The 121896-nt window shown below is 39.2% G+C and overlaps 1 protein-coding gene across 3 annotated transcripts; it reads left to right on the top strand.

Annotated features, from left to right (window-relative positions):
- The first annotated feature begins 2674 nt into the window (after positions 1-2674).
- On the top strand, positions 2675-81177 carry atg4c (autophagy related 4C, cysteine peptidase). Of its 3 annotated transcripts, none has more exons than XM_073063212.1 (12): positions 2675-2818; positions 9612-9786; positions 22795-22933; positions 32869-32952; positions 48283-48516; positions 49544-49886; positions 62271-62341; positions 65752-65897; positions 68652-68730; positions 76434-76510; positions 78031-78150; positions 80806-81177. In XM_073063212.1, the coding sequence occupies exons 3-12, from the start codon at positions 22858-22860 to the stop codon at positions 80980-80982; spliced, it is 1407 nt and encodes a 468-aa protein (XP_072919313.1). In that variant the 5' UTR covers positions 2675-2818; positions 9612-9786; positions 22795-22857; the 3' UTR covers positions 80983-81177. The 3 variants fall into 3 exon arrangements, with proteins under 3 accessions (XP_072919313.1, XP_072919312.1, XP_072919314.1); XM_073063211.1 differs by having other exon boundaries at positions 2678-2826; XM_073063213.1 differs by lacking the exons at positions 2675-2818; positions 9612-9786 and adding an exon at positions 22327-22420.
- The last annotated feature ends 40719 nt before the right edge of the window (positions 81178-121896 follow it).

Here is a 121896-nt window from a genome sequence, read left to right as displayed (position 1 = left end):
CTAGAATAGATAAATACAATAGAAAATATTGGAAAATATTACTTTGAAGTTAATGTTTTCTGTGGGAAGTGTAAAAGCATTTACTTTGTATTCAAAATTGTTAGTTTAGTCATTAATATTCTTATAATTAATCTCTGTGGAAATTAGGAATACTTCTAAGCAGTCATGATCAAAAATGAAATATTGGTTAATTAACTAGTTTCATGGTGTTTTTTATACAGTAGTGAAATTACAATCTTATCCATTAAACTAAAAACGCAAACAATTATTAATCCAAGTTTTATTTGCTCTGTTCAAGTTGCATTAGGGTAGCTCATTTTTATTATTAATTGCTCTGAAAAACTTAAATTCTGTTCTTTTTCCAAAAAGATCCAACCTTGTTACTCAAAGTTGCTGACATTTCTAATATGTGGGAAGATGTGCTACCACATTTTAATATCTGCTCCAATTAGACAAGACTTAATAAATTATTTAATCCGAGATGGATATTGCAGAAACCCTGAGGACTGAGTTGTGATTGGGGAAGGGGGTGAAGGTGTCTTTCTTTGCCCAATTTCAGCAAATGTTATTTGACTACCTTACTTGGTTTTCCTTTCTTACTCCCAGGAGTCTAATGAAAGCCTAGCAAACTAAAAATCTACCTTGGGAAATTTTCTGATCTATATGGGTTAGTGCACCAGACAAGTTTATTCATCCCATACAGATTATAACAGTATATTCATATAGTCACCCAGACTGGGCTACCTAATTGTTTGGATTGTCTGATGTTCACAACAAAAGTGGGCCAAACTCCTTATGTAGATCCTGAGCTGGCTAGCTATCACCTGAGGAGTGCCACTTCTTATCTCCTATTTTGGATAATTACCCTACATGATTACTCCCTGATATGTTGGCCATTTGTCCAGCCCTCAGTGATTAATCAGTGTGTTACAGGTAAATATCACAAATTCATTACACCTCCCTCTGGTCAATCTTCCACTATTTTGAACACCTGCTTGCTTTTGAGGATTACCTCTTAGTTTCAACACATGTGATAGCTGTTCTTTTGTCCTAGATATCCCAGAAAAGTAAATGGACAGTGCTTCATCCTGAGGCTTTTTGATCTCCAGTTTATGTCCTATATTAATTTCAATGTTACTATATCTTTATCAATCCTCCATCCTCTACTCCACAGACCTGAATTATTAAATGGATTGAGATAGGGAAAGGGAAGATGTATATATTGGTTTCAATGGTGGTTGTCCATCGTGTCTAACAATGGCAGGGAACCTGTGCAGAGTTCTGAAAGTGGAAAAACCGTTGCACTGGGGCAGTCCTACTCTCTTGACCTCAGAAGTCTATGTCCAGGGGTATGACAAGCATCACAAACTGGGGTCTTCCTTGGTTGCGGTGGATAACCATGGTCATCAGTGTGCACACCTTGAACCCGGAAGCTTCATTTGAGCCCAAGAAGGACTTCTACTCTGAAAATCCTGTCTACATCCCAAAAGGAGGCAAACTGATTCCACAGTCTGAAGGGATAGGGTGGGAAGGAATGCAGCCCACTGGGAGGTATAAGAATAACTGAAAAAATGCTTATACCATAGCCTTGTCATTACCCTGTTTCATCAGAAGGGCAAGCACGGGATTCAGATGCTAGTGGACCAAAGCATTGGCACCTGTTACATCATGTTATCACCTGGCCAAATGAATGTCCACAGCAACCACACTCTGACAGACACTGATCAGTGTTGCACTGACCACCAACTAACCCACCCTATTATCAAAAGCAACCCTGCCTCCAAAAGTCACATCCACTGAAGCTTTGCCACAATCCGGGTCTCATACCTGGTACAAAACTCATGGTCTACTGGGCATCAGTGGGCTGAAGAGACACTTTCCATGTTATTGATTCCTGCTCTCCTATAAGATTACAACTGAATTCCTAAAGCACTGTAAGGTACCACCACTGTGGAGTCCACAAAATTATTTAAATTCACTGGAAGGATAAGTGGATTAATGCCCAGGTAAACATCCCCAGCATTGAGGCTCTACTAACTCTCAGTCAGCTGTACTGTGCAGACCACGTCATTGGCAGTCATGCCTGACAACAAGTTTCTTCAAGTGACACTCTATTCTGAATTCATTTGTGGATGAGATCATACAAACAGAGGAAACAATTCAAAGATAAGCTCAAAATATCCCAAAGTAACAGCAACATTCTCACTGACTCCTGGGAACATTTGACCTGGGACTCCATAAAGTGGAGATGGAGCACTTGGAAAGATATTGGGGGGCTTAGGGCCATGCAGTAGAGCACACAGAAGCCCCATTTAAATCACACAAGGTGTGCATCACATACTATTCACCCCTGTCACATTCTACAGTTGAATTCAGTATAGTGTCAATTTAAGGAGTCTGTTGTCAGGCATGCCACCTAGTGACATCGTCTGCCCTATTCACCTGCCAGTTGCTTCAGTCACCTACTTTCCCATCCAGGACAGAGTCTGTGGTTCCCACTTTGGCTTCACCAGCCTCCTGAAAACCCATGGAACTGGAGTGAAAGTAAGTAACTTTAATCTCATTGAACGCCAGAAGAAGTGAATGTCATCCAGTTGCACAAAGATTCAATATTGTTTAATGTTATTTCCTGTACACAAGTGCAAAGGCGAACAAAATCACAAACAAGAGTAAAATCTGCAGATGTTGGAAATCCAAGCCACATACAAAATGCTGGAGGAACTCAGCGTGCCAGACAGCATCTATGGAAAGGAGTACGGTTGACGTTTTGGGTTGAGACCCTTCATCAGGACTGGAGAAAAGAAGACGAGGAGTCAGAGTAAGAAGGTGGGGAGAGGGGAGGAAGAAGGTGATAGGGGAATCTGTGGGGGGGGGGAGCGCAGCTCAATTCCTCCACCTCCGCCACATCTGCTCTCAGGAAGAGGCTTTGCATTCCAGAATGGAGATGGTCCTCCTTCTTCAAGGAAAGGGACTTCCCTTCCTCTGCCATCAACCTCCATTTCACACACATCTGCCTTCACCCTATCCTCCTGCCACCCAACCAGGGATAGGGCTCCTCTTGCCCTCACCTATTACTTCATTACCCTAGGCATCCAGCACATAATTCTCCGTAACTTCCGCCATCTCCAATGGGATCCCACCACCAAACTCATTTTCACCTTCCCCCCACAAAACCACCCACTTTCTGCTTTCTGCAGGGATCACTCGCTACGTGACTCCCTTGTCCATTCATCCCCCCTCACTGATCTCCCTCCTGGCACTTATCCTTGCAAGTAAAACAAGTGCTACACCTGCCCCTACACCTCCTCCATTGTGAAAAACAATAAATACTGTGAAAATACAAAAGATAGCTTTTATGCCTACTTTGATTCTGTCCATAAAATAACATTATGTAAAGGGGGTGTGAGTGGTGCAAGTATTCCTTAAGTTGATAACCATCTCCTTAGTCTTGTTGACATTAAGGAAGAGGTTATTCGCCTGGCATCAGGCCCTAAGCTCTTCCACCGCCTCTCTGTAGGGCGTCTCATCATTGTTGGTGATGAGCCCCACCACTGTCGTGTCATTAGTGAGCTTGACAATGTGACCACCTGGGTGTTTGTACATGCAGTCATATGTGAGCAAAGTGCACAGAAATGGGCTCAGCACACAGCCCTGGGGAGGTGGGGGGTGGCACCTGTGTTGAGGGAGAACCTGTCATGCATCCTATTTGAGCTCTGTTCATTCAGAAATCCAACTCCCAATTGTGTAATGGTGTATTTAGAGAATACACCATTCTCTAAATGGAGAAGGAGTTAGTTCACCAAGTCGATGGGACTATAGTGTTGAATGCCAAACTGAAATCCAGGAACAGCATTCTGACATAAATGTCCTTGTTTTCTAGGTGTGTCAAGGCCAGGTGCTTTACAGATTCTATGGCATCTGTCAAAGCGGTACAGCCAAAATGGTGACCCACCCCACTCCCTGAGAAGTACCATATGCAAACATATGAACAGAGATTGAATTTGAAGTACTCAGTCCTTCAATCCTGCTCTGCCAGTCAATAAGTTCCATTCTGTCGTACCTGGAAATAGAAACACAGATGTAGAAAACATACAATGCAATACAGGCCATTCGGCCCACAAAACTGTGCCGAACATGTCCTTACCTGAGAAATTACCTAGGGTTACCCATAGCCCTCTAGTTTTCAGAGCTCCATATACCTGTCTAGGAGTCTCTTAAAAGACACTGTCATATCTGCCTCCACTGCTGTCGCTGGCAGCCATTCCACACACTCACCACTCTCTGCGTAAAAAACTTACCCCTGACATCTCCTCTGTACCTACTTCCAAGCACCTTAAAACTGTGCCCTCTCATGCTATCCATTTCAGCCCTGGGAAAAAGCCTCTGACTATCCACACAATCTTCCACCTTGTTTAAATCAAGAATATATGTAGCTCTGCCTTAAAAATACGCAATGACTATAAGAGAGAAAAAAAAATGACAATTTTCTCTAACTAGAGGAAATATCCTCTCCACATCCATCCTGATAAGATTTTTCACGTTATATGCTTCATTCATTCATCTTGATTAATTCCTGTGCAAATAAGCCAACCATGTCTAACCTCTCCCCATTCCAGATATTGGTCTATTAAACTTCAGTGAGCTACCTCCAAAATCTTTACATCCTTCCTTAAATACAGAAACTGACATGATATCAATAATATCTTTATAATGTGCAATATCAGTACTTTTTCATATTTTGTCATCTAATTATATTCTGTTTTGGTTTTCATTAACCTTTTCTATATGATAATGATTAATTTACAGTGCTTGTGATCTTTGTGGCCTTCTATGGCATAAAATCATAAGAAATATGTGCAGGAATAGGCCATCTGGCCCATTGAGCCTGCTCCGCCATTCAATAAGATCATGGATGATCTGGCCATGGACTCATCTCTACCTACCTGCCTTTTCTCCCTAACCTCTAATTCCCCTACTATCCAAAAATCTATCCAACCTTGTCTTAAATATTTACTGAGGTAGCTTCCACTGCTTCACTGGGCAGAGTATTCCACAGATTCGTCACCCTCCGGGAAAAGCAGTTCCTTCTCATCTCTGTCCTAAATTTACTCCCCTGAATCTGGGGCCTATGTCCCCTAGTTCTAGTCTCATCTACCAGTGGAAACAGCTTTCCTGCCTCTATCTTATTTATCCCTTTCATAATTTTATATGTTTCTATAAGATCTCCTCTCTTTCTTCTGAATTCCAGCGGGTACAGTCCCAGGTGACTCAATCTCTCCTCAAAGTCTAACCCCCTCATCTCTGGAATCAAACTGGTGAACCTCCTCTGCACCACCTCCAAAGCTAGTATATCCTTCCTCAAGTAAGGAGACCAGAACTGCATGCAGTACTCCAGATGGGGCCTCACCAGTACCCTGCACAGTTGGAGCATAACCTCCCACTCTTAAATTCAGTCCCTCTAGAAATGAAGACCAACAGTCCATTTGCCTTCTTGATAGCCTGCTGCACCTGCAAACCAACCTTTTGCAATTCATGCACAAGCACTCCCAAGTTCCACTGCATAGCAGAATGCTACAATATTTTACTATTTAAATAATATTCTGCTCTTTCAGTTTTCCTTCCAAAGTGGATGACCTCACATTTACCAACATTGTACTCCATCTGCCAGACCCTTGCCCACTCATTTAAGCTATCTATATCTCACCATATCTTCCACACAATTTGATTTTCCTCCCAATTTAGTATCATCAGCAAAACTTAGATACTCTACACTCGATCCCCTCTTCCAGATCATTAATGTATATCGTGAATAGTTGTGGGCCCAACACTGACTCTTGCAGCACACTGCTCACCACTGATTGATCCCAAATCTCTGCTTTCTATTAGTTAACCAATTCTCTATCTATGCTAATACATCGCCCCTAACTCTGTGCATCCTTATCTTACGGATAAGTCTTTTACGCGGCACCTTATCAAACAGCTTCTGGAAATCCAAGTAAATCATGGCCATCTGTTCCCTTCTATCTACTGCGCTCATTATATCCTCAAAGAACTCCAGTAAGTTTGTCAAACAGGACCTGCCTTTGCTGAATCCAAGCTACATCTGCCTGATGGATCCATTTCCTTCCAGATGCCTTGCTATTTCTTCTTAAATGATAGCTTCAAGCCTTTTCCCAACCACAGATGTTAAACTAACTGGCTGATAGTTAACTGCCTTTTGCCTACATCCTTTTTTGAACAGTGGCGTGATATTCACTGTCTTCCAATCCTCCAGGCCCTGCCCAAAGTCCAGAGAATTTTGGTAAATTATCACCAAAGCCTCTACTATAACTTCTTCCATTTTTTTCAGTATCCAGTACTCTGGGATGTATTCCATTAGGACCAGGGGGCTTACCTAACTTCAGGCCCACATGTTTGTTCAGCACTACTTCTTTAGTGATAGCTATTGTATCGAGGCCCTCACCTCCTATCTCATCCATAACATCTCTCTTTGGCATGTCCTCCACCATGAAGATCCTTTCCAGGGAACGCGCTAAGACGGTAGCGCGATATTAATACGCAGCAGCCTCTCCGGACTCTGGATTCGGAATTGCCAAACGTTATGTGGATTTTCTGGTGTAGTCTGTTTTGTCATATGCTTTTGTGATATCATTCTGGAGGAACGTTGTCTCATTTTTTAACTGCATTGCATTTGTGGTTTCTAAATGACAATAAACTGAATCTGAAATAGTCATTGAAAGCCTCTGCCATTTCCTTATTACCCAATATCAATTCCCTCTTCTTGTCCTCCAAGGGACCTATGATAACTTTAGCCACCCTTTTCCACTTTATATAATTATAAAAACTTCTGCTATCTGTTTTTAAATTTTGTGCTAATTTATTTTCATAATCTATCTTCTCTTTCTTTATTGCTTGCTTAGTGGCTCTTTGTTGCTTTTTAAAGTTTTCCCAATCTTCTAGTTTCTGACTACTCTTGGCAACATTGCATGCACGAGCTTTTAGTTTGATGCCTTCTTTTATTTTCGTAGTTATTCAAGGCTGGCTCTTCTCACCCTTACTGTCCTTGCTTTTAACTGGAATATACTTTAGTTGCACACTGTGAAAGATATCTTCAAAAGTCTTCCACTGTTCCTCAACCATCCCACCAACAGCCTGTGATCCCAGTGAACACCAGCCAAATGCTCCCTCATCCCATTGTAGTCTCCATTGCTTAGACATAATACACTGGTTTTAGATCGAACTATTACACCCTCCATTTGTATGAGAAACTTAAGCATACTGTGATCACTCTTTCCAAGAGGATCCCAAACTACAAGATCACTAATTTTACCTGTCTCATTGCACAGGATCAGATCTAAGATGGCATGTTCCCTTATAGGTTCTGTAACATGTTGTTCAAGAAATCCAACACAGATGCAGTCTATGAAGTCCTCCTAAAGACTGCCTCAACCAACCTGATTTACCCAATCTATGTGCAAGTTAAAGTCCCCCATGATATCTGCTGTTCCATTCTTACGTGCCTCAGATATTTCTCTGTTTATTGCCTGTGCCACTGTAATGTTATTATTCAGTGGCCAATAAACAACTCTCACCAGTGATATATTCCCTTTACTATTCCTAATCTCTACCCAGTTTGATTCAACATTCTGCATCTGAGATCTTTTATCATCTCTCACTATCGCTCTGATCTCATCTTGAATTAAGAGTGCTATCCCACCTCCCTTATCTTCCCACCTGTCCTTCCGTATTACCTGATATACTTGGATATTCAATTCCCAATCTTCTCCACACCATGTCTCTGTAATGACCACTAAATCATACCCTTTTTACTGATTTGTGACCTTGTTTCAAATGCTATGGACATTCAAATAAAGTGCCCTTACACTTATTGTGCCTTTTAAATCTTGTAATCTTTTACTCTTATGCACTTGACTTTTCATGATTCCACTCTTATTTTTCTCTTTTTATCTTTTGCTTTTTCTTTATCTTTATCCACATTTTTCTTTTTTACTTTATCCATACTTCTCTAATCTGTTGAACCCACCCTCCTACTATTTAGTTTAAAGCCCTATCCACAGCCCTAGTTATGTGATTCACTAGGATCCAGGTCCCATCACAGTTCAGGTGGAGCCCGTCTCATTGGTACAGCTCCCTCCTTTAATACTGGTGCCAGTTTCCCATGAACTCAAACTCACTTCTCCCACACCAATCTTCGAGCCATGCATTTAATCTTCTTGAGTCTACGTCAACTTGCACGTGGCTCAGGTAGTAATCTAGAGATTACCACCTTTTTGGTTCTGCTTTTTAATTTAATCCCTAGTTGCTCAGATTCCCTCTTTCCTTGATCTACCTATGTCGTCGGTACCCACATGGACCATGACAATTGGATCTTTCCCCTCCCACTGCAAATTCCTTTGCAGGTCAGATAAGATGTCCCGAACCCAGCACTAGGCAGGCAACAACGCCTTCAGGATGCTCTATCCATGCAACAGAGAGCTCTGTCTATTCCCCTGACTACACTATCCTCAATTACCACAACATTTCTCTTCTCTACTTCCTCTTGAACGTCTCCCTGAACTACGGTGCCAGAGTTAGGTTGCTCATCCACAAACTCAATGGCTGAGGCTCCTCCAGAACTGTCTCTTGGATCCCACTACCCACCTCACTCACGGTCACACCCACTTGACCCTCACCACAGACCAAATTTGAGGCAGCTAACCTAATGGGTGTGACTACCTCCTGAAGCAGAGAATCCAAGTAATTCTCCCCCTCCCTGATGTGGCACAGTGTTTGAAGCTCAGATTCCAGGCCATCAACTTTCTGCCCGTGTTCCTCGAGCAGCCAACACTTGCTGCAGATGTGGTCACCAGGAACCACAGTGGGGTCCACAAGCTCCCACATCTTGCAGTTACAGCACGTCGCCTTATCCTGCATCATCCTTACTTTATTTGATTAGCTGTAATTTCGTGCCTTTTTATTCAACCACTACAAAAGCCTTACTTGCTTCTTACCTGTGCCTCCTTGCCAAAGCCTCTTGAGCCCAAGCCTCAATTTGTAAATTTGGCACTGTAAATGTACAATCATTGTAAAGCTATGTAGTACTTGTTTCACTAATGAAATGCAAAATATTGTTATTAGTTTTAGTGAAATATTTAATATACTTACAATGAAGAAAATAGATCCTGGACGTGTTACGTAATCCACCTCACAATATGTGGGTTAATTATAACGTTAACTCTTTCTAAATACAGTACATAGTATAGCATAAGATCTTTTTTACCTGTTAACTCTATACAAAACTAATCCCTGTTAAGTATATGATCCATTTACAATTAATGAGTAAATATATTGCTAATCCCTGTTGAAAGGCGCATGATCCAACGACAATTTGCTCAAATTAAATCATATTACTAATCCCTGTTTGATATATACCTCGACAGTGTGTAATCTGTTTTATTTTTATTCACAATCTGAGCAATTTATGTAAAACTCTTTAGTTTCAATACGGTAAATTGCTAACCGCGGAATTTGTATGAAATTGCTAATCCCTTTTATGTCATCACTTAAAATGTACTCTATATTTCTAATACGTGCTGTATTTTTGGACACAGGCTCCGCTAAAACCGCCGCCCCGCCTCCGCTCCTCCAGCCGCCAGTCACCACTTGGTCACATGACATCCCGCTGAGCGTGCTGAGCCCTTCCGCCAATCCCGGTGGCTTAGTCGGCGGCGCCATTTTAGGGGAGGAGCGAGCACTCGGAAGCAGCAGCAGCTGATTTTGGTTCAGGTACAAACTTCTAAATGAATAAACCGTAACGTAATGGAGCAATGGAAATCGCCGGGTGAGAGAGTATGTGAAGATGGGTGATAATCGTTGCTGAAGCTGTTTAACGGTTACACGCGAACCAGCAGCTGTTGGGAATCTGGAGCCATACAAATTGCTGGAGGTCAGACACCATCTGTGGAGACAACAATGATCGTTCTTCTGCCTCCACTGATGCTGCCTGACTTGCTGAGTCCCCTAGCAGTTTTTCCCCCCATTTAACGGTTGTTCTTGTTGATGCAGGTAGCTGCTGTAGTCCAAGCGCAGCTAGTATTTAGTCACGCCGTTTTGCTCACCTTGCCAACTGCATCGCTTCTGATGACATTTTCTATTTCTAAACGATCCGATTGATGGCTTTTCTTAAGCTCTGATTTTGAGTTCAGTTGAATCCAGTTGCTTCTTCGATATTTGTATCTCTTTGGAATGAAAAACCGTTTGAAAAGTAAACTGGGTGGCAAAAAGTCTTTTTAAAACTTATTTCCAACAGTGACAATTGAAACATAACTCTTAATCGGACGTTATTATCTTACTGACAGAACCACAAAAACGGCATAAGTTTAAGTTATTGACAGGACCGGAAAAGAAGGGCACGACATTAAGCTAGGTTTTTGTCATTGTTACTGTTTTAAAAGAATCATAATATCTCACTGCAGAATTACTTCTTATGCTAAAACGGAAGGTCTTCAGATTTCAATTTTTTAAAAGAAAGTCGACATCATGTCACCAATTACCTTTTTAAATACGTCACTATTTCAAAATGATTTTCCCAAGTTTTTTTAAAAATCAAATGTCCACTGTTGTGTCAATCCCATTTGGTTTGAAATTGTATAATTTATCAATTTCCTTTGTGTATTTTAATGGGTTAGAAGATGGCACAATTTGTTCCCTAGCTACCCTTATGATGATATTATGTGGATACTCAGGTGAGAACAGTGCCTGATAATTCACAAAAGGGGGAAGTGTAAGTAATTTTCAGTTGTTGTATTTTGAAAACATCTTGCCCACATTACCTCAGCCCCAGCAGATATGGTGCAAAAGTAAAGAATTGTACAGGAAATGAAAATTCCCATAAAATAAATCTCTATTTCACTTCTTGAAAATATTCAGCCTTGCTGTTGATAGCCAGATCATTTCACAATCATCATTGTTCTTGACTTAAGATCCTTGCATGAACTTCTCAATAAAGTAGCTGTTTTAGTGCACTGAAAAAACAACTGGATTTTTCACCAGTAATCCAGAACACGGGATTTATGAACTTGAGCTTTAAGTCCAAATCCTAGTATCTTGGTTTTTCAGTTTAACTATGGGTATGGTTATTAATTTAATTTTGGTTCTTTTGTATGTACAACATTGAGTCTTGGGGGAGAGCTTGGACTTGTAAATCAGTCTAATGTTTCTGTGTTCCACCGTGATGGCAGATATGGTCCTACAGTTCTGATGAAAAAGCAATTTGATTTCTTATCTCTTTAGTCTGTAAATTGCAAAAGATCATAACCATGTTAATTGTGTAGATAAAATGAGTGTCCCTTCCAGTTGTGTTGGCTTTATATTATATCCAGATAAAATTGGATTTACTCTTGTAAGTGTTCACTCAATTATTACAGAAGTATTACAGTTAAGATAACAGCCTCTTGATATTTTACTTACAAAGTTAATGTTACCTGCATTTAAAAAAATCCCAAATTATAACATCAAAGTCCATTTTCTACAAATCAGAGATATTATGAAGTGTGTATATGTACACTTCATAGGTAGTGCCTGGGGACTGAGAATGTTGTAGTTATTCAAGGATGCTTTAAGTTGATCTTTGAGTCTTTTTAAGCTCTTTCTCCCATTGAAAGAGCTTATAATGTCTGATGTTTGGCATGCAAATGACATGGTCTGGCCAAAGTAATTGAGTATAACTAGAACTTCAATCCTGGAGATTCTGGCTTAGGAGAGGAAACAGATTTCTTTGTCCTTGTAATGACAAGAGGATTTTGCAGAAACAGCATCATTTTATTTTCCAGAGCCTTGGAAAGCTTGCAGTAATCAGTGACATTTCAGAATTATATAGAAAAAGAATAAGGATCTCACTGCCAGTCTGTAGACTGCAGGTTCTAAGGTCAGTCCTGAGTTCACAATATTCATAAACCCTTTTCTTCAATCAAAGACTCTGTTGGCACATCAAAGATGCCAGTGAATTTCACCATCCATGTTTGCTTCACTAGTGGCGTTTCCCAAGAAATGGGAAGTGTTCAATATTTTCTTGGTTCTACCTGTGAATCTTAATTTTGGGGGCAGTATATTATATAAGGGACAGGTTGATGAGGAGCCTTTCCTTATGGGTGTACAGTGTAAGGTTCATACTCACTTATTTTCAGGGAAAGTATTGATAATTTCCTTGATCTTGGATTTTGAGCATGCACAAATACAATCATTTTCTACCTATTACAATTTGGATGACCTTGGTTCGCAGTGCAATGTGCAGTTAATATTTAAAGTGGCAGTTGAAGATCTCTTGTTATTTTAACATAGAAACATAGAAGAATTACAGCACAATACAAGCCCTTCGGCCTACAGTTGTGCCAAACATGCCCTTACCTTAGAAGTTACTAGGGTTACCCATAGCCCTCTATTTTTCTAAGCTCCATGTACCTATCCAAAAGTCTCTTAAAAGACCCTATCGTATCCACCTCCACCACCGTTACTGGCAGCCCATTCCATGCACTCACCACTCTCTGCGTTTAAAAAAAAAACAACCACCTTACCCCTGACTCCCAAGCACCTTAAACCTGTGCCCTTTTGTGGCAGCCATTTCAGCCCTGGGAAAAAGCCTCTGATTATCCACATGATCAATGCCTCTCATCATCTTAAACACCTCTTTCGTGTCACCTCTCATCCTCCGTCACTCCAAGGAGAAAAGGACAAGTTCACTCAACCTGTTTTCATAAGGCATGCTCCCCAATCCAGGCAATATCCTTGTAAATCTCCTCTGCACTCTTTCTATGGTTTCCACATCCTTCCTGTAGTGAGGCAACCAGAACTGAGCACAGTACTCCAAGTGGGGTCTTACCAGGGTCCTATATAGCTGCAACATTACCTCTCGGCTCCTAAATTCAATTCCACGATTGATGAAGGCCAATACACCGTATGCCTTCTTAACAACAGAGTCAACCTGCGCAGCTGCTTTGAGCGTCCTATGGACTTGGACCTTAAGATCCCTCTGATCCTCCACACTGCCAAGAGTCTTACCATTAATACTATATTCTGCCATCATATTTAATACAAGCTTGTGAAATGAAACAAAACTATTTTTAAAAGATTTATTGTCACATTTTGCTGGAAGATTCAAAAGTAAGAGATGCTTCTGTTAACTGTAACCATTAAAAACAAAGTACTGTGCTGAACATTTATTATCAAAATATGTATACAATCTACAATCTTGAGATTTGTCTTGTTGTAGGCAGACGCAAAGCAAAGAATCACAATATAACTTGTGTAAGTAAAATCCACACACAAGACCATCAAACCTCCAATGTGTGAAAAAGAAACAAATCGTGCAAACAAATAACATAAACCACAGAGTCCCCTAAAGTGAGTCCACAGCCACGGAATCAGTTCAGTGCCATGCCAATGGTTGCAGGTTGCAACTGCGGAGTGAGTCAGCGCTGAAGTTCCTCAATCAAATTGCACAAATAGCAAAAAATAAGAAGTAAAACAAAAACACAAGGAATGTGAACTGCAGTGTCCATGTCGTGTGTTCAGTACTGAGGTGAGTGAAGCCTGTCCAGTAGCATGATGGTTGCAGGGCAACAGCTGCACCCAGACCCAGCAGCTTGGGACACAAGTCTCCTTCACCTTCCACTTGCTAACAGCAGCAAGAGGAGACTGGTCAAGCGCAGGCAGACAATGCTGAACGTCTGTCCATTTTCTGCTCTGTCCTCGACAATTTTAATCTTGCCCAATGGAGTAATGGAGCTGACCATGGTTTGTATTCTGCCTTTAGGAATTAATGCAGCATACACCCCCAGCAATTCCACCGCAAATCATCCAGGAGATCACAAAAACAGGAGATTGTTTAGTCAGTTCAAAAATGCATTCTTACAGGCTGCAAATGATTGTAGTTTTGAAGAAGTATATTTAGAAGAACGGTATCTAGTTGTTTTGTAAGCTGTCTGCAAGATGTTGTAGTTGGTCTCTGGCACCATCTTGCCAAAACAACTGATTTTGTCTTAAGAAATTATTGTTGGGAAAAGAAGTTCCACAATACAGTAGTTAAGTGGCCCACCTTGGGACTAGTACATTTTGGCCCGATTAAGCGGCTGCACCAGTTAGCCAAAGCTTCATGAAAATAGTTAATAAGGTATAAAAAAAAAGACAAACCACTGTTTCACTGAGTAATACAGTCACCCGTTTTACACTGCTGTGTTCTTTTGATTGACTGAAAGTGAATAAAATCAGTGCAGATACCTAGTGCAGATAATGGACTGCTTTCATTGTCTTCCTGCATGAAGCAGTGTCTTAATCCAAGATGGAATTTATCAAAAATCACTGCTTTTTGATTCAGCGTCTGTCAGCCCAAATACATAACATAATACAAGCACATGCAACTGATGCTATTTAAAAACTTTCCTCTAAGCCTGGTTTACTGACTAATGGCCACACAAGTGTACGTGACTGATGCTAGTTATAAACTGTTTGGCACTAGTCTCTTGTCCCATTTAAGCAGAATAGTGCCCCAAATAAAAGAATGGAATTCTAGCTATTCTTTTAATTAGTGTTTGTTCTTTATGAGTTGTCCCAAATAACCAACTGCTTTGATTAACCAATGGCCGAATTAACCAGATCCACAGTATTAAATTCATGTGCTGTTATCGCTTGTTTTTTTTCTCAAATACATATTTAATTTGCTTTAGCTAGCAATCTTTAAATTTTAATGTTGTCTAGGAATATTGTGGTTTTCTGTATAAATTTAACAGTTCAGCAAAAAAACTGGGAATGTGATCAATATTTAAAATTATTTTATAATTTCGCCAATTATTTATAAATATCAGTTCTGTCAGAAGATCCTGATATTTATGATTACCGGTATTCACTAATATTGGAATCCACAAAATCACAACCAGCTTTTTGTTTCAAAAAGTTAGTTTAAGTTAATGTTAGTTGATAGGTTGTCTTCTGTTATTAGATCCTAACAAAGTGTACAGAAATATTACCGTGAGGACATTGGTACTAGAATTGTTCCCAATTAGTTTAGTTAATGTGAGTTAATGTATTAGGCCAGTACAGAAAGTAATTTAAATTGCCAGTACCTCTATAAATGACATGTAAGCATAATGGCTAACAAATTATATGTAACAGTTTGTGATATAAATCATGAAAATAAGGATACAATATTTAATAATCTTTATTGTTTTAAGCCACAGTTCAATTGTTCAAAAGCATTACAAATGTTTTAACTGTTTATTATTCGCTGGAACTAAACAGGGGTCAGTTAATAAACACAGCCAGTTCTCCTGTGTGAGTTTATTAGCTATTTTGCTGTTTGCAGTTCCTCTTCTTCTATTTAGTTATTTTGTGGTATGTTTCATATTTAAAGCCAAAAGGAATTGTCTTGCTTTAATGAAGTTGGTGAGTGACAAGGAACAAAGACAATTTGCAGGATAATGCTCAGATTGAAAAATATAATACATAAGACAGAATAAGTTATAAAGCATTTATCATTTGGGAAGGAAACAATAATTCTTTGTTTTTGAGCTCCTGGCAGAATGAGTCAGAATAATTGCATTGACTTGGAACTTCAATGTGAATCTGTAAGTGTTGATAATTCAACAGTCAGTGCAACAATTTTACCTAGAAAGCTGGATTTATAATGAGAGTAATACTTGCTCCATTTGGTTTCAGGTAATGCTGCACATTTACTGTCTTGTCCATTTGATGAAAAAATGTAAACTTACTCAGGTGATAAAATCTTTCTGGACCTCTTGGTAGGTTGGTTGGTGATGCAATTGTTGTTTTCAGAGTCACTGACCAATAAAAATATACTTTAAACCAATAGAGAAACATTTGTTTACATGTGAGCTAATTTGTAAGGGAAATCATTCTTCCTCATTTTACTCAAAATGACCACAGTTTTTCCAAGTTCAAGTTTATTTTTGTTCAAATGTACACATATATACTGCCAAAGGAGACAGCATTCTCAGGACCAAAGTGCACAACTCAGTACATATATCTCACAAACATAACACATAAAGTAATATTACCACAAATGAATTAACAAATATGAGATGCTTATATGATCAAGTTTAAAAGTAAATGGTTAACTACTGTAAACTACTGGAGTTTCATAAGTGATGTGACCTGGATGGTGGCAAGGTGTTCAGTAGTCTATCAGCCTGGGGCAAAGAGCTGTTTCCCATCCTAAATGTTCTTGTTCTAATGTCATGGTCCATCATTTCACTGAATATACAGCAAGGAGGGCTGATTGTAGATGAGTTTACTTATGATCTTTTCTGTCATCAAGTACAGATTTTGAACCAGCCTAGTTGATAAGATCACTGCAGAATTTGACAAGAACCACACAACTTTTATTAATTTTGTTCAAAAACACCACAGAGTGAGTGATGTAGGAATTGGGAAATGAGCATTTGAGGATGTTATATCATCGAAACATATAGCTCCCAAAGTCAAGAGAGCTTTGGATGCCACTTAGTGTGCCTGGACTACTGGATATTACTATTTTAAATGTGCAGAGATCAACATTTGCTTAAATTCTTGCTCCTCATTCTAAATTGAATGTGATCTCATATTTTCAGTTTGACTAAGGCTTCCTTTTTTCACTTCTTTAAAATAGTTCAACTCTGCCTGTGCTACAGCACATCTGTGAATGTCAGCATCCCTGGTCTACTAGTCTGTTTTGACTATTCCAGCACCTTCTTGGACTTTTCTCTTGTACTCTTCATAAACATGAGGTTACCCAAGCTCCGTCATGTCCTACTTTGTACCAGATCCTGTATACCTATCATCCTAGTGTTTGTTGATCCTGGTTTTATATATTTTGATTACTAAGTTAAACCAGAAGTTGAACTTGGGATGAATTTTTTGATTTAACACTGATGCAGTTTTTACTTCTGGAATTATTGTCGGGTGATGTTTCATTTATTAGTAAATACACAATTAAATAATTTGTACTTTGCCTTAAAATTATTCTTTTATATTTGAAACTCTGAAGAGGAAGTAAACTTCTGGCTGTAAGTGACACACTTTCTGAGAATGAGCAAATGATAAATATTTCTCAGAAATATTCTGCGGATAATATAATTCTGTCAGTAATAGAATGTAATTAAATGTTAGATAGAAAATAAATGTTAAAATGAAAATAAGAGCAAAAGAAAACTGAGCCAAGTTTATTGTTTTAAATAGTTTTCATTTTAAAATTGAACTTTTGAATTTTTCACGGCTGTTTAAGTTAGCATTACAATAATGGGCTGGATTGTAGGCTTGGATATCCACCTGCTATTTACCACTAAATTGTAGCCTCTATGTGCACTACTTGGCATTAATTGAGGACTATAGAGCAGAGCTCTTAACTGAATTTCAGTGTGTAGTAATGGATTGTCAAGATAATGACAGTGTAAATATCTCTCTTCAAACCTATTGCTTAGATGGAATGATCAGCTCATAATCCTTCATAGAAGATTTGGTCTTGCAATGTTGATGCACAACATATCTATTGCATAGACTTAAATTATGGGAAATATCAAGTTAAGTGGAAATCCAATCACAGGTAAGGGAAAATCTGCAAATGCTGAAATCCGAGCAACACACACTAAATGGTGTAGCCGTGGGCACGCGCATAGGTCCCAGCCGTGCCTGCCTGTTTGTCGGCTACATCGAACAGTCTGTATTCCAAGCTTACACTGGTGACCATACTGTACTTTTCCTATGCTACATCAACAACTGCATGGTGCTGTTTCCTGCACTCATGCTGAACTTGTCGACTTCATCCACTTTGCCTCCAACTTCCACCCTGCCCTCAAGTTTACCTGGTCCATTTCCGACACCTCCCTCCCCTTTCTCAATCTCACTGTCTCAATCTCTGGAGACAGCTTAGCCATTGATGTCTATTATAAACACACTGACTCTCACAGCTACCTGGACTATACCTCTTCCCACCCTGTACTTGTGAAAACACCATCTCCTTCTCTCAATTCCTCTGTCTCCACTGCATCTGCTCACAGGACGAGTCTTTTCATTCTTGAATGAAGGAGATGTCATTTTTCAAAGAAAGGGGCTTCCCTTCCTCCACCATCAACACTGCCCTCAACTGTGTCTCTTCCATTTCATGCACATCTGCTCTTACCCCATCCTCCGGTCTCCCTACAAGGGATAGGGTTCCTCTTGTTCTCACCTACCACCCCACCAGCCTCTGCATCCAGCACATAATTCTCCAAATCTTCCGCCATCTCCTACCACTAAGCGCATCTTTCCCTCTCTCCCCCCCTTCTGCTTTCCGCAGGGATCACTTTCTACATGACTCTCTTGTCCATTTGTCCCTTCCCACTGATCTCTCTCCTGGCACTAATCCTTGCAAGTGGAACAAGTGCTACACCTGCCCCTTCACTACCATTCAGGGCTCCAAACAGTCCTTCCAGGTGAGCCGCCTCTTCGCTTGTGTGTCTCTTGGGGTCACCTACTGTATCTGGTGCTCCTGGTGTGGCCGCCTGTTTATTGGTGAGACCCGATATAGATTGGGTGATTGCTTCCCTGAGCACCTATGCTCCATCCACCAGAACAAGCGGGATCTCCCAGTGGCCACCCATTTTAATTCCACTTCCCGTTCCCATTCCAAATGTCCTCCACTGTTGTGATGAGGCCACACTTAGGTTGGAGGAACAACACCTTGTATTCCATTTGGATAGTCTCCAGCCTGATGGCATGAACATTGATTTCTCAAACTTCCGGTAATGGCCCCCACCCCACCCCCAACTCCTTCACCATTTCCATCCCCTTTTCTCCCCTCTCACCTCATCTCCTTGCCCGCTCATTGCCTCCCTCTGGTGCTGCTCCACCCATTTCTTTCTTCCATGGTCTTTTGTCTCTTTCACCAATCAACTTCTCAGCTCTTTACTTCATCCCACCTCCTTCTGGTTTCAGCTCCCCCCACCTTTTAAATCTACCCCTCAGCTTTTTTTCTTCAGTGCTGTCGAAGGGTTTTGGCCTGAAACATCAACTGTACTCTTTTTAATAGATGCTGCCCGGCCCGCTGAGTTGCTCCAGCATTTTGTGTGTGTTGTGTGTGTGTGTGTTAAGTGGATTGATTTTGTTTGCAAAATGGGAATAATTGTGATAATCACTGGGTTTCATGACAACTTAACTACTTTCAAAATGGTTAGCTTTGTCTCCAGATTGGTTAAAAATCTCTTGCAGTTGGCATTTAACCTTGCATTAAATTTAGGCTAAACATATTATATTTTAATGTAAATTGTGTGTATGAGTGAATCTGCACTACAGCTGACAGTCATGGATATTGATGATGTAGCTGTACAGTTGGCCCTCCTTATCCACGAATTCCGCATGGGCGAATTTAACCAACTGCGAATTGAGAAAACCCAGAAGTGCTCTTCCAGCACTTGTTGCTTGAGCATGTACAGACTTTTTTTCTTGTCATTATTCCCTAAACAATGCAGTATAACAACTATTTTACAAAGCATTTACATTGTATTAGGTATTATAAGTAATCTAGAGACGATTTAAAGTATACGGGAGGATGTGCATAGGTTATCATGGATCGGGATTGAAAAAAATCGGAAGTTCTCTTACTAAGTAAATTGGAACAGGTACATCTGGTATTATTTAGCGTCAGTTCTTCAAACGTTTGTCTTAGTGTATAGTATATATTTTACCTTTCTATGCATATAAAACACTTAAGAACATATGTTTCAGAGCTGGGCTCAGGAACGGAAGTTCCTGAGTTCAATCTAGTGACAGATTGCTCCCGAGTGCACTCTCCACCTTGCCGGGTTGATGTGGAGGATCAAAAACCCAAAACCCAATAATTAAACCACTGCGTTGCTTAGTGATACTTGTAGTTTTCATCAGGGCAGAGCCTTTCTCACTTTATCTTTTAAAATTGTTTCAATCGTTGACCGACGTAGCCTAACGCTTTCCAATGACCGATGGTGTTTCACCTCTTTCCGATCGCTTTATTATTTCCACTTTATTTTCAATCGTGATCGTGATTATTTTCGTGAACAGAAACACTGCAGATTCAGATCTCTACTGCCGGGTCCTAATGTCCACTGCATTGAGACAGGTTAAATAAGGTCTGGGGTTCCACTGGGTTCTAAGGTCCACCTCACTGAGACAGGTTGAATATGGGACTTGAGCTTCCGCGAATTTTGGTATCTGCGAGGGGTCCCGGAACCAATCCCTCGCAGATACGGAGGGCCAACTGTACTTAGATATATGATAGATACAGTTCAGAAGAAAATTAGTGGAACAAAGGACAGGGTGCATGTATCCTTTCAAAAGGTTTCACAACTTTATTTGAAAATATATTTTCAACAGTTAATGTTTCTTTGTCTTTTTTCCAATTTAAGAAAATCACAAATGGTGGTGTTCATCAGTATTAGGTAAGACATTGTTTCAAGAAGAGCACTGTAGCTAAATGCTGTCAAATCCCTATGGTCTGGTATTTGCATCCCAGGATACAAAAAGAAGTGGGGTTGGAAGTGGAGGATGCATTAGGAGTCATCTTGCAAAATTCTTGAGACTCCAGGGTGGCTCCTGCAGATTAGAGAGTGGCAAATATAACTCCTCTATTGAAAAATAAATGAGGAGGGAAAGCTGATAATTATGTTCAGCAGCAGTGGTGGGGAAATGCTAGAGTCCATTATAAAAGATTAATAACAGAACACATATCAAGTATTGAAAGGAATGGGCATATTCAGAATGTATTTCTGAAAGGGAAAGAATTATGAAACAAATCTACTTGTGGACGTAATTAGGAGAAAGATTAGAGGAGAGCCAATGGACTTACAGAGCTCCTTTCTTTAAAGTACTAAATAAGAGCTTAATGTATTAAATTGGGGTAGTAGATTGAGAATTGGTTGACAAGTAGGAAGCAGATAAGGAATAAAAGTTTCTTTCTTCCAAGAAACAGGCAGTGAGTGGTGGGATGCTCAAGGATGGTTTGATCTCCAACTAATCATAATATATATCACTGTTTTAGATGAGGGAACTAACATCTCCAAGTCTGCAAATTACATAAAAGCTGGGAAGGGTGCAAAGTGAACTGTGAGGAGGGTGCAAGTTGAGTGAGGATCAAATAAAGGGCAGATGCAATTTAATGCAGATTAAAGTGTGGTTAAACACTGAAATAGACAGATTATCATCTGAATGATAATAGGTCAGAAAGAGTTAAAATTTGGATGTCCAGATTGAGGATTAAGGTACAGCATTTTGGAAGGTAAATGGTATGTTTTCCTCTTATAGTAGATTTGTGTAGAAGAGCAAGATATCCTTATGTGACTGCACTGGCCCTTTATTGAGACTGAGCTGCAGTTTTGATCTTCCACGAAAAAGGATGTTCTTGGCATGTGAGGAGTATGGCAAAGATTTAGTAGACTGATTTCTGGGAGATCAGGAGTATGAGCAGAGATTGGATCAGGTAGGCCTATATTCAATGAATAGTGGAAGAAAGAAAGGGGATTTTATAGAAGCCTGAAAAATTCTAACAAGACTCAACAAAACAGGTACAAGAAAAATATTTCTGATGGTTGGAAAGTCATCAACCATGGGTCAGAGATTCAGGACAAAGGGGTGTGTATATGGAACAAAGATCAGAAGAAATTTCTTCATTCAAAAACTGACGAGCCTGTGAATTCTCTGCCACAAAGCAGTGGAGTTATATCATTAAATATATTCAAGAATGAGGTAGATATATTTCTTACTGCGCAAAGGGAGAAAGTGGGAACAGGAAACTGAAGAAAATGATCAACCATTATAATGAATGGTGAAGCAAGCCAATCCCTGCTGCTTTCTAAATAGTTTTGTATATACTACTGTTAATTTGCTTGTTAATGAATACTGTCTGGGATGATCTTTTATCCACTGGATGGTTCATCCACTGGAAATTCATGATATTGCATTTTACCTTTGTTAAGGATGTTTCTTGTTGATAAAAGTTAACATTTTTAAACAGCATGACATTTTAATGGGACATTGTCTCCATTCTGATCATAATTCAATTGAATTTGATGCATATACTAAATAGGAGCAGATTCAAGTTATGATTTCTCTTTGATGTGGGATTGTCTTGGACATTAATGATATGAAATTGATATCAGTATAGTTTTCAATGACTGCAACCCTTCCTTGCCCTACTCCTGCATGCCTGAGTTCAAGATTAATCTTAAGATCCTTTTCCTTCTCAGTGTCTTGTGAGGCCATCCAGGTGCACCAACAATTCTTGGTGGAGCCTGGATTTTTAAGGGAAAACTTCTGCCAGTGCAAAGGCTGGGAAATTGATTTTCTAATGGAATGGCAATGGAAAGTTGTTGATTTTGCATTTACTGAGGGATTCCAATCTGCCCAGCATATCTCTGGAATGATGGCAAGTACAGTAGCTATTTGTGTGTGGGTTGGATAATTAGCATAGTATTGCTGTATCGTTTATTTGGGTAGTTTCACTGTTGTAACAGATTTCACTGCATTGGTACTGTGTTTATGTTAGGGAAAAAATGGGCAAAATAACTTGCACTATAGTTGGTCCAGCTGGATGTTGGTGTGGATAGATAGAGCAGTCTTTCTGATCTTAGTGACACATTTTCACATACACTTGTTTTTACTCATTCAGCCATTGAAGATGAGTATGAGCAAAGGATGTGTTTTAAATTGAAGGAGATCCTATATCATTTTAAATATGAAATAGCTAATCATAATTTTATTTCTTTTTTTCTGCTCTGTTTGAAATATGCTGCATCCCAGAATCAAGTTTTCATACATCAAAGTAAAGAAAGCTGAGATGGCAATATCTGTTGAAGGCTGAAAATGAAAGATAGTGAACCTGATGAAGTGGATAAACTGAAGACAAAATTTATGTCCGCATGGCACAATGTGAAGTATGGTAGGTGATTCTTGCAAATATTTAGTGTGGACAATAGGGGATTAAAAGTAAAGTAAGATGGTTTAATTTCAAAACGCCCATTTTAATTCCACAACCATTCCCATTCCGATGTCAGTCCATAGCAACACCTTGTATTCTGTCTGGGTAGCTTCCAACCTGATGGCATGAACATTGGTTTCTCGGATTTCTGGTAATGCCCCCCCTCACCATTTCCCATTCCCATTTCCCCCTCTCACCTTATCTCCTTACCTGTCTATCACCCTCCTCTGGTGCTCCTCCCCTTCCCTTTCTTCCATGGCCTTCAGTCCTCTCCTATCAGATACCCCCTTCTCCAGCCCTTTTTCTTTCCCACCTATTGTCTCCCCAGCTCTTTACTTCACCCCTCTCCTCTCCTGGTTTCACTTATTGCCTTGTATTTCTTCCTTCCCTCCCCCCAATGTCTTACTCTTCACTCCTCATCACTTTTTCTCCAGTCCTGCTGAAGGATTGCAGCCTGAAATGTCGACTGTACTTTTTTCCATGGATGCTGCCTGGCCTACTGAGTTTCTTCAGCATTTTGTGTGTGTTGCTTGGATTTCCAGCATCTACAGATTTTCTCTTGTTTTATCTTGAAGTCTATAGGCTAAGTCCAATAAATACTTTTGATGCAGTGTTGGAGCAATAAACTCCATGTAGCATTGGGTTTGAGCCCAGATCTGTGTCATTTGATGTTCTAAACTGGGTAGCAGTCAATAGTACTGTTGGTCTCAATACCTCTTGGCTTTGGAAAGGAAACATTAGCCAGGGTTTCCCCTTCTGATCCTGGTCCAATGATGCCTTTGGGAAATCATCCAGTAGAAACAGATAGAGTTGGCTGTGATGTCTCCTATGGCTGAATCAGCTAACCATGTATAGGTTGGTTTGCTGGAAAAAACAAATTAAATTAAATTCCACTGTTATCAGTCATCTTCATGACATGGGATATTGACAAAAAACTGCAGATTTGGACCATAAGACATAGGAGCAGAATTGGCCCATTGAGTCTGTTCTGCCATTCCATCATGGCTGATCCTGGATCCTATTCAACCCCAACACCGGCCTTCTTTCCATATCTTTTGGTGCCCTGACCGATCAGGAAATGATCAACTTCTGTCTTAAATATATGCACAGACTTGGCCTCCACCACAGTCTGTGGCAGAGCATTCCACAGATTTACTACTCTCTAGTTAAAAAGATTGCTTCTTACCTCTGTTCTAAAGGGTTGCCCCTCAATTTTGAGGCTGGGCCCTTTAGTTCTGGATGCCCCCACCACAGGAAACATCATCTCCACATCCACCCTACCTAGTCCTTTGAACATTCGGTAGGTTTCAATGAGATCCACCCGCATTTTTCTGAATTCCAATGAGTACGGGCTCTTCATTCCTGGAATCATTCTCGCGAACCTCCTCTGGACTCTCTTCAATGACAGTACATCCTTTCTGAGATATGGGGCCCAAAACTGTTGACAATATTCCCGTGTGGCCTGTTTAGTTTCTTATAAAGGCTCAGCATTATCTCCTTGCTTTTATATTCTATTCTCCTTGAAATAAGTTGCAGCATTGCATTTGCCTTTTTTACCACAGACTCGACTTGCAAATTACCGTAGATTTCGCACTACAGAGCGCACCTGATTTTAAGCCGCTGGCTCTAATTTTAGAAATAAAATCATTTTTTTAATTGTAAAGGCCGCATCGGATTTTAGGCCGCAGGTGTCCCACGTTGTAATATGAGATATTTACACAGAAAGATATTACACGTGAGGATTTTTTTAACTTTTAATTAAATCCATATGGTAACAAAAACAAATACATATTGCAAATGCTTTTTTTCGAACCGTGCCCGTACGCGGCTACTTTTAAATATACGTTGCGTATACTTCTTTACTGAACAACATTCCAATATCTCCTAACGACTGGTAAAAAAATATATATATTGCAGCCTACCAGGAAAAGTTATTGATACCTTTAACTTAAAAGCAGAGTTCGCTCAGATCCAAAGCCGCTCGCGTAATGCGCTCCCTCCCTCCGTCCCGTTTCATCGCAAACCGGCATTTTCCCACAAGACACCGCGAAACCGGGTGTGACGTCATAGCATCCCGCGATGTAGTACAGAAAACAAATATAGTTTAAACTAAGTAGCAGCACAATGCTTCGAGTGTTTTCCATGTTGATGAGGGTGAGTACAAATGACTGATTTACAATAATTTAATTGTGAAAGTGCGCTTGATTTATCGTACAATTTCATTGGACCTCTGTGAACTACTCATCAATTTTATTGGTCTACTGTTACGAGGCAAAATGTTTACAAGGCGGCATGAAAAAAATCATGCATTAGCCGCTTCGGATTATTGGCCGCAAAGTTCAAAGCTGTTCAAAATGTGGGAAAAAAGTAGCGGCTTAAAATCCGGAATCTACGGTAACTTTCTGGAAGTCTTGCATGAGGACTCCTAAGTCCCTCTGCAGCACTGATGTTTGAACTTTCTCCCCATTTAGGTAATAGTCTGCACTATTGTTACTTTTACCAAAATGCATTATCGTACATTTCCCAACACTGTATTCCATCTGCCACTTTTTTGTCCGTTCTTCCAATTTGTCCAAGTCCAGCTCCAATCGCATTGCTTCCTTAGCATTACCTGCCCCTCCAACTATCTTCGTATCATTCACAAACCTGGCCACAAAGCCATCAATTCCATTATCCAAATCATTGAGAAACAATGTTAAAAGCAGTGGTCCCAATACTGACCCCTGAGGGACACCACTAGTCACTGGCAGCCAACCAGAAAAATTCCCTTTTGTTTTGACTCGCTTCCTCCTGCCTGTCAGCCATTCCGTTATCCATGCCAGTATCTTTCCTGTAACACCATAGGATTTTATATTGTTAAGCTGCTTTATTTTGCACCTTATTAAATGTCTTCTGAAAATCCAAGTAAGTGACATCCACTACCTCTTCTTTGTCCACCCTACTTGTTTCTTTTTCAAAGAACTTTAACGGATTTGTCAGGCAAGATTTCCCTTTACAGAAACAATGCTGACTTTGACTTATTTTATTATTAGTCTCCAAATACCTCGAAACCTCATCCTTAATAATAGACTCCAACATTTTCCCAACCACTGAGGTTAGGCTAACTGGCGTATAATTTCCTTTCTTTTGCCTTCCTCCCTTCTTAAAGAGTGGAGTGACATTGGCAATCTTCTAGTCCTCCGGGACCATGCCCGAATCAAGTGATTTCTGAAAGATCATGACCAATGCATGTTATTTCTTCAGCAACCTCTCAGGATTCTGGAATGTAGTCCATCTGCTCCAGGTGACTTATCCACTGTAAGACTTTTGAGTTTGCCTAGCATTTTTTCCTTTGTAATAGTAATGGCACTCACACCTGCTCCCTGATACTCATGGACCTCTGGCACATTGCTAGTGTCTTCCACAGTGAATACAGATGCAAAGTACCCATTAATTTATTTCGCCGTTTTTTTGTCCCCCATTACTACCTCACCAGCATCATTTTCCAGTGGTTCAATATCAACTCTCGCCTCCCTTTTACTCTTTATATAAATGAAAAAAACTTCTTGGTATCCTACTTTATATTATTGGTTAGTCTGCCCTCACATTTCATCTTTTCCCTTCTTAAAACTTTTTTAGTTGCCTTTTGTTGGATTTTAAAAGCTTCTCAATCATCCAATTAACCACTCACTTTTGCTACCTTATATGCCATTTCCTTGGCTTTTATGCAGTCTTTAACTTCCTTTGTCAGCCACAGTTGCCTAACCCTGCCATTTGAGAACTTCTTGCTCTGTAAAACATATCTATCCCCTGCTTTGTGAACTATTCCCAGAAACTTCAGCCATCTCTGCTCTGCCATCATCCCCACCAGTATCCTCCTCCAATCCACCTGGGTAAGCTCTTCTCTCATGCCTCTGTAATTCTCTTTATTCCAATATGATACTGATACATGTGACTTCTGCTTCTCCCTCTCAAAGCAGTATGAATTCAATCATATTCTGATCACTGTCTCCTAAGGGTTCCTTTACGTTAAACTCCCTAATAAGATCTGGGTTATTAAACAGCACCCAATCTAAGATAGCTTTTCCCCAAGTAGACTCAAGCACAAACTGCTCTAAAAAGCCATCATGTAGGCATTCAACAAATACCCTCTCTTGCAATCCAACACCAACCTGATTTTTCCAATCCCCTTGCATATTGAAATGCCCCATTACAATTGTGTCATTACACTTATTTAATGCTGGCTCCCTTCACAATCTCAACTGCACATCTTGGCTACTATTTGGAGGCCTATATATGATTCCCATGAGGATTTTTTTTACCCTTGCAGTTTCTTAATTCCACCCACACAGATTCAACATTCTATGACCCTATGTCACCTCTTTCTAAAGATGTAATTCCATCTCTTTCCATCAGAACCACACCATGGCCTATGCCTTCTTGCCTGTCCTTTCAATACAAAGTATATCCTTTGATGTTATGCTCTCAACTATGGCATCATTACAGCTATGACTTGGTGATACCCATAACGTCATACCTACTAATCCCTAATTGCACAACGAGTTTGTCCACCTTATTCTAAATGCTCTAAAAAGAGCATTTAAATAGAGCACTTTCAGTCCTGCATTCTTCACCTTTTCGAATTTTGCCTCTGTGGTACAAGTTAACTCTTTGCTCTGTCTGCATTTGTACCCAGTCATTGGCTTCTCCTTCCTTATATTCATGTTACACCCATCATCTACTTGCCAACCTGCTGGCTCATCCTCAGCTCTGTCATCCTGGTTCCCATCCCCCTGCCATATTAGTTTAAACCACTCCCAACCGCTCTTGTAAATCTGCCTGCAAGAATATTGGTCCCCCTCGGATTCAAGTGCAGCCGGTCCCTTTTGTACAGGTCCCACCTCCCCCAGAAGAGTCCCAATATCCAGAAATCTGAATCCCTGCTCCCTGCCCCACGCTCCAATTCTTCAGCCACATATTTATCTGCCTCTTTATTCTATTCTTTTCCTCCCTGCTGCATGGCACAGGCAGCAATCCAGAGATTACTACCTTTGAGGTCTTGCTTCTCAGCTTCCTTCTTAACTCCTTGTATTCTATTTTAAGGACCTCCTCCCCTTTTCTTCCTATGTCGTTGGTACCAATATGCACCATGACTTCTGGCTGCTAACCCTCCCTTTTCTGGATATTGTGGACACGTCCAGAAACATCTCGGACCCTGGCACCTGGGAGGCAAGTTATCATCCGTGTTTCCTTTTTGCATCCACAGAATCTGCTATCTGTCTCCCTGACTATAGAGTCCCCTATCATTGCTGCCATCATTTCAGTTCCCTACCCTTCTGAGCACTGGGCCAGACTCAGTACCGGAGGCATAACCACTGTCGCTGCCCCCAGGTAATTTGCCCCCATCCCCAGCAGTACTTGAAGGAAACAGTGAAAAAGAGTCCATGACTGCCTGAGTGATTATACTAACTTTGCATGCAATATTGAGAAAATAGTGGTGCAGTTTCTCAGAAATTTGGTTATCAGAATTCAACCAGTGCTTGCCACCAACACCTTTAAATTTCTTTAAACATTTATTTTTTGAGGCATGGCCATTACTGACAAAGTTAGAGTTTATTACCCGTCCTAATTGACAGTAAAGAGTCAACCACATTGCCGAGTCTGGAGTCTCTTATGGGTTAGGCAGGCAGATTTCCTTCCCTGAAATACCCTGAGTGAAATTACATAAACCAATTTGAGATTTGGGACAATCTGGTAGTTTTATCATCACCATTGCCTAATAAATTTTTTATAATTAGAACTGCTGTAGTGGGATCCTAGCATATGTTGCTGGCTATCAACCCAGTAAGTTCACTATCAGTAATTTACTTGTATTGTTGTTTGTTGAATCTTATTAGCTGCCATATTTATAAGTGAATACTCTCCAAACGTTATTCAATTACTTCAAAAATCTTCCAAAATACTTCTTGCTTTTTTTTATTTTAGAGGAGAAATGGGATAAACCCAGAAAATACAGGCCAATTAACTTCTGTTGTGGGGAAACTGAATGGCTAGTTCTGGATAAAATTAGTGGACAAATTTAAAAAGATGGGCATACATTCTTTTAATCTGTTTGGATTTAGAACATTGAATAGTATAGCGCAGGAACAGGTCCCTAGACCCACAATATTATGTCAAATAAATGAAACTAGCAACTGAATGTCTAACTTAATTAGTCCCTTCTGTACACCATATTCATGTCCCTCTATTCTCTGCACCTTCAAGTGCCTATCCAACATCCTCTTAAATGCCTCTATCTAGTTTGCCTCCACCAGCACCCCTGGCAGAACATTCCAGGCACTCATCACTCCCTGCTTTTTTTTTTTAAAAAACTTGCTTTACCCATCTCCTTTGAACCTACCCCCATTCATGCCCTCCAGTATTACACATCTTGACCCTGGGAAGAAAATATTGCTATCTAATCTCTATGCTTCTCATAATATTAAAACATTTATCAGGCCTTTTCTGCTGCTCTACAGAAAATAACCCATGTTTGTCCAAACTCTCCTTAGAGCATATGCCTCAAATACAAGCAGCATCCTGAATTCTGTATGCTCTTCTGTCCTAAAATGTGGTGACTAAAATTCAATGCAATATTCTAGAGTTTTATAAAAGTACTTTCTAATTTTCTGACTCAGTGCCTCAACTAATAAAGGCATGCATGTCATATGCATTCTTTAACTTGTGCAGTCACTTTCAGTGATCCTGGACTTGGGCCCCAGGATCCCTCTGTATATCAGTACTGTTAAGGATTTGCCATTAACAGTGTATTGCTTCTTTATATTTGAACTCACAAAGTGCGAGACCTCACACTTGGCCAAATTAAACTCTGTATGCCATTTGTCTGCCGATATCTGCAATTGATCTATAACCTGCTGTATCCTTTGGCGATCTTCTATGCTATCCACAATACCATCAATCTTTGTATCATTTGCGAACTTACTAACCCACCCATGTACATTTTTATCCAAGTCATTTATATATATATATATATATCTCAAACATCAGGAGTCCCAATATGTAATACATCTAGTCATAGAACTCCTATCAGAATACATATCCTTTGTCTTCTATGGTAAGCCAATTCTGAATCTAAACAGCCAAGTGATTGTGGATCCTATGCATCTTGATCTTGATGAATCTACCATGAGGGACCTTGTCAAATGCCTTACAAAAATCTATAGAGAACAAATTCCAAATCTACCTTCAACATCTCCTTGAAAAACTCAGTTATTAGTAAGTCACATCTTGCTCTGCTCAAAGCTATGCTGAGTATCCCAATGTATTTCCAGGTGCTTATGAATCCTTTCTTTAAGAATTCTCTTCAATAACTTCCCTACCTCTGAAGTGAGACTCACAAGTCAATAGTTTCTAGGATTATTGCCATTTCCCTTCTTAAATGATGGAACTATATTATCAGTACTCCAGGATCTCAACTGCGGCTAGAGGGGACATGAAGGTCTTGGCCAAGGCCGTAGAAATCCTCTCTCAATAATCTGGGGTATATCCCATCAGGCTCCCTTGGAAATGATCCTCTTTAATATTCTTCAAGAAACCCAATACAACTTTTTTCTTTTTCTCAGAATGCTCTAACATATTAGCACGCTGCATACTGATCTCTCTATCATTCATGTGCTTCTTGGTAAGTACCAATGTAAATTACTCATGTAAGACGCAACAATATCTTCTGGCGTCAAGCACCTGTTCCCTCTTTTGTCCCTGTGTGGTCCTACCCTCTCCTTAGTTGTCCTGTTGCTCTTGATGTATGCATAGAATGCCTTGGAATTTTCTTTAATCCTAGTCGCCAAAGAATTTTCATGGCCCATGCTGGCTCCTCTGGTTTCCTTCTTGAGTTCTTTTGTAACTTCTTTGTAAATTTCAAGTGCTCTGTTTGCCTTTAGCTTTCTAAACTGTACATTTCCTCTTTTTTATCTTTGACTAAATCCACCAGCTCCCTTGTCATTCAAAATTCCCTTTCCTTGCCAACCTTGTCCTACCTTCTTTCTGGAACTTATCTGTCCTATACTCTGCAGTTTGTTCAAGATTCAAGATTGTTTAATGCCATTTCCTATACACAATTGTTAAGGAAAACCAAATAATAGTTATTCTGGATCAGATACAACACAATAAAAACACAATAAGTTGAAGAACACAATAATAATAATAATAATAATAATAATAATAATAATAATAATAATAATAATAATAATAATAATACAATAAGTAGCTTGTAAATGTGTAAGATTGCTTATACACATTGATTGTATGTCCATAAAGTGATGCTAGACACAGGAGTGACTGTACGTAAGATAACTTACAAGAAATGATAAAGTAGGGGTCAGTTGAGGGTGTAGGGGGTGGGTTAGTGGGTGGAGATGTTGATCAGCCTTGCTGCTTGGGGAAAGTTACTGTTTTTGAGTCTGGTGGTCCTGGCGTGGATGCTATGTAGCCTCCTCCCTGATGAGAATGGGAAAACGGTACATGAGCCAGCAGCCTTACGAGGGCTGACTCTCTGCAGGGTTCTTCTCAGATTTGCTGCTGTTACAGATAGTGGCTGCTCACCTGAGAAAGGGGTATCTTTTGTGGCTGCCATTGTGTTGCAAGCCTCGAAGCATGCATAGAAGTTGTTTAGAGCATCAGGGAGGGGTGAGTCACTGGTATAGTTGACAGCATTTTGCCTTGTATAGTCAGTAATGCCCTTGATGCCAGCCATGTACACTGGGGGTCATTATAGGAGAGGTGTTCCAGTTCTTTGCCCTTTTGATGCCTAAGATGAGATTTCTCCTGGCTACTCTGAGAGCTGTTCTGTCTCCAAACTTGAAGGCAGTGTCTCAGATTTCAGTAGGGTGCATCTCATCATTCAGCCCGGGCTTCAGGGTGGGCCATAAAATGACCGTTCTTGAAGTACCAATGTCGTTTACACACCTACTGATATAGCCAATGACAGATGAGGCATATTCCTTGAAGTCTGTGTCTTCTTTTGTGGCAGCCTCCTTAAACATCTGGCAGTTAGTCCATTTGAAATAGTCCTGATGGTCCTCCATGTATCAAGTGAGGACTTGTCATAAAACAGCGATCATTCTGAGTTTATAAGATGTAATATTTCAATGTGTTAGGAAATGCATGATTTTGAATGTTTACATTTTAAAAATATACTCCCATATGAACCATATTTCAGTATTAAATCTTAAAGCATTCATAAAAGTTTTGGTGGCTCTCAATTAAAATAAGGTGCCAGTAAACATTCAGAATTAAAATTTTAAGGAAAGCAATTCATCCCAAAGCACAATCTAGAACACATCAGACTACCACATGTGCATACTTTTTAGGAGGAACTGTGTAGAATGACTTATGATGGAAGTTCTTTTCTTCCCAAGCCTCCCTGTAAACCCGAACTTAGTATTAGTCATGTTCTGCAAGAATCAACTGACTGCATAAACCAAAGTAGTAACTGGTGTGTGATTGAATTGCATGCTATGTAGCACAGTTACCAGCAGCCGTTGGGAATAACTGGCAGATATTTGCTTGGTAAACACAAGTGATTCAAGTCAGTTGCTTTGCGATAGCTAATTCAATTTAATGACATCTTAAAAAGCTGATGGTGCTAACACAAGAAATGATCTGTATATCTCAGTAGAAAAATCAGTTCACTGCACCCATGCACCAACTTCCTTCCCACTCCCTCCTCTTGAATAGTATTAATGAAATCTTGGATGCTGACTACATGGGTTTTTTGCCAGTGGCAGTTTTTAAACTGAAACAATGGGCTTCTGTACTTTGTCAGTACAGCCTTTTTAAAAAATCTCTGTGGAAATGTCCCATTTAGAGCTATGTACTATTGCTTGTGAATAATACCCTTCTGTCTTCTATCCCTTCAGGGTGGATTGTGAGAACCAAAACAAAGTTTAGTAGAAATTCGCCTGTCTTTTTGCTGGGAAAATGCTATCATTTCAAGTCAGAGGGTAAGTATAAAGGCTTGCTGTTGATTTACTTCAAATACTTGACTTTTTTCACTTAGACTGTCTAATAGGGAGAGTAGCTTAAAGATAATGTGGGTTACACATTCTTTTAATTCTGCGGCTAGATTTGAATATAACAGGATAACATAAAACAGAAAATACTGGAAATGCTTAGCACAATGACCATCCCGTTTAAAGTGAAAGGGGACATACATTACTAGCATTAATATTGAGAACCAAGCTCTGCCCAAAGTTTTGATCAATAATGTTTTCCCACTGTCATTCATTGGGTTCCTTCACTTCTGTTTTTAATCAAATTTATAATTTTCTTTATCAGCTTCCTAGAATTAATACCTGTGTGTATTCTGGATTTTTGTCTGGTTGGTCACTGGAGGTAATGAAAGACTGGCTTCCACTTCATTTATCTAAGTTTCAATTTGACTGATGTGGCAAATGTTGGATCTGCAGTCTCTGCCACAAGTGCAGCAAGAAGTGATGGCTGGTTGGGCAATTCTAGAGAGATGTAAATGGCATACTAGATCTCTTTGTGCTCCTGATGAATGGTTCTCAATGTTGTCCTGAAAGCTGTTCCGGCATTTTGAGTAGTTATAGGCCAGGGATATTATACTTTTTCAAGGTTTTGAGAATATATTTGAATTGTTCCCTCTGTCCATATGGCAATCCAACTTCCTCCATACTGCTTGAAAATTAAACACTAATTTGAGAGTCTAGTGTATGACGTGTGAATTACACAGCTTGCCCATTAGAACCAACTGAGTATAATTATGCCCTTAGTTCTAGGGATGGTGATCTGGGAGAGGTTGCTGATGTTATTTTGTTTAACTGTCTGTCAGTTGGAAGATTTTGTGGACTATTGGTGGTACCTGTCCATTGCTTTGAGATGGTTATTGTAGATTTGCTTTCTAAGAAGTTTACGGGAAGGCAGCTGCCGTAGTGGAAGCCAAGTGTGAGAAATTTACAGGAAGGTGGTGATCACTCTTGCTCATTTGAGCATGAGCTCTCTGCTAGGTTTGATGTATTGGTCTTCAAATATGCTTTCCCAATGTGCTTGTCTTCAAGTATTCTTTCCCTCAGATGCTCAAAGCCTGTGGTGGTGTACTGAAGATGGTATGAATTTCATTATCGATATTTCATTATAACCGGAAGTATTTGAATCTTTCTGTTTACTTAGTTAACTGAGCGACTTACGGTAGAGCAATTTAGCAAACTTCTCATTCTGGTTGACTGTTCTGAATCTTCTTGAACTTGATGAAAGTTTGGTATGGAACACCATTGCAATCTTTCATGCTATATGTAGAATTTATTTAATCCAGTTTTTATGCTAGGGTCCCATCATATTAAATACTGACAAATCTTAGCCTAAAACTTTGAAAGTATTGTTCAGCAGTAGCCTAGGAATAAAATTGAAAGCAAAGTACCATTTAAATGAGGTTTTTTTTCCCTTTGAGATTTATATTCTGCGTCTATTTCTTGATAACAGATTTTGTGCTTCTTAAAATCATTTCAACCTGGCTGAATTAAACAGTGAACAATGATGCATTTAAGTGCTTAAAAACTTGTCTTTAATACCCAAGGTGACTTTAAAGCAATACAATATACTTTATTTGTCACTTGATGTCAATGTCTGTACACTTCGCATGCTTTCCACCAAGTCGTCAGCTTTCTGCTCTCCAGCCCTGATTGCCTGATTTTCATCATGAATGTCCAGACGCTGTTCACTTCCAACACCCTTTAGGAAAGCCTCAAGGCTCTCCACTTCTTTCATAATAACTGTCCTAACAAGTTCTCCTACGCCACCACTGTTCTCTGTCTACCAGAGCTGGTGCTCATCTTTAACAATTTCACTTTTGGCTCCTCCCACTTTCTCTAGATCAAAGGTGTAGCTTTGGGCACTCACATGGGCTTTGGCTCTGCCTGCTTTTTCACTGGCTATGTGGAACAATCCATGTGGCCTTGTGTGTATCACTGAGACCCAACACAGTTTGGGGGTTGCTTTGTCAAGCCTTTGCCATAACAATCAGAATTCCCTGGTAGCCAGCTATTTTAATTTCACTTCCCATTCCCATAATGACGTGTCTGTCTGCACTTCATCTACTGCTATTTTGAGGTCATACTCGGATGGGTGGAGCAACACCTCATATTCCATCTTGGTTCTCTGCAACCTGATGGCATCAACATCGATTTCTCTATCTTCTAGTAACCAACTACTCCCCTCTACTTTCCCACCTGCCTCCCTTTGCCCTTATGCCTTTGGCCCCTTTACCCCTTCTCTTTCCTCTCCTACTCCCTCACCCAAAACTTGCCCACCACCTACACCTTCCTTCATTTGTTCCCATGTCCTTCCTTTTATTCCATGATTTCCTGTCCTCTCTTATTCAATTCTTCCTTCAGTCCTGTGGCTCTTCATTTATCACCTCCCAGCTTCTTACATCATTCCCTTTTTTCCCTCTCCACCTTTCTATCTTCCCTCACCCCCATCCTTTTGTTTGGTCTTCTGCCCTCCATCTTTCCAGTTCTGAAGAAGCGTCTCTATCTGGAATATTGAATGTCCATTTCCCTTTATAGGTGCTGCATGACCTACTGAGTTCCTACAGCTTTATTTGTGTGTTCCACCAGTATCTAATTTAGATTACATTGTTGTAGTATCCATTTCTAGCCACTGAGTGTCACTGTAGGAAATAAATTGCAGCAATTATCCACAGCACTACCCTGTGGCTAGTACTCATTATTACATTATCTCTTCTAATATCCAAGTAACAAGAATAACAAGAATTTTTTTTTTAAAAGACCCAGTCCTGACGAAGGGTCTTGGCCCAAAACATTGACTGCTCGTTTCCACAGATGTTGTTCGACTGGCTAAGTTCCTCCAGCAAGGAATTTTTGTAGTTTGATCTAACATTTCAAATTGCTGTCTGCTTTCCTGAAAGTACTGACTTACATAAAGCTACAATGTCACTTGTAAATAATTTACCCAAGTTAACATTCGTTGTGTATTAGCCTAGATGGTGAGTGTTGGAAGACAGTTTGGTTGTTTGTGGAGTTTAGCCAAACAAAAAGTAAATGGACAACACAGGATTTAAGGAAAAGTTAATTTTAAGGCAACGTGGGTTGAGGCTAGGATAAGAAGAGAAAGTAAAGTAAGAAAATTTTAGACTTGCAACTAGTGTTGACAAAGGAAAAAAATTTGAATAAGGAGAAATATTGAGTGCAAGGGGAAGTTGATGAATTTGAGGACAAAGACTGCAAGAAAAGTTTTGAGGTGGGACAGTGAAACCAAATATCATTTAACCCCTCTTTCCCTTGAGCCTGACATACAACAAGCTGGCTTTTAATGCAAGGGTTGTGCAAGAAATACAAACCCCATTTCCAAAAAAGTTGGGATATTTTCCAAAATGCAATAAAAACAAAAATCTGTGATATGTTAATGCACGTGAACCTTTTTTTAAAAACTGACAAAAGTACAAAGAAAAGATTTTCAATAGTTTTACTGACCAACTTAATTGTATTTTGTAAATATACACAAATTTAGAATTTAGTGGCTGCAACACACTCAGCAAAAGTTGGGACAGAGTTAAAATAAGATTGAAAAGTGCACAGAATATTCAAGTAACACCGGTTTGGAAGACTCCACATTAAGCAGGCTAATTGGAAGCAGGTGAGGTGTCATGACTGGGTATAAAAGTAGCGTCCATCAAAGGCTCAGTCTTTGCAAGCAAGGATGGGTTGTGGCTCACCCCTTCGTGCCAAAATTTGTGAGAGAATTGTTAGTCAGTTCAAAAGGAACATTTCCCAACGCAAGATTGCAAAGAATTTAGGTCTTTCAACATCTACAGTACATAGTATTGTGAAAAGATTCAGAGAATTCAGAGACATCTCAGTGCGTAAAGGGCAAGGTCGGAAACCACTGTTGAATGCGCGTGATCTTCGAGCCCTCAGGCGGCACTGCCTAAGAAACCGTCATGCTACTGTGACGATTATAGCCACCTGGGCTCGGGAGTACTTCGGAAAACCATTGTCACTTAACACAGTCCGTCGCTGCATCCAGAAATGCAACTTGAAACTGTATTACGCAAGGAGGAAGCCATACATCAACTCTATGCAGAAATGCCGGTGAGTTCTCTGGGCCCGAGCTCATCTCAGATGGACCGAAAGACTGTGGAACCGTGTGCTGTGGTCAGATGAGTCCACATTTCAGCTAGTTTTCGGAAATAACGGGCGTCGAGTTCTCCGTGCCAAAGATGAAAATGACCATCCTGATTGTTATCAGCAAAAGGTGCAAAAGCCAGCATCTGTGATGGTATGGAGGTGCATCAGTGCCCACAGCATGGGTGAGTTGCATGTATGTGAAGGTACCATTGACTTGAGGCGTATATTAGGATTTTAGAGAGACATATGTTGCCATCAAAGTGACGTCTCTTCCCAGGATGTCCATGCTTATTTCAGCAGGACAATGCCAGACCACATTCTGCACGGGCTACAACAGCGTGGCTTTGTAGACACAGAGTGTGTGTGCTTGACTGGCCTGCTGCTAGTCCAGATATATCTCCTATTGAAAATGTATGGCACATCATGAAGAGGAGAATTAGACAACGGAGACCACGGACTGTTCAGCAGCTGAAGTCTTATATCAAGCAAGAATGGACAAAATTTCCAATTGCAGATCTACTACAATTAGTATCCTCTGTTCCAGAACAATTAAAAAGTGTTATTAAAAGGAAAGGTGATGTAACACAATGGTAAACATGCCTCTGTCCCAACTTTTGTTGAGTGTGTTGCAGCCATCAAATTCTAAATTTGTGTATATTTACAAAATACAATTAAGTTGGTCAGTAAAACTATTGAAAATCTTTTCTTCGTACTTTTGTCAGTTAAATAAAGGTTCATGTGAATTAGCATATCACAGATTTTTGTTCTTATTGCATTTTGGAAAATATCCCAACTTTTCTGGAAATGGGGTTTGTAGAATGAGTTTAATGTGAAATAGATAGCAGGGTATATTATCAAGAAATGATTGGATGCTTCCAGCTGATGTGGTGAAGGGGTACTCTGGAATTAATTGCACAGTAACCACAGTGTTCTTAATATAGAAAATAGAACATTACAGCACAGGAACAGGCCATTTGGCCCACAGTGTTGTGCCGAACCAGCTAAAAAGGAAATCAAAAACACCCAAACACTAATCCCTCCTACCTGCACAATGTCCATTTCCCTCCTACTTCCTTACGTCCACATACCTATGCAAACGTATCTTAAAGCCCCTAATATATTTGCCTCTACCACCATACCAGGGAGGGGAGTCAAGGCATCCACGACTCTCTGTGTAAAAAAAAAACACTTGCCCCTCACATTTCCCATGAACCTACCTCCTCTCACCTTCAAAACATGCCCTCTGGTATTAGACATTTCAACCCTTGGAAACAGATGCTCCCTGTCTACTCTATTTATGCCTCTCATAATCTTAGAAGCCTCTATCAGAACTCCCCTTAGGCTCCAGTGTTCCAGAGAAAACAACCCAAGATTATCCAGCCTCTCATGATAGCACATGCCCTCTAAACCAGGGAGCATCCTGGTAAACCTCTTCTGCACCCTCTCCAAAGCCTCAACATCCTTCCCATAGTGGGGCGACCAGAACTGTATGCAATACTCAAGATGTGGTTTCACCAGAGTTTTATAAAGTTGCGACATAACTTCTTGACTTTTGAACTCAGTGCCTCAACTAATAAAAGCAAGCATTCCATAAGCCTTCTTAACCACCTTATCAACCTATGTAGCCACTTTGAGGGAGCAATGAACTTGGATCCCAAGATCTCTCTGCCTAGCAAAACTGAAACAATGTACTGTCTCCTTGCATTTGCCCTACCAAGGTACAACACCTTACATTTATCTGGTTTAAACTCCATCTGCCGTTTCTCAGCTTTATCTGCAACTGTTCTATAACATGCTGTATTGTTTGCCAGTCTTCTACTCTATCCACAACTCCCCCAATCTTGTATCATCCACAAACTTACTAACCCACCCATTTACATTTTCATTCAGGTCATTTATAGACATCACAAACAGCAGGGGTCCCAGCGCTGATCCCTGCAGAACACCACAAGTTAAAAAGCCTTCAACTTGAATAAGTCGCTTTAACCACTACCCTCTGAGTTCTATGTGCAAACCAATTCTGAGTCTAAACAGCTAATTTGCTGTGAATCCAGTGCATATTAATCTTCCAGATCAGCCTCCCATGAGGGACTTGGTGAAATGCCTTCCTGAACTCCATGTAGACAGCATCCACTGCCATACCCTCTTCAATCTCTCTCATCAGCTTGTCAAAAAACTCAAATCAAGTTGGCTTTGGAGGCAGTGCAGAGGAGGTTCATCAGGTTGATTCCAGAGATGAAGGGGTTAACCTATGAGGATCTCTGGAATTCAGAAGAATGAGAGGGGATCTTATAGAAACATACAAAACTTTGAAAGGGATAGATAAGATAGAAGTAGGAAAGTTGTTTCCATTGGTAGGTGAGACTAGAACTAGGGGACATTGCCTCAAGATTCAGGGGAGAAGATTTAGCATGGAGACGAGGAGAAACTGTTTTTCCAGAGAGTGGTGAATTTGTGGAATTCTCTGCCCAGGGAAGCAGTTGAGGCTTCTTCACTAAATATATTTAAGATACAGTTAGATAGATTTTTACATAGTAGGGGAATTAAGGGCTATGGGGAGAAAGCAGGTAGATAGAGCTGAGTTTACAGACAGATCAGCCATGATCTTATTGAATGGCGGGATAGGCTCGATGGGCTGGATGGTCTACTCCTGCTCTGATTTCTTATGTTCTTGTGTTCTTATGTAAGATACGACCTGCCCCACATAAAGCCATGCTGGCTCTCCCTAATTAGGCCATGGGTTTCCAAATGCTGATATATCCTAACCCTAAGAATTTTCTTCAGCAATTTCCGTACAACAGACGTACAACTACAGACTGGTCTATAGTTCCTAGGATTTTCCCTTGTTCCCCTTTTAAATAGAGGAACAACATTAGCAACTCAGCAGTACTCCAGGACGTTGCCTGTGGCTAGAGAGGACATGAAGATACTGGTCAAGGTTCCGGCAATGTTGTCTCTCACCTTCAATAACCTAGGGTAAATTCTCCCCCTTGAGAATATCATGCAATACAGTGCAGATATTCCTGTACCCCGGAGGCAACACGCTATCCTGGTGAATCTTTTGCTGCCACAGTATCTCCTTTCTGTCCCCCTGACTATCCAGTCCCCTAACCTATCCTTCCCTGTTCTTATTCAGTTACACATCAGCCTTCAATTTGAGAACATAAGAAGTAGGAGTAGGCCATCTGGCCCATTGAGCCTGTCCCACCATTCAATAAGATCATGACTGATCTGTCTGTAAACTCAGCTCCATCTACGATCTAGAAGTGGTTCACGAGTTCACATACTTGGGGTCGAGCATTAGCAACACTCTCTCCCTCAATGCTGAAATCAATAGGCGTATCGACAAAGCAACATCAATCCTTGCTCGACCTCATGAGTCTGAGAGAATCGGAAACTCGCTACAAAGACCAAGACTGCCTTGTACAATGCATGCGTTATCAGCACCCTCCTGTATGGTAGCGAGACTTGGACCATCTACTCCAAACAGGACCTGTTTACAGGGCTGCACCTGCGCAGCCTTCACCGCATCCTTGGCATCACCTGGAGAGACAAAGTCCCAAACTCTGAGGTCCTCCCCCGTGCTGTTCACACCCAATGTTCACACACACACAATGTTCACACTTTTAAGATAACCCAGACTGCACTGGCTGGGCCACATCCGTCGTATGAAGGATGGTAGACTGCCAAAGGACATCCTCTATGGAGAAGTAGCAACAGGCAAGAGGAACGTTGGGAGACCCTAGCTTTGCTTCAAGGATCTCTGCACTCGCGACATGAAAGCTTTAAAAATCAACATAGAGTGCTGGGAGGGTACAGCAGATGACTGCAACAAATGGCGAAGTACTCTTCAGCAACACCTAGAGCAAGGCGCGTGATCCTGAGTCAGTTTGAAGAGCAGAGAGCTAAACGGAGAGCACAGCGGACAACAATTCCACGATTAAGACTACACATGCAGCAACTGTGGCAGAGCCTACCGTTCCAGAATTGGCCTCAATAACCACAGTCGACGCTGCTTGACAAACCAGTGACTACCAGATGCGCAGTACCCATGGTCGACCATGACCGACGGAGGCCACATAGTCCCAGGCGTCTCAATCTCTCCTCATAAGTTAACCCCTTCATCTCTGGAATTAACCTAGTGAACCTCCTCTGCACTGCCTCCAAAGCCATACTTGAGGAAGGACATAACTCAAGTATGGAGACCAGAACTGCACACACTACTCCAGGTGCGATCTCACCAGTACCCTGTATAGTTGCAGCATGACCTCCCTGCTCTTGAATTCAATCCTTCTAGCAATGAAGGCCAACATTCTGTTTGCTTTCTTAATACCTGTTGCACCTGCAAGCCAACTTTTTGCGATTCATGCACAAGCACTCCCTAGTCCCTCTGCACAACAGCATGCTGCAATCTTTCACTATTTAAGTAATAATCTGCTCTTCTATTATTCCTTCCAAAGTGGATGATCTCACGTTGTACCAACGTTGTATTCCATCTGCCAGACCTTGGCCCACTCACTTAACCTATCTATATACCTCTGCAAACTCTCCACATCGTCTGTACAATTTGCTTTTCCACTCAGCTTAGTGTCATCAGCAAATTTTGCTACGTTACACTCAGTTCCCCTCTTGCAAATCATCAATGTAAATGGTAAGCAGCTGAGGGCCCAGCACCGACCCCTGCAGCACCCCATTCACCAATGACTGCCAACTGGAGAAACACCCATTTATACCAACTCTCTGCTTTCTATTGGTTAACCAATCCACTATCTATGCCAATACACTTCCTCCGACTCCATGTATCCGTATCTTATTTATAAGTTTCTTGTGCAGCACTTTATCAAATGCCTTCTGGAAATCCAAGTATACAACAACCACCCGTTCCCTTCTATTCACTGCACTCATTATGTCCTCAAAGAACTCCAGTAAGTTTGTCAAACAGGACCTGCCCTTTCTGAATCCATGCTGTGTCTGTCTAATGGAACCACTCCTTTCTAAATGTTTTGCTATTTCTTCCTTAATGACAGCTTCAAGCATTTTTCCGACTACAGATGTTAAGCTAACTGGCCTATAGTTGCCTGTCTTTTGCCTACATCCTTTTTTTAAAAGTGGTGTGACATTTGCTGTCTTCTAATCCGCCGGGACCTGCCCAGAGTCTAGAGAATTTTGGTAAATGATTACCAATGCATCTACTATAACCTCTGCCAATTCCCTCAGCACCCTGGGTTGCATCCCATCAGCACCAGGGGAATTATCTACCTTCAGGCTCTCTAGTTTGCTCATCACTATCTCTTTAGTGACAGTGTTTTTATTGAGATCCTCATCTCCCATTTCGTCCATAACATCATCCTTTGGCATATTAGACGTGTCCTCCACCATGAAGACAGTCACAAAATAGTTGTTCAATGCCTCAGCCACTTCCTTATCACCCAGTACCAATTTCCCCTTCTCGTCTTCCAAGGGACCTACGTTGACTTTAGCCACCCTCTTCTGCTTTATATGTTTATAAAAACTTTTGCTACCTGTTTTTATATTTTGTGCTAATTTAATTTCATACTCTATCTTCCCTTTCCTTATTTCTTGTTTAGTTGTTCTTTGATGCTTTTTAAAGTTTTCCCAATCCTCCAGTCTCCCACTACTCTTTGCGACTCTGTACACATGAGCTTTTAATTTGATATTATCTTTTATTTCCTTAGTTATCCAAGGCTAGCTCTCCCCACACTTACTGTCCTTACTTTTGACTGGAATATACTTTTATTGAGCACTATGAAAAATCTCTTTGAATGTATTCCACTGTTCCTCAACAGTCCTGCCAAATAGCTTGTGCTCCCAATCCACATTAGCCAACTCCTCCCTCATCCTGTTGTAGTCTCCCTCGTTCAAGCATAATACACTAGTTTTAGATCTAACTATTTCATCCTCCATCTGTATGCGAAATACAATCATACTATGATCACTCTTTCCAAGAGGATCCCTGACTGCAAGATCGTTAATCTTACCTGTCTCATTGCACAAGACTAGATCTAAGGTAGCATTTTCCCTTGTAGGTTCACTAACATGCTGCTCAAGAAAGCTATCACGGATGCGTTCTATGAAGTCCTCCTCAAGACTTCCTTGACCAACCTGATTCACCCAATCAATGTGGAAGTTAAAATCCCCCATGAGAACTGCCGTTCCGTTCTTACAAGCCTCAGTTATTTCTTGGTTAGTCGCCTCTGCCACTGCAATATTTTTATTAGGTGGCCTATAGACAACTCCCACCAGTGATTTTTTCCCTTTACTATTCTTAATCTCTACCCAGATGGACTCAACATTCTGCTCTGTAGATCTTCGAGAAGGTGGGAAATGCCTTCCATACTCCAATTTGGTTGATTATTGCCTTATCATTCTCCTCAATCTAATATGGTGCCACATGTGGGTTAATGGAAACTATTGGCATCCTTGTATACCATGTTTCCAGTAAGTTTCCACAGTTCAAGGAACTTCAGTTCCCAGTCTGAGCTAGAATCCAAGTTATAGACATTGTAGTGCATCAGGGAAGAGGAAATTTTGTTCCAGTCACACATCTTACATTAAGTACTATGCATTTGGTCAATCAAAAGGTAAAGGAGGACGTGGGAGGTAGGCATGAGAATCCAGAGGTTAGGGTTTCAGGAGTCTGTCCTTGCACTTGTCCATAATGTAGGTGTATAGGATTATTGCAGCCTGTGTGGATGAGATCAGACACTGAATGGTGGATGAGCAAATTGTCAATATGTTGTATGGGGGGGGGGGGGGTGCTTCACATTGGAGGAGTGAAAAAGAATTTAGTGGTAGTTGGAGACAGTTTAGCTCTGGGTATTGATAGCATTCTCTGTAGTTGCAGGGTTGAGTCCTGAAGGATGTATCACTAACCAAGATAAGAATATTTTATTTGGAAGTTTAGATTCAGTTGTTATCCATGTAGAAAGAAAGATGGGAAAGAAAGGAGATTCTGTGGAGCCAGTGTAGGCAGGTAGAGTCAACGTAAAGAAACACACTATAAAGGTAGATAGTGTGCTGATATTCTGCAACCAGAGGTTAGAAAGCAGGACTGTAAAGATAATAAATCTCCTAACTCCTTACTTAAAACATGTGCTATGTTTTCATGAGTATAGAAATGCGAAGGTAGAACAGGTGAATGTTTGAAAAGAACGAATGAAGGAGGGAGGGATTTAGATTTCTGAGGAATAGGAGCTTTCCCTGAATGAAGTTGAGTCTCAGCAAACCAGATGGATTCCATTTTAGTGGACTGGGTCACTTGATTTGCTAATGCTGTTGTGGAGGATTTAAAGCTATTTATCAGGGAAATGGGAACATGAGGATTTAATTAGGGGGAAAAATTTAGGTGGAGATGGAAGTTAGGTGTTCAACTGTGGCTACGTCCACACTAGACTGGATAATTTTGAAAACACCGGTTTCGCGTAAAAATGATAGGTGTCCACACTATGTGTTTTTAAAAATATCTCTATCCACATTGAAATGGAGATTTCGGCGAATCTCCTCCTCCTGTGCATGCGCAGGACATGAAAACAAACGTCATGTTTGGTGTCGAATCGCGCCGTAAAAGTGCACATTTGTGTAGTTACAGACTAGAAAAACTTAAAACGACAGACAGCTGTTGGCTTTCGTGCAGTGGAACTTAAAAGTTAAAAAAAAAACAAATACTGGAACGTACGGAGAAAACCTACAGGGAGTTCACAGACAGATCAACCCGGCTAACAACAAACATTAAAAAACTGACTAACTCTGTTGCATTAATGAAGAACCTTGTTTAATGTATAAAACATGTCTGCATCAGTGTTATCTTGTATTTCCATACAATGTTACATTGGGCTGTTACACATCTATTGTCAGAGAAGTACTTGCATAAATGTGCGTGATAGGTCATGTTTAATTCTGTTAAACATGAAATTAAAAACTCTATTAGAGTTTTTCGAGGAAGTTACCAGGAAAGTGGATGAAGGGAAGGCAGTAGATGTTGTATACATGGACTTCAGTAAGGCCTTTGACAAGGTCCTGCATGGGAGGTTAGTTAGGAAGATTCAGTCGCTAGGTATACATGGAGAGGTAGTAAATTGGATTAGACATTGGCTCAATGGAAGAAGCCAGTGAGTGGTAGTGGAGGATTGCTACTCTGAGTGGAGGCCTGTGACAAGTGGTGTGCCACAGGGATCAGTGCTGGGTCCATTGTTATTTGTCATCTATATCAATGATCTGGATGATAATGTGGCAAATTGGATCAGCAAATTTGCTGATGATACAAAGATTGGAGGTGTAGTGGACAGTGAGGGAGGTTTTCAAAGCTTGCAGAGGGATTTGGACCAGTTGGAGGAATGGGCTGAAAAATGGCAGATGGAGTTTAATGCGGACAAGTGTGAGGTATTGCACTTTGGAAGGTCAAACCAAGGTAGAACATATAAGGTAAATGGTAGGACACTGAGGAGTGCAGTAGAACAGAGGGATCTGGGAGTACAGGTACATAATTCCCTAAAAGTGGCTTCACAAGTAGATAGGGTTGTAAAGAAAGCTTTTGGTATATTGGCCTTTATAAATCAAAGTATTGAGTATAAGAGTTTGAATGTAATGGTAAGGTTGTATAAGGCATTGGTGAGACCGAATTTGGAGTACTGTGTGCAGTTTTGGTCATCTAATTACAGGAAGGATATTAATAAGGTTGAAAAAGTGCAGAGAAGGTTTACAAGGATGTTGCCGGGACTTGAGGCACTGAGTTACAGAGAAAGGTTGAATAGGTTAGGACTTTATTCCCTGGAGCGTAGGAGAATGAGGGGTGATTTGATAGAGGTGTATAAAATTATGATGGGTATAGATAGAGTGAATGCAAGCAGGCTTTTTCCACTGAGGCCAGGGGAGAAAAAAACCAGAGATCATGGGATAAGGGTGAAGGGGGAAAAGTTTAAAGGGAACCTGGGGGGGGGGGGGGGCTTCTTCACGCAGAGAGTGGTGGGAGTGTGGAATGAGCTGCCAGATGAAGTGGTGAATGCGGGCTCACTTTTGACATTTAAGAAAATCTTGGACAGGTATATGGTAAGAGGGGTTTGGAGGGATATGGGCCAGGTGCAGGTCAGTGGGACTAGGCAGAAAAATGGTTTGGCACAGCCAAGAAGGGCCAAAAGGCCTGTTTCTGTGCTATAATGTTCTACGATTCTAAATAAGTAAACCACCTTCATACGAGCAAGGACAGAAAACAGGGCAAAGTGAGTATACTTATTTATTCAGTAACTTATGGGTCAAAGTATTTGGTGAGTACATTTCTAACACTTCTGGCGTCAGTCTCGTTACCATCTTCTGAAATTGTTAGGTTGCGTTCAAGAAAACAATGAAATAGCGCGCTACTGTCTGACAGCGTTTTCAGAAGTCTCCGGTTACCCCATCCACACTGATCCGGCCAATCCGGTGTTTTCAAAAATACACACTTTGGAGAGCGTTACTGAAAAGCTCCGGTTTCGGGGGATGAAAACGCCGTTTTAGTGTGGACAAATGGTAAAAATGAAGAGAAAACGCTTCGGTTACGGATTTATCCGGTGTAGTGTGGACGTAGCCTGAAGTGGCAGTTAGGAAAGCAAAGAGAAAGGAAAAGTCAATAGGGCAGTGTAATGACAAAAATAATTATCTAGATTGCTTTCGAAAGGGGCTTCTGAGAGATATAGTGGGGAACTTAATACTCAAGCGTATTTTACATTTGAGCACCATGGTCAGAAAGGAAAACAAGGTGGGAAAGCCCTGTTATTGAAGTATGAGAGGTGAGTAAATATTGCAATAATATAACAAACATATTGATAAAAGTATCAAGTAGATATATTTGGTTTTGCAGAGGCATTCCATTAGGAAACCACAAGTTCTGATACAACCAGGAAACAAGTTATCCAAAAGTGTTGAATTCAGTATTGAGTTCTGAAGGCTGTACTGTGTATTGGAAAATTCAAGTATATATTGGACTTCTTTGAACACCAGGCTGCCAAAGGCAAGAGTACTAGAATGGGACAGTGAATTAGTAATGAGTGATTAAATTTCAGTTACTCCTACTGATTGAATAGTTATTCTGCTAAGCAGTCATCTTATTGGGAAGTAGTTCAAGTGAATTGCTGCTTCACCAAGAAAGATAATTTGGAGGTAGAAAAGGAAGTGTTACATCTTCTGTATTTGCACAGGAAAGTGCCATGAGAAGAGTAGTTAGTAGAAGAAGAGCAAACCAGGAAGTCTGGAAGGCAATGGTTGCTTTGGTTGGTAGTGGAGGGTGGGGGGGGGGGTGGGTGGAAAGATGGGCAAAAATTGTGTTTGGTGCTGAAATCTTGTTGAAAGTGTTGAAACTTACAGAGGAGGATTGGTTGAATGTGAAGGCCAGTGGGATAGAAAGTGGGGAGGAAAGCTGGAAGCTTGTTCTCGCTCTGCCTCGAAGAAAAGGGAGTGGACATGAAAGTGTAGGAATTGGAACTTGATTGATGGACCTGTCAACTTTGCTGGAGGGAAAAACTATTGTTAACCTTTTCATGCATTGACTCTTAAGAAACTTTATAATTCATCATCGTATTTCCAACTAAAATTACAACAGAGTTGTGAACAGGAAGTTTAATGTGAGATAAATGTCCATAAAATTTGAAATTACTGGTGTTACTTTTTTCTGTTAGACAAAAATGGTCCCTCCTTCCAATTAAGCTCATGCATTATTAATATTTTATAAATTTAATGTTATATAAAGCTATTATGCTAGCATTGATTTTATCTCTTAAAAATTCTTCATTGTGTACTATATTGAAGAAATTTTGTATTATTGGAGGTGCCATTTTTTAGAGCAACGTGACCACACTTCAAAAGTGATTCTTTAACTGTCAAGCATGTTACTGTATTTGCACAGTGTTGAGTAAGTAGTGTTTCTCTCCTTTTCGGTTTCTAGTGTCCTTAGTGTTCAACCATGCTCATTCAAAAAGTACGCTTGCACTTTAATAATGGCCAGCATGACTCTGTCACATTCCAAAGCACTTTATAATTAATAAGCACTTTTGAAATATGGTCATTGTTGTAACGAGTCACAACAAATGATCTTTTCTGGTTTTATTAGTCAGGTTTCTGTAACTAAATTTCGAAGGGATTGATTTTGTTTTTGTTCTGTTGCTTTCCATTTTCCAGGAAAGGATGAAAGTGCATCAGGCTGCACTGATGCAGTAACAAACGCGGAACTGATTTCGGATAATGTGCATCAGTTCCGTAAGGACTTCATCACTAGGATTTGGTTAACATACCGTCGTGAGTTCCCACAGTTAAAAGGATGCTCTCGCACAACAGATTGTGGCTGGGGCTGCACACTGAGGTCTGGTCAAATGTTGTTAGCACAAAGTCTTCTGCTCCATTTTCTTGGTCGAGGTGAGTTTGTTTCGATGATCATCAGCAGTAGACTTTGCAATATTGTTTTAGTAATGTATTAAAATGCTCACTGTCTGCATGAGAGTAGCTGTATCAACAATATTTCTGGCTTGCTCATTATTTGTGCCGTGTTGGTTGAATTGAACTGCAGTGGTGATAGGATGACAACGTGGAGGGAAATTAATTGCTAATCACCATCTAATGAGTCTGCTGAAAATGCATGTCTATGGGACAATAGTGTGTCAACTTGGTGAGGTGTGGCTGTATAAACTGGCCAGTCGTTTGAAGTACCAGAAGGAACAAGGCATCATGCCCGAGAAAGATTCCAAAACTTTCAGGTCAAGATAGAACCAGAGACAATTCAATGTGAAAAGAAGGTAAGTCAAGTACAGATGCCCCCCGCTTTACGAATGTTCGCTTTATGCCACTTTGCTTTTACAAAATACCTACATTAGTAACCTGTTTTCGCATTACAAAGAGGATTTACGCTTTTACGAAAATTTTTCCCATATAAGTTAATGTTTCTTCGCTTTATGCCATTTCGGCTTAAGGAAGGTTTCATAGGAACGCTCTACCTTTGTAAGGGGGGGGGGGGCACCTGTATCACTAATCTATTGAACTGCAAACCGCAAATTCTGATTCTAACTTTAAATTACTGCTGTTGTAAGTATATCTTGTGATACAGATAACATTTTCTCCTTTACAGCTGTTCTGTAGTTGTAATCTAATTTCTGGCAGGAAGGTCAAGAATGGCTCAGTCTTGTTGCATTTCCAATGCTTGGCATACTTGTGTTTGAGAATCATTAATCAGCAGTGAGAACTGGGAAACACAGGGTGACTTCTTTGAGATACTGACACTTAATCAACAGTCACTAGATAAGGATTAGCTAACTCAGGAAATGATGACTGTTCTATATCAATTATTTGCCCGGCTATGCTAATGAGAAAGCCTGAATATTTCTCTCTGGCAACCCTCAATGTCTTCATTTAAAAATAAATCTAATCAGTTGGTTATTTTGCTTTCCAGATTGGGTATGGGCAGATGTGCCACAGATGGTTCCATTAGAATCTGAGTTATACAAATCCAACACATCAGAGTGTGATGAATCAGGATTTACCTTCCTGCCACCTTTAGAAACATCACTACAGGACATGAGCGAACAACTGGACTTGCCAAGTAATGAAAAGCAATCTCTAAATCCAGTCAGCACAACAAATGAGGATGAAAAGATGCACAGAACTATAATCACTTGGTTAGGCGACAATCCAGAGGCAATATTTGGAATACATAAACTGATAGAGTTGGGTGAAAACTCTGACAAACGAGCTGGAGATTGGTATGGCCCAGCTTTAGTTGCACATATTCTAAGGTGAGTGGACATTGCAGGCTGTTTATGGAAACTTGATGCAGGACACCTACTAGGTAGAGAAATGAAGATGAGACAAAAGAAGGTCAAAAGAATTTTAACGTACCAAGTTTCAGATACCCAATTGCATAATCAGCTTTGGTTTTTGCACGATAAGGCTTTGGAAAGGAGGCAGAGAACTTGTAAATGAAATATTTGGTTTTAATTAAGGGCAAAACTTCAGAAGAACTAATGTGATGAGGCTTAAAAACAAAAGAAACAAATATTAACCAAATGTTTTTGTACTCCTGGTATTTTGGGTAAATTTTCTTTCACCTCATCCACTTGGCCAGATAAATTCTAACCAAGAGAGTTGGCATGTGCTATGCCAGATGATGCAGGTTTCATTTTCTGCTTGTGATCATTCTCCTGCAGCAGCTGAATGTAATTGGGTTCAAATGTGTATTCATTCTTGACAATAGAGACTGCCTTGAATTCAGTTTTGATCTTGCATTTTATTCCCTTTTTAACATGGTTTTATTTATGAAACAACTTTAATGATTATACAGTATAAGTTCTAACTTTAGTTTAAATGTGGATCTATTCCTCCTATAGTATTGGATATTGCTTCAAGAGGAAGAACTAACAAGGGAAACACAAAGACTACCATGGTGTGGCTGTTTTACTTACGAAAGAAGTTGCAGAACTGGGAGCTATTGTTAAATTAATTTGGAAAGTTATGGCAATAAATCTGAATATGTGTTACAAGCAGATGGATATGTGTCCAGTGTTAAGATTACCAATTGGTTGGACTACCTTCTTGGTTGCTGCTTACTTAGTACAATGTAGAACAGGGTTATTTAGTTCACTGGCTCCAAAGGGGATCAACAGAACTATCCCATTGATTCCATATTATGTCGTTTCATCAGAGCCCTCCAGTTTATTCTCCCTGGTATGTCCATCTGATCCCCTGTGCTGCCTTTGCCAGTTAGCTACAATAAGGGGTACTTTACAATAACCAGTTAACCTTTCAGCATATGTTTGGAAGGGCCAGGAAACACAAGGACATCATGCAAACTTCATGCAGTCCACTCCTGGGACCTGGAAGTGTGTGCTAACTGCTGCACAAGTGTAGCACCATGCTTTTCTAGTTATCCTGCTCATTTTCATATGAACCCAGCTGTAATTGGCCTGCAAAGCTTGTGAATATGTATTATGTGCATATCTCAACATGAATGGTTGAAGTTGGAGTATTTTGAAATGAATGTGCCCTTATGTTCCAGAGAGATACTGCATCTTTACGTGAGATCATCTTAAGATAATCCGGTATTAGGATGTCATGAGACAATACCAGTCCGAAGTTGAGACCTAGTAACTTGTGTCAAGTCTTACATGCTACAATGGGCTACAAAACAAAGTTGGACAGCCTCGCTGATAATGCTTCCCTTCCCAATGAGCTTAGCACATTCTATACATGTTTGAACAGAAAAGGATTAGAATATCATCACCTTCCCTGATAGCCTCTTATGTACCTGAACCCACGGTTACGATTGTGGACGTAAGATCAATCTTCCAGAGAGTGAACCCATAGAAAGCATCTGGCCAGGGTGGTTTCCCTGACTGTTTTCTTAGATCCTGTGCAGATCAGCTAGTAGGTGATGACAGATATTTTTTAACATTTTTAAGGCCAGCCCCAAAAGGACAGCCAAACCATCAATGTATAAAAGACAAAAAATGTGCAAATACACAAGAGAAAAGAGAAATAATAAGAAAATTTTGAAGATTAGAAGAGGAGTCTTGAAAATGAGTCCTTCAGTTGTGGGAACAGTTCAGTGATGGGGCGAGTGAAGTTATCCCCTCTGGTTCAAGAGGCTGATGGTTGAGTTGTAATAATTGTTCCTGAACCTGGTGGTGTGGGCCCTGAAGTTCCTGTATCATTTTCCTGATGGCAGCAGCGAGAGAGAGCATGGCCTGGGTGGTAGGGAGGGGGATGATCCTTGATGGATTCTGCTTTCCTGCAACAGTACTGCATGTAGATGTGCTCAATGGCGAGGTGGGCTTTGCTCATGATGGACTGGGCCATATCCACTACTTTTTGTAGACTTTTTCATTCAGGAGCATTGGTGTTTCCATACTAGGCCATGATCAACCATTCAATAAACTCCCAATACATATCTATAGAAGTTTGTCATAGTTTTAGCTGACATGCAAAATCTTTCAACCTTCTAAGAAAATAGAAGGAAGTTGTGTTTTCTTTGTAAACTTATGTGCTGGACCCAGGACAGATGCTTTGAAATAATAACATCAAGGATTTAAAGTTGCTGACCCTCTGTGCCTCCAATTTCCCCCAATGAGATCTGGCTCATAGACCTTCATTTTCCTCCTCCTGTAGTCAGTAATCAGCTACTTTGTCTTATTGACATTGTTAACTTGCTGATTTGGTCTTGTTGTTCTGGCACCATTCAGCCAGAGTTTCAATTTCCCTTCTATATGTTGATTCGTTACCATCTTTGAGTCAGCAATGACAGTATTGTTGTCAGCAAATTTAAATAGGGCATTGGAGCTGTGCTTAACCCCCTGCTCTACTGGCTTTATACTTGAGATTGTGAGGCTAAGCACGTAGCCCTGTAGTGCACTTGTGCTGATGGTTGGGAAAGACTATGAATGATATTGTGAGGACACACTCATCTATGACAGTTTATTAAAAAGTCTATGGTGTATTGGCTCAGATCCTCCGAGTCCTTGAACACAGCCCAGTCTACTGACTCGAAGCAGTCCTGTAGATGCACTTCTGACTCTTGTGACCACCTCTTTGTCATCCTTACTGCAAGAGCCTTGCTCTTTAGCCTCTGGCCGTATGTGGGTAGGAGGACAGCCAAGTAATCAAATTTCCTGAAATGTGGTCTAGGCATGAAATGGTAGGCATTTCTAATCGTATGACAGTGGTTGTGTATATTGGACCCCATGATGTTGCAAATGATATGTTGATGATGATTGAAGTCCCTGATAATGATATGAAAGGTGTTGAGATAGGCTGTTCCTTGTTTGCTGATGACGACACTCAATAAATCAAGTGTCTGCTTAACAATAGTCTTTGGTAGTAAGTGAACTGCAATCTTGATCACAGAGGAGAACCCTCTTGGTAAATAGAATGGTCAGCGCTTAATCATTAGATGTTTCAGATCAGAGGAACAAGAGTGTGACAAGACCGCTGTGTCTAAGCACCACAAAGTGCTTATCATGAAACACAGATGCAACATTTTGCCTTCTCTGAATCAGCAGTCTAGTCCATTGAGAATAGTGAGAAGCCCTTGGGCCTTACTGACATATCCATCGTTTCTGGAGTGATCCGTGGCTCTGTGAAACAGAGAACGTAGCAATACCTCATTACCCTCCAAAAGAGCAATCTTGCCCTTAGGTCTTCAATCTTGTTCTCCAGCGATTGTACATTTTCTAACAAGTTGCTGGTTACAGGAAGTTTCATACCCCTTCATTTAGCCTGGCTTGGAGTCCTCAACTCCTTCCTCTCTGTTGCCTGTGTCAGTTTACCTTTGTCCGCTTAAAGCATGCCTGAGAATCAAGGCCGTTGAGTCCTTCAGAAGATTGTGAAATCGCTAGTTTGTTAAGACAGTTCAAAAGTGTGTTACTTGAAGAAAATTACAGACTGCAAATTGCATTGAGAGTACCGTAGTTCAAAAGTATATTTAGAAGTTTTGCAAGCTGTCTGCAACACGACGCTATAGTTTACTAGTGCCTTCTTGCCTCACTTTCATCCATTACCTCAGAAAAACAAGATAACATACCTTCATGACTACTGCCCAGTTGCTCGAACATCCATTCATGAAATGCTTCATAGTATGCATCAACTTCAGCCTCCCAGACAACCTTGATCCACTGCAATTCACCTACTGCCAAAACAGTCCTATGGCAGACACTATTTCACTTGCCCTGCATTCATGTCTGGAGCATCTGGACAGATTTTTGTTTATTGACTTCACCTCTGCCTTTAGTACTATAATTCCAAGCCAACTGAAACTCTTGTCCTAGGACTCAACACCTCCATCTGCCTTGGCTTCCTGACCAACAATGAGAGCACAGATGATCAGTAAAGACAGTCTGCAACACCTCTGCCACAATCATCCGCAACATTGGTGCCCCCCCCCCCCCCCCCAAGGCTGCATTCTTAGCCTTTTACTCTACTGCCTGTACTCTTACATCTGTGTGGCCAGATTCTGCTCTAGCTCCATCTGTAAGTTTGCAGATGATGCCACCCAGGACATCTTCAAAGAGTGGTGTCTCAGAAAGGCAGTGTCCAGCACCCAGGGCATGCCCTTTTCTCACTGTTACCATCAGGTAAGAGCTACAGAAGCCTGAAGGCACACATTCATTGATTCAGGAACAGCTTCTTCCCCTCTGCCACCCGATTCCTAAATGGACATTGAACACTACCTCACTTTTTTAATATATATAATTTCTGGGGTTTTTTTGCATGATTTTAATCTATTCAATATTTGTATACTGTAATTGATTTATTTATTGTTATTATTAGTTTTTCTTCTGCTACATTCGCTGGCTGATGGTGTAGTGGCATCAGCGCCGGATTTTGGAGCGAAGGCTCCTGAGTTTGAATCCAGCCGGCTCCCTTGCACGCTTTCCATCTGTGCTGGGTTGAGCATTGAGCTAGCAACTCGGCCTCGTGAAAATAAGAAAGCCTGCTTAAAAAAAACACCGTCACGACGGCGTCACGATGACTCCACTTCTTCTTGTTCATATTATGTATTGCAGTGAACTGCCACTGCTAAGTTAACAAATTTCTCGACACATGCTGGTGATAATAAACCTGATTCTGGTTCTGATTCTGATAGTAAGCTGTTTCAAATAATGAGTGAGAATACAGGAAGTAGATTAAGAGCCCAGTTACATGGTGTCATAACAACAACCTTTCCTCCTATGTCAGCAAATGAAAAGAGCTGTTCATTTACTTCAGAAAGTGGGGTGGTGTACATGCTGCTGCTTAGCTCAATGGTGCTAAAGCCAAAAAGGTTGGGAGTTTTGAGTTCTTAAGAGTGAACATCACCAATCGCCTGTGGAAATCCAACGATATTGATACCACAGCCAAAAATGTTCACGAGTACCTCCTAGGAAATTTGGCTTGTCCCATCTGACCATCACCAATTTTTATTGATGCACCAATCAGATGCATTATTGCTTAACATGGAAGTTATTCTGCCTGTGACCGCAGGAAACTACAGAGAGTTGTGGACACAGTTCAGCACATTGTTGAAACCAGACTCCCTTCCAAGACTGTCTATATTTCTCGTTGTCCTGATAAAGCAGCCTGCATAATCAAAAATCCTATTCAGCCTGGATATTCTCTCTTTTCCTCCTTCCCATCAGGCAGAAGATGACACAAAAGCTTAAAAGCACCTACCACGGGCTGAAGGACAGCTTCCATTCTGCTGTTACAGGATGATCGAATAGATCCTATTATGATAAGATGGACTCTTGACCTCATAATCTGCATCATTATGACTTTGTGTCCTATTGTCTACCTACATGGCACTTACTCTGTATCTAAAACTTTATTCTGCTCTCTCATTATATTCCCTTGCGCTACCTCAATGCAATGTTGTAATGAATTGATCCAAATGAATGATATGCAATGCAAGTTTTTCACTGTACTTCTGTAAATAAGACTATAATTGGAGGGATTGTTTGTATTAATGATGCAACAGGTAGTACTGATATCTCTACTCCAGTGACCTGGGCTCTATCCTGCCATCTGGCGCTGTCTGTGTAGGGTATACATATTCTACCTGGGACCACATAGGCTTCATCCGAAGGGTTGTGGTTTCATGGAGAAATTGGATTGACGGATGGGTTAATTTGCTATTTAAATTACCCCTTGTGTGGGTTCATGGTAGGAGAATTAGGAGGAATTAATGACAGATGAGAGGCAATAGATTAGAAGGAAATGCGGGAGAATGAAATTGATAGGATTGCTTTGAGAATTAATATTGACTTGATGGGCCAATTGGCTTATTTGTCATATGAAAAAATGATAACAAAAGTACGCTAGCTGTGCTGGTTCATCATGAATGGATTGGGTAAATGAAGCTCAGCACTGTAGAATTATTTGTGATCAAATATAGCCTGAATTTACAGTGCTAGGAAAATGTAAATGAAATAGTCGAAGCGCAAAGGATGCTGCCTTGAGGAATATCTGTGCAGATATTCTCAGGCAGCAGTGATTATCTTCTAATTACTGTAATGAACTTTTCTTGTGTGTGGTATGACTCCATCTGCTATAGGGTTTTTTTTCTCAAAGCCTGGTGACATTATTTATACTAAGGCTTAGTTGAATGCAGGTTTGATCATGAAGGCATCTACTGTACTCTCACTTCCTTCATTCTTAACATATATTTTTGCCCACATCAAATCTTTGATTTCTAGAACAAGTGGTTCAGCAGATTATTGGTAAAATAGGTGTTGCTTAATGGTATGATATTTTGATTAAGGAGAGAGTGATAATTGGTCAAGCTAGATTTATCTTGGGATTTTTTTGTGTGGTAAGATGTACCTGGGCAACTTGCCAAATTGTTGGCTGGATACCAGCATCAAAGCTGTATTGGAACAGCTTGCTTGGGATGAAGGGGCATTTAATTATGATGTGCAGGTCTTTGCCAGTAGAGCAAAGATGTTATCGAGCCCACAACCTTTGCTGTAAAAATGGGCCACAGTAATTGTGAATAATTGGCCATTCTTAACAGTGGATCTGTTTTCTGCTTCAGTTTTTAAATATTTCTGTTTCCACTAAAAATTGTTACCTGTTCTATTAGAGCCTTTAGTTTCTTTCCCAACTGATTGAGGTGTGATGGGTAATCCAATTACAGAAACAAAAAATATCTTGTTGTTTCATACTTTTAATACTCATTAAATGAATATGGTCCTTTTTTTTTCTTTGCTACTCTTCCCTCCATCTTATCTTGGTTCCATCCCATATCCCTACATTCTTTTCAACTCTTTGTTTTTCCTTTTGCAACTCTCCCCTGTCCAAACTTGATAATGAGAAGTGAGAAAGACCAGTTTTGGTCAATTTGGCTAACTCAAGTTTAAAAGAACAAGTTATTTGTCATCTTCATAGACAATCAATTGTGTATGACTTGCTTGCACTCCTCTTAAAGGTATTTAAAGAAGCCTGTGCAATGTCTGCAGACTCTTGTAGATTATGCTTATAGGGTCGATGAATGGATGGTTTAAGATGCTATGCAATTGTAGAAGTACTCTATGGATGTTCTTCAACTAATCTGAGAGGTTGTGGGCCAAGGACTCCTGTGATACAGTATGGATATTACATTTTCTTTAATAGTGTTTTTGAGAACATCTTTCTTTATTCCTATTTTGGTACCTGGGCATCACTGACAAAGCTAATATTCATCGCCCATCCTAATTCCTTTTTGGAAGGTCATGGTGAGCCACCTTCTTGAATCACTAGAATCCTGCATTGTAGGGAGTTCCAGGATTTTGACCCAGTTATGATGAAAGACCAGTGATACAATCCAAAAATGGAATGTGTGACTCGGATGGGTCCTGCATCTGGTGATATACTCCTACACCTACATACACCTACTACTCCTGTCATATGGTAGTAGAGCTCACGGATGTGGGAGGTGCTGCAGGAGTAGCTGGGCAAGTAATGGTGCATGTCGCTGCCAACTTCACCAATAATAGGAATGAATATTTACTATAATAGAAGGAATACCAATTAAGTGAGCCACTTGGTTGTGAATAATGCCAAGCTTCCTAAGAGCTGTTGGACCTATAGTCATTCGGATATAGATTTGAGCCTTGTGGGTGGTGGAAAGGTTTGGGAATGTCAGACAATGAGTCATTTTTTTGCAGGATACTCAAACTTTGACCTGCTCTTTCAGCTACAATATTAATCAAAGTCAAAGTGGAGTTTATTGTTATAAGCACAAGTACCCGTGTATTTAAAGGTGCAATGAGAAACTTCCATGCAGCAGTATCACGGGCACATAGCAGCATTCACAAGAAAAAACCCCATAAATTAACGGTTTTTACAGTTTGCTTGAGTTTGTCCTAGGATTGTGGGGAATTTGTCAACATTAATTCCATTGAATGTCAAAGGTTAGATGATTAGCCTCTTTTGTATTATGAATATTACCTGCCACTTACTAACTCACCTGAAAGTTGTCTGGGTCTTGCTGCACATTGGCATGGACTGCTTCATTTACTGAGGCGTTGCAAATAGATTGAAGATCTCCACTTGGGACCTTATGATGAAAAGGCAGTCACTGATAAAGCTGCTGATCATTGTTCAGCTCCTGCACTGAGTAACTACTGTAATGGCATTGTGGGGTTAGGATGAATGACTTCCAACAACCACAATCACCTGTCTTCATCAAGGGCGTGATTCAAGACACACGAGTGTTTTCCATTTCATGGCTATTAACACAGTTTTACCTGCTTCTCTTGATTCTGCACACAGTCAAAAACTAGCTGTTGTTTATTTCATTTATTGAGAGATACAGTGTGGATCAGGCCTTTCCAGCCCTTTGAGCTGTGCCATCCAGCAACCCACCTATTTAACTTTAGCTTAATCACAGGACAGTTTACAATGACCAATTACTGACTGCTACATCTTTGGACTGTGGGAAGCATCATGCTAACTACTACACTACTGTGGCATCTTCTCACCTCACTTTGTATGCCATCCTTTGTCCAGAAATCCTGATATTTTGGCCTCTGGTTCACCAGGACACTGTTTCCCATTCTCCTTTTAAACTCGTGGGTTTCCTCCTGTTGCCTATGCTCCTTTTAACTTCATAGGAACTCTACCTGTACATATTTATTTTAAATTCACTAGAGTCTCCTATTTCTGACACTCCTTTTAAACAGCAATCATGCTCCTGCCCCCCCCCCCCACAATTTCCCATACTTCTTTTAAAATCAGCTGGTTTACTGAAAATTTCTAACACCTTAAAAAGAAAGAGTGAAGTACAAGTTGGATTAGTAATAAGATCAGTATTTAGTGGTCTGGAAAATCTGCTACTTTTACTATGAAAGTTTTAAGGCTGCTGGATTATTGGATTTTTACTTTAATTTGTCATAATGGATCGCCTGCTTTTTGTGAATGCTACATACCTGGGCAATTTTCCACATTATCAAGAAATGCCAGCATTGTAACTGTACTGCAATAGCTTGGCATGAGAAGCAGCTAGTTCTGGAGTGTTGATCTTCATTTCTAAAGCTAGCAAGTCTGTTTCCATAGTTTTACAATATTCAGTGTTTCTAGATATAACCATATAACAATTACAGCACAGAAACAGGCCATCTCGGCCCTTCTAGTCCGTGCCGTATGCTTACTCTCACCTAGTCCCACTGGCCCGCACTCAGCCCATAACCCTCCATTCCTTTCCTGTCCATATACCTATCTAATTTTACTTTAAATGACAATACCGAACCTGCCTCTACCACTTCTACTGGAAGCTCGTTCCACACAGCTACCACTCTCTGAGTAAAGAAATTCCCCCTCGTGTTACCCTTAAACTTTTGCTCCCTAACTCTCAACTCATGTCCTCTTGTTTGAATCTCCCCTACTCTCAATGGAAAAAGCCTATCCACGTCAACTCTATCTATCCCCCTCATAATTTTAAGTACCTCTATCAAGTCCCCCCTCAACCTTCTATGCTCCAAAGAATAAAGACCTAACTTGTTCAACCTTTCCCTGTAACTTAGGTGCTCAAACCCAGGTAACATTCTAGTAAATCTTCTCTGTACTCTCTCTATTTTGTTAACATCTTTCCTATAATTCGGTGACCAGAACGGTACACAATACTCCAAATTCAGCCTTACCAATGCCTTGTACAATTTTAACATTACATCCCAACTCCTATACTCAATGCTCTGATTTATAAAGGCCAGCATACCAAAAGCTTTCTTCACCACCCTATCCACATGAGATTCCACCTTCAGGGAACTATGCACCATTATTCCTAGATCACTCTGTTCTACTGCATTCTTCAATACCCTACCATTTACCATGTATGTCCTATTTGGATTATTCCTACCAAAATGTAGCACCTCACACTTATCAGCATTAAACTCCATCTGCCATCATTCAGCCCATTCTTCTAACTGACCTAAATCTCTCTGCAAACTTTGAAAACTTACTTCATTATCCACAACGCCACCTATCTTGGTATCATCTGCACACTTACTAATCTAATTTACCACCCCATCATCCAGATCATGAATGTATATGACAAACAACATTGGACCCAGTACAGATTCCTGAGGCACACCACTAGTCACCGGCCTCCAACCTGACAAACAGTTATCCATCACTAGTCTCTGGCATCTCCCATCCAGCCACTGTTGAATCCATTTTACTACTTCAATATTAATACCTAATGATTGAACCTTCCTAACTCACCTTCCATGCAGAACCTTGTCAAAGGCCTTACTGAAGTCCATATAGACAACATCCACTGCTTTATATCATGTATCATGTAAAATGAATTGAATTGGTTGGAGCATGACCTTTGTGGAGGAGGGTATCCCTTGAGGAAGCCTGATATTTTTCATGGTTTAGATGTGTTTGAATTGTTCTAAGATTCTAATCCTATTGATCTGAACGAAGAATATTTTAAGAAGTACCTGTAGACGTTGATGATCAAGGTTTCAAGACGTTGATTATTTTTGGCAAATTTTTCTACATAAGTGGTTTGCATTGCTGCCTTTTGGGCGGTGTCTTTACAAGACAGATGATCCCAGCCATTATCAATACTCTTTAGAGATTGCCTGCTTGGCATCAGTGGTTGCAATTCCAGGACTTGTGAAATGCACCAGTTGCTCATATGTCTATCCACTTCCTGCTTCCATGGCTTCACGTGACCCTGTTCAGGGGGCTAAGCAGGTGCCTCACCTTGTCGAACGGTGACCTGCAGGCTAGCAGAGAAGGAGCACCTTACATCTCCTTTGGTAGAGACGTCTCTCCACCCTGCCACCCAGGAAGGTAGATATTTCCTTCATTAATGATATTGCAGACAATGAATTGAAGAAAGATGTATCTCCCTTTGGGCAAGGTTTATCAATATTAAAAAGTTGATGTGTTTTATTGACACTGGACATCTTAAAGTGAACTTGCTACGCAAGTTTTTTTAATGATTTTATTGAAAGAAGATTTAACAAGAATCCTTTAATTTGCATTTCTTAGTGTCTTGGGGAATTGAGGCTCTGGATCATTACAATATAGTTTATACTGTGGTCTTAAAACCATGTGGACTAGATAGTCTACTATCTTGAGAATCTTTTTGGGTGTATTTGTTTTGCATGTCCTAATTTGCCTTTAAATTGATGAGCTCACTCAGAGAAGCTCATTCTGAGAAAAAGAAGGCATTGCTAAACTGGTTGCCTGTTTGATATTGGGAATAATGCATAACTCTCTGACATCTTGTAATGTGGTTATTTATATTAGGCCCAGCATTTATTGGCAGTGGTGAAGTGATGATAGTTGTTAGCCATCTTGGTTTTTTTGTTGTAATAATATAAAAGCAGCTTACCATTTAATAGTTCTTAATGTGACATTTGTTACCACTCAGTTATCCAGAACCCACTGTATACTTGGAACACTGATGTCAATCAGGTAGGCTACCTTGTCCTGGATGGTACTAAGCTTCTTGATAGATATGTCCTCATGCATGCTATGGAGAGTATTCTATCATATTCTTCTGTTGTGTCTTATAAATAGTGGAAAAGCTTTGAGGAGTCAAGATGTATTACATGATACAGAATATCCAGGCATTTTTGTGAGTATCAAGGTGTTCTTTAGGATGTCAGTACTGGGATTTGGTGATGAAAATATTGTTAACTTTCAGGAATAAAAGATTTGCTTCTTTTATTTTGAAAGTGAGCAATGTTTGGCTCTAAATGTTGAGTAACCTTTGCATCAGTTCTATAATACAAGCCTGCCTGTTATTCAGGCTTTGCTACGTGCAAGTATGGATTGTTTATTTATCTAAGGAATTGCAAAAGGAACTAAAAATGATGTCATCTGCCATTCTGACTTACTGATGGTCAGTTAAGAAGCAGCTGAAGCTGGTCAGGCATTGGTAGCCATGATGTAACCAGGAGTGCACGTGTTGACTTAGAGAACATGAATGGCCATTTTACTTACTAATGGTGTTAATTTTAAGAAGTAAAAAGCAAAAAGTTTTAAATTTTAAAAAAAGTTGTTCAACAAGGTGATGAATATGGATAGGTTGCCCCAGAACTTTTCCTCAATAAAGAAACGGTTGTTTGATTTTTTTTAAATACACTCAGACCAATTTGATTAACATCAATTCAATAGTGAATGTCTAAACCTATTTAAATTCATTTTATTAGGAGAGCAGTGGAAGACGCAGTGGAGCCCGAGCTGCAAGGAATAACAGTTTATGTTGCTCAGGACTGTACGGGTGAGTGCCATGATATGGTAATGAGGTAAGCTGACTGGGAACTTTGCCCAGTTCTGCCAGTCATCTGAACTAGATAATGCAAGGCAGCATTTAACGTTATTCAACATAACTCATGTTTGATTTCCTAAAATTCAATTCTTTTGTGTTCTAAAGGAGCATAATTTTAATCCTTTTTGTCCATACTCTAAATTTATTACATAAATCAAAGTGGTTACGATGACATATTTATCCTTGTATAAGCAATGTCATTGTTTTAGTAAATTACAACTTCCACCTTCATTTGATATAAATACAGAAATTGCATGAATTATACAACAAATCAAGCAGCACCTGAATTAGGAAGAATTAGATAGAACAACGATTTTGAAGAGTTTCTACTGAGACAGTGAGCACCAGTGTACAGATGTAATAACACATTTCACAAAAGGACAGCTGTTTTATGTATTTACCTGTAGGTTAATAAATTTATGCATAGTATATCCATCTCAAAATGATGGGCCAAGAGTGTGTGCTTCAAAATGTTACCTCAGACATATAAAAGTCATAAGAAAGGCGATAGCTCTGATTTTAATCTGTCCTACCAGGTGACTAGATGATGTGCTTGAGTCAAATTTGCAATTTATATTCAGCCCAAGCCATTCTTTCTTTCTTCCTTCCTTCCTTCCTTCCTCCCTCCCTCCCTTCCTTCCTCCCTCCCAATTCACAGGTTACACTGCCTAATACTCCACATATTTTTTTCGGTGATTGATTGCACTTGTGTTGGTCTCTTCATAAACATTAAGGAATATATTTTTATTCACTTTAAAGTTACCTATTTTGCTTATTTGATAAGAATGAATTGAGATGGTCTACATATTTTCTGAAGCTATTTTAATTAATTCTGTAACATCACAGTGGTTTGTTAAGATTGTTATAGCTGGTAATGGTGGTGGGGATAAGCTCCCACTACCTATTAAATGCTCCCAATGGCGTGCATCTCAAATAGCCTCTGCCAACTAAGTCCAGCTCCTGGCCTTCATGCGTGGCTTAGCTACTAAGCCCTGTGGAATTGGTTTTACTGACTGGGAAAGGGACAAAGATTGGTTACTGGCACCTTAAAACCAGTTGCTTTAGGTAGATGGAGCTCATCAGCCATGGTTTGCAGCTCATCTACGAGAAGGAAAACTCTGCTCTCAAACCTCAGCTCTCCTTTAGCTCTTCCCACTCATGGGGATGGCTTCGGGAGTAAACCTCAAGGAAAAACCTGGAGCTGGAGTCCCTAAAGCAGTCCAACGTTGAGTTCAAAGCTGGCTGATAAGTCCTGCGAGCCGAACTGTTTTGATCTCTGCTGTTCCTTTGGATTCATCAGTAGTGTGGAGAGGGGGAGCCTGCTACACGAGCACACCTTGCTCTCCATATTGTACTGTTCTGGCTTGTGTATCATGTAGACAGCTAGGACGCAACATCCATGGTTGACCTGACCCATGCAGGGCCTCAAAAATAACATCACTGTACAGAAGTTACTATGATGTTCGTGTGATTTATGTAATATATGAGAGATAAGACTTATCCTCTGAGTCTTGGTTTGAATTCATCCTAAAAGGGATGAAAATTTAACTCTGCTGCATATAAATGCCCTACGTGAAATGACTCAAATCTCAATCTGAATTTGAGAACAAATGTAACTTTAGTTTGAAATTGGAACTTAGAAGTCTGTTAGCCCTTTTATTATTGGTAAAAGGAGTGAGAGGAGTGCAGGAAATATATGAATATGTGCCTGATCGTTGATGTTACATGAAGTGAGTGCTAGTTTGGGATATGTGAGTGAGAGAATTACTTGTGACCAAGCCAAGGTTGATCATGATGTTGGGTGCTTTCTTTTCTGCCAACCAGTTTTCTTTATTTCTTATCTGTTGAGCATTGATTTGCTTATTTTTATTTGCAGAATTTATTGTTATTATTCTGGGTACTAACACTCAAAGGGGAACCATCTAAAGCCAGCTGGTGATATGATTACAGTTATCCCAGTTGGATTGCTGTTGTTCATGTTTAGTTTGTAGAAAGGTTCACATATATAAATTTACATTCTCCTTTTAGAGTTTTCAGCACTCATATGAGATGGTTCTGTGCATGTCAAAAATAACTCTAGAGAATAATCTTAAGCACTACACTACTATTGATGTCATTTGGATGAGCTGGACACTGGAGAAACCACACTACAATTCACAGGTTTTTCTCCCCAAGAATACTACAATTTTAATGATTGGAATTTATCACTCAGAAATACGACAATGTTTCTTCAAACTCCCTTGTAATACAATTGCCATCTGTGCAGCACTGAGTTGTGCAGTCAAATTTTTAGGCCTGGCTGTCATTAAAATCGGAGACCTTGCATGAAGCTAGAAGATGGTTAGTGTGGGAAATGGTAAAATATCATATATATTCAGTAGCTGGTATCTTCTTAAGAAGAATTGAACTGCATTTTAATAGATGATAACATTATGCTGTTTGTATTTTTAATTAGTCTATATTTAGAAGATTAATGCTTTTATATGAAGAGAATTCAAAGATTAAAGTCATATCTGAAATTAGTAAGCATATGGTGTGTTGGTCTTCATTAGTTGGGGTTTGAGTCCAACAGTTACGAGCTAATATTGCAGCTCTATAAAACTTGTTAGACCACACTTGGAATATTGTGTTAAGTTATGGACTCCTCATTATTAGAAAGGATGTGAAAGCTTTAGAGGGGGTGCAGAGGAGATGTACTAGGATGCTTCCTGGATTAGAGAGCATATTTTAAGGTTAAAGGTTGAGCGAGCTAGGGCTTTTCTTTTTTTAGTGAAGGAGGATGAGAGGAGACTTGATAGAGGTGTACAAGATAAGGGGCATAGGTAGAATGGACGGCCAGCACCTTTTTCCCAGAGCAGAAATGGCTAATGTGAGAGAGTATAATTTTAAGGCGATTAGGGGGAAATGTCAGAGATAGGATTTTTACACAGAGAGTGATGGATGTGTGGAATATGTTGCCAAGGGTGATGGTAGAGGCAGATACATCAGGGACATTAAAGAGTCTCTTTGATAGGAAAATAAATGTAAGAAAAACGGAGGGCTATGTGCATTACGTTGATCTTAGAAGAGATTAAAAGGTCGGCTCAACATTGTGGCCCGAAAGGCCGGGACTGTGTTGTGCTGCTCTATGTTTTATATTCTATTTTATGAGGAATCCGAGTGAACATCATATTAAACAGAATGTGGGCACAAAGCTTTGGTTTCCAGCTTGACAGAAAAACAAAAAAATACAGAGTACAGGTAATAGGATATATTGGCTTGATTTTTGAATTCAACTTAGTTTAGGGATGCAGGGAAATAGAAGAGCAGATTAGAAATTTTGGGAGAACAAACTGTGATTAAAGTGTTACACTCTTTTTCAGTTTATATTGCTGATGTAATGGAGAAACACTCACAAACTGTTGAATGTGGAATACCAGGTTCATCAGACAAGAATGCTGTTGTTATCCTAATACCAGTGAGACTTGGAGGAGAGAAGGTCAACCCTGAATACAAAGAGATTCTAAAGGTAGTGTCAATAGAATGTCATTCTGTTGTATCTACACAATTCTTTGGTGCTAGGTTATAACTTTTTTGTTCCCATTCTAATTTCAAATCCTTTCACAATGTACAAGGTAATATTATATTACCAAGGGAGTTAGTTATACATGCAATTTTTAATAATTTGGTATTTACTAGAGCTGTGGTTACAATAAGGCTTATCCATAGCCAAAGAAGGGGCAGTAAAATCAAGCAGCTTCCTGCTGTTAATTATTCTGCCAAGTTGTAACTCCATTGAAATCCGGATTTACTCTGGTTGTGATGTTCTCTGTTGTTGCAAAAGTTGACTAAATGTCATTCAAGTAAACTGTGTGCATTTGGGTGGTGATCTTGAAAGTTAACTGCAAGTGCATTAACCTCAATTATGTCATAGGAAGCATTTCTTAATGTGGAGATGAGCTGCTAAGGAGTCCACAAGTTCAAGGTGACTAATAATGCTTTTGAATGTGTATGTGTAGAAAATGAAATAATGGATAAGAGCACACGGTATTACGGGGAAGAAACTAGCATGAATAAAAGATTGGACGTTTGGCAGCAGGCAAAGAGTTGGAATAAAAGTGGCCTTTTCTGGAGGCTGCCGGTGACTACTGGTGTTTTGCATGGGTCTGTGTTGGGGCCGCTTCTTTTCATATTATATGTCAGTGAATTGGATGATGGAATTAATGGCTTTGTGGCCAAGTTTGCAGACATTATAAAGATAGGTGGAGGAGCCAGGTAGTGCTGAGGAAGCAGGGAGAATGGAGAAGGACTTGGACAGATCGAGATAATGGGCAAAGAAGTGGAATACAGTGCAGGGATGTGTATGGTCATAAACTTTGGTAGAAGGAATAAAGTTGTAGACTATTTTCTGAACAGGGAGAAAAATTAAAGTATCAGCGCTGCAAAAGGAACTGGGAGGTTAATTTGCAGGCTGAATCAGTGGCAAGGAAAGCAAATGCAATGTTAGCATTCACTTTGAGAGGACTAGAACTTGAGAGCAAGGATGTAATGCAGAGGATTTACAAAGCATTAGTCAGACCATACTTGGAATATTATGGGCAGTTTTGGGCCCATTATCTAAGAAAAAGATGTAGTGGCATTGGAGAGGATCCAGAGGAGGTACATGAGAATGATTCTGGGAATGAAAGGGTTAGTGTATGAGGAGCGTTTGATGGCTCTAAGCCTGAACTCCAGTTTAGAAGAATGAGAGGGGATCTCATTGAAATCTATCAAATATCAAATTAAGCCCTTGTGGAGAGGATGTTTCCTATGGTGGGTGAATTTAGGACTAGCATCTCAGAATTGAGGGGCGTCCATTTAGAACAGAGATGAGGAGGAATTTCTTTAGCCAGAGGGTAGTGAATCTGTAGATTTATTATCATAGGCGGCTATGGAGGCCAAGTCACTGAATATATTTAAACTGGAGGTTGATAGGTTCTTGATTGGTTAGGGTATCAAAGGTTATGGGGAGAAAGCAGGAAAATGGGGTTGAGTGGGATAATAAATCAGCCATGGTGGAATGGTGGAGCAAACTTGATCTGAATGTCTAATCTATGTCTTGTGCTTTAAACTAGAGCACCTGGAGGAAACACATGTGATAATAGGGAGGACATGCAAACTCAAGGTCAGGATTGAACCCTGTTTCTGGTACAGTGAGCAGCAGGTCTACTAGTATTCCATTCTACTCTGCAGACTAAATATTTATGCTTATTTGCATGCTCACTGAAATTAGTTATAGCATTTTCTAAATCATTGCAGCATCATTGAATGATGTTATAATGGAATGTTGTTTTGGGGCTGTGTTCAAAGCCTCCTAAACCATGCAACAAATTACCCACAACTATAGCCTTGAATTTATCCACATGATAAGTTTTTATTGTACTTCACTTAACATATGAAAAGAATGCCAACTAACCGTGCTTTGCAGGGCAGGTAATAAATACTTTATATGTTTTCAGAGTCAAGGCTGTTAAGTCATTTAAGCAAACTGTTTCTTCCTATTTATAGAGACTTAAATGAAAGGCAATGTTAATAGCCAATTAAATACTTGTTTGTGATAAATTAAATGCTTTTGTTTGAAATTTTGTAAATATAAAATCCCTGTTTTCATTTCAAAATCAAGCTATCTTTCTGGTTCAATGGGAAGCAGAATTTCTCAGGGTGTTAATCAACCTTGCCGATTCAGAGACCCATGTTTCTAATTTTGGTAAGATCTTTCAGAGTGAGATTATTGGCCACAGTTGCATAAAAGCATCAGGTGAGGGTATAATCAGATTTGGCCATGGTGATGTTTGTACAATTTACCTTTCATTTAGAATAAGGCAGAACAGGTACCACTGATAATGGATGGCATTTAGTATTCACAATACTATAGAATAATGATGTTCAGAAGAGAAATTTGTTTCATTACACCTTAATTTCTTTGCAACTTATAGTCTTCTCAGGCAATGCACCATCAATAGTGTGGTTAATGAAAATGAAAATTAAAATATACATGAAAAGAACTGGCATTTTACAATCACTGGTTACACACAACCTGCACAGTCCTTCTGATATCTGTGTCCACATTACCAGTTTACAGTTTTTTTGAGTTTTTACGTCAGATATTGTTTACACAAAAGTTAAAATAATTGGGAAAGGTTGCACACTGTTTTTCAATTATTTCCCAATTTAGAAAAGGTATGTTTGATAGAAATGACTAAAAACTAAAAAGTTCTCACACAGTTCTTCTTTCTACAAATAGGGGATCTTAAGTCTTGAGTTCTGTGTTGGAATTATTGGTGGAAAGCCAAAGCAGTCTTTCTACTTTGTGGGATTTCAAGGTTTGTATATTTTATAATTGATGTGAAACTTTTTTCCCCTGAAATTAAGCAGCAATGTAATTATATATTTTACCTTTTACTCTTATTTGGTTGCAAGCTGCAATATATTAAGATGTTATCAGTGGTGGAAGTATTAGAATAACATTGGCCAAAAAAATCTCTTATCATATTAACTATATCTTGCATATCTGCCATTTTCTCACCTAATTGAATAGTAGTATAACAAATGCATTGAGTGGCTTGATCGCAGTAAAAGTTCCTTATCCATAAATTTCACCTCACAAAATATGATGGCAATTAATTCTATTCATAGGAATTATTTTAAAAAGCTTTGTTTTTATTTTAATACGGTAAACTAAAGTGGTAATAGTTTTTTTCTTGTTGGAAGAAATGATAAAATGAAATGCATACTCCTGCTATTACTTACAAGTGTGTGTTCTTTTATCAGTTGATTACATCAAGATCTAAAATAGGAAATTTTGGCAGATAAATGTGTTTATTTAGCTTGCTTCAAGTCCTTTACAGAGTTTTCCAATGTGCTTTACAGCCATTGGAGTGTATCTGTTTTATAAGGAAACCTGGCAACCTTTTTACACAAACTCCTACAAACTACATATTTTATATTTTGGAGTTACTAATAAAAGGAAATTTTGACCAGAACATAAAAATAATACTTCTCTTCAAAATAATCTGTGCAATATTTAATATTTATTAAAGAAGAGGAAAAGGCCTCCAGTGCAAGATCTATTTAAAAAAAAAACCTACATGACTGTATCTGTATTCAGTCATTTGTATCTTTCAGTATTAAACTGGAAGATTGGTGTAAGACCATAAGACATAGGAGCAAAGTTAGGCCATCTAGCCCATCAAGTCTGTTCTGCTATTCAGTCATAGCTGATCCTTTTTTTTCCCCTCCTCAGCCCTGCTCCCTGGCCTTCTCCCTGTAACTTTTGATGCTGTGTCCAGTCAAGAACCTATCAAGCTCTGCCTTAAGTACATTCAACGACCTGGCCTTCCACAAGTTCACCACCCTCTGACTAAAGAAATTTCTCTGTATCTCCTTTTTAAATGGATGCCCCTCTATCCTAAGGCTGTGCCCTCTTGTCCTATACTTGCCCACTATGGGAAACATCCTTTCCACATTACGTCTAGCCTTTCAACATTCAAAAGGTTTCAATGAGATCCCCTCTTATCTTTCTAAATTCTAGGAAGTACAGGCCCAGAGCCATCAAACGTTCCTTGTATGATAATCCATTCATTCCCGGAATCGATCTTGTGAACTTCCTCTGGACCCTCTCTAATGCCAGCACATCTTTTCTAAGATGAGGAGCCCAAAACTGTTCACAGTACTCAAGGTGAGGTCTCACCAGTGCCTTATAAAACTTCAGTATCACATCCTTGCTCTTGTATCCTAGACCTCTTGAAATGAATGCTAATATGGCATTTACCTTCCTCACCTCCAACTCAACCTGCAAGTTAATCTTTAGAATGTTCTGCACAAGGACTCCCAAGTCCCTTTGCAACTCAGATTCTTGGATTTTCTCCCCGTTTAGAAAAAGTCCGCATATTTATTTCTACTACCAAAGTGCATGACCATGCATTTCCCAATATTGTATTTCATTTGCCACTTCCTTGACTATTCTCCTAGATCCTTCTGCAGCCTACCTGTTTCCTTAGCACTACCTGCCTCTCCACCAATCTTTGTATTGTCTGGAAACTTGGCAACAAAGCCATCTATTCCATCATCTCAATCATTGATATACAGCATACAAAGAAGTAAACCTTTGTACACCTCTAGAATGGGACTTGAACCTGGAACTTTCTGAATTGTGTTCTAAATGAGTTACAATTGGCAAAAATGAGAATAATTTTTATTAAAAATTGGGGAAAATGAGAATAGTGGGGAAATAGGAAAATATTTGAAATGCTTGTGGATAAAAGATAAAAAATTATTTCATATATTTGTATGGTTTAACACACTAAAAGTATAGTCTAAAATTCTTGTGCTCAGACCTTCACTTGTATTTTGCATTTCCTGGCCTGTCCTATCTGAACATTTTATTTTTGGAAAGAATTGTTCCCAATGCCTTTGCCTGATTATGATCTTGATGGTACCACCAGACTGAATTACATTAGTTAATGGGAACATTGATTTTAAATGTCTCAGTCCCTTTATGTGTAGCTAAGAAAACTCACAAAGATGTATTCCTTAGTTTTCTTGTTTCAGTGTTTTCCCCATTGTATTAACTTCAGATTGTAACTGAATTGTACAAGCTGGGAGGACTTAAGAATTATCTACAGTACAGAAGCTAAACTTGGCCCTTCGTTTCAAGGGGGAAGAGTCCACACTGTCTGTTGATAGCAAAACAGGAAACTCAGCTTGAGAGTGAACTACCTATATATTTCCTGAAAGGAAGATGAGTTTGCCTGTATTCCCTTGTAGTCAAAGAGCTGTCCACAATACTTGTTGTTGGAAGTTGCTTACGGATAGCAATTTTTGGGTGAGACACCAATGAGAATCAAGATCTCTGGATTTCCTAAAAGAAAACTTCAGTAGAATGGTATAAAACTGGATAAGAAAGATTTATACTAATCAAACTTTTTTTGTGAATAGCAATTCCAGCAGTTGAATTAGCAGAACAATTATCATCATCATCAAGTGTCATGCCCAGTTTGAGCTTTGACTGCCATGGCCCACACACCTGTTTTGGGTCAAGTGGATCAATTCATTAATATTCATTTCCAGTTCTCTGGCTGCTGTCTCCATCATCATTTGTTTTTGCCTTCCTCTTGCTTTCTTCCCTTCAATCTTTCCCCTAATTACCGTGCATTCTAACTCCTCTTTCCTCATCACGTCTAATGAAGTCACGTTGCCTTTTCATGATCTCATACATTATTTCTCTTCTTGTGCTTGCTCTGTTCATGACTTCCTCGTTAGATATTTGTTTTGTCCATGATACTCTGTGCATCCTCCTCAAAAACCACATCTCTGCTGCTTCAATTTGTTTCCTCATGTTGCTAGATATTGTCCAACATTCTGAACCATATAACATAACTGGATAAAATTAACATTTCAGTGCTCTGAGGCGAGTTGTCATGCCTAGCTTAGTGTTGGTCAGTATATTCTTCATTCTCGTAAAGATGTCTTTTGCCATCCCTATTCTTTTGATGTCCATGTTGCACCTGCCATCTGATGTCACCCAGCTTCCTAAGTAACAAAAGATCTGTACTTGTTTTATGTCTTCCCCATTCATTCTCAGCCTGCAGATAGGATTATCCTTCTTTTTGGATATCACCGTACATTCTGTCTTTTTGCAATTGATGGATAGACCCATCTATCAATCATTATGCATCATGCAGAACAATGCATGAGTTAAAAGAGGGAGATAAAAACTTCTGCTCATAATTTGAAAGAATGGTAACCCATAGGCTGAATGTTCAAACTTATGGTAAATAGTGACATTGAGCTCAATAAATTTGGTGATTTCCAGCTTTGAAATCAAAGCTACAGTTGTGTTTTTAAGTACTTTGTAGCAATGTAGGTCAAATTAAGGCAAGGCACCACCAATATCAATGTGGTCAACTCTTGTAAGAAATTCTTTACTAACTGAATGTACAGATGTTGGGAGAGCTGGCTCATTAGGAAATTTTAGATGGGAGTCATTCTGAATTGTCTTTGTCAGCCAGTGTTCCAATCTCTATCATCACCATCTCTTGCAAATCCGGATTCATCAGACAAGAGATGTACACCATGGGGGTGGGGGGGGGGGGGGCTGGCAGGGACTGAGCAGAGTAGTACACAACTGTTACTTAAGCAGTAATATATAGTCCACAAACACATCTGATAATTATGTTGAGAACCTTTTCTCTTCCTCCTACCACTTTTCCCCTTCCATCTATGAAAGTCATGTGTGAGGAGAGGACATATCATTTAATGAAGGTTCATCCCAAATCTCTCCACAGAATGCTGGAAAATGGATGCTTTCATAATTTTATGCATTTGGCTCTCCCTCAGCTCGATTCCAAAGAAAACAGCCCTAGCCCATCCAATGTTTCATATCTGTTTTTCCAGTTCTGGCTGCATCTTCTCCAGGGCAATTGTACATTTCCTATGGAACTGTACACAATTCTCAAACTGTAACTTAATGTGAATATAGTGTATACAGTTCCTTCATAACCTTTCTGCATATTTTGTTTACCTTTTTTAAACTGTTGACAACTTAAGGATCTGTGGACATCTGTTCTTCTGCATTTCTCTGTTCTTCCATTTATTGAATTTTTCCTCTTTTCCTTTACTTAAGTGACTTTGACTGATCAAATTCTTCTTACCACTTTTCTGCCTCACTATCCAAATCATCTATATCCTCAAATTGAAAGTTTTCCTCCATTTTTTCTTTGTCTTCAACATCTTTTTCCTGCCAAATATGTCTAAACCACTTTTATATAAGTAAGTAAATCAAGGGATTATTTTGGAACATCATGGTTTAGAGCATTCTAGTCACAAAAACAGCTAACAATCATTACCTTCTGCTTTGTACTGTTGAATTAAATTTCAATCCAGTTTGGCACTCTTCCTTTGATCCCAGGAAATATTACTCTTTTGACCGGCTTACTTCATGATAACTTGTCAGTAGCCTTGCTGAAATCCATTAACACTACAAAACTCTGTGTTCTCATCAACCCTTTGTTTTTTCCTTAAAATATATAGTAAGTTAGTCAGACATGGCCTTGTTTTGAGTAATCCTTTATTCTGTCTTAATATAGTCCCTCTAAATTGATTCCAATGATTTGTTCACATTTTAAGTTAAACTAACCATCTTCTCAATTTATCCTTCCTTTGTAAACATCGGTACAGTGTTAATGGCCTTCCATTTCTCTAGCACTTCTGTTGGCAGGAATGATTGAAAAATGATGGTTCAGAGCTTCTGCAATATATTTCTTTGCTTCCTTCAACAATGTTTATATTTCAACTGGTGCTGGTAACTTATTCTCTTTGAAAGAGGCTAAATTTTGAAATATTCTTATATTATGTTTATCCCATCCAATAGTCTTCACACTTTCTCATAAATTACAACATTGATATCATCCCACTCTTATAAGCACAGTATAAAATTTTCATTAAGAACTGGACCCATGTCTTCCCCCTCTATATGAAATTTTGGTCTTTCATAGACCAACTCTTATTCCAATAAATTCTTTTGCTTTGTATTCTTTACCCTGATCGTACCTTCCAAATTAATTTCACCTCCTCTGTTTTCATGGACACGAGATTCTACATGTGCTGTAAGTCTTGAGTAAAACACACAAAATGCTGGAGGCAATCAGCAGGTTAGGCAGCATCTATTGAGGGGAATAAGTAGTCAATGTTTTGGGCTGAGATCCTTCATCAGGATTGGAAAGGAAAAGGGCTCCATCTTTTCCCTTGGCATGAATAAAACTCTCAGAAGGAATGGCTTGTTGGCAGTGTTGTACTTTGCTCTGTGAGACTTGGGCTGGATCTGCTAGAAAGGAATGATGCTATGCTTCTGAATGGCAGCATGTCAGACTCCAAGAGGAAGGGCATCACTTCCTCATCAACAAACACAAGGGCGACAGCAATGTCATCAGGAATTGGAGACCCATTTCACTGTTGAATGTGTACTTTTAAGATGTTTTTGAGGGCCTTTGCCAACCAAGTCAAATTTGCTCTTGGACAGGAGATCCACCAAGCAAAACCTGTGCTGTATCAGGCAGGAAAATCTTTGACAGCCTTGTGCTGATTAGTGATTCCATTACATACATGCAGGACAGAGAGGTAAATGCCTGTTTGGTCGGGAGAAGGTCTTCAATAGAATATCACGCACATACATGATGGATGTCCTCTCTCTCCAAGTAAATTTTGGGAATGGAATCAGAAATTGGATCCAACTGTTCTGCACAGATATCTGTAGTACAGTCCAAATGAATAGGTAGGGTACAGATAGTTTCCCCATAAAGTCTGGAGTTAGGCAGGATTGTCCACCCTTCTCTGTCTTGTTTTTGTGTTACATAGAATCTTTTGCCAAATCCATCAGGAAGAGCAGAAGAGAAATGGCATTGCCAGACAGTGAAGACACACAGTTCAACACCTCTCTGTGCATGGATGATGTCGCCATCTTCTGCATGGACCAGAGTCAGTTCGCCGTTTGAGTTGGCATCGGGTCAGAATCAACTGCAGGAAGAGCGAGGCTATGCTTTTTGGTAACTGGCCCAACTGATCCAATGTCCCTTTCACCATCAGGCCTGACTACCTGAAAGTGCTGGTGATCTGGTTCAAAAGAGCTGATGCATGTAACAAGAATTGGCTGGGGTGGAGTGGGATGGTGAAAGAAAAACTGGATTGGTGGAAATAGTGTTTTCTTGGGTGTGATACCCTCTCGGGGTGCAGGTTTGGCTTGTTCCCAGCTCCTCTGCCTTGGAATCACCCAGGATCTCAACCAGTTTATCTGGGGGCCCAAAAGGGTCATGATGCACGTTCCCCAAGAAAGGGGCCAAAAGTGTACCCAATATTGCCCCATTCTGGTGACCATCACCTCTGTAGCTATATCAGACAGTGTATGGGCCAAAAATATGTGGGCAGCAAATGTCACTCTGTATTAAGTTTCTATTCGTCCCAGGTGTAGCACAAGATAGGCCTGTCTGCACTACTGCACAATGTCCCAGTCAGTTGGATGTTGTCACATTACCTTTCCTTTGTGGAAGAGTACTTACAAGTACACACCTTTGTGTGACAGAGATTTTTCATTATTTCAAAAATAGATTATATTCACAATTAAAAAGTGTATACAAAGGAAGAAACAGTATTTTTTAACATTCATGGTCACTGCATTGAGTAATGTAAACATTTAAAGAAAGCAAACACATAGTACAATTGCTACTCACGATTTCCCGAGGTACTACCCCTTTCATTATTTGTGGGGGAAGGGGGCTGCCCTGCATAAATCAACCCCTCTGAGCAGTAGTGGAAGGAGCCTAGACTGTGGTTGTTGCTGATAGAGCCTTAGCATTGACTGTATCCCTCAGCCTGTGCTCCTGCAGCCTGGACTGTGGCAGTCCACAGCATTCCGTTACAGACATCTAGGTATGTTTTTTTAATGAAATTGTAATCTAACTGTAATCCATAGACTTCCTTCTTTCTAATTTATATATATATATATATTTTAGTTTGTACCAAATTCTTTACATTTAATCTGGTGTGTACATTCACATCATTCCAGATTCACCCTTCCACTCTAGAGTAGCTGCATATCCTACTGCTTTTGAAATGGAGTATTGCTGCTTTTAGTCCTAACATAATCACTGTTATCTTTAATACTAATTGAGTCACTCTTCTCTTTACATTTACTATCTAAGATGGCTCTCGCTCCTTGAAATCCCTGTACATGATCTTTTCACCATATGAACTTATTTTCTTTCACACTGCATAGAACATTGAGCCCTTTTGACTGAAGATCAAATAGGTGTCCATTGCTGGCTGCTTTTTTTTTAATCAAGTTTTCCAACATCTTAAATAACATCAAAATACTATGTTAAAGAAAAATTGTTTAAAAAGAATGCAGTCTTGTCTGAAGATTTCATTCAATAAACGTGATAAATTGAGCATTATTTTACATGTTGAAGAAATGGGACTGTAAGATGTCTGATTGGGATATTGAGAATTTATTTTCTTTTTTTTGTCCTTCAAGATGACAGTTTAATTTACATGGATCCTCATTACTGCCAATCATTTGTGGATGTCAGCATGAAGGATTTTCCACTTGAGGTGAAGTTTGCATCTGTAAAATGCTTACTTTATTTTTCTTGTTCAGTCTGTAAATTAGAATTATTTAGTTTTGTACTATGGGGCACTTTACACTAAGATGAACACATTTCCATCTTAATCAAGATTTGTTAGTAATAGATTTTGAAGGAGCTGTTAAGCTTTTGCTTTATCCCTTTGTTTCTTTTAGTAAATTTGTGTTACTTAAAGACACCTGGAATATATTTCAACTTTAAAATCCAATGGAACTACAACTAAATTAAGACTATGTTATTGAATTTCAAATTTCACAAAAACATTTGTGTGTCAAGAGTTAACAGATATTTCAAAACTGTGCATATAGACTAATCATAGCATCCTTATACCATTGGTAAAATAAATGGGAATTTCATTCTTAGCAAGCTGACTATGTAACACTTAAATTACACTTAAAGTCAATTGTCATTTTTAATAGAAACAGAATTTCTCATTTTTGGTGTGTTACAACTATGTTGTGTGTAGTGAGTCCTCAAAGGTATTACAAAATTATGTGGTGAGACAGTGGTTTAGCAATTTAATTTAGTGATTCATAAACTTGCACTAACAACATTAAAATGTAAGTTCCAATTCCAATATCATATTTAAATTCAGTAACATAATCTAAAACAAAAAGTCTTGGTAATGATGAACTGGACTCTATTGGATTTGTGTGGCTGATGGATTAATGGTAACAGTTTTAAAAGTGATAACACAGATAAAGTAACAAAAATTGTCATGAAACTCAGAACTGGTAGAAGATGAGATGCTGTTCCCCATGTTTGCATTGGCAGGAGACCACAGATGCTTGCTGCCCTGCAGAGAAGCAATAGATGCCCTTTTACCTCTTTCTTACCCACCATCCAGGCATCTAAAAAGTCCTGAAGTAGTTACACTTCATCCAGGCTAGAATATTGGATTTCATAACGTCGTCTCCTGTACATTGGAGAAACACAAATTGGGCAGCTGCCTTTCAAAGCACCTGCATTCTGACTGCTCAAAATGTGTTTAATGTTAGGAAAATGTTATATCTGATGGCATGAATTTTATCCAGAAAGGTCAGTACAGTTTTACTGTGGGTGCAGTTTCACCTGGAAATGATCAGTTAGTTGACTTACTCTGGGTTTCATCAGTTTTATGTGACATAACAGAAAAAAATCTGTGCTACATGTTCCAATTTCTAGGCAAATACATCCAACTAATTCTGCTCTATTCTTTTATCTTCCATTAATAATCATGCATTACAATTTCATTTGATCGTATGAGACAATTTCAGAATTGATAGTATAATTAGAGTTATTATAAGTGCTGTGTTTTCCCCAGTTGAAGTGTGCTAAGTGTAATACTGCTGCAAGCAAATTCTTCATTGTACCTCTACCTCACCGTACTTGTGCATATGACAGTAAACTCTATTTGGTTTGAATTGTATTTATCAGGACTAGTAAACCAGTGGAGTTGTCAGTGCTTTTTGCTGAGGGGCTAATTCTCAATTTTTGTTGTATTTTCAGTCCTATCACTGTCTATCTCCAAAAAAAATGTCATTTGGTAAAATGGATCCTAGCTGCACAATAGGACTTTATTCATCCAGTAAATACTATTTTGAACACATAATTGAAGAAGTAACAAAGGTGAGTGGTAGAATTATTGATGGAGTAGGCTGGGATAAGTCACTGGGTAATTTCTTTCTTTACTGTTTCTCTGTAATACTTAAAATCTATTAGAAGAAGTAAATAATCATCTGATAGGTTAATAAGGGAATGATAACTTGGTATGGCATTAACCATACATTCTTGGAAGATCTGAATTAATTGAGATTTGCTGCATTGATGCTAGGGAGTGGCAAAATAATCCAAGATTCCCACGCTGATGTGTAAGAATAGTACTTTATTTTATAGATTTGTTCTTTAGTATTGTGCTTAATGAAAATTGTGGTAATTGTACACGGGAAATTTCGGGTTAGTTGAACTGCAGCTTTTCACACTGTATTGGTTAATGATGGAGGAATAAGAGATGTACTTGTCAAGTGCACATATTTTACTTACAGATTTGAAAAAGACAATGGCAAACTATCCTTTTGGTTAGAAGCTAGAAGTAAAAGGGGAGGAGTTGAAATACCTCATTGTTTTTTCTGTTTCATATGAATTCTTAACAACAAAAGCCAGGAAGCTACCAAGCCTGTCATATTTTTAATTGACCTAACCATCTTCTCAACATGGCCCTTAGTCCTTCCTTCTTGAGAAAATCTGTTCTGGGGAATGTTTATATTACTCGCTTCAAGACACTTCTCTGATTTATTATACACTTCTATTACCTATTTAGAATAAAATTTCTGCCTCATTTCCCTTTTTCATAACCTACCTGTTCTTGTTTCCCCTGGTATTTGAATCCTGAAACACAATGAGCAAATTGCCAGGTCAACTTTGTCAATTTCTTTTATCACCTTAAACATAATTAACTCACCACACCAAATTCAGTTATTTTTGTGTATCGTAATCATCAATGATATTTTGAAAGCAGTTTTGTGAAGACTGCATCTATAATTTTAAAAAGCATTCCTGCTAATGAGAAGTCGGGGGTTGAATTTTCCTATTAGCATTGTTCGTTCATTTGACATTGTATTTTTCAAACAGCTGTCAAATATTGTCACCAGCAGGTGGCAATATTGAAAGTAAAATAAATCTAAGCTTGGCAAATCACTTTCATTATACTCTGACTTAAATGAAGCTTTACATTGTGTGCAGTTCTGATAGATTATTTCATTCATGGCGCACATTAAAGTTGGTTTGAATTGGGGGGAAATTATTCTATTAGTGCATGAAAATGTGCTTAACTGTAAGGAAATTTAATTTATCTTAAATTCTTTTCTGCATAAAAAATAGAATTAGCCATTTTAAATGTTAAAAATTATTGATTTAACAGATATAAACCTGTCCTTTGTTTAAATATAGTCATCACATTAGCAACTGATGCTCAGATACTCTTTGTAATGCATACTACTCAATCTTCATTGATCTCATTTTCTTGGGTGACGTACCCTCCACAACCTGCAGCCTCAGACACACAATCTTGTACAGTCCAATTCTACCTTCTCCACAAAGATCTTCCTTCAGTCTTCTCTTTTCTTTTACCTCTCAATGAGATCTTTCCTGTATCCATAGTGACATCTCTGATGTGTTCAACTTCTATATCTCCTGCCTCCATCAATGAGTATTCACTACTTGACACATCTTCTCCTCCCCTCTCTTGACCATTTTGAAGGGACCATACCTTCTTTGCTTCTTTGCTTCACTGTCCCACTTTAACATCTTTGCCACCCACTCTCATTTTCTTGGCACATTCCCATGCGAATGAAGTGTAACATCTGCTATTTTGATCTGTCTCTTCCTATCATCCGAGAACCCAAAGAAATGAAGCAGCAGAGCCCTTGCACTTCTTCCAATTTAGTTTGTTGAGTTGGCTGTTTATGCCAAGGTTGTCTCTGCACTGGAGAAAGTAAATGTAGATTGAGTGACCACATTCCTGATTTCTGCATTGCACTACACAAGCTCAGACATCAGGAAAGCACTGACCCATGCACTGCTTGTAGTTGTCTTCGGAACTGCTGACTAGCAAATAATATGATCCTGCCCATTGGCATATTAAATAAATAACAAACAAATTGTGAATCTTTTCATTTATAGTTTTGTCAGTGGTGTTATACAACATTATGTGTATAGTTCCATATTTATGCAGTTTTATCTTTCAACATTCATCAGGGACTTGTTTGAAATGTCTATTTGATGCATTGTTAAAATGTAATCGTTGACCTCCCCAATGGTTCTGTTGGTAATAAGGCTCTCTGATGTAATATGGACTTACACAAAACTTGAAGATCCCAGATTTCGTTGTTGTTCTATATTGAATTTACTAATATTAGCTGGGTCAGTACTAAGTTTTTTAAAAACTGGTTTGTTGCATAAAAGGGAACCTTAGCAAGATTTCCTGTTCTATATTGTTACTTAAGTGTTAATGCGTGTGGTTAATCTCTGAAATCTACTGGAAAGTGCATGTGCAAAAATTATGTGGATTAGATATAGGTAGATATAACAATTTGATGATACTCCCTGGGTTGCGTCATACACAGACAATGACAGATTTGGTGTAAATGCCAAAACATAGCCACTCTGAAGAGGAATGAGTGAGAACTGAATATTGAAATCAAAAGTGGTAAGATTTTTTTGTAAGAATCAGTTTAAAAATGTAAATGAAAATCTGAAAGTATTTACTTTCTATTTAATTTTTAGGTTTTCAGCTCTCCTTCTAAGGAGAAATATCCACTATTTACTTTTTCAAAGGGTCATGCTAAAGATTATGAAGTTGATAAACACTGTACACTGAAAACTGAATCAATAACACAGGACTCTGGGACTCGGAGGAGGAAAGCAGAAAGGTTGAGTAATGAGGAATTTGTTTTGTTGTAACAGAATTTCACAGTAACTACGATGGGGTTTCCTGCCATTGCTGGCAGAAACTATGGGTGCCTACTAATGTTGATTGATAATCTGTGAAACATCTGCAAAAGTATATATTTCACTGTATAAAAATGTAAACTTAAGTGTCTTTTTTGTAATTTACTATAAATAAAATAGTTTCAATACTAGTTTTTTACAGCTGAACATTTTTCTATGGTTTTCTTCATGCGTCTTTATTTTCTTTGCCTCACTTAGTTAAATCATAGATATTTGAGATTAACAAAAGAACGGTCTTGGAGATATTGTGATGGTTTAGTAAATAAATCAGAGATCATGCACTAGTCAAAATTTCTCCAATTATCCTGCCTCACTCCGAACAAGCTCCCTTTATATTTATATAGTCTCCTCCTTGACCTTGATGGTATGGGTGTGAAATCATGACTGGAAACTTAAATTATTTACCTTCCTTTTATTTCTCAATACAGTTAGTATCAAAAACCAGTTTCTGATTTAAAGTAAATAATTGACCATTAACATTTGTGAAATTTCCTAATTTCTATCACCCTCTGCATAGATTATTGTCATGTGTACACTAAATAGCTTGATTTGGTTACTGTTTATACAAATCAAATCATTATACAGTGCATTGAGCTACACTAAGGTAAAACAATAACTATGCAGAATAAAGAGTAAAAACTACTGAAAAATCATAATGGAAAAAAAAGAAAATGATGGACACATACAGAATAATTAGCATTAGTCTTTGGAATTGGATAGCATCTCTTGGCTTTCCTATTTCTTAGTACACAATCATGACAGAATTTAAGTCAAAAGGAGGGAATATGCATATTTCTAAAACAGGACAGTGTGCAACGTTGTTGTGGTTATCCTATTTCATGATTGAGGTTGCAAAGAGTGTTGTTGCCAAAGTAATCCAAGTTAAATTATTGTAATGCATTCAATAGTTTGTATATACTGCAGCCACAGTGCGCTGCAGATGCGAGGTATATTTGCATTCATGCTAAGTTTTTTTCATACAGATTTGACCACCTTCCCCAAAAAACAAAGGTTGTATATTTCAACATCTCATTTCAGAGATTTGAAATTTAACTGCCTTGATACATTAATATTGTTATGTAAATGTAAACTGCTGTTTTAGTTATCTGACCAAAGAGTGATTGTTAGTTAATGATCGGCAAGGGTGACAATACCTTAATATGTAAGTATTGCATTTCCCCAGTTTATCCTTTCTTCTATTTTAACAATTTACACTGTATGCCATACCAACCTGAGCAGGATACTTATAACTTTAGTGTTGACAGACTAATAACATGGCTTTCTTCAGTCTCAAGGACACGTGCACTGTTTAGATATTCTTTATATGCACAGCAATTGCTTAATCTTGTCCAAATGTGACTCCTTTTCAGGGATTCAATGTATGGTTCATGAACCAGGGAACGATGGAATTTATGTACCACAGTTAGTTCAGGACTACTGGTTTTCTATGGAGTATGAGAAGGATTTTACAATTTGATGGGACAGCAGGTGGATCTGCCATTGAGGCATTGGTAACAATTGCCGTAAAGCAGGAGTTGGTAGAGTGACAGGCAAGAAAATTGAGAGGACTCTGGCTATTGAGAGTACTTGTTTCTATCAAATTAAGCATAAACTGATTTTAGTAATGTGCTGTTTTCCTAAATCAAGTTGAAGAGCACATGGTAAACTAACGATTATGCAGGAAGGTACAAAATTGGGAGAGGGCAAATTACAACAAGGTAAGGTAGAAGCTAAGGGACGATTACTTGTGACGAGCCGCTGTCAGGCAAGTGATGTCTGAAATGTGGGAGCTGTTTAAAGACCATCTGATCAGAGTTCTGGATCTGAATGTTCCAGTAAGGAGTAGGGACAAGGGTGGTGGGATAAGGGAACCTTGGATGACTTAAAAGATCCTAAATTTAGTCAGGGATGAAAAGGAAGTATGCATAAGACTTTAAGAAGCCAAAATCAGACTGGTCCTTGCGGAAGATAAGGACAGCAGGAAGGTGCTCAAGCAGGTCATTATGAAGGCCAAAAGAGGCCACAAATAGTCCGTAGCAAGCAGGATCAAAGAGAACCCCAAGGCGTTTCATATGTTTTAAGTAAAAGTGGATAACAAGGAGAGGATGGGTCCACTCAAGGATAAATTAAATAATATGTGCTTAGAGCAAGCGGCTGAGGTAGTAAATGAGTACTTTGTGTCAATATTTACCAAGGGGAAGAAATTAGAGGGCTGTGAAAACAGAATGGAGCATTCTAATGTGCTGAGACATCTTGAGATTAAGAAGGTAGTGTTGGGTCTCATGAAAAGCATTAAGGTGGATAAGACCCCAGGACCTGATGGTAATTTTCCTAGAAAATCAAAAGAATCAAGGGAGGAGATTGCTGGGCTTTCATGCGAATCTTTGTGTCCTGATTAGCAACAGGTGATGTCCCAGAGGACTGGAGAGTAACAGTGTTGTGCCTTTGTTCAAGAAGAGAAACAGAGGGGTAATCCAGGTAAAGGCCTGTGAGCCTTGTGTCAGTGGTGGGGAAACTACTGGGAAGGATACTAAGAGATAGGATTCAGGCTCATTTGGAAAGACATGGCCTGGTCAGGGACAGTCAGCATAGCTTTGTGCAGGGCAGATCATATCTTACAAACTTGTTTTGAGTTTTTTGAGGAGGTTACAAAGGTGCTTGATGAGGGAAAAACAGTTATTCACATGGATTTTAGTAAGGCATTTGACAAAGTTCCTCAGTAGGTTGATTCAGAAGATAAAGGTGCATGAGAGCTAGGGTAGGTCACATGTATGGATTCAGAACTGGCTTGCCTATGGAAGACAAAGTAGGGGTAGAAGCCTGTTATTCTGGTTGGAGGTCCACGATCAGTGGTGCTCTGTGAGGACTGGTACTGTGACTTCTGCTATTTGTTAAACACCAGAGGACATGCTTTTGAGATTGGAGGGGTAAGTTTAAAGGCATCATAATGGGCAAGTTTTTTAATATATAAATGCAGAGAGTGGTAAGTGCCTGGAATGTGTTCCCAGAGCAGTAGTTGAATCAGGTAATTTGGTGGAGTTTAAGAAGCTTTTGGGTACACATGAATATAAAGGGAAAGAAGTTGTATGGATGAAGGGATTTAGATGTTAACAGGAGGAGGACATTTAATGCAACCTGGCAACAAGATTGGCACAGCATCACGGGCCAAATGGACTGTCCAATGTTGTAATGTCTGTGTTCTAAACTGGGACAGGAATCAGGCCTTAGTCTGTTAAAGTAGATGGTAACCTATGAGAGCACAAGTTTAATGTGGCACTGAACGTGTTCTCAAGTGAGACTTAGGGTAAACAGTGTCGCACCATCTTATTAGACACAATTGGAGCTAACTGCTTCTGCTTTTGTTCTTATTCTGAATTATTTTATTCTTAAATAATTTTGAATTCCTTCCTCCTCAATGCACTATTGTTGATTATCTTCAAGTGCTTTAATCCCATTCAAAGAACATTTTTTGCAGAAACAAGTTTAATATCACTGACACATATCATAAAATGTGTTGTTTTGCGGCAGCAGTCCATTGCAATAGATTTTTTAAAACGACAATAAGAAATATTTGTATGATATGTAATATTTATATATGTGTACCAGAGACATTCTGTAATTATCAATAAACCAACTGTGTTGAATCAATTGACTGTACCTGGTGTCTCAGGGTTGGGTGTGTCTGCACCTGCACTACTCCCTGCCCCTGACAGTCTCTGCTACCTGCCCCATACCCCTCCCATAGTGCTCCACCCTTGCCTAACATGTTTCCACAGTACTGTATATATAAATGTGTGTGTACCATATATTTATATATGTGTACTGTGTGTGAGAAGCTGTGTCTGTATATCTTTGAGTGTAAGTATATATTTGTGTGTATATTAAATTTGTAATGCAAATAGAGAGCAAAAAAGTAAAATTAAATAGAGAGGTAGTATATATGGGTGAATTGTCCATTCAGAAATTTGATGGGGGGTAGGAGGGGGAGAGGGAGAGAGAGAGAGAAATATATATATCTCTCTGTCTACAGGTTCCTGTACCTCCTCCCCGATTGCTGTTTCATCTCTTAAATTTGCTCCCACTTTTTGGTGCTTGTTATTCCTGTATCTCTATAAAGCAGTGGTTAGTACATTAAGAATTCAATAGAAATGCTTGTTGATTGTCATTCTGATGTGAAATGTCACTGGTCACTTTGGAGACTGTAATTTCCAAAGGTGAAGGTGGAAAGTATATTTCTCATACATCAGTTTGGTAAAAAGATGCTAATTTGCTTTTTCTTCATTTAAGATTTGTTATTAGGTGTGTTTTTCTAAGTATGCATGACATTTGATCATTATTTAGATTTATGACATACTTTCTAGGTAGTTACGCTGTGTGTGACTCTATGTACTGTGTTTTGCACGTTGGCCTTGAAGTAACACCGTTTTGTTTAGCTGTAGACATGTGTGGAAGATGTGGAAGATGCATATTGTGCATTATTATTGGTTAATAATCAGGTTAATTGGTTAATATGTCAGTGGCAGCTATGCCCTAACTAACCTAAATCAAGAAATTATATTAGGTAGATGCCTGATTAGCTGTAGACTTAGACTTGTTTTGCAGATTAATTTCATATTTATGATTGGAGTTTATTCAATTGAGTGATAATAGAACATATAATTTTTCTTGACAAGTTTAACATTGTCATTAGATGTAAAAGAGTGAATTTTATCAGGATATTCTGCTGATATCATTCTATGGATTTGTGTTTTTAAAAAGGGTCTTTCTGAAGTGCACGTTTAGATTTTGACTGTGGGATAAAATATTCTCCACACACTAGGTCAATTTGCTATTTAACGCCCATCATTCTCAATTTTTCAGCAGTAACCAATGGTGGGTGCTAAGGCTGGGTAGGATATCACTAGTTTCTTTACAGGATTTTATTGTCAATTACAATATTGCCCTTAGCTTTCTCCTTGGTCTGTTCAATGAAATCAACAAAATAACTTCATACTAAGGAATCAGAACTTATTATGACACTATACTATGAAGGAAGTTTGCTCAATCTCCACCTCGCTTCCACCCATTGAAAAGATTGTTTCCAGAGGTTATAAGCTAATGTGAAGAATTCAGTGAAACAAGATATTACATAATATTTCAAAAGTAAGAATTGAAGTCAATATGGAAGTTTTTGACTGGTGGAAAATAGTTGTAAGATAATTATTTTAAAATATAAAAGCTATAAATTTATCAAAATTATAGTGATGCCATTTACAATAGATTTATGAAATAAGTATGCATATTATTATACACTGGATTTGATTAATTGAACATCAGCTAATCGGGACAGCCACTTATTTGGAATAACTCTTGAAGAACAAAAGCAAATCAGGGAAGTAGCCAGGATTCCCTTAAATTATTTGGGACACCATACTGCTTAATTAGGGACTATTGCTAAACAGTTTCCATCTAGTGTCAATCGCATGCACTTGCATGGTTATTAGATGTTACACTGTGCTTTTAGAGAGCATTTTTTAAAATAGCATCATTGCGTGTGTTTGTGTTCAAAAACCAGCAATTTTTTGTTACTGATATTTAGCGAGAAATAAGTAGTAAGACAATTAAAAATTGTTTTGCTCTCTGTGGTTTCAAGTACTGTATTCAGGCTTGGAGATGTCAGAAATTGCCATGAGTGAAAATGAAAATGAACTTAAAGAAGGCAGAAACTATGAAAATTTTGAATGTATTAACAATCAACTTGAATGTTACAATGAAAACGAAGATTTGGAGGATGCAATAATCAAAAGAACTGTATGAAGGCAGTCCATTATCTGAACTAGGTGCCTACGCTGATTTTGTTCACTTAGTCAATCAAAAGGACACAGCAGTGCACACTGGATGAATTACTCCATTGATAACTATTATGAACAAATATACAGTTTTATAGTACTGTTTTAGTATCGGTAGTTCTCTAATTTGTTCAGTATTTCATTTAAATACATAACTTGTTACTCTGTTTTATACTTTTTTAACTGTTTCCATGAAACTTTGACTAATTGGGGTAACCACTTAACTGGGCCAAACTGTACTGTTCCTGATGTGACCCAATTAACCAGAATCCATTGTATTACGTTTTGAGGGGATAATCAGTTCTTATTTTTAGGCTCGGGAAGTCATTATAAGGAATGGGGCACCTATCATTTTACAAGCTCAGTGTCATAAGCAAATTATCCTAGTTAATTTACAGTAGGATTTAGATATGAAATTCCCTCTGCTTTTTGAAGCAGTGCTAAGTGTACCATCAATTATATACAGGATAAATTTCTGCTCCATTAAGCACTCCCACAGTGGGCATAGAAAGATGGTCTTTTCCCTTAGATCTATTCTTGTGGATTATAGTGCCAAATGTAGATGACCATATTTGAATATCTGATTAAGATCATTTCTCATTCTCACCGTTCAATTCAAGACTCTAAATGACCTGGACTGTTTACCTAGCTTGAGGGGTGGAAGGTCGGGAATTGAAGAATGTGTTACAGTCCATTTCTCATTTCATCATCTGGCCAATTGCATGTAAATTTTCACTATTCACCATGTGGAGCAACCCACAACAGGTCTGCTCGCTGAGCTTCTACTTTCAAATGGAGTTCTGAGAGGACCAACTACTGTCATGTACAAACAACTAATTCAATGCTGGCTGAAGATCCATTTTATTAAGTAACTCACCAAAGAAGTGTGTTTATTCGCAATCAAAGACGATTTGCTAAGAACAGATTTTATAATGATATTAGGAGAATGCATTTTATCTCAGAAATGTTATGTGGAGAAATATGTGTAAAAGCTCTCTGCTAGTTTATCTCATAGTTGTTTGCTAAGCAACTATGGGAAACACCCCACAGTAAAATATGTTTTTAAGATTGTGTCCTGTTGGCAGTGTAAGCAATAGTTTGTTGTCATGCTAAATACAAATTCTTGTAGTAATGGGTCAATGGCCTAACTTTCTTCATCTGCATTTGAGAGCCTATTGAATTGATGGTAAACAAGGGAACAGAAGGACAATTCATTGCAGACCTCTTGGTAACAGATTAGAAATGGTTGGTATGAAGCAATGAAAGAATAATTTTTAATTTAATTGTATGACCATGAACATTTTGTAATCGGTCAGAGGGGTTCAGTTATGTCCTTTTTGGAAATGGCAGCGGAGAGTTTTACTAGCATTGTAATTGCAAAAACACGATCATATTTTCTGAGGATTTTTTGTTTCAGTTTTTAACATGAAAGGGTGCTTTTCTCTGAGGGGATATACTGTTCAGTGTGTATTTACAGAGAGGTATGAATATTTGATTAAATGAGTCATGGTCTCTGGAGAAATTTAATAACTATGGCATACACAGCACACTCCTTTCACAGTTAACACAGCTGCCAATAATGTCAGTGACATTCAGACCTTACAAATCTAATATATTCTGTGGAGTAAATTCCTGGTTACAAAGAGATCTATAAAGTGACACTATTCAGATATCAGTTTTGAACTATTATCAGACCAATTTACTGTGTCTAATTTGTAAAGATTTTTTTTCCTACGGAAATGAGCAGCCTTGGGAAAGAATTGGTGGCTTACATTGTGGGCACGTGGTACTGGAGGCTGCATAACTTCAGTCATTTGGCTTAAAAAGCTCATAATAGAAAGATACTTCAAAATACAATGGGAATAGTTTTTAGTGTAAGGTTTTTTCACAAAAAAGAATATTTTTTTCCCCTTCCAAGGATATCTGAGTTTAGCTGCTTTATCCAAGGTTGTCATGCATGAGTTTACATAAAGAGTGCTGGCCAGCTGTTCCCTGGGGAAGAAGAATCAAACCTAATCATCTACATGCATTTCCCAACAGAAATTACTCAATGGCAATGATTTAAGTTGGAATGTAAAGTTTTTCAGTCGATTTAAACTTTAAACTTTAAAAATTAACACCAGTTTTCTTTCCTTTAACAGTCTCCAATATGTTTTTGAATAATTGGTTATAAAAGTTAAAAGAAAGCAAGTAACAGAGAGAAAATGAAAAGTAAATTGGATTTGTCGATTTTAAAGAATCACTGATCAAATAAGTTACTGGGTAATTAAGAAGAGTTGTAAGATGACTAAGTTCTGGAAACCACAATTATTATGTCTCTGTGATATTAGTGCTGTCAACAATAATTGTTTTTGAAACCACCTTAGTCATTTATTGGATTAAGAGACAGTTATCAGACTTTGAGGGCAAGAAATACACTTCAAATGTACCTAGGGCACTCACTTGTAGAGGTCTAGCGACAGATCATCAGGGACTTGGTGAGGGAGCGGTATTGGCAAGTCAGTAACATTGATTTAAGTAATGACAGCAGGAGGGTGGGGGTGATAGGGATCAAGGAATTCAGCAGCTCTGATGACTTTAGGAACTGGCAACTCCATTGATTTATTCTAGTGCAACAAATCAAGAAACAGGAGAGGGAACCCTGCAGAATTTTTCCATCTTTGTTGCGTGGTATAAGGCAGTTGTTATGATTATTTTTAGCACCATATCAGTTAAGATTGGATTCTGGAGCAATTATTGGGTACAAATTTGGAGCTTTCTTTATTTACAAAGTTCAATAATGTTCCAGGTATATCTCATAGCATGTTGCAGAGGAACAAGAGTTCTGTCAGGGCTGAATGAAATCATACGCAGAGATTTAAATTCACATGAGCTTATTAGATCATCTGCTAAATACAGTTTTCCACTGTACATCCAGAAAGATATACTTCTTGTGTTTTGAACTAAACTAAACAGGAACTGCGAAGTTGCAACTTCATATTTATTTCTATTTCTATTTGTCTAAAATGGCGCTCAAACCCCAGAAATCATCTCTCGAACTTCCCACACTGTCCAAAATATGAGACTAATAAGAAATCTTAATCGAAAGCAACATAGTGTGCAGTTTGTGTAGGAGCATACAATTATGTTTAGTGTCAAGACAGAGATATTCAGTAAATCAGTAATCCAATCTCTTGGTCTTCCCATAATAATATGCAAAACTGTGATTATACTTGATTACATGCCACATCTTTAGCAGGTCTTGGGAACCAGTGAAATGGGTAGAAATGAGACAAATGTTTCAATTGCGGTCATTGCATGGTTACCTCTGAACTTTAAGCTTATTTGTTTCATTACAAGTTCATTTATTCAACTGTGTTTTGTGTGAGATGATTTTATGTAGAATAAGGAGAATCACAATGAACCATAGAACATTACAGCACAGAAACAGGCCTTTTGGACCTTCATGGCTGTGCTGAACCATTTTTCTGCCTAGTCCCACTGACCTGCACCTGGGCCATATTCCTCCAAACCCCTCTCATCCATATACCTGTCCAATGCTGGAAAACTGAAAGAGAAATAGAATAGGGTGGGAATGTAGTGTCTCTTAATCTGCATTTGTGAGAAAGGATTAATACTTTGTGACACAAGACATACTGCAGATGCTGAAAATTTAGAACAATACAAAAATGTGTTGGAGGAGCTCAGCTGGTCAGGCAGTATCTATGGATGGGAATAAACAGTTGCCGTTTCAAACCAAGACCCTTCATCAGGACTCTGAGACACCTGAATTAAATATTGTCTATGATGTACAAAAATATTCAAATCTGATGACTGCTTGAATAGCATCTTAGCTACCAACCTGAATACTTTATGCCTCTGCCAATAATGCACAATGGATACAATGTACTATTCCAGTAAAATATGTCACCCAAACTATCAAATATCTGTCACCAACAAGGGTGAGTGTTTTGACCACATGGAAACACCACTACCTACATGTTCCTCTCACTTGCACAAATAACAACATAAGAAAATAAAGTCAGGTGTAGGTTATTCTCCTGATAGTTCCTTGATTTGCTTAATAGCTAAAAATCTGTCAATCTTTATCAACTAAATCAAGTGACTAGAAGTACTTTCACGAGCTTCCGCTAGAAGTACTGCAGCTCCCCATGGAAGGCAGCTCCTCACCACCTTCCCAAGAGCAATTAGGGATGATGATAGCAGCAATACTCAGATCTCAACAAATGAATGAATGGAAAGACTTGTTTAATTGGCTAATAACACTTCTTGAAAAAGACAGGCTTCATGTCTCTGTAAAGGTTCATTTCAGCCTCAATTATGCCACAGAGTAACAGCGAACGGAAGAATTCCTTGCCTCTGTCCACATTTAGCTCACAAGCAATTAATAGTTTGTTTTAGAGTTGCAATAAACATTGTGGTAACTCACTGGCAGTCAGTTGTAATTGTGATCATGAATCAGCTCAATTGATAATCACAGTGAGCAAAGCACCATCAACTTAATGTTTTAATCCAATCTTGTTGAGCATGAATGGTTTATATTAAAAACAAGGATTGTGTTTTGTGTGTAGACAGCTGAGCATGTACGGTTTCATCTTTTGATATGTTCAAACGTTTTGTTCTTCTAATCATTGTATTAATTTGCTGAGGGCAACTTGCAACCATTTTCATCATGGATGTATTCATTTATAATTTACAATCTGGAAATGCACGTCTTTAAGTAAGAACAATAAAATACAGCCAATTTATGAGGGACCAAGTGTGAATGGGAGAGGCCAAGCTATTTTTTGGAAATTTAAATATTAACATCACTCCAGAATAGAAATATTAAATATATGATAACTAAAATCCTATCATAATCAGAGAAAATATTAGCTACTGTTTCAAGGTGAGCTTTTGATATGGGGTTGTATCAACTTACCTGAAGGCACTAAGGAAGAAAATATTCTTTAATGATAGTAAATTATCAGTCTATTATACACCTGCTTAGTTCTGTTTTCTGTTGCAGTCACTGGAAAATAAAATAAGGCAGAGTGTAGAAGGGGCTACTGATTTATTATAGTCTGTTTGTGCTATCATCAAAGAATATCATCTCCTATGACTCTTGCTGATGGACTGTTCCACAGATGCTGATAGCTCCAATGATTCATCCAAATAGTTGTTTATTGTGTGTAACCCAAGGCAGTGGGTGTTGTCCAGATTTTGAATCTCGGGGTAAAGCAAAAATCTACCCTCACCAAATGTGCATACACTTGTGTGCATAAGGTTTCATAATAGCAATCAAAAGGAAATCCTAGTTTGATTTTTTTCACTTTAATTTCCCAGTACACTGAAGATAACTGTTGACCGGCAGTTGAAATCTCAGCACAATCCATGGTAGGTGTGTAAACCAATATAATAAAAGCAAAGTGCTGGGAAAACTCATCAAATCAGGCAGCAGCAGTAGAGAGAGAAACAATTGTTGTTCCAAGAAAATGATCCAACATAACTAATGGATAAATAGAAGTTGTAGGAGTAAGATAACTAACCAGTCCTCCTACAGATTTTTATGGATGTAAACCAAGATCTTAATTTCTGTTATAAGCACCAGTTATTGTAGTTGACAAAGGGAAAGATTCCACTGACCAGTTGACTGAGGAAATGGCAACTCAACTATAAACAAAATTCAAACAACTTAACATAGAACAACACAGGCTCTTCAGCTCACAATGCTTTGGCGATCATTTAACCTACTTCAAGATGATCCTAACCCTTCTCTTCCCCATAGCCCTCCATTTTTTTCTTTCATTCATTGGCCCATCTAAATCCCCTAATTCATTTGCCTCTACCACCACCCCTGACAGTGCATTCTACACATCCAGTACTCTGTGTATCTTTTTTAAACGCCCTCCTCTGACATTCCTTCCCTCCCTACTTCTATAATGTGCAGGTGAAATAAAAACAGAAAATGCTGGAAGCAGTCAACAGGTCAGACAGCATTTCTGTCATGGGAACCAGTAAACATTTCAGGCCCAGAACCTTCATCAGAACTCATGATGAAGCAGCTCAAGCCTGAAACATTAACCATTTCTCTTGTCACAGTTTCTGCCCGGTCTGTTGGATGTTTCTAGCATTTTCAGTTTTTAGCTCAAATCAGCTGTTACAAACCACTACAAATTGCATACTTAGTTTTGCAAAAACTTCAGGTAAAATTCTATACCAATATTATTTAAGTTGAAAGCTGGGTACTTGGGGAAGCACTTAGATTTGGGTAAGAAATTAGATGACGGTGGAAAACAATACAAGAGATGAAAACACCTGGGAAGCAAAGCAGGGCAGTGCTCATTCATAATTAATTTGGTTTCAGAAACTCAATGTTTCCCCAATGAGCGGATATAAAATTCAAAGGAGCAGTCAAATTGGAAGCAGTCAACCCAGAATTATGTGAGTGTATATTAGGAATTGAAATTTTAAACAGAAAAAAATTTGGATTTCTGCATTAGGAGCAATGGAGAGTAAATATAATCTATAAGCTGTACTGAATGAAGTTGAAGACATGGGAATGAAAGTAGTGCAAGAATCAACAAAGCCAACAGAATGATGAACTATGATTTTATAATATAAATCAGAATACACTGCAATCAATCAACAGAGGGCACACTTGGAACACCATGTTCATTTCTGATCAGACCACACCTTGAGCATTTTAACTCTATATCCAGTTCCAGTTAATCGTGCTTAATATGGGCAACTGAGATTCAAAACATGTTTCCAAGCACTGAAAGAAAACTTGAGTATGATCCTCTTATTGGGGCAAATGAAGAAATGCTTAATTCAAAAGATAGTTTTTACAGAGAAGTGGAAAAGTGGGGTTTAGAGATGAGCAGGTTTGCTGAGGAAGCTCCAGAGCAAAGTAATGAAACTCCCTCGGCAGACAATGCAAGCTCTCCAACAACCTTTTTATCAATGTCCAACATAGATTGTACTTGGACTACTCCGTTCTGGATCTTGTCACAGCCCTGGATCAAAGGTAGACCATATAGCTAAATTCTGATGTAAGTGAGAGTGCCTGCTCTTGACATCATGGCGGCATTTCACAGTGTGTAACATAAAGGTATGGTGCAGCAACTGGCGTTAAAAAGGAAGACAAGTGATTGCTTGTTGATGGAAAGCAGTCAATCTAATCCCAGAACATCACTGAAGTTGTTCTTCGGTGCCTAAGCCCAACCATCTTCAACTGCTTCATAAATGATCTTCCTTTTATTCAAAGATAAGGAGACATTTACTGATGATTGATGGTGTTTAATTCTATTCAATACTCAGCAAATGAATCACTCCATGCCTGCAAGTAGCCAGACTGAGACAACATTCAGGCAAGGAATGGTAAGTGGTAAGGACCATTTGTTTTACGCAAGTCCCAACTTCCCTTATTATCACTGCATTAAAACCACCTTTAAAAAGTTTCTGACAACTACCACCTACATGGAACCAGAACACCCGATACACTTGATCACTGTTATACTACCATCAAGTACGCTTACCGTACCATCTTATGCCTGCACTTTGGAAAGTCCAATCACCTGACTGTACTTCTAGTCCTGTTGTATAGGCAGAGACTAAAGCTCACAGCACCTGTGGCGAGGACCAAGAAAGTATGGTCAAAGGAGGTGGAGGAGCACTTACAGGACTGCTGTGAGTTGGTGGATTGACAATATTCAGGGATTCAGCTTCAAATCTGAAAGAACACATCATGGTTGTCACCGGCTTCATCAAGACCTGAAGATGAGTGTGTGTCTTTGAGAGCATAATGGCCACACCCAAACCAAAAGCCACAGGTGAGCCAGGAGATTCATAGTCTGCTAAGGGCTAGATCTGTGGCATTCAAGACCAGTGATCCAGAACTATACAAGTCCAGGTACCACCTACAGAAGGTCATTTTAAGAATGAAAAAACAATCTCATTTGAGGTTGAGAATTGGATGCACTGGCAGGGTTTGCAAGCCATTACTTCCTACAAGGTGAAACCTAACATGGCTACGAGGCTCTATTCCCAGATGAGCTAAATGCTTTTTATGCACACTTTGAAAGGGAGAATAAAACTATAACAGTGTGAATCCCTGCAGCATCTGGCGACCCTGAAATCTCTGTCTGAGAGGCCGATGTCAGCACATCTTTCATGACAGTGAACCCTCGCAAAGCACCAGGCCCTGATGATATACCTGGTAGGATCTGAAAACCTGTGCCAACCAACTGGCAAGAATGTTCAAGGACATCTTCAATCTTTTACTGCTGCAGTCAGAGTTTTCTACCTACTTCAAAAGGGCAACAATCATACTAGTGCCCAGGAAGAGCAGGGTGGGCTGCCTAAATGAATATTGCCCAGTTGCATTCACATCTACTGTGATGAGATGCTCTGAGAGGTTGGTCATGGCAGGATCAACTCCTGTCTAAGCAAGGACCTGGACCTGCTGCAATTTGCCTACTGTCACAAGTCTACAGCAGATGCAATCTCACTGGCTCTCCACTCGGCCTTGGATCACTTGAACGATATAAATTCCTACATCAGGCTGCTGTTTATTGTTTACAGCTCAGTGTTCAACACCATCATACCCTCGGTAATAATGAACAAGTTTCAAATCCTGGATCTCTGTACCTCCCTCTGTAACTTGATCCTTGACTTGCTCACCACAGTCAATGCAGGTGGGAAATAATATCAGCATGCTAAAAATCAACACTGGCACACCTCAAGGGTGTGTGCTTAGCCCACTGCTCTACTCTCTCTACACCTACGTGGCTAGGCACAGCTCCAGCATCTTCTATAAATTAGCTACTGTCACAACTATTGTTGGCAGAATTTCAGATGGTGATGAGGAGGCATACAGGAGTGAGATCGATCAGCTGGTTGAGTGATCTCACGACAACAACCTTGCACTCATGGTCAGTAAGACCAAAGAACTGATTGCACATTTCAGCAAGTGGAAGTTGAGGATATACACACCAGTCCTCGTCGAGGGATCAGCAATGGAAAGGGTGAGCAGTTTCAAGTTCTTGGGTGTCAACGTCTCTGAAGATCTATCCTGTGCCCAACATATTGATGCAATTACAAAGATAATGGCTATATTTTATCAGGAGTTTAAGGAGACTTGGTACATCACATCTCTCAAATTTCTACAGATGTACCATGGAGAGCATTTTAACTGGCTTTCTAAAATTGACTCCTTCTACCTTAGGCCACGAACTTATCAATCACCCCCTGTATATCTTATTGTAATTTATAGTTTTTTATTATGAATTACAATGTACTGCTACTACATGTTTTACAACCTGTGCCAGTATTATTAAACCTGTTTCTGATTCTGTATTCCCAACCATCAACCAGAATTTCAAGTACAGTAACTTTTAGAACATGTCAGTGGCTGTGCATCTTACAGTGAGTGACTCTCTCCTTGACATCCCCAAGCTTTTCCACAAGGCAGGAGCATGATGGAATACTATCCACATGCTACCCAAGTAAAACTCCAACACTCAAACTTGATAGCATTCGGAATAAAGCAGCATGCTTAATTAGTGCCTGGCTAAACACTCATTCCCTCCATCATCAGTGCACCGTGATTACGCTGTGCAGCATTTACAAATGCACTGCATTTACTCGTCTCGGTTACTCTGGCAGCACACCCAAATCTATGATTTTTATCATCGAGAAGTCCAAGGGCAGCAGGCGTAGGGGCACATCACAATTTAAACCTTCTCTTCAAAACTGCACATTATCCTTGCTTGGAAATGTATTATCATTCCTTCGACGTCCCAGTTACTCCCACCCTTCAGCATGGAATAACTTCAGCAGAACTGCTGTGGTTTACAACCACCTTCACAAGGGCAATTAAGAATAGGCAATACACATTGGCCTTGCAGGCAGCACTTGTACCTTGAGAAATGAATAAATAAAGAGACTGTGAATGGTCAGCTGGAAGCTAATTCTCTTTTTATATCATTTAAAGAAAAACAGTGCACGCGGCTGAGAGAATGGGGGGTTGGTTGAGGCATCATTGAGCTGCAACACAAGGGAAGCCATTTACCTCAGCAAAAGTTGGGGTGAAGCTTTTATAACTGGCGAGGAAGTACAAGTTTTCTTGTTCCCTCTTCTAATTTACTGGAAATAGTGAATCCACTGTTGTTGCTGAAACCAGCAGTAACCTCAAAAGAAAGCTATCTTTTTGTTAACTAGAACATTTTATTTGATATCAAATTACAAACAAAAAATAATAATGATCAATTCATCCCTTTATTTCCGGGAACAAGCTGATAAAAGTCTTTAACTGAATTTGTCTAATTTCTTGCACCTGTTTAAATTTTTATTACAGAGGATGAATGAATCCCACAGTAACATTTTATAGAGCTTATTTTTGTATTACGCACCAATGCCCTGCAGCAATTTACTTTGTTTTCTAGGCCCTGTCCTGGGTGAAGCTGCTCAACTTGTGTGCAGATGGGTCTTTGACAGGCCTACAGCTGTTCCCTAATTGTCCATTAAGTGTTCTATTGATTGTATGATTCAAACTACATGTGTCTTTCAGCGAAGAGCTCTCATGTAAAGTGGCAGAAACATTCTGGGCAGGATGACAGAGTCAGTCCAGAGCTAAAATGTGAACTGCCAGTTTCAATAGAGGAGAGCCTGCAGTGAACAGTGAAGCCACAGTAAAAAGAAGCTTTGTCAGTCTGATGAAATTTTTATTTTTCTAAACATTTGACATCAAACAATTACACTCACAGTAGTCAGAAAATAAAAACAATAAGATATTTACATTCTTTTGAAAGTAAATCTATATGGATGGGGCTGAATTTTGTGCTAATCAGTAATTAACACATTGGAATTAAATAAATCTATAGTTCAGTAGGAGCTCATATAGCCTGAGATGTCCATGACCACTCAAAGGAAAAGAATTATTTCAGTTCATTTTATACCAGTGGTCCATAGGTTAGTTCTAGGAAACTAGTTGTTTTCCTTATTAAAGATTCCTGGTGTTAAATAGAACAATTATTCCCTGGTTAGGGTAGCTCAATACATTTAAGTACAATATTTGAAAACCCCCCCGCCCACAAAATGTTTGCCAAGCTAGGCATTAATGAATGAAATTACTAATTGGTAGCCGTTGGTACTAATTGGTTTGTGATTTGGCTCAATAGCTGCTATGAAATGGAGTGAAACTGGGTTCTTAATCCAAGAAAGAAAAGATACTTATCCCATCAATCTCGGCTGGATTTAGATTGGAATTGGATTAGGAGAGGGCTGTGTACCAAATTGATTACATGTATGTTTTAGTATACGTAAAAGCATCTTATTACTTGTTTTGATAAACATTTTCTTCCCTGTAATTTGCACACAGATGCACTTCTATGGCACCAATACCCATCATGTTCCAACACCTCAATTTTAGACAAAACAATAAGACACATAGACTTGTAGTTACATAGCATCTCCCACACTCTGTTAAGGGCATTCCATGGTCTTATCCAGATACTGAAGTACTTTTGAAATGTCATCAACACTAATAATGTAGGAAACATAACAACCAATTCACGGACATGAAAACTCCTTTCATAGCAAGGGAATATTGAGTTGCATGGAGTGAGGGATAAATATTGGTTTGGTTGCTGAGAATAACTCCTTTCCTACATTTCAGAATAATACTATGGGATCTTTTAAATTCACTTGAAGGAGCAGACTGGACCTCAGTTTAATATCTCATCCAAATGAAATCTCCTTTAACAGTGCAACAACATCTGCAGACTGCCCTGGAATGTCAGCCTAGTGTTTTTTTGTGTTCATACCTCTTGAGTGGGACCCCACTACATGTCAACAAGATATATGACTGGTAGCTTATCAATGCTGAGCCTGACATTGTCCACAACTGATATTCATTTTCACACCAGAAGGACCAGACTGTGATCAACATCAGTAATCTTTGCTGCTCTGCCACTCTGTAATTCTGGAGCACTTTGCCACCAGCAGCTAGCTAAACGCACACAGTTTAGACAGAATCTGAGCAATTCGTGACCCTAGGCACCCTAGGCTCTAAGCCTTCTCTTTATATATAAGAGAACAAACATCTGTTATTCAAAATAATGTTGATCAGTACCCAAACTTATCTTTGAAAAGTAAGCTGGTCTCATTTAGATCCCTATAAACAGAGCAATATATATCATTTACTACACAAATACAAAGAGTACCGTCATTCTAATGTGCAGAACGGTTTTTCCATTTTGAGCCTTAATTGTCGTCCATCTGAGCTGACATTTTCAGATTACAATGTGATTATTGAAGCTTATTTTCATTACAGAATAAAGAAAGAGTAATGATAGTACAAAGGATATTTGGTTGAATCTACATTGCACAAAGAAAACTAACCGAAGGGGAAAAAGTGTATTCAGTTTCTGATACATGGGAGGGAGAGGACTGAATGAACATAAGCTGTTCTCAGCTGGTAGAGGCGTTACAATGGGCCTCAGTGAACTTGGCTGAGTGAGGGGAACAATCAGCTTGAGTTCAGCTGCTCATTATCTAGTGTCTATTGCTGTTAAAGTGTGTGGACGTGAACATTAGGGGTGCACAGGACAAATCCGGGCACTGATTATTTGTGGTTGAATAAGGAGTTCAAATAAAACATCTACTGTTCATGTTCAGACATGAAAAAAATATTGCATGAGTTCTCAGAGAAGAACAGGTGGATTGGAAATGATCGCTCAACAAGGAGTCAACATACTCAGGATAGAAGGGAACAAAGTTGTAAGTGGTGCAGGCAGCAAGGTGTGCAGGTGAGGGAAATATGAATAAAATTTCTAAAACAGAATTCAAGGAGCTGGCCAGTCTTATGGCTGAGGTGACTTCTGGTTATGACGTGAACATTTGCTGAACCTGCTGCTGACTAGTGGTGTTCTGTAAGTCAGTACACTTCTTCTCACATTATATGACGACGATTTAGATGATGGAATTGATGGCAATTTGGACAAGTTTTCAGATTATACAAAGGTATGTGGAGGGACAGGTAGTGTTGAGGAAACAGGGAATCTGCAGAAGTACTCGGACAGATTGGGCGATTGGGCAACAAAGTGGCAGACAGAATGCAGTGTAGGAAAGTGTATGGTCATGCACTTTGGTAGAAGGAATAAAGGCATGGACTATTTTCTATACAGGGAGAAAATTCAAAAATCGGAGATGTAAAGGGACTTGGGAGTTTTTCTGCAGGATTCCCTAAGGTTAACTTACAGATTGAGGTGGTGGTAAGAAAGGCAAATGCAATGTCGGCATTAATTTCAAGAGGACTAGAATATAAAAGCAAAAGAATGATGTTGAGGCTTTTTAAGGCATTGACCAGACTGCAATTGGAGTATTGTAAGCAGTTTTGGGCTCCTCATCTAAGAAAAGATGTGCTGGCATCAGAGATGGTCCAGAGGAGGTTCACGAGAGTGATTCTAGAAATGAAAGGGTTAACATATGAGAAGCATTTAATAGCTCTGGGCCTGTACTTGCTGGAGTTTAGAAGAATGAGAGAGGAGCTCATGAAACCCCATTAAATATTGAAAAGCCTAGACAGAGTGGATGTGGGGAGGATGTTTCCTATAGTGGGTGAATCTAGGACCAGAGGGTACAGCTTCAGAAAAGAGGGATGTCCATTTAGAACTGAGATGAGAATTTCTTTAGCCAGAGGGTGGCGAATCTGTGGAAGTCATTGCTACAGACAGCTGTACAGGTCAATTCTTTATGTATATTTAAGGAGGAGGTGGATAGCTTCTTAGTTAGTCAGGGTGTCAAAGGCTATAGGGAGAAGGCAGGAGAATGGGGTTGTGAGGGATAATAAATCAGCCATGATGGAACGGTGGAGCAGACCTGATGGTCTGAGTGGCCTAATTCTACTCCTATGTCTTGTGGTCTTAATTACCCCATTACTTCCTAAGTTTGGCCCAGTAGAGCAAAATTATTGGTTTACTCAGATAAACAGCTGTAGGAAGAGGATTTGGGCCAGAAAAAGATAAATGGTGTGGTTAAGTTACTGTGCAGTTGTCTGTAGACAACAGGAGAGCAGGTCGGAAGTAGAATCTTCCTGTGGTACGCAGGGATTGGGAAGGTTTAGAACGTTGGGTGAAACAGGAGGGACAGTGGGAAGATGCAAATCAGGCATGAATAAAAACAGTGAAAGAAACTGCTCTACACCCTAATTTTCAGTCACAATTTATTTGTCCCATTAGTTTGCCAGGGAATAAGCTGCAATTAGAATTGTGGACATTTATATCATTATCCTTCGTGTTCAGGGCTAATGGTCAACTTACAAGAAAAACAACAAAAGAATAAAGGGGGATTTTAGTCGAGATCTACTGACTGGGAAAATGCATTATTCAGACTCAGTAAGTTGATTTCAAATAGTCTTAAAATCTCTGGTGTCATGAAGGTAAAAACTGGCTAAGGTTGAAAATTAGTGGTGAACATAATCTAAAAAAATAATAAGACAACATTCTTTAAAAATTATCTAATTTAATTTCAGACAAGAATGTGACTTGAAAAGTAATTGTTTTAAAATTTGACAAGGAAAGATTGTAAATGCATTCTAAGAGGGAGAGGAATTGCATGGTGATTAAAGGGATACAGAGACTCGTGCATGGAATGATAGAGCTCTTTCCTCCAGAAAGCTTTTAACATTGTGGATAAGATGTTCATTGCAGATGATGGTTCCAGTGACAGTGTTTTGTCAGTGTCACCATTTCGCTCCTTTGCTTCATGTAATAATATGTGGTCTGCCACTGCTCCCTGATGTTCCAAATTATCATTTGGTGATGTGCTAAGTATATGCGATACTAAAATTGAATCATTTAGTGAGATTACAGTCTAGTTGTCTGCGCACAATAGGAGAGGAGGGTGGAGAGAGGAGTCTCCCTGCGGTAAATGGGGATTGGTAAGACTTGTGATCTTTTGACCACATTTCTGATTCATGGCAGAATGATTGATGAAGGTTCACAACCAAAATTGAGTAAGCTAACATTATTACTGTCGAGCATTTCAAGCTATTTTCTATTACAGGAACTGGGCTACATGACTGAAAATTACATGTGGGTCATCACGATGAGAAGTTTACAACTTGGCACCTTTTTTTTTAGGATCATTGCTCTATCTTAAAATGACAGTGTCTACATGAGGTAGATGTTGCTTTTTTTGTGTGTGATTGTGGGCAGGGCACAAGTTAGATGCAGGAGAGATACAGAGACCACAACATTATTTTAATCAAGATATTACTTGTGAGTGATGCAATGATATACAGTGAGTGGCTACTTTATTTGGTAAACCACTACACCTGCTCGTTAATGCAAATCAGTCAATCGTGGCAGCAACTCAATGAATAAAAGCATGCAGACATGGTCAAGAGGTTCAGTTGTTGTTTAGACCAAACATCAGATCGGGGAAGATATTTGATCTATGTAACTTTGACCCTGGAATGATTGTTGGTGCCAGGCAGGGTGGTTTGAGTATCTCAGAAATTGCTGATGTCCTGGGATTTTTTTGTGCACAACAGTGTCTAAAGTTTACAGAGAATGGTGTGGAAAAAAAAATATCCAGACAACAGCAGTTCTATGCACAAAGAAAGGCCTTATTAATGAGAGGTCAGAGGAGATTCAAGCTGACAGGAAGGCAACAGTAACTCAAATTACCATGTATCACAACAGTGGTGTACAGAAAAGCATCTCTGAATGCTCTAATAAAGTGGCCACTGAGTATACTTCAATATATTTTTCAAAACATTTGTACCACAGCAGTGCCAGGCAATAACCATCTCCAACAAAAGATGGTGGGATGATCAGTACCCTGAGGGATCAGCACTGACCAGAAGCTCAGCTGGAATATTGGCTCAGTTGGCTCATATGTAGTTCAATTCCATATTGTGATGGAATACTCTTCACTTGCTTGGATTAGCGCAGCTCCAGCAACTGCCAGGAAGTTGGGAACATCTACTCCTAAAACTTCACCACCTGTGCACAATGGCGGCAGTGTACACTGCCTTCAAAAGGTATTGTACTCACTCATCCTAGTGACTGCAATAGTACCTTCCAAGCCCACAACCTTCACTATCAGGATGGACAAGTTCTTAGGAGCACCAACTCTTTATCCTTCAAGTCAAGCACCTTCCTGACAAGGAAATATTTTACTGTGCCTTCATCATTACTGGGACTAAATCTGGGACTCCCTCCCTAACAACGTAGTGGAAGCACCTGAAGGACAGCGGCAGTCAATGGTGGTGATGAGCCATCATCTCCTCAATAGCACTTGGGGGTGGACAATGAATGCTGGCCTGTGCTCTGCAATTCACTATGATCGTGATTGTTCTTCTAAATTCTGTATCCTGTGCTGCTTTCTCCCCACACCTTTTGACCTTTTAGCCATTAGAATTATATTCAACTCCTTCTTGAATATATTTTATGATTTAGCTTCATTTACCTTCTGTGGTAGAGAATTTCATAGGTTAACTATTCCTTGGTTGAAGAAAGTTCTCTTCATCACAGTCCCAGGTGATTTACCCTGTAGCTTTTGGCTGTAATACCTAGTTCTGGAGTAGAAGTTACTCCTTAAAATTCCATGCCATTCCTGAAAAAAATGCTTGGCATGGATAAAAGATCAGTTTTGTTGTGACAAGTTCCACATTGCTTTTTAATACAGTTTAAATCATTTATGTTCCAAAAAAGAGCTCTGATAAATATGGTCAAAAATGGGAACAAAAAAATTAAATTTCAAATCAAAATACATTACAGAGTTCAGAAAAAGCATTATTATGCTGGGCACATGTACATTATATTAACAGTGTGAAGAAATTCTACACTTAATGATATTTTAGTAATTCTTTGTATAATAGCTCTGTTTTCTGAGGATAAAAACTATACTGCTCTATTAAATTGCTTGTATACCATCTATTTTTACAACAGTGAATTAGCTAATTAATGTCAAGTGAAATGTCATTAATGTCATTAATGAAATGCAGTTTTGTACTCAAAGAATTAACTGAAGAGGCAAACCATTCTGAATTTCTGAAGTGGAATTATGTTTGCAGCATAAGAATATTATCAAAATAGATTTATTTGCAGCTATTGAGATATATCAATTAAACTTCTGTTAAATCCAATAAAATGAAGTTAGAAACAGTAAAGCTTAAAATGTTCTCAATTTCAAGCAGATATGGGCAACTCCTACAGTTTGTGGTGAACTGTACAGATCAAAGCTATAGCTAACTGGCTACAGTTGCCCAGAAATATGTCAAAACAGGAGAATGAAAAATACAAAAATGATTCTGTTTAGCCACTTAGCTCTAGCTTTGAGCTACATCACCACAAATTGGACTAAGTTGGCTCATACTGATAGACTTTAACCACATAATTTCCCAGAAGCATTGTTGTTACAAGATATATTAGTCTGAAGTCAACTGAAATCTAGGTTCTTGAAGTGAAAGGCCACAAATAACTTGCTTTGGCAAACACTCATTTACATTATTTCTTTAAAAACTTCTCTGGTCAACGCTTTTCAGAGTGTATCTTACTGCTCACTCGCTGTATTGTATATACCAAATATATTCTCTTCCACCTCCATACATCCCATTTTGATATTAAATATATTCGGACTTTTATACGCTCTAGGGACTTCAAAATTATGCAACTCCTTATTCTGTACCCAGTCTCTTCACTCTGCCCTTTTCCTCCACTCTTCTTCCTAACCTACAATTCGATTTCAAAAAAATGCATTGAAATTACTTTATTAAGTTTAGCAATTTTTCAAAGTTTCAGAATCTGGGGTGCATGAGTCCAATCCAGATCAGAGGAACCCCAAAGATTACAAAAGACTATAATAATAGAGCTAATTTGATTAGAGAGTTCCTAAAAAAAAATAAAAATAAATAAAAGTGTATTTGGCATGATGGCAGTCCACACATCAAGTACCCTTAGAAATTCCCAGGACTGACCAGCACATAGAAACAACTGTAATGACTTCATCAAGTGTTAATAGAGAGTCGCGTATTTAACCAAATGTGAACCAGAAGAGCTGTTATTTGGAATGGTTGGAATTAATTGATTTATATAATCAAATGATACATTTTCGACTGCAGCAATATCTTGTAGTGTGGATTTTGGTTCGGCACCATGTTTCCTCATACTTTTTGAGGTGTTTAAATGTCACTGGTGATGACAACCTTTAAGTATAAAACCCCTGAAGTGTTAGAACAAGATAATTTGTCGTGTATATTTTAATGAAGAAAATATTAATCTAAATTAATCTGAAAGGTAAGAATAGTTCAACTCCAAATGTTAACATCAAAAGTGGAACCAAAGTTTATTAAAAGCCTAATAACTTCTGAACATTCTCAAAAGTATGTTTCTAATTATCTCCAGTATTTGTCTTTTGTTAACAAGAATAGTTAAAGATTAATGTTACTGAGTCATTTGTGTGGAAAACCTCTTGTAGGGGTTTCATGTTTTTCCCTATACACCAATAGTACCAGTCTTATTAATTGGATAATTTCACACACAAAGATTTCCATAAATAAGCGCTACCGGATATTCTCTATCCAGCAGGTGATACTCAGAATGTTTTTATGAGAAGAATCTGTAATTAAAGTATACTAAATATTTTTCTTGTTTAAAAATAACATCTTAACATCACTTAACTAAATTTATTTCCCTTTTAAGTGTGTCAACATTATAGTTTAATTAATTAATTCTTAGATTTAGGAAGGGAGGAGTACAAGGACCTTTTAACTAGACAAGTATTGTTTTCCCTCAAACGTTGGCATAGACCGAGTATTTTGCAAATTTTCAAGTACTGATTTAGATCAACATTTTAGGGATATATGAATGGCTCCTGTATTATTAAAGGTGCTATTTTTGAGATAAATGATTATACTATGAAATAAAAACCTAAAATGCTGGAAACACTCAGCAAAGGAAGACAGAGATAGCATTTCAGGTCAAAGCTGCTCTGACTGAATGGGTAAAGAGGAAAAGCCAAGTTAGTTTAAGGCGTAGAGAAGGTTGTGGAGGGATAGATTAGACAGGAGAATATCAATGATAGGGTGATATTAGAGTTGCTATGGAGATAAGAACCTGACTACCTGTTCAGAAAGACAAAATAGACAAAAGGAAAGCAAAAAGAGATCTATTTGTCTCTGTCATTACTTCATTCCCTAAACAATAGGAAGAAATAGAGAGATGTTTTGTATCATTAACTTTTGGTAAGATATTGCAATGAGCAAATTACTTGTCACATACAGTATACCATTTGCCTATGTAAGCAATAGAGATTGACTTTTCAAAAGTGTTCATTAAAGTCTTTATAAATTATTGAAAATATTATTGGCAGGAGGGTGGGAACCAGAGCGATAGGGCTGAGGATGGGGCAATTAGATGCAGTGTATAGTGAGGTTGTGAGGAAGAACAGGCAAATGACAAGGCAAAATTGCTGTCAATGGGATGAGATAAAGTGTAACAGGGGGCCAAAATCAAAAAGGGTGATGAATACAGGACTGAAAGTGTTATATTTGAATGCATATAGTAGACAGAATGAGGTAGATGATCTTGTAGCACAGTTAGAGATTGGCAGGTGTGACATTTTAGGCATCACTGAGTCATGGATGAAAGATCATAGTTGGGAGCTTAGCATCCCAGTATACACAATGTATCGAAAGGACATGCAGGTAAGCAGAGGGAGTGGGATAGCTCTGTTGGTAAAAAAAAGAAATCAAAACCTTAGAAAAAGGTGACATAGGATCAGAGGATATAGAGTCCTTGTGGGTAGAATTAAGAAATGTATAAAAAGACCCTGATGGGAATTATATACAGACCTCTGGACAGTAGTCATAATGTGGACTACAAATTACAATGGATGATAGAAAAAGCATGTGAAAATCATGGGGATTTCAATATGCAGGTAGGTTGGGAAAATCAGGTTGGTGCTGGATCCCAAGAGAAGGAATTTGTAGAATGTATATGAGTTGTCTTTTTAGAACAGTTTGTGTTTGAGCCCACTCGGGGAAGAGCAGTTCCAGATTGAGTGTTATGTAATAACCCAGATTTGATTAGGAAGCTTAGGAGGTTGTGATCATAATATGATAGAGTTCACCCTACAGTTTGAGAAGGAGAAGCTAAAATCAGATGTGTCAGCATTACAGTGGATTAAAGGGAATTATAGAAGCATGAGAGAGGAGCTGGCCAAAGCTGAATTGAAGAGGACACTAGCAGGGATGATGGCAGAACAGTAAGCTTGCTGCTTCTGGAGGAAATTTGGAAGGTGCACAGAAGATACATCCTAAAGATGAAGAAGTATTCTAAGGGAAGGATGAGGGAACCATGGCTGACAAGGGAAGTCAAAGACTGCATCAAGGCAGGGTACATAATATAGCAAAAATTAGCAGGAAGATAGTGGATTGAAAAGCTTTTAAAGTCAACAGAAGGCAATTAAAAAATCTATAAAGAGAGGAAAGATGAAATATGAAGTTAAGTTTCTCATTATTATAAAAGAAGATACAAAAAGTGTCTTTGGATATATGAAGAGTAAAAGAGAGACCAGAGTGGATACCAGACTGCTGGAGAAGTAGTAATGGGGGACAAACTGAATAAGTATTTTGCATCCATCTTCACTGTGGAATACACTAGCAGAATGCCAGAAATGTGAGTGTGGATGCTATCACTAAGGAGAAGATACTTGGGAAAGTGAAAAGTTTGAAGGTAGATAAGTCAGGTGGACCAGACAGACTACACCCGATGATTCTGAAAGAGGTACTGTAGCTGAAGAGAGTGAAGAGGTATTAGTAATGATACTTCAAAAAAATCACTAGATTCTGGAATGGTTCTGGAGGACTTGAAAATTGCAAATGCTATTCCTCTCTTTAACAGAAGGAGGCAGAAGAATGGATATTACAGGCCAGTTAGCCTGACTTCAGAAGTTGGAAAGGTGTTAGAGTCTATTATTAAGGGTGAGGTTTTGGGGTACTTGGAGGCACATGACAAAATAGGCCAAAGTCAGCATGGTTTCCTAAGGCAGGGGTGTCAAACTCATTTTAGGTCACGGTCCGGATTGAGCAAAATGCAGCTTCATGCGGGCCGGATCAGTCGGACGCGTGCGAATGCAGCTTTCGTTGCCTCCGTTTTTTCAGCCTACTCTCATGTGTCTCAGTCTCTGCTATAACTACAAAGTGTTTCACTTTACAAATTCCGTTTCTTATGAAGAAGACTGCCGAGCAAGACTGCCGAATAAACACTAAAAACCCTGAAAACCTGGTACCTGAATAAACTCAGCATTAGCCATATCATACGCCATAGGCGCTTCGATTACTGGGGCCAGCTTTAATAGTAATTAGATATTATCTCGCGGGCCAAAGATAATTCCACCGCGGGCCGGATTTGGCCCGCGGGCCTTGAGTTTGACATATATGCCTTAAGGGGAAATCTTGCCTGACTAATCTGTTGGAATTCTTTGAGGAAATAAGGGGCAGGATAGACAAAGGAGAGTCAGGGGATGTTGTTTACTTGGATTTTCAGAAAGCCTTTGACAAGGTTCCACACATGATGCTCCCTAAGAAGATAAGAGCTCATGGTATTCTATGGCATTTTCTGGGTTGGCTGGTGTTGTGCTGCAGAGGTCAGTGTTGGGACTGTTTCTTTTCACGCTATATGTCAATGATTTGGAAAAAGGAATTGATGACTTTGTGGCCAAGTTTGCAAATGATACAAAAATAGGTAGTGGGGCAGGTAGTGTTGAGGAAGCAGGGAGTCTGCAGAAAGATTTATATGGGGAGAGTGGGCAAAGATGGAATATAGTGTAGGGAAGTGCGTGGTCATGCACTTTGGTAGAAGGAATAAAGGCAGGGACTTTTTCCTAAACTGGGAGAAAATACAAAAAATAGAGGTGCAAAGTTACTTGGGAGTTCTCGTGCAGGCTAACTTGCAGGTTGAGTCAGTTGTAAGGAAGGCAAATGCAACGTTAGCATTCATTTCTAGAATAAAAAGTCAAGAATGTAATGCTGAGGCTTTACAAGGCATTGGTCAGACTTGCACTTTGAATATTGTGAGCAGTTTTGGGCCCCATATCAAAGAAAAGATGTCCTGGCATTGGAGAGGGTCCAGAGGAGATTCACGAGAATGATCCCAGGAATGAAAGGGACGTTTGATGGCTCTGAACCTTTACTTGTTGGAATTTAGAAGAATGATGGGGGATCTCATTGAAACCTATTGAATGTTGAAAGGCCTAGCTATAGTGGATGTGGAATGGATGTTTCTTATAGTGGGGGAGTCTAGGACCAGAGGGCACAGCCTCAGAATAGAGGGACATGAATTTAGAGCAGAGATGAGGAAAAATGTCTTTAACCAGAGGATGGTGAATCTATGGAATTCAATGCCACAGATAGCGGTGCTAGCCAAGTCATTGGCTATATTTAAAGTGGAAGTTGATAGGTTCTTGATTAATCAGGGTGTCAAAGGTTACAGGGAGAAGGCGGAAGAATGAGGTTGAGAGGAATAATAAATCAGCTATGATGGAATGTCAGAGCAGACTTGATGAGCCAAATGTCCTAACTCTGCTCCTATGTCTTATCGTCTTATGTTATGATATGCTTTCCCATAAATGCAAATTTGTTTTTAATATCGCTGTTACTGCCAAATGGATATACTTAGAAAGTGGATGCAAATTAGAAAAACACATACATACAAAATAATTAATTTATGTTTCTACTACGTCAAAATTAATGATTTTAATGCTTCATTTGATAAGTACAACCTCTTTCCAACTGTTCTGAATAAGCTTTGAGTTGCTTAAATAAATTACATCATTATCTTACCACCATAGGTTCTATTGTGCAAACATTTTACTATGCTACAGAATTTTCTAGATCTTATTTCATGTATAGAATACATACATATTTATCCATTTAAATTTAGTACTAAGCTAGTATTGTAATTACAGAACTAGATGTAAATTTAGAAATGGCATTCCTTATGAGTATGAAATAGAAAATATTAAAATTCTTCACTCTAAAATAAACACACAATTAAGATTACATAATATTATAACTTTAAATTTCCACTTTAATAAAAGTAGTTACTGAATATTATTAATGTTGAAAATTACTCTCATTGAAACTACCCTACAACAACCCAGTAGCTTTTGCACTCAATACCCAGAGTTGTCAGAGTGGATTTTTCCAAATTACGGATTATGAATGGAAAATTTTGGAGTTTGAATTCAGTCTCTGGATTGTCAGTCTGGGCTTCTACATTAGCAGTTCCGCACAAAATGGTTCGAAGTGCGTGGTAATGTACAGGATACCCATGATTTGGAGAGGAAAGAAGAGCTGAACAATCTCTCTCACTAGCTTTTTCTCTTGGCCCATTATGTTTCTAAGACAATAAGGTAGACATAAATTGACTAACTGTTAAGAGAACTACAGGAACTGAAGTTTTACTGATAAGAACATTACATGTTTATTAAGGTATAAGTGCATTTTGGTTGAATATAGACTGAGAATCTAAAGTCTGCCTGCTTTTGCACCTTTGTTGATATCTTCAAGAAATGCCAGAAAATAAAATATATCTATATTAAAAACACAAAAGGGCTCATTTGCAATATTTTAAACTTTGGCAAAAAAAATCACTGAAACTTATGCCAGTAAAATCTTGATTTTACATCAGTTTACATATTATAACAGTACCAGCCAAAACAATGAAATATTATAGATTTATCCAGCTACAATTACACTTTTAACTGGCACAGTTTCAATGTATAAATGCAGTTCTTTGACTGCAAAGGAAAAGCTTTTTCTTCTGGAGTGATAACAACACCTTTTGTTATGCAACCCCCTGGAAATTTTGAGGGTGAGCTACACCTTCACGCATGAGGGTATTTTCATCATTGGCTGGATGTGCATTCGAATTTCTACATCTTCATACTACATAGTACACTTTGAGGGTAATTTTCAGTTTTCTCAGTTGGATAGGGTTAGTCATAATAAGCTGCCAGCTTGATTTGGAATGGGGCCAATCTCCTTGCAGTTGAGTATTCCAACCTGTCCAGTTAATACTCCAGCAGTGATTTTGAAAACTACTCCCACTGTATTTGTAACTTTTACTTGTTAAATAGATGAGTCCCTCCTTTCCGTGCAAGCTGATGATTTCAACAGGTATGGAAGTCTAAATTGTCATTAATTGGTTATCTCTGTCATAATGCATAGGTTAGCTGTTGTGGAACATTAAAATGTAAAGCAGTTGCAAATGAGAGTATTATTTTGAATTTAGGATTAGATCATTTAAGAGGTTAAAGTTTTGCACTGTTTCTAATCTGAATGACTATGAATTGCTAATACATTTAAAAGCATGGTATTAGTACAAACACAGGCAGGTTAGCATTAGTACATACAGGATACAATGCTCAGATGAATTTTCAATAATGTAGACATCGACATATGTACTGTTCATTTATACTAAAATGCATCTCATACTTAGTAATAATGAAAAAAAGATGTATACCAAAGTCGGGTGAGGTATTTATATTCAATGTAAGACTGCATAGCTCATAAAGCTGGCAAATAAAACATTACTGTCATGTAACATTTTCTTTAAAATAAATTATTTTCTTTTGCATTATATAAACAATATTAAGGTATAGCATTTCAAGAGAAATTATAAATAGATTACTCAGTCAAAGGCATGACAAGTTTTGGTTGACTGGTCATCCGTGTAATCCTCACATAAGCACAAGTGATAATAACATAGAAGGTGTCATAAGTTCTCACGTAAGAAAAGCTCGGTAGCATTGTTTTGGAACTGTACTATTAAAACTCCTTTTTGACACAGTAGGTAGAACTGTATGCTATCAATCTATGTGGACCAGAAGGAATGAGTTCCAACTGTGCTCTGTTGGCTCATGACTTCAGTAGCTGCAGTCGGAATGCTACAACTGGTGTGTTTGCCCCTCACTAGACAGGAGTAAAAAAAAAAAGGAGATTCTTGCCTCTAAATACTATTCTATTGGAAAATGAATATCATTTGATAGCAGGATAAGTCACAGCTTGAACTTCTTTATAGTTGGGTAGCCTTCAGACCTTTGCCATGAAAAGTGACGTACATGAGACAGAAAAGTTACATTTGGTAAATGCCAATTCAGTCATGTACATTAGAGGGTGAATGGTGTGTGGTTGAGTGTGGAAACAAGGTTATCTGTGATGTGGCCCAGAGTTGGAATTATTACATGGGCGAGGTTCGAGAAGATGGCCAAATTTTTGGAATGTGCTCTTAATATAAATCAGTGCCTAGAAGTGAACAGAAAACTGGGGAACTGCACTTAATATTTCAAGAAGTATTAACTTTAGAAGAAATATAAGGTGTATAGTAACCTGCATTCACTTAGCTGCATAACCTTAAAGAAAATCAGGCTCATGGGTGACACAGTATGATGGTGGACAGAGCCAGTGACCTGGATTCAATTCCGCCGCTGTGTGTAAGGAGTTCGTATGTTCTCCGTGACCATGTGGGTTTCCTCCAGGCGCTCCGGTTTCGTCCCACAGTCCAAAGACATGAGGGTTAACAGGTTAATTGGTTACATGGGTGTAACTGGGTGGTGTGGCTTGTTGGGCCAGAAAGTCCTGTTACCGTGCTGTATCTCAAAATAAAAATAAGAAACAATCTCTACTTAACAGGGAATATTGTTTCCTCCTGTTCAGAAAGAGCAGGGTATTAAGACTTGTTCCAACAGTGCCTGGTATTATGTGTTTATATATGGTACAGTATTATCATTGATCTCTCTCTGCGGTGGATACATTCTAAGCCACTTCACTTACAATGAGCCACTTTGGATGTTGTCGAGGCAAGCGGGTAGCCATTCTGCTCACAGCGTAATCCCATAATGAGATAAATGGCCAGTTAATCAGTTTTTGATCATGTCAGTTGAGGGAAGAATATTGACAAGGATATTGAGAGATTAGCTGACCTCCATTCAATAGAACTGTGGAAGACTGGCAGCCAGGCCTAGATTTAATATTTCACCTTAAAGTGTATTTTTTTTATTTAGAAGTTAACACAAACACTATTTTTAATACATTAAAGTTTCCAATGAAAGTATTTCAGCAATCTGTTTTTCAGTTTTGTTTTAATTTAACTGGTTCTGTAAAACACTATGTCTTTAAAAAAAAAGTACATTATGACACTTTGTAGAGAAAGCTGGAAAAATTCATAGCTACTCCGAGTAATAAAGACCTACCTTAAAGCACACGTAGCATAATAAAAACTATGGGGTCACCGTAAAGTTTGGGTTTATTGACAAGAACAAATAACTTTAATATTTGGCAGAAGCACTGAACCCTGAGTAGCAATTGTATTTGACACATCAGCAGCTAACTAGCCGTGACTGTTCCTCTACTTGTGCTCATCTCCTCTACGATGATTCACGTTCAGAGCATGACAGGTGTCCATTTATAGAGTCATTCATTTGGAAATTGTAGCATGTTCTGGGGTTTAGAGCCCTGGATAATTGTCAGTGCACAGATGTCACAGCCCCCCACACCTCCCCCTCCCCCAATCACCTAGCTTTACCCCTCATTTGTATCTATTGTGCAAACAGCAATATGCCAGTTTTCACAAGCTGATAACAGCTAATGTAGACATGAAAATTATTTTTCACAATAGGCTTTGAATCAGATGCGCAATAATTAAATAATTACAAAACAAAAATTAGGTGTTAAAATGGAATAGCGACATCATGTGGCTCTTGTGGATTTACCTGGACACAGCTGCTTTTGCCAATAGCTTGTATTTGTTGAGCAACTACGTACATCACTGTAATCTTTTATTTTTATATGCCAGCCACTGACTGCTGTAACAGAGTGGGTTGATGGTCTGGACTCATAACTGTTGGTAAAATGTTATGCTAATTTCTCCACGTGGTCACGGAGCTAGATACCCAAGGGACTGCTTGACAGAAGAGCCGTGATGATTATCATAATTAACACCAGCTTTGAAACAGACGCAGATCCAAGAGCTTCCTGCAACTCTTCCTGGTCTACTAAATGTTTCCCTATTATTCTAAAACAATAGCTGGTGTTAATATAGAAAAACCTGGGGCCAGATGTACAATGCTATTCTCAGGGATTGCAACAACTCTCTGGTGACAATAAAAAAAAGAAACTTTAGTTTAAACAAAAAAAAAAGTTCCACCATATTTGCTCAGACTAACTATGATGAAAGGCAATGAAGGCAAAAAGGCTTCTCGTGTAAGTATCAATATAAATATTACTGCAAGGTCAATTAATATGTAAATTAACTCCTACATTTAATTAGCTATTTAACTATTTTCTGAAGCATGGACATATTAAATCATGCTTAAAGACCCCTCTAACTAGCCTCCTGACAATAGTGCTGGGGAGTCGCAGGCTCATAAAACACCGACTTGACCTATAAAGGGCTTTGAGTCTGCTAATTCCATCTCAGCCTAATTTTATTACTTGCATAAAATAACCATAGTGTAGCTTTGTGGCTGTAAAACTGATAAGGATAATAAAACATACCCAGGAAAGCATCTGAAATTTCCTCTTTTTCCAGTGTCCTCATTTATTATTCTATTATTCTTTGCTAGATACCAAACCCATGCAAAAGACAAATGACCTTATTATATTAAATAATTTGTGAGGATATTAACCGTTAATCACACACAAACAGCATTTAAAGGGTATTGATTTTCCGCACTCTCAACAGCTTGTAAAATTTATGTCCAATAACAAGATTATAGATAATCCGGTGAATTATACGAGTCAGAAAGGGACAAAGAGAGATGAGGTCAAGAAGCAGGGGTCAAATCTGCACAAGAACAGTAGGTACATCTTTGCCTTCGGGTAAACAATTTGCACTGACCTCATCCAGCAATTTAGAATAACAACCTGAAATAAAATAAAGATAAAACTGAAAATTTAAAACGGAAAAAGCCAGAATGCATAGCTGATCACTCAGTAGCTGAATGAGAAAAATTGGCAAGTGTTTAGGACATAACCTTAATCAGTATAGATGTTGTACAATTTTTGTTTCGTTTATCCTTTTTTTATATTTCTCCCCTTCCATTGTAACCTACACCAGGATGTCCTTCTCCAAATGCATACTTGGTACATTCTAAAGTACCCATTCTTTTTGCCAGTCTTGACAATGAGCACTGGCAGGCAATTTAACTCTGGGAATGATTATTAAGTAAATTGATCCTTACCTGATGAACATGTACACAGATTTTCCAGCAGGTGTCACTGGATAACAATTAGAAGTGGAAACTGGGTAATTTTCCTCCTCCCAGCTCATAGGTGCTGCACACTAAGGCAAACCACTAACCCTAATTTCACTTTGCGGAGACTGACTTATGCAAGAACAAACCCAGCACACCCAGAACACGGATAACTCAGTACTAGGCTAGGCAATGCACAATGAAAGCTGCAAGAAGCTGGACCTTTTTCTTTTATGATGCACACCAAAATGTACTTTGTTCTTTTCAGACAAATCTTGAAAAATTAAAATTGTAATGATTGCTTTCATAATGTTTAGTGCTGGCCCCACATCCAATTTTATTGAATACTGACCACCCTTCTTTGACTCTGCAGTAGTGGTGCTCCTGTCTATTACAATCTTGCAATCAGGAAGGCAAACCACAGCTCTCAGCATTCAATGTCTATGTCACTAACAGCATTGCTTTTTGCCCAGAATCAATTCCTTTCTGTTTACAGACCATTTCACAGCCCTTTACCTACACGGCACTTGTGTCATTCACGTAAACACTTTCAGATATAACGCTTGAATTAGCATAATGGTAAATGTATGGCTCTGAAAAAAATACAAGGAAAAAGAAAATCAAATGTCAACGTAGTTCTTTCAGTTCAGAAATTAGAGTCCATTATATTGCTTCACTGGAAATATCATCAAGGTAAAACCTTTTCCTACAACACCTCCAACCTTTTTATACCGAGTCTATTAAATGAAGCATAGAAGCTGATATGTTAGTAAACAAATTTGCTTTCCAGCCTTTTTGACTTTCGGAATATATCAGCTCACTCACTTCCTGAATGTGGTAAGTAATATGTTCTCAGATCTTAAAGGTTTTTGGATTTTCTATCTGTCCTCTCCTCAATTTGTGACTGAGATAGATTTCCACGATGTTTGTCAGAGCTCTGCAACCTCAGCCAAATAGGCATGTACAAGTCTGAACAGTGAACGTGGGTGGCCTTTTTGACTATGACAGGCTGAATTTTATGTTTTCATATCAAGAAACACATATTCCAGCAGGGATTACTGGACAGTGGCCAGAAAAGGGGGTCCTGCCTAAATATTCTCTCCTCTGAACTGGAGGAGTGCTTAGGCCAATTATAAAAATAGAAATTGCTTTTTAGTATCTTAATATTAAAGATCTCAGTTTATGCCAACTAATTCAATATAATCCAGGTACTGAGTATGAGTGCTGTTTGATGTAGGCACGTTCTATGTTGACCACTGACCGGGCAATCAGAGGAGTACATTTAGTTTTCAGAAAATTTTCTTCTTGGTGTGTTCCCCTGTTCTAGATCATATATTTAATGGTGGTCGAGATGAGGAGTAGGCATTTGAGGATGTGGTTGAGGCTGCATTCAGCCAAAGCTGTATAATAAGGAAAACTACTGCTTCTCTATCCCTACTTGTCATCTGATCTAATGTCCTGGTGTTTTCCTCTCTAACATGCTGATCTCAAACTGAGTTTAATCTCTTTCCCAAGCAACGCCTCAAACAATACAGGAATTGGCTCTCTTTGCTGGTTAATTGTTCCTCTTACACATAATGTCTTATGGTATCTCACCTAAATAGTTACTTAAATATAAGTCAAGAGAGTAAGGTCTCATTCGGTTTAGGAGGGTATCACGAGCGTGCCAATTTTTTCCTGACTGCTAGGATGAAGGATAATGAAAGTAACTGCAGCATTCAAGTTGGTGCCTTACAAATTATCAGTACAAATCAGATTGAATTTTGGAGCTTATGGTGAACTAGTGACTCCTCAGATAATGTAACTGTCCTTGCCTACATGCAGGAAGACTTAGATAGTATTCGGGCACGAGCTGATAAACGACAGGTAAGATTTTTCTGACACAATTGCCTGCCAGTGATCGTCTCCAATAAGACAGAGTCCAAGCAGTTAACCATGACATTCAATGCTCCTGGCATCACTATGATCTCAACATCAACATATGTGAGGCACCATTGACCAAACACTTTCTGTTTTGGAGGCTGGTGCCACTTATGCTCTTATTGCCCAAAGCCTTTTGACCAACGTGCTGGGATCAAGCCGGGAACATGATGGGAATTTCTCCACATACGTGCAGTTCCAGACCCCAAGAAGCTCAACCTCATCCAGCACAAAGTGGCCTAATGGACTGCCACACTTTCACCGTCTTGAACATTCATTTTCGCCAGCACGGGTTCAGCTTGACCGCAGTACGTACCACAGAGAACATACACTGCAGCAAGTCACTCTGCTTCGTCAGCAGCCCTCTCCAGGCTTGTCATCTCCTGCCCAAATGGATTGAGAAGAGCAGGCATATCGAACACTGTCATCTCCAAGTTGCCCTCCAAGTCTCATGCTACTTTGACAGGGTAACATCCTGCTAATCCTTCATTGCCACTAAGCCAAAATGCTGAAATGCCCTATTTCAATAGAAGAGCTGTTGTGAATTGTAAGCACTATCTTTTCAACAGCATTTAGGGAATGGTCAATAAAGTGTACACCTATAAATGATGCCCATCTCCTGTAAATTAAATTAAGAAAAATAGAAGGGTTCATTTACCCACTGAGTCACCAGAGGGAGATGAGAAAAAAAAGGGAATAGAAAGAATGTTTAAGATTGTGCTGGTATATTCACGGCCAATGAGTTATGACTCCCTTATGCTGATAAAAGAGTGGCTGTAACACACATCAGTGCGAGAATATTAGACTTCAATTCTACCTTTTCAAGAAAAATCCATTAAATGGTATCATCCATATTCCTGTAATTTTTGATTGCAAAATCTGTATTATTGAATTGTAGACAGGTTAATGATAACAGCAAGAATTAAACTAAATAAACTGTGAAAATCAGCACTAGCACTATGTGAATATCTTTTCTGAAATTATTTGCAAATTCTTTCCTTTCAGGATGGTCATTAATTTCTTGTTGGCATTGAACAATGTAGTTTTTTCTACCTGGCGCACTTAAATTATGTTAACCTGTCATGACAAATTCTGATATTTTGACTGTTAATATGTTAGAAACAAAAATTATTTATACATATATTTTGCAGTTGACCAGCTTGTATTTGATCACTACTGCTGGAAATGAAAGCAGAAACCACGAAATTTACATGTCAACTCTTGATGTATTTCTAGATTATAAGATGATCGGAAACACGAAAAATAATTTGCATCAAACTATGGCTATCGTAATGCTGCTGACAGGCGCTCTTGATATTCCCCCCTTGGTTTTTGATACATTTCAAGCGATTTCAATCTATTGACAAGCCCAGCCATTAAACACACTCAGTGAAGACAGCAAGAAGAATTTCTAAAGGTTATTTTTCCTTCACTCACCATTGCACACATACACTCTGTAGGATCAGGAGTGAATCATATTTAGAATCTGCATGCATTATGATAAGCTACATGGCATTCATCAACCCTGTTTAGTTATGGTTAGGCTGAGAGGTAAAAGATGCAATCTAGACTCTGCATGGGGTCTGAAATAGAGATGTGTGGAGCCGCAATAAATTATTCACGTCTTACAAGGAAGGAGAAAAATTTCTTTTCAGCTGTATAAAATGACAATTTACCATTGAAGGTGGAAGGAATGCCATCATTTTTTGTTCAATTACAAAGGCAAATATTTATTATTTATAAGTACTAATCTTGTAGGGGCTTAATGTTATTTATAAACCTGTTGCACGGTGATTTTCAATGTAACTCATTATTTTTAGCCTGAGGGTGTTGTAAAAGAGCAGGGATATATTTAATGACACCGGGCTAGTCAGCGCAATTACAGTGTAATCATTATGTAAAATGTGCTATTAATTAAACCAAATTCTTTGTGGTACGTGGTTGTCTGCTGAGGCTTTAATCTTGATCTCCTGTAATCTTCCTTACTGTTTTTCACCTGTTACTTTCTGTTGTCAGTTAGCAAATGAGATATTTCAGAAGGGCCAAAATTATTCAATATCCAGTCACCTCTTTTAAAATTAAATAGCCATATATTGTACACCAGTTTTTGGATTTTCTTTGAGATGGATATCAGGCACAGCTTTGCAGTAAGGGATTAGAAAATTCAGATTATTTTCCCCTTGACTTCTAATATTGAAAAATACTACTGATGAAATGTAAATAAATAGCTGAAGCATGTAGCACAGAACAGCACTAGTAGGGGAGAAAAAGAGAAGAGCAGTGAAAAAAAACAGTTAAGCAGAGGTAGAACTAGTTTTGAAAACCGTGGATTGCAAGTAGCATTTAAGACTGAGATGGATGAATATAGAAAACAGTTACATGGTTGTAATGAAAGAATAAGTTAGAATACAATGCATTGTAATCATTTTGATCTCAACACAAGAGAAGATGCAAAAAATTAGGGGTTTGGAACAAGTAATGAATACGTAGAAATTCAAACACTGTTTATCTTAACCTCCCCCACCCCCAGAGCAAAACATGATGGACATCATTGTGTTTCTGTATCAGGGTGAAGGGGATGATATCGTACCATTACAACAAACAACAATGTGTATATGCTGTCCACAACAGATAGCATTGCAGGGGAATTTAAACCACATTGTCTCAGGTGTGACTATCGTGAGTCACTGTTCTGACAATCTGGTCCTCCTAGTGCACTGTCAGGTGGATCAATTTTATCATTTTATTACATGAATTATGACCGCTACCCTCTACACCGATATTACTCTCCCGCCACCCCACATCCAGCACTGCTCAGTTTCTGACAGCTCCTTCACAAGGCTCTGACAAACCTGCACCCTCTCACCCTGATCTGTTGCCCTTCCCAATCCCGAACAAAACCATGTATCATTCTGCTGGCCTCCTGCTTTCATCCCCATCAACCATTCATCACAGAATTGGTATCCTCCACTCACCCTCACCCTCCACGTAAAACTGTATGCTGGTATCTCTACTCCAACTCCAAATGACTGTTCTTTAGTCCTGTACTCAAATGAACATCAGTGTAACTGGGATTTATAGTGAAGGGGGCTGTGATAGAGACTGTCAGGAAATATAGAAGACTCTTGACCCCAAAGCAGAACAGCGGAGATGATTTAGTAGTGAGCATCAATTTTAATAATAAAATAACTAGTGCAAAACAAATGGGACCAGATACTGAACCAGGCAATAAGGTAACTGAAGAATAGGAGCAACTAGTTGAGGCTGGCTGGATGGATGAGTGAACACAGGACTGTCGGATGAGAGCTGGGTTTAAATAGGCTGCAGGTGATGAGTGGGAAACAAATGACAGATGACTCCCATTAGCTGTGCAGGCCTGACAGGACAACAACCTCCCCCCCCCCCCCCCAACTCCATGGCTTGGCCCTGATGGCACAGGAAGATCCTGATGGGTCCAATGGAACTCCTTGAAGAGTGATGGATTTAAGATGTAACTGGATGGCACCCAAGAGCTCTCCTCCTGTCTGTGAGGTACTGCACACCCCATCAACAACAATGTGAATCCGTTGACTGGTGAACTGTGTATACTGGACCACCTTGTTCCAGAGCTGCAGGCTTAGGTGGATTGACTGGTCCATGGACAACAGGCCTCAGGCAGGACACGAGGAAGGTAGCTGTGATATTGAGGGATGGTGGCAGCTGGAATGATCCGATAGGTAATCTTGAAGGGACTAATGAACTAGGGTGAGAGCTCATGGGAGTTGGTGTGTAGGCACAGATCTTAGGTGGACAGCCGGGCATGATCCTCAGGCTGGAGTAGACTGGCTGAGCACCTCCGGCAGTTGGCCTGTCGCCCGCTGAGAGGTCCCTCCATGCTCTCTTCCAAGCATTCCAGCAGCAGTGAACCAAGTCCCTGGTGGACAGGATCTTCACCATTGGCTCCTCCACAGGGGAAAATGGGGACGCTTGTCTGTTCAGAGGCCAGAGTGATGAGGTCAGTGGGCGTCTCCCATTTAGACAGCTCGTCTTTCAGGCACTCTGAGAGGCCAGCAGTGCTTCTGCATTGCTGCCGAACTCTGTTGTTAGGCTCCTGATTTCCACGGTATAGTCCAGCACCGAGTGTGGGCAAGCCTCGACAAGGGGAAAGCAGCCATTCTGCTTCCCCCTTCCACTTCCCAGACGGTCGAAAACCTGGCGCATCTCAGCGGTGAATTCCTCATACTGCAAACGGTTGTTTTATTGTCCCAGTTAGCAGCAGCCCAGGTCAACAATCGCCCAGTCAAGAGAGTGATGGTGAAGGCAAACTTGGCTCAGTCCACAGAATGCAGAAATAACTAGAACTCAAAGTGTAAGATGCACTGGAGCAGGAAATTGCAGCATCAGGCTGGCGATCCACCCAGTGTTTGGCACCGGAATCTGGGACTCAGAGGGAGGAGGCCGATTGTTGCTGGGCTGCCGAGACAGAGAGTTGGTTCAGAGTGGCGAGCAGGTGATCAACGGTTTCCTGCTGCTTCTGGATCATGTGCTCGTGTCAACAAACGAGCATACATTTCTGGGTCAATGGAGGGTTCACTTATCCTGTCAGGAAATGCAGGGGAGACTCAACCCAAGAGCAGAGCAACAGAGGTGATTTAGCAGTGAGAGATAACTTTAATAATGAACTGCAAAACAACAAGCCATGAGGGGACACAAAACAAGAGAGAACTGATGCTAAACTCAGAAGCAACAAGGTAGCTGAAGACCAGGAGCAACTGGCTGAGGCTGGCTAGTTCGATGGGTGAACAGGGATTTCGGATGAGAGCTGGGTTTAAATAGGCTGCAGGTGATGAGTTGGAAACAAGTGGCAGGTGACTCCTGTTAGCTGGGTGGA

The sequence above is a fragment of the Hemitrygon akajei genome, chromosome 12, assembly GCF_048418815.1.
Source record: "Hemitrygon akajei chromosome 12, sHemAka1.3, whole genome shotgun sequence".
NCBI classification, from domain to species: domain Eukaryota; kingdom Metazoa; phylum Chordata; class Chondrichthyes; order Myliobatiformes; family Dasyatidae; genus Hemitrygon; species Hemitrygon akajei.
The sequence above is the reverse complement of the archived record's forward strand: the minus strand, read 5'-3'. Positions and strand labels throughout refer to the sequence as shown.

Bases quoted from the DNA above. Each gene is read 5' to 3' on its own strand.
- atg4c (XM_073063212.1), top strand. From the start codon at position 22,858: ATGAAAGATAGTGAACCTGATGAAGTGGATAAACTGAAGACAAAATTT. The intron at 48,517-49,543 runs GTGAGTTTGTTT...TTTGCTTTCCAG, and splicing joins GCTCCATTTTCTTGGTCGAG to ATTGGGTATGGGCAGATGTG. The intron at 68,731-76,433 runs GTTTGTATATTT...TTGTCCTTCAAG, and splicing joins CTACTTTGTGGGATTTCAAG to ATGACAGTTTAATTTACATG.